The following is a 144,179-nucleotide window of genomic DNA, read 5'->3' as shown; positions in this document are numbered from 1 at the left end:
GTAGAAGTGCGGAATGTGCAAGAATACATATGTAAGAGTTTGTTTTCTTTACCTTCTTATCTCTGACAAATGCGAGATGTCCTAGATATATCTAGAACACTGCACAAATGTCTTAGGACACATGGGAAATTATATTTAAATATTTATCTGGGCAGTAAATGTTTAGTTGCTTGGGAAAATGCTAACATATTGCATTAAAAGGACACTCTGTATCTTATAGTGTTTTCTAGAGTGGGATTTTCTGGTTTAAAGATTATGAAACACCCTTTGATGACGTATCTTTAAGGAATGAGGAACTTTTGAAAAACTACAAACATTGTGGGTTTTTTTAGGAAGCCTAATAGCCATATAACTGTAGTAGTAATCATCATTACATTGGAGTGGTTGGTATAGTGTAGTGGTTAACACCTCTGCCTTCTACATTGTAGACTGGGTTTCAATCTCTGCCTGGGTAAGCACCCTACACTATCTCAATAAGAGTCCTTGGGCAAGACTCCTAACACCTTCGCCTACTTGTGTAAAATGATCACACTGTAAGTCGCTCTGGATAAAAGCGTTTGCCAAATGCCATAAATGTAATTAAGAAATAACTCATCATATGTGAAGGATAAGCTAAAGTTAGCCGCTTGACTGTCTAGACATCTTACTTTAGTTTGGCTTCTTTTCTCGGGCTGAAAGGATAAAAAAAATCTTTGTGCTAAATAAAGATAGAATTGCTGTTTTATTCACAATTTGTTAGGTAGGAGTTACACTCATGCTGGTTTTATTGGTTAGTCTATAAATTAGTGACTACATTAGCAATCAAGACTGGTTGACCCTACAGGGATTCCTAGTGGAATTATGAGCATTGTAGAGAGAGCATGTTAAAATTGTTCGAAAATAATCATCTCAGGTGGCTTTTGCTCACTACTGTATGACCACATATAAAATTATTACTCAGAAACTAACTCCCTCTACCACTCTTTCCATAGTGGATGTGACTCTGGATCAAGACTCCGCCCATCCACGGCTGGTTATCTCAGAGGACTGTAAGCAAGTGTACTGTAGTGAACGCTACCATGCTGTAGTGGACACTCCTGAACGCTTTGACCGTGTGGTGTGCGTACTGGGACGCCAAGGCTTCAACTCTGGTCGGCATTACTGGGAGGTCCAAGTGGGAGGGAAGACGGATTGGGATTTGGGCGTGGCCAAGCGCTCCATCAACCGAAAAGGGAAGATCTCTGTCAGCCCAGCCAATGGCTACTGGTTTCTGAGCTTACGCGACAATAAAGAATACGCCTTTCGCTCTGATCCACCTACACCAATAGCTTTAAACCAAAAGCCTCAGAAGATTGGTATCTATGTTGACTTTGAGAAGGGCCAAGTGTCCTTCTATAATGTAGATGCCAAGATTCTTATTTTCACCTACATGGACATCTTTACTGACATTCTACATCCCTTCTTTAGTCCCTGCACGAACAAGTCAGGCAGAAATGTGGAGCCCCTCATCATATGTCCCATCAATCCAGCTAGCTGAGGCACATATAAATGCAGCACATCAAGAGAAAACTGTTGTCTCAGTCACTTAGAGCAGAATTAACTTTTGATATACACTCACCAAGCACTTTATTAGGAACACCTGTACATCCATATTCGTACAATTATCTAATCAGCCAATCATGTGGCAGCAGTGCAGTGCTAGATATGTAGATATGGCCCATCGGCTTCAGGTAATTTTAGTTAAATTTCTATAACTGCTGATCTCCTGGGATTTTTATGTACAACAGTCTCTAGAGTTTACTCAGAATGGTGCAATAAAGAAAAAACATCCAGTGAGTGGTCAGAAATGCCTTATTAATGTGAGTTAAAGTTAAAGCAGAATGGCCTGACTGGTTCAAGCTGACTCAGATAACCATTCTGTACACTTTACAAGACATTGAATGGTGAGGTGGATGGGCTATAACTGCAGAGGCCTACGAAGGGTCCACTTGTGTCAGCCAAGAACAGAAAGATGAGGCTGCAGTGGGCACAGGCTCACCGAAACTGGACAGTTGAGGACTGGAAAAATATAGCGTGGTCTAAGGAATCTTGATTTTTGTTGAGGCACAAAGATGATAAGGTCAGAGTTTGGCTCCAGTAGCCTGAATTCATGGACCCAACCTGTCTTGTGTCGACGGTCCAGGCTAGTGCAGGCGGTGTATTGTTGTGAGGAATGTTTTCTTGGCACACTTTGTGCCCATTAATACCAATGAGACATTGCTTGAATGCCACAGCCTATCTGAGTATTGTTGCTGGCCATGTGCATCCATTCATGGCCACATCTTTTAATGGCTACTTCATGATAATGTAGAAAGTCACAAAGCAAAATTAATCTAAAAATGGTTTCTTGAATATAACCTTCCCGGCCACCAGAACTCAATCCAATAGAACACATTAGGAATATGGTAGAACAGGAGATTCACAGCATAGCAGTAGCAGACTGCTACTGAGAAATCTGCAGGAATTGCATGTTTCCAACTGAGGGTATTTAAGAACAAAGGGAGGCCCTACCTAACGTCAGTACAGTGTTTCTGATAAAGTGCCCAGTAAGTGTATGCAGATCTTCTGCCATCTCAGCACAATTTTTTTAAAATGAGGAAACGTTTACAAGAGTGTAACAGTTTAAGAGATAAAGAAAAGTTTGTTCTGTAAATTGAAATATGCCATAAAACCACACATCATAAGTGACAGTTAATTTTTACTAAAAAGCAATATGCTTAACAATAGCAGTTTTAGCAATGTACAAATGGCTGACAGAAAATGCAAAAAGTAGCTGATTTGTTTACAAAGTAGGGTCAAAAGGAACTGCCTAGTTTTGTACATTTTACTTACGTAATAACACTCTTATGTCATTGCCCCTGTGTTTGGAAGGACGTATGTTACGAAAGACCAAATATCTTCTTTTTCATCACAACTACTAGCTACTTATGCAGCAAAGCGGAGAACTGTCAGGTTTGGAGCAGCAGACCTGTTTTATAAAATCTGTTTTATAGACATAATGTGTCTACTGTTAGACAAAGTACTTGCATTGACAAAATACAGCAACAAACGTGTGTGAATATGTTGGCCGTTAAAGCAAGAATTGTGTTGATTGCCTATTTAAAGCATTTTGGGAACTCTTCAGACCAATATTGTCTACATTCTCTACTTCTATCTCTGGGTTGTGTAATTTAGTTATTCTTTACTGTCCAAGCACTGTGTTTCTGTCTGTGTATCTGCATGTTTTGTTTAAGAAATCACAATTTTTAGAGTGATAAACAGACCTTACAGTTTGTAGCCTCATAATTTACCTGACGTGTGGTGAAGAACTTTGTTAAAATATGAAAGGCATGTCATGTGTCCAAATAACATTAAACTTTATGTTTGAGAGCTTAAAATTAAATGAGACAAGCTAACAAAAAGGCCACGCCATTACTGCGGTTAAATTTTCTGTGTTGACTCTCTATGTTGTAAAAAGTCAGAGTCAGTTCAAAAAAGTCGCTGTTTTAGGAGAGCTAGGGGAAAATCAAGCTCTGCTTTTCAGGTCTGAAAAATCCTTCCGCTGTAAGAAGACAGCTCAACACTGTGGGTCTGAGAGGATTTCTAACTGTAAAGAGGAAAAGGAAACAAAAAATATGAAAAAAATACAAATGAAACAAACTGCTGGTGTTCTCCGAACAACTTACTGACCACCCCAGAGTCCAGACCTCAACACTGACTGTGTTTGGGGCAGAAAGTGCAACCAACTTCTGAGACTGAACTTTGAAGATGTGGAAAAACATCGCTTGCAGATTTTTTTTGGAAAGCAAGTCTCCTCAAAAGAATGAAAGCTGCACTGGACATTTTAAAGACATCACAAGTGAAGTTGGCTGCCAAAATGGACATCATAAAAAAACTGAAAACAAAGAAACAGACTGAACCATTTTAAAGGGAAGATGTGCTGGCAAAGAATACTGCAATGCTTAGTAAAGGTGCTTTTCATTTTTAATCAAGAAATACAGTTTCTTAAATAGACAGTTGTGGCTTTTACTATAAAAAAGTAATGTATGAAAAGATCAAACGATCAAACATTTTAGAAGAATTATACGAATTTAAGCCTTTTTTGCACTTTGTTATAACTGCAGTAATAATTTATATGCTTAAATTTTTTTACAGTTAAAAATGAAATGCTAAGATTGGAATTCCTCCACTCTCAGAGAAAAAGGTATGGCACTGTCACTGGGGCAGGACCCTTCTTGTCACTGGGGTGGTACCCTCAGGGGTACGTCTCAGTACCTTTAGTCAGAGAACATAACTGTACCAGAATCCACTGAAATTATATGTGACTCCACATGCCCCGTCTCGCCTCCAGGCTTTTTATTAAATAGTTCTGTTTTAAATTGTTAGTTTATGAAAATATACAAATACCTACTTTTTCACTAGGTAAATGTATTGGGTCTTAAAATCACTGTTGTACCTTTGAGGGAATGTTTACACTGTTTGTACCTTGATGAATGGATCACGTACCTGCACGGCACCTTTATTTCTAACTTTGTATGGTGAGCTGTTTTAGCGTTTATTTCCTATTTTTCCTGACCTCAGGAATTCAATTTACATATGTGAAAATGAAATTTCACCTATTTCATTCTGAAAATCTGGAATTAAATTCGAGTAATTGTTAAATATCAACTAGTAAAAATTCAGTTTTTACCTGTAAGAAATGCATTTTCACTAATGTAATGTCATTTTCATATCATAAATTGAATTCCTTTATAAAATCTGTTGAAAATGGAAAAAAAGCTGCTTTTTTTTAATGAAATCAACTTGAACATGTAATTTGAATCTCAACATGTCAAATTACTCTTCACTTACTTGGATTACAAACTAAACCAGTTAAATTTGCTGATCTGAAATCCTGCTCAAGTATTTCTTTCTCTAATAACAGGCAGAAGGTTTGCAGTGATGTTCAGTCCAAACAGATCAAAACGTCTTTTTATTATGTTAGTTAAACAACTGAGTGTGAGGCCAAAGGTAAGGCCGAAAGGTATTTTGGCCCAAGTAGTGGATAAATGGGCCTACCCAGGAGTTCTGGGGTCCCCTGTTGGCTCACTAATCCAGTGTTGGCTGGCTGCTGACTCGCCGTACCGGCGCTGATGCTAGCTTCAATGGCAAAAAAATATTTGATTTAACAGTTTAGTTTAGTTTAGTATGCTCTTCTGCACATTAACTGTGATCCTATATACCTGTTCCTTTGTCTTCGGTTTGAGAAATGAGCAACAATGCACTCTTTCCTTCAGTCTCCTGTGAAAATTGGGCAAGGTTTATGATTTTCAAATGTTATGGCATATTGGACATCCTTCCAGAGGTTTTCCGGACATAGTTACATTTTCTAGGCTATGAAGGACCAACTAGGTGAACCAATTTGCTACAGCTCCCCCTCTGAGGCAGAGCAGTGATGCAGCTCTAATTGGTTATGAATACCAAAGACAGAAGCTTATGGGTTGTGGGTGAAACTGGTCATCAATAAACAGCATAACATCATAATGGGTTTAATTTCAGGGAAATTAATTTTCAGAATTAAATTTCAGAATTTTGATTTTGAGACATTCAGAAGATCCAAGAGATTAATCAGAAGCCACCAGGTGCCCCCGATTGACCTTTTGGATCCCTAAATTTCTCAAAATGTATTGATATATCCTGTATTTCGAAACTGCTGTGTTCCAAGTAAACACTTTACCTTTTTTCTCTTTGATGAAACCATTTTAATTCCTTAGTGTTGTTCAAACTGTATAAACACCTGCTGCTATTCGGACTGTTTGAGGTTCATGAAACCAGTTTAGTCCTTTTTAAGCTGACAGGCCTTTAGTATTTGGACAGACTCCGCCTTCTTTGCTGAGATTGGCTACCAGTATCCCGCCTTTATAGGGACACTGCATGGGAATATGAACTAATAGGACGCGAGAGACCAGCCAATCACAGCTCAAGGGAGGGAGGTTTGCCGGAATACTGGTGGAAAAAGAAAAGTTTTCCTTGTATCTCCGCCTAGGCTGTCTGTCGACACGGCGCTCGGACTGCTGGAGAGCTTGAACAAGCAGCCAATCGTATGCACATACATGGGTCTACCAGCCAACCGGAGCGCAGTAGGGCGGGGTCATACGGAAAGCAGGTGGGAAGAAAACGTTGCCGTACAATTTGTGCTGTTCGCTGCGTCCAGGAGGACACAGATAGAGAAAGAACGGACGGAGCAGAGCACACGCCTTCAATTAGCACCCAACCATCATAGAGGTGAAGAGGTGAGTAAGAGACATGCTTTATATTTGATCCCATAGATATTTTTACAGTAAGTCTAGTTGTGTTTGCAGGATTGTTCTCAAAGCAAAACATGTATGGGGATGTGGGATTTTGTAGGTGTCCCTTATAACCTTTACACACACACACACACACACACACACACACACACACACACACACACACACACACACACACACACACATATACATATATATATATATATATATATATATATATATATATGTGTATATGTGTGTGTGTGTGTGTGTGTGTGTGTGTGTGTGTGTGTGTGTGTGTGTTAATCTACAGTGTGTCCAGGCTTTGACACAAACCCACAGCATCAGCCCACCAGTAACAGGACAGATAATCTTACCGTTCATCCATACTGGCACACCAACTGTGCACCTTGTGTCCCGTCGTTCCTTTGCATCTGTCATCTGTGCCACGGCTTTGGCTTGCAAAGATAAGCCTGCAATTTGTGTAATAACCCACAGCACTAAACTGGAATTATTGTTTTTATTTTTAAACATTACACTGTGCTTGGGCTGTGCTCCTTATGAATTATGCATCAGTGTTTCCCAGTGCTGGTCCTCAAGCAACCCTGTACTGCATGTTTGAGTGTTCTCCCTGCTAAAACTCACCTGCCTTAAATCGTCGGCTCATAAAATGGTGTGATAGTCCAAGAGAAATGGTACAATGTGGAGGCCAATGGAACTTAACTGCAGCTTAATTTGTCACTGAGAAATATAGAGAGGTATAGATCCCTTTTGTGCAAGCTGAAGCTGATAGTGGCAGGAAAAACTCCTTAAGAGTGCAAGGAAGAGCCATGACTCAGGATAGGAACCCATTTTCCTCTGGGTTGACTCAGATTTTTACTTTACTTTATGTACTATGTATTACAGTATAAGTGCCAAAGAAAGATTCTTGCATGTTATATTGGGTTTTTAGGCCTTTTTGGAGAAGTGCTGTAGAAGAACCACTTTTCTTAAGGAAAGGTTCTTTAGGGAACCTAGAAGTGTTACCACTATGGCATTTCTCCCATGAGCCCTTTTTGGCCCCTTTATTTTTAAGAGTGTACAGAATTAGATATAAGAACATGGTAGGTAAAAAGTTCAGTATGGACATAAAGCATATTGTGGGCTGATTTAACATCAAGGAACACAAGCAGGGTCGGAAAACAGTTACATATGAACGATTCCTCGTTGTGACTCGCTTCCCTAGATGACGTTTCCCATTTATCAAGTCAGTGAACCCCTGGGACGGCAGATCTTTAGATACCTGCATCATATCTGCTGCTGTTCTTCCCTGATCAGTGGTGATTAGAGTTACATAAGCCCTCTTTGTTCCCCCTCTGCACGTCAGAGCAGATTTAAATGGGAAAGTTCAGGCATAGTTAAAAGGCCAGAAATAACTTTCCTTATTCAAGGGAAAGCTCAGGTTGACTTAAGCCTCTTTGATACATACGTAAGTCCTACTATCCTTTAAAATATCCAAGCACACAGCTGGCCTGGAATAATAACACGGATAAAGCCCAGTGATTTTCAGGTCAATAGGCCATGCTTGGTTATTAATTCATTCCTACGTGGTTCCCGAGATGATAACTATAAGTCTCAGGACAGAACAAGCTATATTTAAAAGCTATTAATGATATCAGTATCAGAAACCAGGGGAAAGAAGACCCAACCATTTTAGCTTCTGCTAATCATAGCCTTGTAGGCCTATTTTATATTCTACGTATTCATGTGTACTGGTCTATGTAAAAGTCATAGACCACCCTTTCATTTATTTTCAGTTAAAACCGCCACTAAGTTCAGTATTTAATGTGTCCACTCTTTACCTTCCGTTCTTTTCATTAGACTTGCTTTTAGTTTTCAAAAGAAATCTGCGCTCCTCCAAAGTTTAGTCTTAGAAGCTGGTTACAATTTCTGCTTCTCCAGTGATGGTGAGGTCTAGGGAAGTCAGAGCTGAGAACAGCAGCATCTTCTTTGGTTGATTTGCACATTTTTGTTATTTTGTTCTTTTCTCTCAAAGATGAAAGTTTTGAGAGATGCTTATCTGTTGTTTATCTGATGGGGACAGTTTTGGTGGTCTGCCAGGTCTCGCTTGGTTGTTAGTAGTCCCACTTTCTCTGCATCTTTTTATCGTTTTTTTTTTTAACTTAGACTCTTTTAATTTTGCACAAATGAAATAGATGCAACGACTCACCTTTACTGTGCATCTGAATTTACTGACACTCATAAACTTTACTCTGAATGGTCCCTCGGTGGGATTCCTCTGCATCGTATAAATAATTAGCAGGTCTGGTTTCAGCAAATGCCATCCCAATTAATTCCAAATTCTGTTGCTCCACTCCTGCAGAGTGTTTGTCCCATGGGTTTATATTTAAAAGCCAACAGTGCAGACTATTTGAGCAATAATTTTGTAATATGTGACTGTGTGAAGTGAGGGGTAAAGCCTAACAAAAAGGCACTGTCTACTTAGTTTATCCTTAACATTAAAGGAGACATAGTAAACAAAACTGCATTTCCTTGCCAGTTCACATTTACATCATTTGTCACTGTATCTGCCATGTGAAGTCTTTGCTGTTTCACAAACAGACGTACATGATGGACAGGACTATACAAAACAGTGATGTAATGTCACAATATTGAACTGCATTGTCAGTGACTGAATTTGCAGATTCTTCACTGTTAATGTTAACAGGCTCTTGGTGGGCAAACTGGACCATATTTTGTCCTCACTATAGTAAATCTAGAGCTAATTTGCCACAAAGCTAAGTTAACAGGTTCTAGAAATATACAGAGACTTATGCAGAGCTATAGCCCCTTAAAATCCCAGGCTTATTATATACTAAGGCTTATTAGTCATTAACTACAGGGACTTCACTGCAAACTATTGAGCTATTCTTAGGTCATAGAAGTATGTAATAAACACTTGGGCCCACAGGCCCTGGCCATTCAAGGGGTTAAGTCACCAGAGTCACCATCCAAATTTAATTGGGGACAGTCATGGGCTGGAGGTTAGGGAACCAGCCTTGTGACCAGAAGGTTGCCGGTTCGATCCCTAGAGCTGACAGCACATGACTGAGGTCTCCTTGAGCAAGACACCTAACCCCCAACTGCTCTCCAGGCGCTGCGGATTGGGCTGCCCACCGCTCTTGGCAAATGTGCTCACTGCCCCCTAGTGTGTATGTGGTGTTTAATTTTGCGGATGGGTTAAATGCAGAGGTGAAATTTCCCCGTTGTGGGACTAATAAGTGTCTCTTAATCTTAAATTGTCGCATCCAAAGTAAAGAACCGAACATGTTCCCTAAAATTTTCTGCATTAAACATTGTTGTGTAACATTGCTTGGGGTAATCAAGAGCCTACTGGCAGGTGAGGTCTGCTTCCAGACCGAACAGGCAGCAAAATGGCAAACCTCCTGAAGGATTGTTAAAGTATAACATAACATGCTTGGCTGGCACAGGCTCAGGATTCAGCGACTCTGTGTAGTCTTTTAGCTTAAATCACCTTATAAAATTGAACATGTGTGGCCTCTATATACTGTGATCTGCAGGATCCATTGGATCTGATTCATTCTTCTGCTATACTAGAGTTAAATGAGACAGATGAAAAGCAGGGATCAAAACTATGAAATGTACTATACTTACAGCTGTACAGAAGTGGAGCAAACAGCAGTCTTCTCCACTGCAACCCTACTCGATTCAGGATAACTAATGTAACATAGTTAGATAGTGCACTTCATATAAAATCAGCTAGATTCCAATAATTTTACTGCTATGGTACTTTAAGGTCGTTTACAATCACACCTACTTAATTCAAAGTAGGTTACTTATTATGTATCAGTCTAGGTATTAGCAAGTACTGAGAAACACACTTGGAAAAAATGGATTTGATGCCTCCCTAGTTCAGTAGGTCTATGAAGAAGCTGCTAAATACTAGAGTTAACAGAAACTGATACAGTATATTCCAGTGACTAATGCTAGTAATGTAGCATGATGAGCTTTAATGATTTCTTTAATGAAACGTTAGCTCATTCTGACAAATCACAGTGCAAACCATGCATCCTGGATTGGTTTGTCAGAACTACTGGCATGGTGGGAAAGCTACTGTTTACTACAAGGCTGAATTTGGCTTCCTGGTTGCCAGGAATATATATAATATTTGTTCCACCTTAAATAGGCCACTCATTTTCAAAATGCTTCGTCGATTTTTCTTTTCTGGTAATCAAAGGTAACGTAGTGCTTCTGTGGAAAGTCAGACTTGCACTACTTGTGTCACTACTTCATCATTTATTTAAAAAATGCTCCCAGGCTTTGTTCTTTTTCTTTTGCTATCTGCGCGCATAGGTATCATACTGTAAGTGGATTGCTGCGCTTTTCAGATTGAGTGATTAACTCACTTTAGGCTGAACAGCACTTTGGAAAAAAAAACACAGAAATACTGGATTTTTTTATTGTCAACATTATCAGTAATGTCAGATTATTGTTTCAGTCCAAAATAAAAGGGTAAATCATATCATGCAACTACTGAATTAAAGGCGTTATGTCTTTTATACTCTTCACAGTTGTCTTTCAAAGAGCACTGTGAACTATGTTAAATAGGGAAAAAAAGGAGCGAAATATGTCTCCTTTAAGGGTGACTCCTCAAAGACTGGATAAATGAGAGCACTCAGAATGGAGAGCCTGCCATTTTACTTTATTGCCTTGAGTCTCTGTTAAGAGCAGTGCTCATAGGAGTGTAAGGGTCTGTGCGGCTAAAAGCTGAACATAACAGAGCGAGCCTTGGCCTCTTGGGAACTGGTATGGCCATAACTGATAGGTCACGTCCTTCTGAAAAGTCAACCTTTTTATCCATTTACATTGCTTTAGGGACCAGCTGATCTGGAGACAGAGTAATTCAAGTCCATAACTCGTGAAGCTGAGCAGCAGGGCTTTCAGATCAGGCTTTCTTCTGTCTCTTATCTCACTTCAGAAGAAAGTCAAACCCAGCAGAAATGATCCAGTTCCCAAAGGCTTTGTGAGATCATCCTCCCTGACTTTTGCAAGGTCATGAGCGTTTGTGGCTCTGAATATTCAATTGTCCTGCAATTTAAAATGGAAATGAACAACAATATTCAAATTGGCTTGAAATGGTTGCTGTCCTGCAGCAGATTGTAAATCCGATGGATTACATTGAAAAGAGAATGTGATACTCATTATTCATAATGACTTTTAAATAGTAATGCTACTACTAATAATAACAATAAAAGTCAATGGAAACTCTGGTAAGTCTATAATACACTCTTTCCTTGTACCTGTCCTTTTCAATTTTGCCATTGATGTGACACTGGACAGTGATTGTGCAGTTCTTTGAAGCGCACATGGCACTCGACTAATCAAGACTGTCCAGCTCTGAGTTGTTTTCTCCCATTCTCTTGATGAAACTAAAAATAGATCTAGAAAAGGGACACTGTTTGACAGGCAAGTGCTAGAAAAAAAGCCTTTTCTTTTTTGAAATAAGAGTTTCTGCTATGTAAACATTTTATTTCTTTCCAGAACACACAAGCTGCTACAGTGTATATATGGAAATTAAGCTTTTGTGACATCACAACTATGGACACACACAAGTCCACTCGTTCAGCCCACAGCAGTTTAGCCTGCAAAGCACATTGAAGTGATAAGAGTGTTGTTACTGCAGATGTGTTGTAGCAGAGTTATGAGTGGAAGACATGGTGCTGTTCCTGTCTGTCAGGTGGCAAATATTGCAGCCTTACATGACCAGCAGATATTCAAAAGAAGTGGCTGACATTTATATCATCTCACATTCACATTATATTCGGCTGCTTGTTGAATGAGGCACAATAAGAAGAGAGGTCATTTCCATGAAGTTGCAGTCGAAACAAAACAATGTATCTCCAAAATGGTAACTTTTAATGGATGTTAATGGTTATTTGTGCCAATTTGTGCCATTTTTATTGGGTCCATTTATTATACAATTTTGACATAGAAAATGGAAAGAAAAACTAACACGAAAAGAGACAAAATACAGCAGTGACAGCAGCAATACATTTGTTTCAAAGGCACAGTAAAAAGAGGCTATAAAATAGTCAGGTTAAAGTCCTGGGTAAATACAACCAGACAAAAGATATAACTGAACTTCAGAAAAAATGGATTTGGGCCCTTAAAGGCAGCAAAGAATGACCATTAAAATGATATTGTCTCTTTCTCTTTTGGCAGGGGCCGGATAGTGAATGGCTGGTCATTAGAGATGCCATCCCACTGACATCCCTCATCATCACTGGTCTTTCCGGGCCCTATGTTGACATGGCAACAGGAAGAAAAAGTCAGTTTTCATGTGTGTGTGTATGTGATTGTGACTGAATGTTGCATGCCTGTATGATTGGTGTCATGTGTGTTAAACTTCATGCTGATTGTTCAGTTATTTAACAATGGTTCATTTATATAGTCTATTCGAGATTAGCAGTTCAACATGGGTAGAGGCAAAAATGGAATGATTAGGCATATAGTTTGCGCAGTGCTCACAGAAGAATATAAGCTTACAATGCTTTAAGCTATATTAACCTGGTAAGTCCAGTGCAAAGCTACTACATTTGGAGTAATTATGGGAAACGGTGTGCATTAGATTGATTAGTGAATTAGAACTGTCACTAAGACATATTATTCTATAGTTCAATAAATTACATAAGTGTAGCAAGTGCTACAAATAATTCAGAACTTCTATGAAACTAATATGTATGTTTTTTTGATCTGATGCTCTCCAGTCTGACGTCTCTAATCCATTTCATCATTTTTTTGTGTGTACTTTCAAAACCCTGATTTTCAAGTGTAGTCTTAGTGACGTGTTTGACTTAAGCCCACTGACACAATAGTGGATAAAATACACACACACCCACACACACACACACCCACACACACACACACACACACAGACACTGTGACGTACAAACGCAGCCTGATGTCCCAATTTCTGACGTGCTCTCTCTTGTCTCTCTCGTTTTCCTTTCATATGCTTACGCTTACACCTTATATATATATATATAGGTCAAATTTTATTCTTCCACGTCACTTGAACATGGTAGTTCTCATTCACATTGTGTAAAAATTTATTGTGATTGGACCTATAGAATGCCCCCCTAAAATATACTAAATATAAATATACTTATAAAATCTCTTCACATTAACGTACATTAAAGGTTAAGGCCATTTTTGGTCTCTCCTGTAAAATTACTGTTTTGGAGTTACTTGTTTTGTTGGACAGCAACAATATACCAATTAACCTTTATGCAATACGAATATATCCTATACTTATTATATGTAATAAGACCTTATTCATGCCTCCTGCCACTACATGGATTTCCATCACCAGCACACTTGATTTATGATTTATTGTAAAGACTGATTAGCCAATGTAGGTACTGAATGATAACTACAAATAATACTGTGTTACAACAAGGACAGCATTAGAAATGGTCAAACAAACATACTTATTTAGTTATGTTATTTGCATTCATTAAAAATGTGAATGTTTTCGGCAAAATAAATGCTCACTGACCAATAAAAAAAGGTTGTTAAATATCAGTATCATGTACGTAAATGTCCATATGTAATAAGAATATGTCCCATGTGTATTACATAAGTGGCTGTATGCAATAGGAATTCTCTCTGCCTGTTTTCTAAACCTCAGTAACTTAACAGAACTGTATCTATCCTCTCGTTCTCATTCTCCCACACACTGAGTACAGGGTCTCACATGTGTTTATCATCTCTGCATGAGTCCCTATTCCATTCTTTCTCTCTTTTCTCTCTGATTATATGTCTTCCTCTTTCTCCCTCTCTCCCTCCCACCTTCCCTCTCTCGACAGGCTCAACATCCAAGGGCGGAGGTGTGCACTTTCCTGACGATGCGGAGGAGGACCCTCTCAGCAATAGCGATGACACACAGCAGGACAAGGTCATCTCAGCCATAGCGGAACCAGACGGAACATACCTGGTTAAGGTGAGCGGGGTTGACAAACACACAGCATGACAGAAGCACAGTCTCACAGCAACATCTGCCCACTCTTCACCCTCACATCGACTGCTTTCTCTCTCCACAGTAGGCAAGCAGTGAGCTGAAAGCAAAATATTCTCTCCAAAACGAACCTGTGTGCGGTTGTAGTTGTAGTTTATAGAAACAGTGTTTTAGTAGTTGGATGTACTTGTGGCCTTGTGTTTTGAAACTCAAGGCAGATAACTTGACAAAAGTAAAAACAATAAGTTTTTCCAGTTTGGAATATTTCAAACAGTGTTCTATATACTACCAAAAACGGTTTCCTTGGCTTGTAACAATGGGCGAACCCTTTCTGATGAAATATACAACCCTTTTTCAAAAACGGTTCTATATGGAACCATTTACAACACATTGTCCATCGATCTGAACCATTCGCAATGCAAAGAACCCTTTAATCATGCAAAGGGGTTCTTTGGGTGAAAAGAACCCTTGAAGAACCATTTTTTAAGAGTGCATAAAGCGTACAAAACGACAAAAATGATCAGCATGACAATTGACTCCAGATGTTTCAGCTGTAGTGTAGGTGGGCTGCAGCTTTCATCCCTCACTGGGGTTTGCAGTGTTTCTGAATTTGAAGAAGAAAAGATTGCGCACTGTATGAATTGTGTGCTGTGCTGTACCTTATCTGTGCAGGTGGGGTTCCTAAGAATCCAGCACAAGTACGAGATTGTCTTCACTATTCCACAAGTCCCCACTCTGGGCAAAGATGCCACCCTGTCCCCGGCCCTTCGGACCATGCCCAAGCCACGCCTGCGGGCCTCACGCATCATTCCACGTCCTGAAGGTACACTTTACCATTCTGACAAAGTTCCACAGGCTGGTTATGCACTCAGAGAAAAAAGGTAGTAAACTGTCACTGAAGCAGGACCCCTCCTGTCACTGGGGTAGTACCCTCAAAGGTACATCTCAGTACCTTTAGTCAGGGAACATAACTGTACCATATCAATAACAATACCATAATCCATTGAAATGATATTTTCTAAGCTGTACTGACTCCACACCCCGTCTCGTCTCCAGGGTTTTAAAACATTAGGTTATAAAAAAGTAGAAATATGTACTTTTCACCTGGAAAGACTTATTTAAGGTACACAATTAGACCCTAAAACTGCTGTTGTACCTTTAAGTGTTCATTTACATAGTTTGTTCCTTGATGAACGAAAAATGTACCTGCACAGAACCTTTATTTCTAATAGTGTTTTATTAGCTAAAGCAGTCTCCTTAGCCGATATGTAGTTCATCAGCCAGTTCATCTTTATTGGATAACTCAGCAACTTGATGCTGCATTGAGACATGCAATGTGCACATCATTAACCTAGCAGCTGTAAGCTTTTCATACTTAGCTACATTGGCCTTGTTGCTCCTGTTGTATAATAAGTTGTATCCATTTGAGTTTTGGCTAACAATTTGTCCAGTAAGAGAAGAAATATAGGACCTTCCTACTGGATTGACATCACTTTTGGCTGGTTTATCCAACTCAATAAAGAGACTCTGCTTTGTAAAACATTGGATTGATGATCAAAGTCAAGTTTCACGGTACTGACCGAATTACGACACCCAGCGCTAATAAAACACTCCTCTAGTCTTGGATAAGCAACAGCCCTTCAACACCTTAAAAGTCCTCAGTGTATCCTCAGTATTATTAACTACTTGCTACTAGTTAACAGAAGATATGTAACAATGTGTTATGACACTGTGATATCAATGCAGAACTATGAAGAAAGCATTTTGTAAAATAAACATTCTTTTAATATGTCAGCTAACGCAACTGCATTGTTTGAAGAACAATTAATACCGATCAACAGCTCACTCCAGCACTCCTCCCACCTTTAGTAACGTTAGTAAGTACAACAACATTGTAGTCATCTTTCTTTATTTGAATTTTGTTCAAAATGTTGTGAGAATACCAAATTGCAGACCCAGTATCATAAATCGAAACAAATCATGGGCTACGTGTTTCACTACACATCTAGTTATTAGGTATTCTGATTTAATTCTGAAGGCAATTTAACTCTGACTTACTTCACTTTTAAGCTAAATGCCAAATCATCAAGCTCAAACTGCTACAACAAAAGGAGACATATCAAAGCAAAAAGCACCAAACAGATAAAAGGCACTAATTTGTGGGTCTAAATGGCATTTAGTGTCTGGGAGCGGCTGATACAGCCTCCTTGGGGGGGGTGCCAACCAGCTAAAGGGAGACAGAATTCTCCAGGAAATCAATCAACACCACCACTTACTTGCACTCTGTGTTCAGTGTGGCTCTGCTGTGCTGCAAGTAGGTGGCTCTCTCTGGCTGATAATATGGGTTTAAAACCAACCAACCAACCAACCAACCAAACCCTTGTCCACTTGGCCTTGTCATTTACCCTTGAGGGAATGTTAAGGACGGTTCCATTACATTATCACCAGTGAAGGGTGCCAGATGAGCCGTCATAGTGGCAAGGGATCGAGTTAAACCAGCTTCAATTTCGGCAGCACAACTTACCCAAAAAACATTGCAACCTGAGGCATTTTCCTTTTCACACGGCAAAATACAGGTGGACTAAGCTGTTTATAGGCTGTGGCAACAAACTACTTTAGAATGCTTAACATTTAAAAACCATGATATTTGATTCCCTAGGCTTTAAGTTACCAACCACTTCATGTGTGATGCATGACTGCTGATACATCATCACTTTCCTCAGCTAGCTGGTTTGTTAGCATGCTAATGGCTACACAACAAAAAAGAAGCTGTTACACTATGGTTCTACATATATTTATGAGCAATTGGTTTATAGCCATACAAACCAATTCCTCATAAATATGATACATAATGCTCAAACTTGTCAAAGAAAGGTTTTGAAGTGTAAAGTTAGCATGGCTAGCTGATTAGCTCAGTGAGGAAAGCTAGGGTGTTCCTCACTGTCCCCTCGTCCCCTTCAGCCTGGCCACTTCCTATTTCGCCAATTATATTATTATAAACAGGACTGTGGCCATTTTTGTAACATAGGTGTGACTCAAAGTGGGTGAGGGCAAGTTAAAAAAGAGCTGAGGCTTTGAGTCTTCTTCAGTTGCAGTGTAAGTAAAAAAAAAGTTATTTTGAGTTTATATCTGGAGTCAGCCCTGTGAATCCATAACAGTTGCTAGACACCTAAGAAACCAGCGCCTTCCAGCCCTGTCCACTCTGGTACATGCAGATTATTTGTGATGTTGTCGGAGATGGATGTGTGCTTATGATAAACTGCACATCTACTGAATGGTAGACCTGTTGTATTACATACAGTGGCTGTGTCTTTATAGATGAGTGTCAGAACAGTGATCCATCCCTGTACATGAATGACTTTACAGTTCTTTGGAAACGTTGGAAACCTTTTCATTTAGGACAGTCATTACTCATTCAGGAGCTGAAACTGGATTTGTCTTTTTCTGCACTTCTGCTGATCTATATTTTGACACCAGACAGTGGAATAAATTGGGCCTAAAACAACATCATGATTGCATTAGTGAACATTTAATCTGGATCAGCTTACATGGGTGTCGGATCTTGTTAATACTTCAGACGTCCAGCCAAGTGCCGAACAGCAGGGCGAGATCAATACGCACACTCACATCTCACTCTTTCATTGATCCTGCCATTAGCAGGAACACTGTAGGCAAGTTTATGGCAGCATCGTTTTTCAGTGGTTCAATATTTTGGCCGTAGTCTGTCTCATGCATTTGTTTACTTTATTGCATAAATAAAAAGGCAGTAGGGTAGCTCACGTCTAATTAAACAATCAGTATAATAATGATTAAAATATATTCCAACCCTGTCCGTTCCTCTAAGAAAAAAAAGTTTGAGACATATTTAACAATTTTAATGACAATGAAATAAGAAACGTATGTTGCTGTTGTTGTATCATTACAAACATTGTCATTCTGTTTCGTCCTTTAATTATTTTGGTTATGATTATTATGGTAAATCTGTCAATTCATTTACCTTTTTTTTGAATAATTGAAATACTACAAGGTAATGAAAACATCCTCACTGATAAACAGATTTTCTTCATAGCAATTAGCATAAAATACAATCCTGAGGAAATTGCTAGTGCTGTTTAAACGGTTTATGAGGAGCCTGCCCACTTCCTATTTCGCCCATTATATTATTATGAACAGGACTGTAAAACAGGAGAAGGCGCCTGCGAGCGAGTCCTCAATGAAAGGGACTGAATGGACCTCAACGGCTAAAAATGTGAAATTAAAATAGTTTCTAATCACTCGCCCAGAACTTTCCTTTAACTTAAAAATGTAAAATGATGTATTTCACTAAAAAAGCAAAGAAACCCCACCTGTATGTTCTCTTCTTTCTCCAGCAAACGGGTTTTGGGCAGGAGATGGCAAGCATTACTGTTACTGTTATTGAGTGCTGATTTGCTGGCGAGCGGAGCAGCTCATTAGCTGTTCATGCCCACATACTTCTAAACATACATGCGGTGTTGATTTGAACTTCTATAAATTGAGATGAAAAGCTCTTAAAATATAACAGCAGTGTTATAGTGCAGCTCTATGCTGTTCTGCTTTCAGGAAGTGATTGCATTATTTTACTTTTAAAATGTTTAAGCATCTATAAACTGTGATTTTGCTCAAATGCTCCATATTAACCCATTGATTTTGGACTCGTTCATTAGTGACCTCTAGCATTTGAGAAACCCAGAAGATGTTACAGAGTGGTAATTCTCCTCTCTACAAGTTCTCTGGTGTAAACAGGTGGTTAGCAGTGAAGCGGAAGTGCAAGGTTTCGTAGAACTGCTAAAAGTGGCTATATTGTTTTAGAGTATCACATTTAAAAAATAAAATAAAAAAATCACAGCAGCCATACATATAAAAAAAATTTTAAATAATAAAACGAGTAGCCATTTACATACTAGTATAAAAAAGGGAGAATACTCAGTTAATGCACTTTTGTCTTTAATAAAAACTGCAATCGCTGATTGTTCTATTTTCATGCTTTCATCCAAATGTTTTCTGATTTATTACATTGTTTATTTTTAATGACAGTCAAAATAAACCATTGTTCTGTCAATCAATGCAGTCAATGGAAGATTATGCTCACAGCAAGTTATGATTGCCGTGTAACATTTTTTTTTAATAGAAATGCACAATGACATCATGTTAGTATTGGCAAATACCTGCTTTAAACTTACTAGCATTGGATAAATGTTTACATTTAACTATTAGATGATGTATTCAATGCATCCCTACTAACCTGGCACATTTATACAAATTCAGCTGACGTGTTCAGTAGAATAAAATCAGAACGTATTCATAATCCTATTTTTATGTCTACTTATTCACTTTTATGTTTATGCCTTCTTAAGGGTTGCACCCTATGCTGTACACTAACAACTGAATTTCCCTTTGGCGATCATTAAGTTTATCTTCTCTTGTTCTTTTTTTTTGTGTGCTCCATTTCCCTCCATCCTTCCGCACACTCTCCCACGCCCTCTTCTCCCTCTTTTCCTCCTTTCCTGCCGCCTCCCCTCCCCCTCCTCCAACTCTGTGTAGGTGGTGTAAAAGTGGTGTGTGAGTACAGTGCACAGCAGGAGGGAGTGGTCCAGGAGGAGCTCACTCTGGTTAACAGGAGCAGGAGGGACAGCAGCATCCGTGTCAGAGTGCAGGCCAGAGTGATGGGTGAGGAACATACACACACACACACACACACACACACACACACACACAGCCTTACATAACAACAGGCAATGAATGACGTATGGATGAAAAACATGCGTCATACAACCTCACACAAACCTTTTATTGTGTTCGTGCATTTACATAAATGCTGGCAAAGCAAAACTACACCTAAGTTTGTATATCTGTCTTTGTTGGGTCTTGATTAACTTCGATACAGCTGCTGTGCAACACCTAAACTGACCATTTTCTGTGGATCAAGTGTTATGTATGTATTTTTCCAGTCATACTGGGGATGATCAGTCCCCACAAAGAGGTAAATATAAACATCCAGGAACACAGGTGTGCGTTATCACTGTCACGAGTGTTCAACCGACTTCATGTCATTACATGCTGCTACAGCTAATCCAAATACATTCTAAAACGGGAAGTCTAATAAGGTTTTTTTTTATTCTGTGTAATTAAATTAAGAGTAATTAGTTAGAATATAAATGATTGTGATTTATCAATTTTGTCCATCCAATTTTTTTGTCCATTGCAGGCAACTATTAAATTACAAGCCCAAATTTGCCAAATTGGCTGTTTGGCCATTTCAATACTTAGTAGCTCCCAACTGTTAACAGAAAAAGCTCAAATAAACAAACATTACTCACTGCTGATCTCTAGAACTTTGTTTTTGTAGGACCCATGATGTGTCTCATGAAACGTATTCCCTGCTTTCTTTTATTTATATGTATTCACTTCGGCTCAACTGATGAATATGCAGTTCTATGTGTTGTAGAGGTCTGCACTCCTGTGGATTTTGGCAGGTCCTGCCATAATATCTTGTGGCGCACAACTGATTTTCAGTTTTGCGCATGGGAGTGGGCAGGAAACCAGCAGGCCAAAGCATGTATGAAAAGAGATCCATCAAATTAATGAATGGCCTAAATAAAGTAGAAGGAGCACTACATTATACATATATAAATAGTATAAAATCTTAACAGTAAAACAATTCAAATGAACTGAGTCATTCTAAAGAGTGGCAAAGCAGCCGATCACGTGAACCACACACATTCTCATAGCTTACAGAGATGGCAGCGCCTTCAGTCCCATGGCCACAGATGCCCAACGAAACACCAAAAGTAACCGCTCTGTGTTTCGATTTCTGCTTTGTCTTTCCTTGGAATAAAGGGTGTTTGGTGAAGTTACTTCACAGTGAGCCTAATGACCATGACTGCAGTGTTATTTCAGCTGGGATTAGTGTATTTTTGAATAGACTGTGTCAAATATTAGATGTCAGTTCTCCTTGACTGAACTGCGCAGGCGGAGGCGGGACAAAACGTGTCAGTTGCTGGCGGGAGTTGGACAAATAATTCAGATATTCTGCAAGACAGTCCTGCACAGACCTGTAGCGTGTTGCGATATAAACGTATTATGTGTGGTCAGCTTAAATAATTGTAAGTTGTAATTAAGATGTAAACAAAGTCATTCAGAGTGGTTTGGTGCAAAATGCTCTGTTCTAGAGAAACTCTGGCTCAGAACTGTTCACAGTGGTGGTGATAGGAACCAGATGTCTATCACATAAAAGGTCCCACACAGAAAACGGAATGGACCATTGAATTTAATGATGCTTCAGAACAGTGTTTTGGCCTAAAATGTATTTTTTTAAAAATCATGACAGAGATACAAAAAGGAAACTAAGCTCAAATCAGTACTATCAATGCAACACCTAAAAAGTCAGAAGACAAAGCAAGTTAACTGATCTTTTTGAATAGTAAATAAAAAGCCTTTATCTGGTTCCTGTCACCATCAATGTATAGACGTCAGAGTCAGCAACTTTCTCTATAATGCACCATTTCACCAGGTGAGTAGCCAAGGGGTGGCCACTGCCTCCCTAGCATGACATATGGCCACCTTTCCTTTCTTTCAGGGCAGTTACCAATAAGTTACAAGAGCTGGATGATAATGCATGCAGTAATCAGCTCGTGATTGCTCTGCTGGGCTACTTTGTTGAGCAGAATAAATGCTGGACAGAACCTTAATGTTAGCTTCATTTTGCTTAAAGAAGCAGCGTTGGACGCCCACATTAGGGAAACACAGTTAAGCACCCAAATACATTTCTAGATCAGCATATTACAGTGTTTTGTTTTTTTTTTTCATTTTTTAATCCTCTGTGATTTGAATTGCATTATTTTAACCACAGACACAATACTGAGCAGTAAAAATGAAACAAGTTAAACAATCTCTTCCACTGAAAACAGGAAAAAATCACTTTCAGCTATTTTAAATAACATGCTTAACCATTTATTTAAAAGAATCAAAATAGTTACTTTAGTAATGTAGGCCTAATTTTAGTTGCTTGCTGTTTAACTTAACTTGCTGTTTCTTTTACTGTTTTTTTTTCTCAAGTAGTTTGAAACCCTGGTGAAAAAAATACGTGGTCTAAACTGGCTCCCCCATTGCAAACATTCTGACAACGTCCCTGCATTTCACACCAAACTACCTGAGTTGCCAACATTTTGATCAATTGGTGGAATTCCCCTTCAGCCTAAGGCACCTGAAGGGCCAAAAAGTCTAAATACTGCAACAAATGTCAAAACATATTTTCTTTGTGGATAAAAAGCATCGTTCCTTGTGTGGACAAAGACCTTTTCGCACACACTGACCATCTGGTTGGTCCTCTTCGTCCGTCAGAGAGGGCTATAATCCTGAGTGACGTCTGGATTTCAGCCACCACTCTCTCATCTGTCTGACCTGCTTGTCTGACAGTACAGTCTAACAGTGAAACCGCTCATGTCCGAGTGAATGAGACAGCAGCGCCCTCTGGTGGTCCACATAGGATCTTGTTCCATTATTGTAAATTCGGGATTAATTCAGACAGGCTGTTGTTATCTGTCCCGGCTATTGCGAAAGAACTCGTGAAGCTATTTTGTCTGAACGCTTCTCTCTGCGCTATAGGTACAGTAAATAGAAATTACAGTTTAGAAACGCTGCAGTAGTTCGTTGTAGTCATTGCATGTGGGCTGTTAAAAGTTGCTAGTCAGGATGGCCGAGCGGTCTAAGGCGCTGCGTTCAGGTCGCAGTCTCCCCTGGAGGCGTGGGTTCGAATCCCACTTCTGACATCTACATTTTCGCCTTGTGGTTTTAAGCAGCAGTCACAATACAGAGCTACGCCTGACTACACTGTCAGGATATGATTCAAAATATTCAACTTCTAGTTTGGTTATTTCCAGAATGACCTGTTTCTGTCTGTTTAATAATATAATGTCTCTCAGGCCTATAGAGTAATAAATGTACTGTCAGGATTAAAACAAAGCACGTGAAATGTTTTCTTTTTTCATTTAGTGTAAATACTCTGAAAACAAGGAGCCAGAGGTTTATCCTCTGCCTGCCTGTCACAGTTATTATATAATCACCTAACCACAAATATCTGAGGTGACTGCAATTATTTAAACTGACCCCAATCATTGTCCAGTTACATCAAAAAGTTTCGTTTTGCACTGGAGCTACAAGTCTGTTGTAGCTTATAAGTAATACGTTCATCCCACCAGTTAGCACCAAGCAAACTGCATGCCAGGATTATCCTGCACTTGCCTGAAGATTTGATATTCATTCTAGATGTTAGCCGGCCTTCTCAATCATTATGATACTACAATCAAATTAAAATCATTTTATATCTGATATGATAGTTTAATATAATTGAAAACACTGATTTCAAACTTTGCACTAATTTGGGATCATCGTTCCAAACGTATCCTGACCCTTGTATTTTGCAGACCGCCATCATGGAACCCCCATGTTGCTGGAGGGAGTGCGGTGCCTGGGGACAGAAAAAGAGACTGCCACGAAAACCAATGACCGAAAGAAGATCTGACCGCAGTCGCTCTCTTCCTACATATCTTACCAGCATGGACTGAGACGAGGAACTGAACGCAACGCATGTGCCTCAGATTGTGCTCAGACCTCAGTTGTTCCCAACTCCAATCCTGGCGATCCACAAAACATGGCATTTCGTTAAATACCACCAAACTCCATCAAAAGCTTGATGGTTGAGATGTTCCTCTTCACAGAGGGCCACAATGCAATTTAGTGGATCGCTGGAGCTGGAGTTGGAAAGCAGTTGTCATTACTCAGTCCCAAGAACAAGCAATACCGAAGTCCCCTGGCCAAGGATAACACAACTGTGGCATGTTAAAGTCAACGGCTGCAAGACGTATCCAAAAAATCTTCTGGGAACTTCTTTAAGTTCAGACAGTTGCTGGAAAAGATATGTAAAGCAAGTTTCAGGTATACCACCTAATCTGTCAGACCCCTTCTGAGGAGGTCATCTTTAGGTGGGAATGTGTTTTCCTTGTACTAGGACTGCAAGTTTATTTAGCTTTAACTGATTCACTGCGCTAGTGTGTAGGCTTCCTAGTTATATACAGGGCATTGCTGCATTTCGAAGAGATACATGGAGGCAAGCTTTTCGTTGAATGAATCTTCCCTTTTCACGCCGTTTATGAATCCTCTAATGTAATGCGCAACATGACGGTTTCTCTTTAAGCTGATAATATTGAGTTTGTAATGCACAAAAGATTCATACGTCAAACTACAGGTTTCTAAATGTTTTTGCCAAAAGAATGTGGTGTAACTTACCAGCATAGTAGAGAGGTGTAATCAGGGACACACCATGGTCCTATGAGGCCGTTGGGCACCAGATGGACCATAAAATGCTTTTGTAATGTGGGCTGTTACAGCCTAACTGCCAACAGAGCATAGTAGTAACTGTGCCTACATTCATTGACTAATAACAGAGATAATAACTGGAATTAGCCACACATACTTGAGTAGCACACAGTTTTTATCGCTAGCTAGCCCCCCCTGTTTGCAGCAGGTATCAGGATCAAAATGGCTTCACAAAATAAGCCCCTGATTATAGAAAACCCTTCAGTGTTCAGGGCAGAACTGAAGTGCTACATACAGTAAATGTGGTGTTTAAAGAAAAGAGGGAGAACCACATGCAGCAGTTGGCTGACACATTGTTTTGATAGCATGCTAACTAGTATACATGCTATGCAAACCACAGAATGGCTGCATGGTTTTGCCCCAATCCTTTAAACCTCATTTGCTGCATGCAGCACATCACTTTTGCCTTTCAGGCTGAATATTTTTCTTTATTGAAAGGTTTAGTATGTGAAGCTGTGTTGAATGTGTTGACAGTATGGGTTGCTTTTGTATAATGCAATCCCTGTAGCAAATACAGAGACTGATCTAAAAGACTTGCGACTCGGACTGGCACCCCAGACACTTGGCTAGGGTTTGCATGACTTGTGAACATCTATGGCTGATAATTCTAACATTGTTGTAGCTTATAATTTATATATTCACAATAGATGTGATCTGTCCCAGTATGTTTTTTTCACATTTTTGTGTTATTGAGTTTATGTTCAATAAACTATAAGCCTATAATCACCATACATACATGCCAACTGTTGAAAGATCTCATATATGTCTTGTTTCTGCTTGAATTGTACATTTTGTTGACTGGCTTTAAAGCACAGATGAATTAAACAGAGTGTATGTTGTATACTGTTCCATGCTGTCTGTCTCTCTCTCTCTCTCTCTCTCTCTCTCTCTCTCTCTCTCTCTCTCTCTCTCTCTGTCTGTCTCTCTCTCTGTCTCTCTATCTCTCTCTCTTAAGCAAGAAAATAGTTTATTTATTTATGTATTTGTTGCTTCCACAATTGTTCCTTTAAATAATCTCTTTTAAAAGACAGTGACATCCCTTTTCCTGCATTACAGTTTACATGAAGACGTAATGTTTCTGCTGGAAAAGGGACAGGCCAGCAAGTAGATAAAGCGAGTTTGTGCTGGTTTATGCTGGTCTAATGCTGGTCTGGTTCTGGTTTAGCTGGTCACCCCAGCATGGTCATACTGGTTGGCCAGCATACCAGTATCCAAACACAACATATGTTGGTTTTGTTGGTGTTCAGCATATCAACTGACCAGCACAACAACAACCAAAAACACAACGTTACGTTCGCTTTGCTCGTGGACACCCTGAAAGAAAAACCACAAGGAGGAAGTGCCAGGTTCTGAAAATGTTATCTCTTATCCAGTCACACCTTCACAGGGCCTTGAAGCGTCCAGCAGAGCAATGACTATGAGAGAGAAACGCAGAATAGTTGAAACACTGATAATATAATTGCACTAATAAAGAAGCTGAAAATTGACGTTTGCTGCAATTACACTTCATATCCACAAGGTGGCAGAGATACAGCACACATGTCCTGGCGGAGTTGTGCTGTTTATATCTCTTAACAGTGTCTTTTAAAATTTGCGAGCCAATGTAACTCATTGTCATAACAAATTCGACTATATCTACATCTGCCGTGATTCTGAAGAGGAGGCTTCAGCTGTCAGGATGGCCGAGCGGTCTAAGGCGCTGCGTTCAGGTCGCAGTCTCCCCTGGAGGCGTGGGTTCGAATCCCACTTCTGACAACAGTGTTTTCCCACACAAACTTTTTCCACGGCGTTGTGATAACATCAATAGCATGTAACACCTGAATACATACATGTGCCGCAGGTTTGATTCCTTCTGTGGATAGGATTGTGCTACAGCTCAGCCTTTTCTCTCTTTACGCTCCCTTAAACGGTGCTGTCTGACTAGCTTTCTAACCGTTAGACTCATGTGTGACCTGTACTATACAGATATGTGTGACCTGTACATATCTGCACAGTTAGTCAGGGTTGGCATTATATGCCGTTACCAGTGCTTCCTGGTACAGTCATCATAGCTCTGCCTCTTTCATCTCAGGTTATAGATTTTATACCAGATTCTTGTATTTTTCTTTGTGTATGTATACCTGGAGACAGGAGTTTTTAAATATTTATTCTTCCTGTTACATTGTTTACACCCTTACTACTGTTACTGTCCTGTGGTGTGTGACTGCTACTGGCTGCTAAATTTTCTTCAGGATCAATAAAGTATTTATCTGTCTGTCTGTCTGTCTCTCTCTCTCTCTCTCTCTCTCTCTCTCTCTCTCTCTATATATATATATATATATATATATATATATATATATATGTAACCTGTAGCAAAGGCAGCTTAAATTAACTTATATGATCTGGCTGCATTTGTTTTTTGTTTTTAATATTGCACACTGAAAAAATGGCGACAATAATGGGCATTGCTAGGCCAATCACTCAACCACTAAAAGGGCCATATTAAAAAATCTCAACAAATCCAAGGGCCAGCTTTTTTTGTGACTTAACACTTTACTTACTTACCCCCAGCTGGCCATTGTTTATTCAAAATATGTTACAACAGCAAAAATAGGCACTAAATATGTGAACAATTTTTAATGAAAAGAAATAGTTTTATATAAAACCCTGGACTACACTAAATGCAGATAACTCTTAAACTTCTGTAAATGTCCCCAGTGTACAGAAGGTTTTTTAAAACTGCCCATTCGCTAGAACCGGACACCTGACATTTTATTAATTTATTTTTTTTAGTGGTGCTGTCCCATATCTCATTGTTGCACTGCATGCTGGGAACTGTAGTGCAGTTAAAATGAAAATAATTCCGCAGGCCCAGTAGGACTGACTGTGCTGCGCACCTAAAATACGCTTGACACCTGGGATCTATGATTTATTCTCATTCACGGTTCACTGTAATAAATGGGCGCGGCCTAAAGGGGCACTGTACTACCAGAGATTGACTAACTAATGATCAGCCAATCATATCAGACCTGAGGGATGGTCTATGTTTATGCACTGCAAAGTAACCATACAACTTGAAAATGGAGCATCTGAACAAAATCAGTTTATAAACGCTTAAACATTTGAATGTAAAATTTAACAACCTTTTCCCGAACACAGAGCCCCATAAAACATTTTAACACCGCTGTTATACTTTTAAGAGCTTTTAAACTCGAGCTATAGGAGTGGCGTGTATGTCCATGACGTCACAGAGCACGAACAGCCAATGAGCTACTCCGCTCGCCAATCAATCGTAATGGTGGCCTTCTGCTGCAGAAAAAAGGAAACATGCAGGTAAGATTTCTTTGTTTTTTAGTGAAATACATCCTTCTTCTTTCTAAAATTAAAGAAACTCCGGGCGAGTGATTAGAAACTATTTAACTGTTCATTGAACTCCATTCACCCGCTTTTCATCGAGGACTCGCTCGCGGGCGCCCTCTGCTGTTTCGCCGCCGTGTTTTTGATATAATGGGGGTAGTAAAATAGGTGCCGAGGCTCCTCATCAAAGCGGCTGAGCGAAAAAGCGTCATTTTGGCTAAAAAGTCTCTAAAATGGACTTTAGGCCGGGGTTTCTCAGCCTGTGGGCTGTGAAGCCCCCTCTCGCGCGCTTGAGCTAAGTTACTCCGGCGGGGGGGCGGTCAATCGTATTGGGCCAGCACCGTCACTTTAAATGATGAACAGTGGAAAATGATGAGCTTCATGAGAATCGAACGCTGTCAAATCATAATCAACACAAATATGAATACAGACGCACAAATAAAAGCGCCGCAGGAGCAGCTTAATTAGGCCACACGTCATCGGTTTGAGACGCAGCCGCGGGCGCGCGCCCCAATTGAAGAAGCTGCCCTGCCGTGTTTGGTGAGGACCGGCGCTTCTGTTTACTTCGCTTTCTTTTGACCTGTGTGGACACTCCACCCGTTTTCGGGTCTGCAAAAAACCGCTGAAACGGACTCTCATTCGCTCTCATGTCGCTCCTGCAGCTCGAGCTGTGGTTAAAAGCGAATAGTTAAGATATTAGCGATTTCTCTTCAGCGAACCGGTCAAACTCGAATGGACGAGTCGGCGATAAAGACGCCGATATGAAAGGGTTATTAATGCTGTGGATTGTCTCGGCGCTAGTCCGCACGCAAGAATGGGCTTAAAAACCACCTGTCTGTTAAATGACCTGCGGCTTTTTAGGCAGTACTCCACTCACTGATATCCCCCCAAGCCCACTCTCCGTGTATCAGGGGTGCCCGAAGCTCTGTGTCCGTGACTGAAACTGGGCTTGATCTCAAATGCAAAGACATTGTTTCAGTGCGCAGTGGAAAATCAGGATCAAGCTTTATTGGCCAGGCGTGCTTAAACATACAATGATTTTTTTGGTTACAGGAGCACGAGCACAGTGCATAGTATCAGACAATCATTTACATGTAGTTAATAAAATAAATCTGAAATGGAATAAAACTAAATAAAACATGCACTCCTGCCATCACACCATGTTTATACAGGGAGTACAGGAGGGGGCTGAGCACACGTCGCTGGCCCCGTGCTCAGAGTCAGTGTGGAGAAGCTGTTCCCAGCTTTCACCACTTTTGGTCTGCCCGTCAGGATGGCCAGTCTCCAGTTGCACAGATGAGAGTTCAGACCCTTGTCTGTGAGTTTGATTGTGTTGAATGCTGAGCTGTAATCTACGAGCAGCATTCGTATATATATGTGTTCTTTCTGTCCAGGTGTGAGAGCAGCGCATACTGTTAGTGCAGTGGCGTCGTTGGATCTGTTGGAGTGGCATGCAAATTGGTGAGGGTCCATGGTGGCACAGGAGGAGAAGAAAGAAGCTGAAGGAGCAGATCTGATGGAGGTGAGTGATCAAGAAGAAAGCAGAGGAGAACTTCATGGTCACGATGACCGTGAAATTCTGTCGCCTAGTTTATTAAACATGTCTGCAGAGCAAAATCACTCTTTCTGATGGCACCAACTGAGACTCAACGGATCCATAACCTGTATGTTTGAATAATATATTTAGGGCCTCGTAGCTTAACTAAGAGAGAGGAGAAGAGATGAATCTACCCTGCGCCAGTTTGACCAAATAACTGTCTTTTGACAGTATTATGTTATGCATTATAAACATTTTGGGGCTATTAAAAAAATCTCTTTGGGGACCATTCCACAGACCCCACCTAGTACAGGCTTAGCCCCCTATCCATTAACCTCTAGTGACACCCCTGGCAGTATTTGTGCTGATGCAATGTTTGATTTATGATGGGCTGATTTAGTTAGGGAAACACCAATGCATCACTTTTTACATCGTTGTAATACAGTAGCGTTATTTTTTTCCTAACCTGGCCACCCGATTCTAAACGTTCTAGCTATACTGCTGACAAGCACAAAGCAGTCTAAAAATAAGGTGTGTGGGATTCCAGGGAGCACATTTGCTTGTTCTGCGTGTTCTAATGGACAAGTTGACCATTCCTTTTAAACTCACAATATCAGATTTTTAATGCATGACAAAACAACTACAGAGAAGAAGTGCCAGAAAAAAAGTTATCATCCAGGCAAACCTTGAGAGGGCCAGGAAGCCCCCCACAGATACACAACAATGGCTATTAGAGTGAAACGTGGTGCAGTGACGCCTTAAATCCACAAGGAGGCAGTATGACACCGCTTCAGTCCACAAGGAGGAAGACGTGAAGCAGATATTTCATATTTTGACAGTCTGATTCATTGCTAACATTAATAGATCTAATAATAGTTTGTCGTTATATTCAGGACTAGGAATAGTTCTGTAAACAAGGTATCGTAGTATCATGGTTGTGAGCTTGTAGGGGAGTAGCTGTCATTAGGCTGCTGTCAACACTGGGGCATCTGGGATCATTTTAACACATTTTAAACTGCAGCACAAATGTGGGTCATTTTTACAGCAAAACAACTTCATTTTGTGACTGTCAACCAATAAACCATGAATGATCATCTACAACTGTCTTGATTCCAGCTACCACACTCAACTGTCAGGATGGCCGAGCGGTCTAAGGCGCTGCGTTCAGGTCGCAGTCTCCCCTGGAGGCGTGGGTTCGAATCCCACTTCTGACAACACTTTTTCTAAAAAAAAAAAAAAACATTTTTAACCTTTTCCCCTTTCATACTAGATTTATGTGACTTCATAACACGATCATAATGCCAGTTGGCCCATTTAGCTACTTCATCTGTTGAGTTGAGATTTTGTAATATTCACTATAGGAGGGCTTGTGTTGGCAGAACTGTCAGCAACTTTTGTATTCTTAGATATATGACACTTTTCCTGCCTTGAAGATGGCCAGTTTCATTCATCTGCAGGCCAGACTGTAAATTTACAAGTTGGGACGTGCCAATATGGAAATTCTAGGCCAATGCCATTATCCAATAGTTTGGCAGAGCAGATGCCAATGCAGATATCCACTTGTTGGCCACTTTGTAACGACACTCATTCGTACACTTTGCATAGTTGCAGTGCTGTTTGGTGCTTATTTCTGTTCAGTGAATTTAAAATCTAAACAGCTGTCTTGATTCATGGTGGGAAGTTTGCTAGCGGCACAGCAGTAAAATCAACAAATTTAAGCCTTATCCTTGTGTTACAGCCGAACACAATCCTGACATTCTCTACCTTTCTCCTGAAGGCCTGCTTCATTTTCTCCTTCAAACACTGCCTAGCCATTACTTCTGCCTTAGTGGTTGGTCTGAAAAATTCAGTTTCTCTGGGGACTGTTCTCCTCATAGCATCATATGTGTGCCTCTACCGTAAACGACTTGTAAAACCTGTTTCACATATCTACCTTGTATGATCCTTCAGCAGTTAAAGCTAAAGGTCCTTTCTCTGTCATTGCTGATTTTAGGAAGAATCCGAAAGAGAAATAGTTGGCTTGGTGCCAAGGTGTTTCTAGTACAGCATATTTTTACTTCAGGAAAGGTTGTAATGGGTGAATTGCGTTGCTGTTTTAACCCTTTTGTTGCCATATGAAGGCTACAGCAGAGAGCTAATAGCAGTGAATTTGGCTGTGTTTGGTGCTGGATTACTGGCTGGTGTTTGGTTAGAGCTGGGTTTTCCCACTCTGCCTAGTGAAGGCAGGGTCTGCTGAGTGCTCTGATGTGTGAATCATGTTGCAGTTTTATCTCTTTGTCTATAATACGAAGGCTTAAAGCAGAGATATAACAGTAGCAAGTTGGTTTGGGGTGATTTTGGAGCTGGTTTGCTGGCTGATGGATGGTCATGGGTGGATAAAATCACTCTAGTTTGTGGTCACAGTCTGCTGAGTGCTGTGATGAGTGACCCATGCTAAAGTTTTATCTCTATGTTGGAATGTAAAGGCTAAAAGTGGAGCAATAATATCAGGAAATTTGGGTGATTATTCAGGCCAGATTCATCACCAATGTTGACATCACAGCTCTGTGTTGCTCATACTGGCTAGTGAAGGTTTGGTCTGCTAAGCGTTCTGATATGTGTATCATGCCTTTAGCTTAAAATGTTCTTAAGTTATAAAGATAAGAAGGCCACTATGCACTTTGCCCTTTGGGTTCAAGGGGTTAAGTATTAAAGAGGAATTCCACAAATTTTTCTCCACCAAGTATCTTTCAGTAGATGATGTTTTTACAAACCACCCACTCTGAATGACTTTGTTTACTTAGTAAGCAATATTTGATGTGAAAGGATTCATTGTAGAGAAAATTTCCATACTTAGATTCTGTGACGGTGGTGATAGGAACCAGGCGTCACAATGTGTACAATAGAAAAAATGCTATTTTATTTACTATTCAAAATCACCGGTGAACCTACATGTGCGTTCTGACATTTTGATATGTGTTTTAATACTGTTAAAATAGTCTAAAAATACCTAAACAATCTAAACATAATGAGTTTCTTTTAGGACTATTTTCCTTGTAACATAATACATGAACCCCTCAACCAAAACTATAAAACTACAAGCACTCAAGAAGTTTCTCTAGAACAGAGCATTGCACATCAAACCACTCTGAATGACTTAGTTTACATCTTATCCATTTAATTATGGAGATTTTGAAAAATCTGTGGAGTTGACTGAAGATATTCATGTAGATTTGCAGCCAGCCAATAGGGGGGGGAATTCAATGGAGGGTACACTAGCAATGTCACATGAAGAACTCCAAGTTTCCCACGGCCTTTTGAATAGTTATCCTTCATGTTGCTTCAGTAAACTTCAAAACTATTTTTTATTTGTTGTTGAGATGTTAGTTTGAAGTTACATTAAAAACAAGCACTTTTGTCTCAGCAGTGTTTTATGCATGTAAGAAGGAACATTTTCTTACCAGTTTTGCTAGACAAATGGTTGATTGACACATCTCATTGTATGACCCTCATACAAGGCAGCACCAAAGTTGAAGGTCCTTGTTCTGTCACAGCTGTTATTTTTAGGAAGAATCTGATAGAGAAAATGGTTGGCTTGGTGCCAAGGTGTACACCATTTTCATACTTCAGTAAAGATCTTGTATCAAGGAAAATTGCTCCTGTGTTCAACAGCTCTTCTGTAAGAAAAAAATGTATTTAGTTGTTAGTTGCTTGTTTAAAGTCCTCTATTTGTTCATAGGCATGTGGTAACCTCTACACTATACCTCACAGCCAGGTAGATAGACAGGTTTTGACATACTGGAGAATGTGCGTGCGCCTTTCTTTTTCTTTCTTTTTTTTTTAGCAAATTGAGTGCTATTGTTCCCTTGTCTGCTGTTGCAAGTATTTGTTGTGAGAAGCCTCGTTCCCTGGGACAAGTCAGACTGGATCATGCTGAGTCAGAAATGAGGTGGGACAGGATGATGGTGGCATTTCAGGCGCTCAGAGCTGCATGATTAAACAAAACCAAAAATGTTCAGATTTATTTTGGAATCTAATGTTTAGTGATTCCAAAGACTCCAAAAGTGTCTGAGAACAACAAACTAGAGGTTTCAGCTATTGCCAAACTGTGTGAACTGACGTATTAACTTAGAACAACTTCTTAACAATCGCTTTTATACCTCTGCATGCATAGTGTTTGAGTCAATTTGAGTCAATATGAAGTCAATTTTTTGAAGTTTTTCTCCTGTGTTTTGTGTTTTTTTTCCAGTTTTTGACTCTGTTTGCTGTCTGTTTTGACTTTTGCCCTTTTGTGTTTGCCCTTTGGACTTTGATTGCCTTGTTATGTTTCTCTTTTTGTGTCTTTTGACTTTGCTGGATTCAACCTTTGCCTGTTTTTTGACCACGGTTTCGGATTATGATTCAGACATTAAAGCCTCACTGTTTTATTCTGCCTCGTTACAGTAATAATTTAAATGGAATAAAAGTAGTTAAATTACTTGTTACCACTTGAAGTTTGATGTGATGAGTAACTTTTTTACAGTAAGAATATTATTTATTCATTTATCTATTTTAAAAAATAAATAATAAAGAGTTGCTAGGAATGCTGGGAAGCCTTTTGGGCAGAAGAATCTTCAGTAGGACTTCAGAATCTTCTATAGGACATTAACTTATATTAACTGGATTTACCTTAATAATTAGAATTATGTGATAAATATTAGTGTTTAACAAAGTAAACCCAAAAGTTAATGCAATTATTATGTTATACATTGAAAAAAAAGTTAATTCTTACATCACACTCGTTTAAATTCAGTCAGCGGCTTTATTTTAGCTCAAACTAGAAAGATCGAAGGTCACATTATCTCACTTACCCACAGGGAAGCTTGCTCGCAACACATACACACACATACACTTAAGCTCTCACATACACACTGGCTACATAGCCATTTAGCACATGTTCACTGTCTGTATACTGACTGCTTTAGCTTTCGTTTAGGGTTTACAGCAAATTGCATATTTAAAAAAACGCTTCATTTATTTTCATTTGTTTATTATTAGAGTTCATTCAAATACTGATTGCTGATATCCATGTCAAATAATTCAACTTTATTAAAATCTTCTGAAATCAAATCATTGATGTTCCTATAAACCAAAGATTATGATATTTGATTAATTATGAGACTGGTCAATTATGAGACTAATTAGTTAATGATTTCATTTATTATTTATAAGGCATGTTATATTATTATTTTGTAGCAAACCCCCTCCACATGATGCAGTGTAAGTACTCTCACAATGAAGGTAATTACACACAAACTGATAGAATCAGTGAATCCAGGTAAAACAGTGGTTTATACAGATGTGTTTACCATTACCCTGTTGCATGAGTGTATTTAAATAGAAAACTGTTGCAGCTAGCATGACACACTTGTTTATTTCAATGAGCAAAAACTAAAGATGAAACACCTGTGTGTACATAAGTTGTACAGTTGTAATGCATCTGTAACATTTGAACACACCACCACTAGTTATTCTGTTATTGCATGTATTGGTGTGTAACTACACAGCTACTAGAGACACAGGGCAACAATTATTGACATAAAGACGTTGCTAAAGCAATTTGATGAGATACAGTCTATCACCTTACGGTACAGACTTTCAGCTATGTTTATAAGCACAGTTCATAAACCCCCTGACCGCTGCTTATTCTACCTGTAGTAGGAACAATTATCTAGGAACTAAAAAAGGGCCACACCGTTTCACAGTGGCTGAGCATATTACGCTGCTCAATGCTCATTTTTTGGTAGTCACCACATTGGTTTGCACCTTATTTGCATAAAGTCGAACTCTTCCCAACTTGGTTGCTTTGCAGACTCGTGTCGCCAAAATTCTTGCTGCCTCATGTCACCAGAAATTGTCAGCTGTCACTGCAAATTAATGACCTCCGGCCAATTGGTCGCATCTTGTTGCTCCCATTGTAAACGCAGGTCAGTAGTGGACAATATACCTTTTCATCTGGTATTCTGGGTGAAATTCTTCTCAAATAGATTTGTTGGTAATTGCACAAATGAGTGCAGATTACATAACATACAGTGGTTCATCAGGGATGTTGTCTTTTGAGCCATGTTTCAATTGAAAATTAAAATCTCCAGCTGTGTAGTCAGTTGTGGTCTAAAGTAATTCAGTCCAGTTTGTTGCTGAGGGAACAGACATAACTGCTAGGCTTTAGCAGGGACACCAGCCAGCTTGGCATGCTTCTGTTTCCTCTTGCATCAACTGCATCAAACTAAACAAATGCAATGTCTTTTAAATGATCTTATTAATTAATTTATTTATTTTAATTATTTTTTAATTTTTTCCCCCTTTGATATTTGTCTGTTTTTCTTTTTATATGCATCACAACCTGAGCTTAATTACGACATATACATAATATCTTTTGAGTTGTATTTGGAAAACCAAATAAAAATATTTCTGAAAAAAACAAAACAAAACAAATGCAAAATCAACATAGTTTTGACCAAGATCTCTCTGAATAGGCTTTACACATACTTGCAGTCATCAGATTCATTTGCTTGGGGAAGGGGTCTGAAACACGCCCATGTGTTTAGAATATCGTTTTGTTCTCCAAATCCCCAAAACCTATACAGTGCAGCTTTAAGATTTATGTTGCACACTGTAAAACATAGTTGCACTAACATGTTTTTTCTTTTTTTAATTTGTTGAACTTACTACACCATTTCTTGTATAATGCCTTAGTAACTTGGATAAAGCCAGTTCTAGATCATATTTATTTATATTTTTTCCAAGCTTTTCATTAGTTGTATTTGCATATTGCTATTTTTTGTCATAGCATACTCTCAAACTGTACATTAAGTTCGGATGCAGTTTCCATGTTTTAGAATTCTCACAGGAAGAGCGAATGCTCTTCTATTGAACAAGCAATAAGGGAGAACCGTCGCTCTGTGCTAGTTGAAATGGCTGACCGTGGGTAGTGCTTTTGCCTCACAGCAAATAAGGCCATGTGTTTGACTGTGTATGTCTCTGTGTCTGCCGTGTTTCACCCCACTGTGATCCAGCACCACTCCAGACCCAAGAAGATAAGATTTAGATGATGAAGAAGATGAAGATGATGATGACAAATCTGGACCTTGAATCCAGGTTTCAGTCCTGGACTTCACTGCCACTACCATTGTTTACCAAATATAGGTCAGGGAACTGCATTCAAGGTCCTGACCTGAAGACCTCTGCTTTAGACTAACAGCAACAACTTGTTTACAAGAAATGTCTCTTCTGCTATGAGTGTAGAGAGGCTCTAAACTTTACATGACCACGCCTCCCACATTATCACAATAGCATGAGCCAATGACAGTATGCCACAATATCAGTATATTAAAACAGGAAAGGGCAGTTGCAGCAAAGCACAGGGAGTGAGTTTAATCGTCAAATTAATGTAAACATTTTTTAACAAGACAGTTGTGTAATAAAGTAGCAATGGGCCGCCAGTTAATTACCAGATGGGACATATGTAATAAGAATATAAGGGGATTTGAAGTATGTTCATGTGTTCAGGACTCTTGTGTGTTAACAAGTAGGGTGGAACATGGCCCTCGGCCAATTCCTTCATCATCTTGTACACGTTACGTTCATATTCATGTCAGTTGTACATCTTTATGACAACATCACAAGGTAAAAATAGAAAAAAAGACAATGCTGAGGAATTCCTTCATAATACTGGAAAGGCTCAGTACTTTCGGTATTCATTTAGCTCATACTTAATTTTTGCATCGCATTGACTTTCGTGCTGCTCGGTGGCGTGGTGGGTAGCGCTGTTGCCTCACAGCAAGAAGGGCCTGGGTTTGATCCCCCGGCCGGGTGACCTGTGGAGGTTCTCTGGTTTCCTCCCACAGTCCAAAGACATGCACTCAGGCCAATTGGACATGCTAAATTGCCCCTAGGTGTGAGTGTGCTCCAGCGCGACCCTGACGGAGAAGCGGCTTAGAAAATGGATGGATGGATTGACTTTCATTTTTGAATGTCGTTTTGTTCTTCATTAACAAGTGTTCAAAAGTTTGGGATCATTTGTTATATTAATAATCACTTATTTTACTCATTGATGACTTTTACAGTGTACTGCAGACTGAAATATGGCCTTATAGAAATGTTTGGGGGCCACTGGTAAAATTGCATGTTTAAAAAAATGTGTAAATATTATTACACATAATAAATATTTTTTGCCCCAATATGTTAAATAAATAGAACGTTTGCACTAAAGTGTGCATTTTTGACACACTTGTCTGTAGAGGATTCACATATTTTTACTTACAAAATCAACAACATATGTACTTTAATCGGGGATGTTAAAACTTTTGCATATGACTGTACTGTAAGCTAGAGACCAGACAGTATTTCAGATGATTCAGAACCTTTTTTTCTAGTTACAGTCACTTCTTGATCTGCCTCAGATTGATTACATGTCATATCTCACATGAGGCATTCTGGATCTTAATTCTATTCTAACTTCATGTTTAATATTTGGTCTGTTGAGTTGTAGAGTAGTAGCATCATATTATAATCATTTTGCTTCTGTATCTGCCACACTGTTGGATTATATCATAGAAAGTAGTGATTCCAAACCTTTGAATGGTAGTGTGGATACTTTGTCATAGAATTTTGTTTAATTTTATTTATTTCTGTAATATTAAATATTAACATATATCAGCTGCAAAATGATACAGAAAGTATCATTTAGTTGTGCATTGAATGACAGGGAAACAAAATGTCCTTTTCTTTTCATCCAAAGCCATGACTGCACCCACATTTTCATCATGCCTAAATAATTACATGTGTTTAGAATAACAAATGCTAGCCAAGAAGAACTTATATTTCTCTGAAAATGTGTTCACGAGAGTTGCTGAAAACATGTATTGTTTTAGCTATTAGTTAAGCTTGTCTACTATAACTTTGTGTTTATAACTTTAATCCTGCTAAACATGCTAAAAATAATCTAGCTTGTAATGGCGTGAGAAGGCAGTGCTCTTTAAAATCTTGACTGACTAGTTTAGGCCAAATGATTTGATTTAATTCTCCTTTTGGCAAGAATTACAACATATTGGGTGGCTTTCCTTTAGTTGTCAGTGTAATAGCTAATAAAGGGAAGGTCCAGTGCAAACAGGCTCACAAATTTATAGCACATTTTTCATGGCTTCACCTAGTGTAACCACCAGTACCTGTTTTTTATCTTTTAAAAAAAGCTAACTTTGTCTAAGTGCCAGTTCATAACACACACACACACACACACACACATTTTCTAAGCTGCTTCTCACTCAGGGGCACGGGAGGGCGGGGGTGCTGGAGCCTATCCCAGCAGTCTTTGGGCAGAAGGCAGGATACACCCTGGACAGGTCGCCAGTCCATTGCAGGGCAGACAGACTTTGAAAAAATGTCCCAAAAATGATTTAATTATTTAATCGGTGTGTGTTATTTAAAAAAAAAAGGTAAAACTTTTTTAGTTTCAACATTTGACATGTTGTCTTTGTACTATTTTCAATTAAATATAGACTTTAAATGATTTTTACTTCTTTCACATCCTCTAGTGGAAATCACTGCATGGGCTCAAAAACACTTCTGAAAACCACTGTCTATGAAAAAATCATATATAACAAGGATCCAGGAATGCTGGCACCTTCTCTGGGCTTAAGCTCATTTAAAATGGATTGAGGGGAAGGGGAAAAGTATCCTGTGGTCCAACAAATCAACATTTGAAATTAATTTTAGAAACATGGACGCTGTGTCCTCTGGGCTAAAGACCACTCAGCCTGTTATCAATGTACCTACACATCTGTGACGGCACCACCCAGATGAAGTCTTTTTCAGGGAAGGCCTTAATTATTTGTCTAACCATATTCTTCATGTATTACAACAACATGGATCTGTATTAAGAGTCCGGGTGCTAAACTGACCTGCCTGCCGTCCAGATCAGTCACCCACTGAAAATGTGTCGCCTTATGAAATGAAAAATATAACAAAGAAGATCCAGAACTGTTGAGCAGCTGAACTCCTGCATCAAACAATTACAAGAAAGCATTTCACTTTCAAAGCTACAGCAGTTGGTCTTCTCAGTTCCCAAACGCTTACGTGTTGTTAAAAGAAGAGGCGATGAAACAGTTCAAATTCAAACTGGGTATATATTTTTCAAAAAGCAATAAAATTTCTCCGTTTCAACATTTGATATGTTGTCTTTGTAGCATTTTCTTTTAAAAATATGCTTTACAAGAATTGCACATCATTGCATCATATTTTTTTAACATTCTACACAGCATCCCACCTTTTTTGGAAATAAGGTTGTAATTTTGTCTCATTGTTTGAAGTTCAGTAAGTGCAAAAGATATATGAAGGTACATCCAACTCTCATTCTGAAGAAGGTACAACAAAGGCGAAACTCAAGTGAAACTTCTGACTTTAACTTAAGAGAACTTGTTCTTGGATGATTGCCCACTAAGAACCGGTATGTGTTTTGTTTGTTTTATCGTTGTGAAGACAGATTGACCGCTTCTCACCTGTATGCTACCTACGCATGCAGTTGCATCAAGCATTTATTATCATTACAAATGGAAAAATTTGTTTGCAAAAGAATTAAAATAGGATTGTCACTGGTCTGTAAAGCCTTAGAAAATATTTCATGTCATGAAGAAAAAACTTTGATATGTAACCTCATCTATCATAGCAGAAAATCATTATATTCCTGGCTTTGAATAGATTTCTGAGAACAGAGATGTAAGAATACGTCTGGAAATTTGAAAATACGTTTGGAAATCTAGGTGGTAAAAAGTACATCTTTAGCTGGTTTCCTGGCCCTGGATTAAGCTTATTTCTGCACTAAAAAGCATTCCAGTGATAAATCACCACTGATGTTACACTTTAATTCAAGACTAGGCTTAATCTGTGTTATATTGTAGATGCTATTCTGCCTCAATGAAGCTTTTGTTTTAGTTGCTTAACAAGAGCATTCATAGGGAAAGTGGTGGCCCAGCGGTGGCTCTGGCTGAATTGCTGCCATGTTATTCTCCAAAAAGAGCCTTTGAGAGAATAGCAAAAGCACATTGTTGTCAGTAAAGCAGTTGGTGTGTCCATTCTTTGTCTTTATTACAGCGTCCGTTCTTTGCAGGAGACTTTCTTTCCGTTTTTCAAAGAAACCTGCAGGGATTTTATCCACATCTCCGAAGTTCAGTTGCATTTTCTGCCTTTTATGATCCAAGTAATCTGAATTACAGATTTAGATTGATCAGTCCATAAAACCCCACTCCTCACCTCAGATGTCCAGTTTCAGTCAAATTTTTTATGTAGCTTTTAATCCATTTTTGAGCTCTAGTTTTAGAAACTTTGATTTTCCTTTTGACTTCCTCCTTCTTTATGCATAAGGACTAACTTATATCTAATCTCCTCTGGAACACCTCAGAAAAATAAAATAAAATAAATTATACTTAATGGGTGACTTAATGTACTTAATGACTGGAAATGGAATTAAAGAAGGGAGGGTGCACATTACTTTAAACACACAATTCTAGAGGATACACTAAATATGTCTGCTGTGTTAGCAATGGAATATGAGTACTGGTGGGATGAATGTAAAGTCCTGCCACAATATTATTTATTACTAATTCTGAAGGACAGCATAATTGGAGAGTTAATATGATAAACTGCGCATAACTATTCTCTGTGCAAGTTATTTTCATCCTTTTCCAGGAAGGACCGGTTTCTAATGACGTGACAGGGCTTTAATTAACCTGCATTCCCCATGCTTGTTATTGATGTCTTAGGTAGGCTAGTTCTAAAGTTTAATCTGCTCTCTTCCGTTAATAAAGTGATCACTCGGGGCGGATGTTACATGTCACTGTCGGAATAAAAGCTTTTATCTCCAACATGTTAGCCCTACAGGAGATGCGAGAACTTTCTTAACTCTGAATGGAAGTTAATGTACTAAGATTTTTTTTTTCCATTTTGAAACTTTTCTATCGGTTCATTCACCGTGAAATATTAGCATTTTGTAAATTGCAGCATATTTTAAACTTCTGTAAAAAGGTGAAAAAGATACAAGATTTTGTTCCAAAAAACAGCATTTGATATGCAAAGAACATGATCTAACAAAGCTGGTAATTTGTAGATTACAATTACTGACTGTAGTCCATCTGTTTCTCTGATACTTTGTTAGCCCATTTTTGTTCCTCAGTAGTCAGGACTCATACAGGACCACCACAGAGCAGGTATTACTTGAATGGTGGATCATTCTCAAAACTGCAGTAACACTGATGTGTTGGTGTGTTGGTGTGTGATGAGTGGATCAGACACAGCAGTGCTGCTGGAGTTTTTAAACACTGTGTCCACTCACTGTCCACTCTATTAGACACTCCTACCTTATCAGTCCACTTTGTAGATGTAAAGTCAGAGAGGAGAGCTCATCTGCTGCTGCAGTTTGTAGTGCTCATCCTCTAGTCCTTCATCAATGGTCACAGGACGCTGCCCACAGGACTGTGTTGGCTGGATATTTTTGGTTGGTGGACTATCCTCAGTCCAGCAGTGACACTGAGGTGTTTAGAAACTCCAGCAGCACTGATGTGTCTGATCCACTCAGACCAGCGCAACACACACTAACACACCACCACCATGTCAGTGTTACTGCAGGGCTGAGAATGATCCACCATCCAAATAGTACCTGCTCTGTGAGGGTCTAGGGGGGTTAACAGGGTAAAAGGGGGATAACAAAGTATCAGAGAAACCAGATGGACTACAGTCTGTAACTGTAGAACTACACAGTGCAGCTATACAGTAAGTGGAGCCGATAAAATGGACAATGAGTGTAGAAACAAGGAGGTGGTCATAATGTTACGTCTGATCTGTATATGTTTACAGTGCAAAAATTAAAAGTGTATATATATTTGATTTTAAGTACACTAAATGCATTTTTTTCACAAGAGCTTTTTGCGTCACCCCTTTTCTTTGATTTAATTCATATAAAACATCAGTGTCTGTAAATCTGTGCATTATATAAATGTAGTATTAAAAAATAAAATGACTCACCTCATCCTCAATTCTGAACAAGATTTATTTTCACCTACTGAAGTTATTTGACTTGTGATAAAGCCTTAACTTGGAGTACTAAGTCAGCAGTGGAGTATGTACTTGGAGTATTCATTGAGTAAACAGTGTAAACTAAACTAAGTGCTATAAAGAACCATATACAACACATTTCCCATCAACCTGAAGCACCAAGAAACATTTGAGCATGAAATAGTTCTATATAGAACTCAGTTCTAAGTAGAACCATTCCCTTTACTGAATACCCTTTTTAAGAGTGTACTTATGGAGCATTTGACTGCTTCCTCCACACCTTTACAGGACACATACCAAACAAGTTTGTTCCTTTGGTCTGCACTCACCTTACAGCCCCTGTAAGTATTGTATAATAACTTCTGCAGTTTCATTTTCAGTCACAAGTATCCCTCATAAGGGCAAAGGCAGATAACACGCAGACAGTGCAATCTCAGTGAAGATGTATTTTCACTGCTTACATACTACAACTTACTTACTTATATACTGCAGCTTGAAATCACTTGCCATATTAACACATTTTGGTATTTTATAAACAGTAGTAACACACAGCCAGGGATGGGGGAGTAGCTAGTAGCTAGTGCGCTACTTTTTGTAGCTAACTGCAGTTTTTTTGTAGCTAATAGCTACTACAGTTTTATGAAATGTAGCTAGTAGCTGTAGCACCTACAATTTTTTTTGTAGCTATAGAGATAATTTTTGCTACAGGCTTCAGGCAAACCACGCAAAATGTGAACCACAGAACTCAGTCGTTACCTGGGCTGGTGGTGACTGTGCAAACCTGACTGAGCCGCGGGCAGTTTGAGTAAACAGGCACACACTGCCCCCACACGCTGATCACCCCTAACTAGTAGGCTTAGCTCATGGGTCACAACCGAAATGTTAAGAAGAGACATTTTGTCCATCAACAAAAATCAAACCATCTTGGGAGCCACAACATTTTCTGTCTGTTTTACCATCTTGGTTGTAAACATGTCTCAGTATGTGCTGATAGTTAGTACAGGCTAAGAATATAATATAAACACAAACGCAGACCTACTTTGCTCTACTTTAACCTTTAGGTCAGCTGTAGCCACTTTTCTTATATCTCAGGAAACTTTTCTGAGAGTTTCTTGTAAAATGTCTCTGTGTTCCATTTTTACAAGGCTGAAGTCTCTTCTCATCCTCCTGCTTCTCATTCGAATTGTCCTGTCCCACCTTAAATGGTTCCTGAGGTGCCAGATAGTACTGCTGTGCCATTTAAGAGTGAACGGGATAATTTGAATGAGAAGTGACTTCCGTCTGCGTGTCAGTCTTCAGTGTTAAAATGTGAACTAGCAGGTCTACATTAACTCTGGCGTTTAAGACCATTTCTTGTGAAAACTGTTAGAACTGTGTGTTATAATGATCTTACAGCAAAGGAGGATTATATTCATTTACCTAGAAATCTAGTTGTGCTGTGCAGCTGCAGCAGCTCAACTAGGCCTGATTCAGGCCTGATTCTCATCCCAAACTGAGCCAGTCACTGAGGAGGAATTTAAGCCTGAAGTGTGGCTGACGTTTAACAAACGAGTCTGAATGTCTGTCTGTACATCTTGCTGAAATGTTTAAATTGGAGCAGTTTTATTTCAACAGTTGATGAAGCTTTGCACAAAGTTTGTATTGTTATTTTTGTAGATTTTTTTTTAGGATAAACCTGGAATGATTGATTTTTCCTCTAGTCTTAAATATCACGCCTTTGGTTGTGCAAGTTTAATTGTTGGTTACACTTTTTGGTTATTTTTGTATATTTGCAGTTTTTCTTTGTGTTTTATGTTTCTTTCTGTGTCTTTTACACACTGTATGTTGAGTTTGTTTGGTATGTCAGGAGAAGTTGAAAGTAGCTAAAAAGTAGCCACTACTTTTTCTAGCTAATCATTTTTCAGTAGTTATGCCAACCCTGCATACAGTGCTGTGAAAAAGTATTTGCCAACTTCTTCTATTTTTACTAATTTGTGAGATTTAAATGTTTCACATAATCCAACTAATTTTAATATAAGATAAAGACAACATGAGTAAACACAAAATGCAGCTTTTACAAAGTCATTACATTTATTGAAGATAAAGATTATTCAAAACCAATGAGAAAAAGTAAATGCTTGCCTAAACCTGATAACTGGTTGTGCCAGGTTTTTTTGCGTAACAAATGCCATCAAACCGTTGTGGTAACTTGATGAGTCTATCACTGTGGAGGAATTCCGTCCCACTCTTCTTTGCAGAATCGTTTCACAAGCGCGCACACACACACACACACACACACACAGGTTTGTAAATATTTAGGTGATCTGCACATGAACACCAACATTAAAATTTTTTGAAAATTCCCTGGTCAAAAATCCAGTGAAGGATTTTTGCTGATAGCGGGTTTTAGATGGTCAAAGCTGGTCTTTGAAGGTCAGGAAGGTTGAAAAGCTGGACATCTAGCTGGACAAGGCAGGAACATACACCATCATGTATGCACTGGTTAAGCTGGTAGGCTATATTTTTGTTGAGGATTTTAAACTCCCTTTGAGAAAAACATACCCCAAGTTGCTCTACTAGTTGGTTGTTAGATAGGTTACCTAATGCAAAACAAAAATGCAGTAGAAGTGCTAACTCTATAGTAGCTGGCTAAATAATGGCATTAGCTAAAGTTAATTTGTTTTCCTTAGAGCAGCCATGAGTGGAAGATTCTGCAAGTGTCAATGAAGGAGGCTCCAAAGTACCAAAGACAGGCCCAGCTACCTCAACACCATCATAGAAGTGTTTGTCTTGTATCAGAAATAAATATGGCATTAGCTACATTGGCCTAGAAGTAGTTTTAAGTTTGTTGTTTGCAGTCTTTTATCATAATGCTGCCTGTGGCTTCCAATCGGTGGTCTGTTCTCAGCACAGCAGTGATACTGACATGGTATAAAACCGTGACAGTTTTAAGAGTGCATCAGGAACATCAGGAATTTATGGGATTGATTTTGAACACTGTCCACATACTGGACAACATAACTGAAACACATACTGTGTTCACCAGTTAGAGGCTGTAGCTCTTTAATAGTCACCTTCTTGCCATCTATCAGTGGCAACAGTCTGACCACAGGAACTGTTGGTATGGTGGACTGTTCTAAGCACAGCAGTGCTATAATCCACCACTTAAATATCTGAACAGTGGTGGTTCTGTGGTGGACATTTAAAGCTAATGAAAGGGGTAGAAGCAGCTGATAAATTGTGTAACAACAGATGCGCTACCATCATTTATTGTATAGTTATATAGAGGACGTATATGATCTGTGTTTCTGACAATTTTTTTCTCTAATGATTAAGATATTAAATCCCCAGACAAACAGAAAATTGGCCACGCCTACATTGTAACGTAGATCCATGCATTCTTTTTGATTCACATTGTGTTATTTCCAACAGCTTCACCAATGGCAAAGCATGAAATCATGCAGTTGAAGTTCCAGCTTGCCTCAATGAAACACAAGGTGGAAGAGCTGGAAGATAGGGTGAGGACTTGTGGTCAGGACAAAGGGGTCCATTAAAGCCAGCTGCAGAGCCTCAGTGCTGTAAACCCAAGTAAGAGAATGTTTTTTGTTGTGTGGATATCAGTCACAGTTCTGTGCAATAGTTGTGTTGCTCTATTATCTTGATTTCTGTGGTGGACTGGTGACCTGTCCAGGGTGTATCATGCCTTCTGCCTAATGACTGCTGGGATGGACTCCAGCTCCCCAGCAACCCAGAAGGATAAGTAGTTTAGAAAATGTGTGAGAAGAACTTTAGTTGTCAACCTCAAAGGATCAGAAGCAAGTTTTAAATTCATAAAGAACCAAAATTTTGCATCATTTTAGAGACTTCTTAATTCAAAACCTCAACTCAAGACTCCAGGGATCCCTGTATAATGTTCCTTCATACAGCACTGTACTACGGTACTGACAGGATTCAAACTTATGACCTCCAGATACTGGGCAGTTAGACTGCTGTGCCACTCCACAGCTGTAAAGTTCTGTAAATTTCTGTGTGCAAGAAACAAAGAAGAAGTAAAATTGAACAGACCAGTATGATCTCTCCACAAATAGTCCCTCATGCTGAGAGAGAGAGAGAGAGAGCAAGCACATGGTCTGTGCTTAGATAATATTGATGATATTTATATTCATATATTTTAATATCAAGCAGTTTCAGTTTAACCAAGCTGTCTGATTCAAGAGAAAGAGATCAAAAGTTTAAATCCCAGCAACAGCAACACCACTATAACTACTTTTATGCATGTGAAGAACTTTTTTTAAGAGTTTAATGAACCTAAACATTGCTAAAAATGTTTTATGAATAACCATTAAGTTAGTATAGAATTTGCATTTTTACACCTTTACAAAAAGCTTTTTGCTACCGCAAAACTCTTTATCAAGCATAGTTCTTTAGAAAACCAAAGAGCTTCTTCTATGGCATTACTCAAAGAATTGTTCTGTGTTGGTGTAAAAACACTTTGCATGTCACTTTACTATAAAGACAGCAATCACTCATAATCACACAAATCAATAATTCATTTTAAAGTCTGAAACTTGTGGTGGGACAGGGCCATTTTACAGGGTCAGAATACACAGGGAATTGATGAGTATGTTGATGAATGTAAGCAGACTACAACACACTGCAATTTGAAGACCAAAAAACATGCATTTCAATCAAATTAATGTGGCTTCGTCACTTTCATAATAAAAGCCAAGAAAGACAAATTTACAAAGCACATTTAATACAAAGTGATCAGCACCCTGAGTGGGGATGGATGGATGGCAGACGAAACTAAGAATGATGTAGTCTGCATCACTGAATGCACAATGGTTACTCAGAGAAACCACCTCAGAAATGAACTTTCACCTTGAACCTAAAAAATTTCACTCCAAATCTGTTTAAGTTTAATGGTTTGTAACTTGTTCACATCAATAAATCTGACATTCTGAAAGAACGTCTGTGTGCCTTAAAGGGTTAAACAAGAGAACTCAATAAATAAAAAAATGGTAAAAATCACACAATTATACTTGTGCATTCTCGGATACCATAAGTGAAGAAGAACATCAATAAAAATAACACCTCTACAGTATTTGGGATAACAGTGCTATCATATTAACAGTGCCCATATTAATATAATTTAAACCATAAAGGAATGTTGATTTTTGAATGTTTTGAAGTGTTTGAGTAAGATGTTAAGAATGTGTTATGTCGACACACTTCAAATAAAGTGTTAGTGATGCCTGTTTAGTTAGCTAGCACCTTATCTAGACACCTAGGCTAAAAACTGTCATTCAGCTGTCTATCAAAGCACAGGCAGTGTACAAACATTACGCTGCTTTTGGATCAAAACCTTGTATCACACTTCTGACATTTTTCAGTTTTTGACATAATTTGATAATGCCTGTTGCTCTTTACATCGTGTGTAAATTTCATGAAGAATGGACAAAAGCAAACAGCCTAAAATTATGTGGATAAATGTCTGGTTCCACTGACTTAGGTTAAAAGTAAAGTAGGTTTTTTCTTCTACTGTAAAGTTACAGTTTTGGAGATACAAGGTTTTGTTCTGACAGCAAAGATTAGTATTTAGTAACACGTCATTGGTAAAAAAAAAAAAAAACCCTCCTCAACTGTAGTAGGATGTCAGGGTTACAGCTCAGACTGTATTAAGCCACCTTTGACGTCTGAACATTCTAGAGAGGGTGTGGCCCTTTTAACAAGAAGAATATTTTAAACTTTGTGTCATTGTTGGCTTCAGTTTACCATGTCTTTTACTATCAAATACAGTTAAAAAATTTCTAATCTAAAATAAAGAGGGCTTTGAAAACTAAAAAACAGGGATAGTGTAGATGAGATTACATTAAAAACTTGCTCAAAGGGAGCGTTGAAAGGCCATGTAAGGCACTTTTTCACTTCTGTTTCATCAGAAAGGCACCAGCTGGAAGCATCAAGGTTATCCACTTTTGAAGGTAGTTTAGGAGGCCGCTGGAGGGGCATTTAACACTTTACAGCACTGCATTATCTACAGGAGGGGCACTTCCTCATGTTTTCTAACTTGTAGCCGTACCCTTTACAGTACTGTATCAGTTTCTCTTCTGAAAGGACACTCTTTGGGACACTTTTATGTAGGAATAGAAGGCACTTCATAAATACACCCTTTACCATTGCAAGGGGATCTTACAGGGCACTGCATCACGTTTTCTCCACTAGAATGGCGAATACCATATGTTATCAAGTTTTCCTGCTCTAGAGGGCACTTTATAATTTTTTGCATGAAGAGGCACTGTAGAGGGCACATAGTAATTTTTTCCTATGTAAAAGGCAGCCAGTAGGACATCCTTTCATTTTCACTTCATGACAGAACAAATCATGACAGAAAGTGAAAGAAAGCACGCAAAAAAATACCTCAGTGCACAAAAAAGATTCACATAATCAAAAAAGACAGACATAATCTGTGTTAAAAGGCAAATCTACGGCACTTTAAAACAGTTATCACTTCAACTTACAAATGTAAGCAAACTGTAAGTCCAAATTCACTGTTAATTTAAAATCACTAAAATAGTGAAAATGAAAAGGATGTGCCCTATTGGCTGCCTTTAACATAGGAAAAAAATACTATGAGCCAACAGCACAATGTGTATTACATTCTGTTAACGTATTATTACAATGAAGTACAATGAAATTAAAAAATTAAGGCAGCCAAGTTATTTACTTTTTTAACCTTAACTGCTTTTAGTGTACTTGAAAAAAATATTTGAAAACCAGCCCAACCCAAGCCTGATGTTAGAAAGAAATGATTTCCTGATGTTTTGGGCCCCATCGGGCTGCAGACTGATCTTGTATATTTAAAATATTGTTTGTGTTTGGTTTTAGGGAAGAAGAGTTCGAATGACTGTTGAGCTTATATAATATATAAACACAGTAGATATAATGTTCCACTTAGCAGAGCATTAGAGAGGAGACATGTAGAAGAAAATGATGTGAAGATAAAAGAGATGTGCAGAGAAATGGATGTTGTACATCCAGTATGAGCCTGTATGAGCGAGTCAGGTTGGAATATGAGCTGGGAAGGATAACTGGATAACTGTCAGAAGGTGTGAAGGAAAGCATCGAGTCTTCAGCATAGCAGTGATAAGAAAAACCATGAGAGGATCTCATATCACCAGGAGAACGAGTGTAAAGTGAAAAGAGAAGAGGATGCAGCTCCATGCCTTGTGGGACACCAGTGGAGAGCCTGCATGGAGAGGAGGATCTACCTGATAAGAGCAACCCTCCAGATAGGATTTGAACAGCTTCCACGCAGCGCCAGTGATTCTAATGTTAATGAGGACATCCAGAAGGATTGTATGGTGATTGTGTCTGAAGCTGTTGAGAGGTCAAGAAGAATCAGAACTGATGACAGTTTGGTTGATCTTGCTGCCTGGAGCTTCTTAGTCACTACTATAAGGGCAGTTTCAGTTGAGTGCGCTGGTTTTGAAGCCAGACTGGTTGGGGTCCTGGTGCTGGTTCTGAGTGAGAAAAAGAGACAGTTGGTTATAGACTGCACATTCAAGAATTTTTGAAAGGAAAGAAAGAAATGATACTGGTCTGTAGTTGTTGACATCAGAGCTGTCAAGCATGGGCTGCTTCAGCATGGGAACCACTCTTGCAGTCTTGAAAGCTGATGGAACTTGACGTGATGACAAGGAGTTGTTTATGACAATAGTGATGAAGGGCAGTAGACTCATGGCGATTGCCTGGAGCAAGTGGATGGGATGGGATTCAGTGGGCAGGTGGTTGGATTACTGGATTTGATCAGTAGGACATCATCTGTGGAAAGAGAAGAAAAATAGTTTAGGGGATTGAGATCAAGAGGACGAGGTCTAGTGGAAGGAGTGGAGACACAGGGAAAAGACTGGCGGAGTCTATCAACAATCTTCTCAAAGAAGGTGACAAAATCCTCAGGGGTGAGCGAAGAGAGTAGATTAAGAGTAGGGAGACTACATGATACCTGATATGTCAGGTACAATTTTATGTGTGTGTGTGTGTGTGTGTGTGTGTGTGTGTGTGTTTATTTATTTTTAATCATTTGTGTGCGTGTTTTCCAGACATAATATGGAATTCTCTGCAAAAATGACTTGTCAGTTCAACCTAAAAAATGTCATGTGGTAACAAATAAATGAACCAGAGTTGAATAAAACTAGTCCAGTTGCTTGTTACTACATGACCTAATTTGTTTAGGTTGAACTAATGACCTTTTTTACAGTGTAAATCACACTGTAGCTGTGTTAGAAAAGTTCTGGAATGCATGTCACGTTTTACCCTCTTTTGCACATCCTTCTCATCATCCATAGCTTCATTTACCAGCTGCTGCTTAAATTCCTGAGATATTTCTTTTACAGGTATAGAGTGGTACGTAAACCAGGGGGTGTCCCATCTTTTCCGCAGCCACTCTGGACCTTTGTGGATAAGATGTAGACTGATAGACTATAACACTAGAGAGAGAAAGAGCGCAAATGAATGCAAGAGCAAATCTGGGGGAGAGAGAGAGGCAGAGAGAGAGAGAGAGAGAAAAGGATCAGTTTTTCATGCACAACATCAGGCTCCGGTTGAGCCTGTTTTCCAGTGAGTTTTTAATTTTTTTTTTTTTTAACAAAGTATTTCCTCATGCATAAAATTTTAGCTAAAGGGCAAATCTACTACTTAAAAAAATCACTCTTTGGAAAACATGCCCATCCACGTTGTGCATGACAAATCGGCCCTGGGGCACCCTGAAACCTGATATTTCATAGGCCCAGTCAGCCTTGGGTCAGGTAGCAGACCTTTTAGATGTTTATCAAATTCCCCAGATGGAATGAATTGTTTTACCATTTTAAACTATCAGTAAAACATATATATATATATATATATATATACAAAAGTGGATAAATCAATTATTCTCTGATAGCAGACATTTGACAGGATACTCCAAAATACAGTGAACTGGGCTATACCCCAGATCTTTAACATGCCCAGAATAGAAATTGTTCCGAAAAGGCATTACACTAGATCAATGGTCTCCAGCCCTGGTCCTGAAGGGCACCCTTCCTGCAGAGTTTATCAGGTCCTTTATCCAATAAACTGCCCCACTCCCTACTTCAGTTTAACACATCTGATCCAGCCAATCACAGATTGGGTTGATTAGATAGAGCAGGTTTGGCAGATTGTGTTTGGAACTAGGTTCTGCAGAAAGTTGTGAGGATTCAGCAACATAAGCATCGGTGAGGACAGCACCTGATGTTAGATGATTAGTTCTGCATCACAGACTGCAGCCTCACCTCAGCTGAGCCTCACCCCCTTGAGGGTTGAAGAGCTCCATAAACTGAACATAAATTTATAGACATAACCAACTAATTTGCGTATGCCTGATTGTTTGGAGTTCTATTAAGATAAAATGTTACTGATAAACCTTCTCAGCATTCTGCATTCAGGGGTGTGTCCCGCCTAACATTTCTTGCTTATCCAGCTTATCCTTATTTTTATCCTTATATTTTTATATATTTTATATAACTGCACCTTTTCCTTTCATTTGTTCCTTCCTCATCTCTCCATTCTTCCATGAACTATTATTACTGCTATAAATTGATTTGACTCCAGTTACTGTAATTTGACTCCTTTTTAAATGCTGATTTTTAGCTAAAAATATATTTTGAAACCTACATTAAATCAAGTGATAGCTGATTTTACTTAATTTACCCCACTCTGCCTCTCTGCTTCTCTCTTTTGCACCTCTGTCTTCTCTGATTACTGAAAAAAGCACGTCAAACACATAGTATGTTATAAAATGCTGTCTATCAGAACCCCAGCTAACAGGAAAGGCAGCTATACATACAGTTAAGAAGGCAAAATACAGTCTAATGTACTTGCTGGTTTCGTAGTAAAGCTGTATATATATATAAATAGTAAAGCTATTGATATTATATCATCAATATGCTGGTTAACAGTGAACTCTCTCAAGCCAGCTGTAATATGTTATGTATAGGTAACAAAATACAGCTTTAGTTTCTCATCTAATTACTAACATAGCAAAATACGAAACCTGTAGCCCAAACTGAGCAACTCCTGAATTAGGCTAAATCACGCTGATTTAGCTAGCAAAGTTGTGAGTGCTCAGAATAAAAAAAAAAATGGAATTTGCATTTTACTTAATATGCATTTTAGTTAGCATTTTATATTAAGATGGAAAATGTAAATTATGCTCTTAAACGCTTACATTGTTTACCTATAGCATGTGCGCTGTGAATGTTACTTAAACAAAATTACTTTGTGTAGAATCTCGTACAGAGACAAACAGAGTGGGCAGTTCAGTCTATGGCTGAACCATAGCTGTTCTGAGGTCAGCTAAGAGCCTCTGACCGCTGACTGTGTAGTTTCATCAGTTTTTGCACATCTAATCTCATACAACACTGAAGAAGCTAAGAAACGAAATGCACTTTGGCCACTGAATAAAACTGCCTTTCATGTTATGCTAATGACGTCTTTACAAACCTATTCAGAGGTGGGTAGTAACTAGCTACGTTTACTCATGTACATATCGCTGCTGTTGGAAGAAAATCTTGTATATCCATTTTGGTCTTTTCTCAGTTTTTGAAATAATTTGAAAAAAATCTTGTCCTTTACATCGTGTGCAAATTTCATGAAAAATAGACCAAAAGAAACAGCCAAAAATGACTGGTTCCCCTGATTTACATTAAAAGGTAAGTCGTTTTTTTCCTTCTCCTGTAAAGTTACCATTTTGGAGATATGAGGCTTTCTTCCGACAACAGCGATATATTTCAGTAAAATACTGATGGATTTTTACTCTTCTAAGTTTTCAAATCATAATACTTTTACTACTAAAGTGTATTTGTGAATTAAGAAATCTTTATACTCGGTTACATTTTAGCCAGATCAGTTTTCATATTTAGGAAAAGCTACTTTTTCTTGTGTCTTATTCCAGTATCAATACTTTAGTTTGTTTCATTTGTTTTGATGGTGTTTCAGGAGATGCAGCCTCACATAGCAATATTTATTAGCAAACAGCCCCAGTTTGTTTTTGTGATTCTGTATCTCTTTAATTTGGTCTGGTTGTTGTACTGTGAGTGCTGAAGTATTCAAAATTACACACTATGTGTTTATTGTTCAGTAGTTTTGCAGTGATGCAAACGCTCTGTTACTCTCACATTCACCACCATGAAAACAGAAAAACAGAAAATAAAGATGCTTATCAACTGTGTCACCAGTATTAAATTAACTCATCAGGCCACCGAGGCCACAATCCAAAATCAGATGTACATTATTATTTAATCGCTTGTCTCTCATTATTTACAGCAGCTCACATTGTAGGAACTATATGAGTGTGTGTGAAGACTGAAGGTTAAAGCAGCAGGTTGGGCAGACAGTACAGTGATATCATGCTCTGGTGCTGAATTATCTTGTGCATTAGCACGGTTCAGTTGTTTGGTGCTACTTGAATTCGGGCTCTGTTTCAGTTCTACTGTCTGTTCCTGGTCAGTGCTTTATGCAGTTTAGGGAAAGCTCATTTTGAACTCAAAATGTAGTGGGGCATCGCCACAGCACTTTGAAAAGTAATGGGTCAAATGCCCACTCGCCACCACAGTTCCACTAGCCCTGCAAAAAAAACAAATCAAATATCATCATCCCAGAAATTTGTCGTCATAGATATTCTGTCCCCATTTGATTGGGTGGCCTCAATACTATCTCTGTGCCGCTGAGTAGACTGTATTATCATAATAGTACTGTTTCTACATTTAATCTCATGACTGGAGGAAAGTAAAAAAAAAAACCTTCTAAACTACTGAGGTCTGGACCTTTGTGTCCTCATAGCTAGTTACGGCTATGACTGAGGTCTGGACCTTGGTGTCTGTGTACATAATTATGGCCATGACGGAGGTGCAGTTTAGAAGGGTAAACATAGTTAACCAGTTTTCCCCCTACATTTGAGCATCTTGGACAACATCATGGAACTATAACAACTCAGAAGTTGTTACAGGGACCTTTAATAGTCATGGGGCCCTAAGAAGCTGCTCATGTTACCGATTATGTAGAGCTGGCACTGAAAGCATCATATTCTATGTAACGTAAAAAAAATGGTATTAAGGTACACCAATATCTTGCTAAACCATGTTTTTGTTATAGTTAAAAAATAGGGAGATTTGCAGGGCTCAGTGGATCTAGCTAAAGTTGCAAATCTGAGATTTGTAGCGAGTAGATATCATTGTGGATGATGTTACAGCCTCACATGTTGGATACTGAAGTTCAGATTCCTGATTGGTTGTTGTATTTTTGGCTGCCTATGGAAAAACTCAGCACTACTTTTATTTTCCTCTGAAAGGTTATTACGTTGTTTGATCACTGCCATGATCCTTAAAAATATTTCCTCTATTTAGTTCACTGAGATGCTTATCTGTATATTGGCATTAAGCCATGTATGATACTAAACTGCTCTTTTAGATGTTTGGTACTGAATAATGTTTTCTTCCTTGTATCATCTTACAGTAGGTTCATATTTATAGCAGAAAATGTCTAGTTGCTTGTCAAGTAAGACTGAAGAACAGATAAGGAGAGCCTCATTTTCATCAGCAAAACAGGACTACATCGTCAACAGTCTGACAAAAAAATAGGATTTAACCGCTATGTTTCAGTAGCCATGAAATATCACCTCCGCCTGTTCTGTCAGTTCCTCAGTTATCTTCAATAACTTTTCATTTCAATGGAAATGAATAGCAAATTGAATTTTTGTCTTAATGAGAGTTAGCAAGTGAACATTCATTACATTTTTTATTGGATTCCATGTTTCTTTTTTTCTTTGTTGTTAATATTATTATTAGTATTAGTAGTAGTAGTAGTATGCTAATTTTTGGTGGGCCAATTTTACATGATTTTACAGGGACCTTCAGGGACCTTCCAGAATAAAGTGCTTCAGAGATTAGCATTTACCTTCATCAAACACTCTGAATTCAGTTCATGAAGGCCTTGCTAATTAGCTGATGAGCTGAATCGGGTGTGTTTAATGAGGCAGTGAGCTGAAGTCTGCAGTGTTTAACCCTGCAAGGACTGAAGCCTGATACATGCAATAGAATCATGCTTCTATTTAAAATCTGCAAGTATTACGGCACTACTCCTGTTTTAAGTTTTGGAATGAAACAAAGGGGTAAAGTTCTTGAAATGCCAAGCATAAAATTGGACAAACAAGAACAGTTTTTCTAGATAGATACAGGCAAGCTCTTCTATTAGATTCTGTTAGATGTTCTGGAGCTGAAGAGATGTCCAGCAAAATTAAGAAGTGACCGTAATTAAAGTCATGGGGCTTGAAAAAAAAAAGGGGCTTGAGTTAAAAGGTTAAAAGCGCCAATATCATAAAGAGACTACTGCGGTTATTAGTTTACTTGCAATCAGAAATATATCTTCAGGAACATTTCAGAAATTTTAGAATATGGGGATCTAAAACCCTTAGGGTGCATGTGTGCCTTTGATAGTCACTTATTCATCAAAAGTCAGAGACTGTTTTCTACTGAGGAAATGTGTTCATGTCTATGGTGTATGACTCTATTACATACTATATTCTCAAGAAACAAATAAAGAAACATTAAATGCAGATTTTGATCGTGACATTCCTACATGCGTGAAAACACTTCCTTCAGAGAGCCTGGCTGATAAATATTTATACCGAGAACCAAGCCTTAAAAAAGAAAGAGAAAAAACTCTTCCTCATGCATGAAAGAGTTTCTGGTTGAGATGGATTGTTGACATGTTAGGTATGCTTCTCAATTATATCTTCAGATCATTATGCATAATCTAACTGCAGTTGCATTGGTCACATGAACATGCCCTGAAACGAGTATTTCAAGTACCTTAATATTCCATGTTTCTACTGCTAGTCACCCAGCGCTGATGTCCTCTTCAGTCTATGCAGATCACTCATACAAAAGGACTGTGCAGTCGCTATCCCTCTGCTACTAATTGAAATCAGTATCTGGCTTCACCTGATAGCATCCATGCTAAATCATAACTCATTACCATAGGTAAGTATCTGCTGATGATATTTGTCATTAAGCGTGTGCTTTTAAAATGATCTTTCATTGGCTTTTGTACTGCGCTGTGTCCGCTGTATGCATATTCACTTTATATGGGCTTTTGTATAGACTCTCATCTGTATATTGATACATGACCATTTTAAAAGTTTTAAATGAACAGGGAAAATGAGTTTCTTTACCGTCTGAGCTCACAGCGTTGGTTTCATTTCAGTTCATGAATGCAACTCACACTTCTTGAATAGTCAGCTACCAGTAAATCTAGCGCTGAGTCATTCCACTTTCCGGAGAGTTTAGCAAGGCATGTGTAAGGTTTAAGTATATGAAGTATACAAATTAGTTATAAAAAATATAACATTATATTTATATGTATTATGTGTATATTTCTTGTTTGGTTTGTTCTTTTAGATTTATCGGGCCCCTTAAATTCTCAGCCTTATTACATCATAACTACGTGAACTATAATGTTCTTAAGATGATTTTTTTTTATGAAGCGTGCCAATGGTAGGCAAATAAGACATTTCATATCAAATAATTTATGTTTCAACCATCAAATTTAAAGTTCAACCATAATTTACAAATGCTTTAATGGTTTTTATTGGACAGATTATTTATTATTCTGTGAACTTTGTACCCATGTTTCATAGAGTTTTGTGGATTTATTTGTGAAAACAGCTCAGTTTAGACACATTAAAACATTTCAAAATGAAAAAGATGAAAAATGTGATAAATTTGTAAGTATGAGCTTAGTATGAAATGACCTCAATGACTGAACTTTAAACTGTTATTAAAAATGAAAAATGTTCTTTCTACAAGCACTCCAGTGTGACATTCACTTATACTAGCACTAATTAAACCAGAACTAGAGTTACAGATAACTTTGTAGTGCAGAACTTTTATGCATACAAAATAAAAAAGGAAAACTAAATTGTACTTATCGATGATTGATTTATTTATTCTTTGACCATTTAGCCCTACACACAGCAGTTGCAGAGATGATTGGCTGGTACTGTCACCACTCAATGAAGACAACTGCTTCATTTTTTATGGATAGAAACAACATTTAATTAAATCATTTGAAATATTGTGACTAAAAACAAGAAGTGAACCTTAGCAGAAAAATTAAGTGTTCTAACATCAGATGTCCTGTTGAAACATTGGCTAGAACAGAAGTCTGTACTTAGTTATAAAATCCAGTTCTTTTTCATTAGTAGTCACTAGACCTTGAGTTGATATCGAGTGCCACGTGGACATTAGGCTATACAGAATGAAGAAGGTACATACAGGGTGTGTGCATACGTAATACATGTAGTTGGAGAAGAAAGTGTTCACTTATTTCAACAAATAATACACTCTGGTCCTCTTACGTTAAAGTTTAGTTAAATACAGAAAATAGATTAGTTACACTCCAGTCTGGCTGTACTACACTTGTTCTCTTATTAAAATGTGTCGATTTTGTACATGAAAATAAATTATATGTCTACATAAACAATACTGTAAAAAATCTGGTGAAATAAAAATAGAAGTTCAATTAAATAATTAAAGTAAAAAACACAAAAGAAAATACTTTTTACTGGGTAGTTATTTATTAGCTCAGAGAAATGTTAATATGTATATACGTTTTTTCATCTTTCAGTGTTTTCATTTATCCATTGTTAATCCTTTCCTCGTGCAGCCCAGTATTAATTGCAGTTATCATTCCATATCTGATTTACTTCTTAATCTTAAATCAAATGATTTAGCCTGGTGATGGAATGTGATAAATCTATGATGTGATATCTATCGGACGCTATCGAGTAATCTGGAACTAAAGTTTGCTCTTCCAACTAGCTCACAAGATGTCAACTACTACTGCTACTTTTTTCAAAATCTGAAATTACTTGCTACTTTTTAGGTTTAATGGTTTAATTTGTATTTATTGTAATGATATTTGGTGATTTTACTGGGAAAAACACATGTATTGCAAAACTAAATGGTTTTCAACAATGTGCTTACGTACTTAACCGTTTGTTCATTTAGGAGGCAACAAGTCGCTAATGTTGCCTCAAGTTTGTCTTTTGTGCATGTGTTTAAAGCTACTGTTGTGCACACTGTCAAACTACCGACAAGCAAATGTAAAATATGTACCATATAAATACTGCTTTGTTTTTGTTTTTCAAGTAGATTATATGTACACCAGTTTATACATTTCCATATTTGAGTGACACTGATGGGAATAGGAATGAAATGCCACTAAGAACAAAAGGTTTGGACAGTACATTTACGGCATTTGGCTGACGCTCTTATCCAGAGCGACTTACAATTGGATCATTTTACACAGGTAGGCCAAGGCAGTGTTAGGAGTCTTGCCCAAGGACTCTTATTGGTATAGTGTAGGGTGCCCAGGTGGGGATTGAACCCCAGTCTACAGTGTCTACAGGTGTTAACCACTACACTATCCCAACCACAGTAGAAGCTGGGGACCTCGCACCCCGTGTCTGGGATTGGCCTGAGGAATTTGTAAGCCAATTGTTTAGATTTTTGCTTCACAGTGTCATAGTTCATTTGCATTAATTAATTTAGCTCGATATTTCAGCTCGTTGCTTGTTGCTCTGCTGTCGTGTCACTTGCCGCTAGTCGCTAAATCATGGCTGAAAATCACATACTCACACAGGAAATGACTGGATGCTTTCTACCTGCTGGTGTGAACGTATAGTAAGAATTTTGCACATTACTGTATATACATTACTGTAACTTTTATTTATTCTAATATTGTTGTTTTATGAGCAAATAAATACTTACTGCCCAAAACAGTACTCTACATAAGAAAACGTTTTGGCACACTTGCTCAAATTGAGATGTGTGGTTTATTTTCAAAGTGAAAATAAATTGAAACATAAACATAAGCCACTTCTGAATATTTTAATGCACAATTAATTTTATTGTACTTATTTTTTACTTTTTGGAATCTATTATGATTTCATTCTGCTTCAGCCTGCTCTTGGTCCTGAATGCGCTGTTTTTGTTCTACTGAATGAGAGATATACAGGGTGAGTCAAAAGTCATGGGACACGGTTTTATCTTATTTTTTATTTTATCGACTTTTATCTTTGGAGTCATCTCAAACAAATTGTGTATGCTGAGAAAATTTGCAACAAACACCACCTTCAGCACCTCATCGTGGAGGCTTGTGACAGCATAAAAAATAAAATAAGATAAAACGGTGTGTCCTATGACTTTTGGCTCACCCTGTGTATTAATCCTATTCCACTTCTGATTATTAAACTGACATTATATCCACAACTTGTGGCAGTGAGGAGAACATGTTAACAAATTGGCACCTAACAAACTTTATGTAAAATTTTATGTAATTTTTGCAGTGCCAGTGTTTCATCCGTGTGAAAGCTATCTTTTTTACTGATGCTTACAGGGAAGCATGTATAAAATATACTCCAGCAACCTTTCACTCAGAAGTCTGAGGACTGGTTGAAAATGAAAGTGTCTTGGCAAATGCTCTGGTTTATCTGCACTTGGGCCCTTGTGTGGTTCAAAATGCCACTAATAGAAACAACGCATTCAAAATCAAGATAAAGGAGTATGCTGAAGAAATATGAAATGATGGTGTATTTCAAAAAGTACTCCAAAAAAAACCCATAAAAGATATCAGTTAAGAATGTATTTTTCAGTTTTTCATATAATTTGAAAATGCTCTTTATTATTTATGTGTAGATTTCATTATTAACCAAAAGAAGCAGCCCAAAATGACTTGGAAAAAAGTCTTGTTTCATTGACTCACATTAAAAGCAAAATATGTTTTTCCTTCTTCTTTGAAGTTACCATTTCAGAGATACAAGGTGTGGTTCCGATAGCAGCTATATATTTTATTTCAATGCAGAATTTTAAAGTGACTTGAAGCCAAATCATCAAGGAGGTCAATCAAAATGGACCACAAGCATTATTATACACACTATAAAACTGCTGTTTTTAAAAAGTAGGTAAAAAGCAATACATATCAGAACATCACATTACACAGATGGAATTAATAAGCAGACTAGCACATCGCTGTTGTTGGAAGAAAACCTCATATCTCCAAAATAGTAACTTTACAGGAGAAGGAAAAAACCTACTTTACTTTTAATGTAAGTCAATGGAACCACAGTGTCACGATTGGCCCCACTCAGTCCGGTCCATGTGCTTTTTGTTTAACTTTTGATCTTCCATGTACATTTGTTTTGGTCTAGTCCATGTGCTTTTGTTTTGATACCAGTCTGGCCCCTTGTTTGGTTACTCCGCCCCTGATTGTTTCCACCTGTGTTTCGTGATCCCTAGTTAGCCCTCATGTATTTAAGCCCTGTGTTTTCCCCTGTGTTTGTAGGTCTTTGTTTGAAGTTAGATGTTTGGCTGGTGTTTGTTGTTTATGTTTGTTTTATTTGTTTGTTTGGCTTGTTCTGTACAATTTTGGATATTGGTGTTCTTAGTCATGACTGTCCATCCTACGTTTGGTATTGATTATTGGAACCTGGACTGGACTCAACCATGACCCTGGATTTGCCCATAGTAAAAATCGCTCATCTCAGCACATGCGTCCGCCTCCTTGCTCCCCGGCGTTTTTTCCAAGTAATTTTGGAGCACTTCTTTTGGTCCATTAAGCGTGAAATTTACAAACAATGTAAGGAACAACAGGCTTTTTCAAATTATATTAAAAACTGAAAAATGACAAAAATTGACATAAGAGATTTTGATTCGACAGCAGTGATATCTTATTTAGGTTGCGGGCCTGTATTATCTATGAAAACCAAAAACCAGATCAAATCAGTATTGATACTCAGGACTGGACTGAGAATCTCTGTAGACCAGTTTTTGCATTACTTTGTCACCTGTCTGAAGATTTAGCGCAGATGTTTAAAACTTCCTTAAAACTGTCACATCACTGTACTCCTGTGCAATGTTGTCTGGGAGGTGCTGATTTCTTCATTTATATATACTTAACATTCCATGCAAAAGGATCATGTGGGCAACTGTAATAATATAAATCAGTTAAATTAATAAGGAATTGGCAAAAATGTGTTGGGTGTTTCGTGTGGTCAGAGGAAAGAAGACAAGGAAAGTTGGTGGTGGAATGAGGAAGTCCAGGAGAGTATTCAGAAGAAGAAGGCAGCTAAGAAAAAGTGGGATAACCAGAGAGATGAAGGAAGTAGGCAGGAGTACCGTGAGGCTAGTCGCATAGCAAAAAGAATGGTGGCAAAGGCAAAGGCTCAGGCCTATGATGAGCTGTATGAGAGGCTGGACAGTAAAGAAGGAGTAAAGGACTTGTATCGTTTGGCTAAACAGAGAGATAGAGCTGGAAAGGATGTACAGCAGGTTAGGCTGATAAAGGATAGAGAGGGAAATGTACTAGTGAGTGAACAGAGAGTGTTGAGTAGATGGAAGGAGTACTTTGAAGAACTAATGAATGAGGAAAACGAGAGAGAGAGGAGGACAACGGGGGGAGAGATAGTGGATCAGGAAGTGCAGAGAATTATCCATCCATCCATCCATCCATCCATCCATCCATCCATCCATCCATCCATCCATCCATCCATCCATCCACGTTGTTTAACAAAATCCTGGAGAGTGAGAGGATGCCTGATGAGTGGAGAAGCAGTGTACTGGTCCCCATTTCTAAGAACAAGGGTGATTGTCCTTGCCCTGATTAGTCTTTTGTTTTTTACGGTGTTTACAAATATGTTTCCTCCAAAAATCAAACAGCATGGTACAGAGGCAGAGCCAGACTCAACGAGCAGACTTAGTGAGTTTCGGGCTCTAGGCAAACGACATGAATGAATTATATATGTCAAACATATTATATACGTCAAACATATTTGTAAACACCATAAAAAAACAAAAGACTAATCAGATCAATCTAAAAAATGACTTCATATAGTAAAAAGCAGTTAAACTTTTTTTTTTTAACTTAAAAAAAATACACTGATTGAAAGAATTATTCACATAAAGTGTTTATTTAGGTACAATAAAAAGTATCATTCATTTACTTGTTAACACATGAAGTAATTTTTAGGCCCGTTAGATGCAGATTTTCAGGCTTTCATCAGCTTTTCGTTGTTACTGGCAAATGTCTGTCTCTCTAAATGAGCTCCAACTGTTTGAGAATGCAGCAGTGTGTGTACTTACCAAGAAAAGGAGGTATGTGCATGTTATTATGGTCTTATTCTGTGTACACTGGCTTCTTGTTAAGTTCTGCATTGATTACAAAATCTTGCCCTGACATTTAAATCTCTTTATTTTATGTTAACCTCAGGAATACCCTACTGATCTATTGAAGCCTTAGCGAAAGTCAAAGCAGGCTTGCTGCAAACATCTAGGATCTCTCACTGCTTAATTAGTGAAATAAATTTTTGCTTATATTGAGTATTTTGAGACTTTGCAACTGAAATTAAAAGCACTATATAAGAAATATGTATTATGATGATGGTTATTATTATTATTATTTTGTTGTTAAAAAGTTGTTATTGTTAAAATTGTACTAGAAGCTGCATAACTGAGTATTTATCAGTTATTATATGGTAAATAATATATCATTGCAATATTTGTTTATAGATAGTTATTTCTACCTACAATATTCTTAGTTCACTTTATTTTTTACATGATTATAACTTTCTATAATGTTATTTATTTAATTCTTGTTCTTTTATAGCTCAGTCATTTTAGAATAAGCTACAGTTCCATTCATAATTCTGGATAGTTATTTCACGTATTTCTTGTGGGTTCTATAAATTTGGAGCATAAAAATCTGGAGCACTTTAATAAAATTATGCTATATAATTTTGACATAAACAGGCCATAATCATGTTATATGCTGTAATGAGTTATCATGACAGAGTTTATCCAGCAAGGTATGATGTTTCCATTAACACAAAATAACTGTAATGGCATAATGTATTATGTCTTCATGGCTGACTAGAATAGACTAGTAGAAAAGCATATGACACATTGCATGCCATGATGATTAACCATAATTGTTTCATATGAATTTGGTTTAAGATTTAAAAACAGAACAGAGCTGACAGAGTGCACTTAATAGTTGTGTTTCAGTACCTTTTATACAACACTATATTTTGTAGCACTTGTAATCTATCAGGTGGTAATTTAAAATAACAGAATAATTCATGTGAGTGTATAAAAACAGTGTTTTTAATCTACCATCCATGCAGCACACACATTTCTTTCATCAATACATTTGTTTGTATTGATGAAATGTAGAAACTAGTGTAAAAAGGATACATGTACCAGTTTATTGGATAAAAGACATGTACATAGAGTCGGTCCTGACCTGCTAGAATCCCTAAGCAAAATTCAGTATATTTTCTTTGTGTCATGTAAACCGTGTGCAACTGCCACACAGACACCCCAGCTCTAAATTATTTAAATACTATTTATACTATGGCTTGGTGGAATTTATTCACGCACATACAAACATTTTGTACAGTTTGTAAACACCCTTGCCGTTGGCATTCATCAAACATTATAAATAGCTGTATTTCACTCTCATTTTTGTCACAGAACACAGCTCTGAACACTGCTTTATTAAACAGTATTGTTATTTGCTGACATCAAGCTTGAAGAGTTTACCTGATTGCTGTTCCCACAATTCAGGCTCATGGTGTTTCTTTCCCTCGTGACCAAATGGATAGTTCTGCTTGTGAATTGTAAGTTGTAAATAAGCATCTTTGACAAGAGGGGGATTTTGCAGAGCCCTATGGAAATATGCCCATATGGTGTAGTGAGCGTATAGGGCCAACTGGATCTGGGTGTACAACATATACTCATTGGGCACTTTATTAGGTGTTGTATTAAAAGGTTGCACCCCTTTTGCTTTCAGAACTGCCTTAATTCTTCATGGTATACTTTCAACAAGGTGCTGGAAACATTCCTCAGAGATTTTGGTCCATATTGACACGATAGCATCAAGCAGTTGCTGCAGATTTGTCAGCTGCACATCTATGATGCGAATCTCCCGTTCCACCACATCCCAAAGGTGCTCTATTGGATTGAGATCTGGTGACTGTGGAGACCACTGGAGTACAGCGAACTCATCGTCATGTTCAAGAAACCAGTTTGAGATGATATGGTGTCTGGCACCAACAACCACACCACGTTCAAAGTCACTTAAATCCCCATTCTTCCCCATTCTGATGCTCAGTTTGCACTTCAGCAAGTTGTCTTGACCACGTCTACATGCCTAAATGCATTGAGTTGCAGCCATGTGATTGGCTGATTAGCTATTTGTGTTAACAAGCAATTGAACAGGTGTACCAAATAAAGTGGCCAGTGAGTGTATACAGCTCACATGTTGGTTCCTTGATCCTCAAGCTCAAAACAGGACCTACATCATTGCTGCTGACACCCTAATTAGAAGGATATGTGAAAAATGGCTTGTCAGATCATAAATAAAATTACTTCAGGTAGTAACAAGAAACTGAACTAATTTTATTCACCTCAAAAATTATATTGATTGAAAGAATCGACCATTAAAAGTATTTATTTAAGTTAAATAATAGTTCATTTACTTGTTACCACATGTAGTAACTTTTTTTAGGTTGATCTGATGAGCCACACATTTTACATTTCAAAAATTGTTTTATTTATTTATTTTTATTGTTGTTTGTTTGGACCTCTTTCATCTTAATGCTGACGTGAACATCTATGTGATGATATTTCAATTTGGGCTATTTAGTGTAATTACAGATACTTTATCCAATACAAATCAGCCATAAAAATCCCCTTACAAATGTCAATACTGGACGTCCTCAGCTAAAGTGAATCCATCTCAAATAAGACTATAGACTGCATGTTTTTATTTGAGAAACATCCAAATTGAGATGCATATAAACCCTAAAAGATGCACTGCAGATAAACATAAAATACTTACACCATGTGGTAACAAGTAAATAAACTCTGAACTAATGAATGCATATGTTATAAGCAGCTGGTACAACTTTATGTACAGCGTGTATCTTGTTCTTCTATTATTTTATCAATAAATTTGATTTAAGTATTATTATTTGCTTTAAGAGCACATTCTGTTCTTTGGTCACACATAAAACACAAATGGAAGCTGATGTGTCTTTGAAGCTCAGGCCTCCCAGCTAAATGAACTGCTACATACCACTGACTGCTTCCTGGTTCCTTTTAAGTATTCCTTTTAAGTACTTTTCTCATAAGTGAGCTGGAAAGATAAGCCCTGTCTGCTAGCTTTCTTGCCCTCCCCACATTGTGAGAGCTGCTTGTTACTGTATTAGCTCAAGTAAGGTCTGTTGAATGAGCCTATGAAGGGCAGTAGCTAAACCTGCCCAGAAATCTTTGCCACACTTTCTTTTTGAAATATCACTCTGGTTGTTCTAATGCAAACTCTTCCTGTACTTTTTTGTTTTCTGCCACATAAGTATTTGAGGCTGTCTACTGAACAAGACACTTTCTTATTTTCATCACTAGTTGGTTATGTTTCTGAAGAGGGTGGGCGAGGGGCGGGTTTTGTTGGGGGATAAAGCAGACTGTAGAAGTTCTTGGTCAGAGAGTAGAGTAATTGTGTTTTATGTGGTCATTGTTCTAGATACCTGAAATCTCAGGAGTTGAAGATTGAATTTTCATCTCAAGACATGAAGAGTGAATTTTTAATATTTCTTAAAAATTCTTCAAGACAAAAAGGAGAATTAGAACATCTTAACAAATATTTTTCTAATTTAATTCAAGTACAAATAAAAGTAAAAATTCTCTTTTTATTTGAGTAAAATTTCAACTGCTATCTCTGCTTTCTCTGAAATAGTGCTGTGGTAGGAAAAAGTTTTTTTTAATCATAATTATATGGTTCTGCAATGCCATAGTTCAGTCTTATATATTCACAAATTTACAGCTTATAGAGAAGAGCTTTATCTGTATGGTAATGGTATCTGAAGTCAATTGCTGCTTAGTAAACCAAAATTTAGTTACTGTTAAAAACAACAGTCAAAACTCACAGGTTCATAGCCTGTACACTGAGGTTGGGGTTAGGCAGAAATGCTATTGTTCGCCTGTCTTCTGCTGCGTGTTTAACTGCCTTGCAGTGATCTTTCTTTATAAGTGTATTTACAATATGCTTAAGGTTTAATTTATATTCAGCTTACTCTTTTGTTTACTGAGACTTTTAGACATCATATCTCATCTAATTCAATGAAAGAACTGGCGTGACAGTGAGGCCAATCGGAGGAAATACATGTTTTACACATTTACAGTTCTGATATAAGAGAAAGTACAGCTATTTCTGCTATTTTGCTCCTTAAAAGAATTCCTGCAGTAGTTGCCCAATGTCAAGGCTCATCAAGGTGTTAGAGTGGACTACAAGAGTTGGTTTGGGCAAGAATTTTACAATGTCAGCAGAAGCAAGGTAGTCAAAGAATGGTGCAGAGAGAGTAAATGCAGAGTTTACTAGTTACTAGCCTGATTAAGTGTTGACTGTTCATTGGCAACATGTCCTTGATCGAGCCAACTTACAATTCGACCAATTGCCACTCATTAGTCTTTATACCTTGGTGTCAATGTACAAAAAGGAAAGATTGCAAGGCAAACAACTGTGACCTTGGGGAAGTTCACTTGGTCATCTTGCATGACCACACCTCAATAGGAATTCTAATCCCTACAAGACCTTATAAGCATCTTTAGGTAAAGGATATTATCCTACACATCTTGCACTTCTAGCCAAGATTAAGCACCACATTTTAGAGTCTTTTGAGAGTCAAGACCACTGGATCTGCAGTCCAGCAATTTGTAGACATGATATGGCTGTGAGGTTTTTGTAGGTGGAATAAGCAGGAATTAAATCTGTGTGTAAATCTGATTGCTGGTGATACGCAGTTCAGGTTAGGTTGTGTCCAGTGTATTTTAATACTGCTGGTACAGTACACACTTTAAACATCAAATCTGACCTGTTGTTCTAGCTTGATGGAGGTGTCCAGTTTAAGAAGATCTGATACCTTTTACTCATTTCAATTGGTTTTGCCTTTTTGCCCTATTTGCTTATACAAATTTTTCATGTTTTGCTAGTGTGGGCCAAAACTATGCCTGTATTGACCTATAATTCATGTTTTCTTCTGCAATGCAACTATAAGTATGAATATGCCTGTGAGTGTTATTCAAGAGCAAATGTGACATTGTTTAATTTTTAACCAGAAAGTGAGCCTGCTTAGCTCCTCTAGGACAGTAGTTGATGCATCTTCCCCTTGAAACCAGTGAATAGTAAAAAGCTCTCATGGCACTCTTGCTTCCCTTTTTATTGATCTGTATTCTTATATTTCATTGCATTTTAAACCAGTGCTTTAGTTACATTGAAAGTAATAGGAACAATTCACTATTAATCCATTTCTTAATATATTATAAATAAATCTGACTGAATTTTTGGCACATAAATGATGTACCTGTTTGATGGGCACCTTCTTCGATTCATACTGTTTTGTTTTATAGGTAGTCATATTTTCTTATTTATATTTATAATTAGATTCTGAAGAGTTAAACAGACTGCCCTGCTTTTAAAATCTGCATTATTAGCTTAATATGTCATAAAAAACAGCTTCTCATACTGTCAAACCTAAATCCTTCAAAACAAATAGGAATAAAATCTTGTTAGGTCAATCTACATTAAAGTTAATATTTTGTTATGACAGCGACAATATGCATCATTTTCAAAAAACAGAGTGCCTTCTCTTTGTTTGAAGGGGAATGCTGCATAGTTTTTTCTAGATTTCTCAATAATTACACCTTTAAGGTGTAAACAAAGTCATTCCGAGTGGTTTTATGTGAAATATGTCCTTCTAGATAAGCTTGCCACCTTAGAATTGTTTACAGTGATGGTGCTAGGAACCAGATGTCTATGCCTCTACAAGCTACCTCACAGAAAGTTATGACATGAAATGGTTATGAATATACTGCCACACACACACACACACACACACACACACACACACACACACACACACACACACACACACACACACACACACATTTCTCCACTCTCCACTATTTGATGGTCAGATGCTATTTATACATAGGCCAATAATCTAAACAGACTTATATATTCAACCTTACTTGACAGTCCCTAGAATTATTCATAGCATGTTAAATTGATCATTTTGTTTCACAGGGAATCCAAGTTCATGAACATAGAGATGGGTCCCCTGATAGTCCTAGGAATTCTAGTAGGTAAGAAGACTCCTATTAGCCACTAATTAGCCAATTTTCATTCTGTCAGTTTATAAGAACCTATAAGAAGCAAAACAATACTTTTTTCAATTTTTTCCAGGACTAATGGGGACGGCTTCTGATTCAGATCAAATACAGATCGCTGGTAATGAAAAAGAATGTCAATCTAAATATGTGATTGTCAATGAAATTGTTGGTTGAATGGTTGTTTGTTGTCTCTTCTCATCCATAGATTCATCTGAGAACTCATCCTCAACAAACACCAGTGCTGCAGGCTGGATCCAAAGAAGTGTATTGGTGTTAAAAAATGTAAATAAAGACTGTAATTACAACACACAAAATTTCTTCTTGAACTGCAACTACAAACTCAGTCTCTCTGATCTTTTCGTACAGAACTCTGCAGTGAAAGCTTGGCCTGTCGCCACCCAAACAGAAGTCAAAGTTTTCAGGTAAAGAAAAGATTTTACGCAGAGAGGTTAATTAGGTAATAATGAGACCCAACAGGATGACATTTTTCGTGACTGCAGACTAAAATGTATATTTATTTGCATTTATTTGTATATGCATTTCTCAAAATTTACAGAATTATTTTTAGCATTTTTTTATGATTATGAATATTTGTTTTAAAAGTAGTCTAGTTTATTTTAATTTTCTGTGAAAACAGGAAACTAAGTGTACCTCTGAGAACCAAGAACAGACTCAAGATTTAAAAAATGTAACACTGTTTTAAAGCCTCAAAAACAGAGTACTGCCAAATAAACATGTTCTCTAAATAAACTCAAGAATATTCAGGAAATCTGAGGAAATGCATTATAATAAGGTACTTAGAGCATTAAGTAGTGCTATGACTAATATGAACATAAATGAAAGTCACAAATTCCTGGAGGGTCTGAATAATCATGTCTGCTAGTTTTTCAACTTGCAACTACTTTGCTCGTTTTCTGCCATTTCTTTGACAACAGCTATGACTGCATGGCTGCAGAGAGGCCAGATTATAACCTTGCCTCATGTTTTTAATCTTAACCTGGCTGGGGCATTATATGTATTTCAGTAAATACCAAATATTTTTAATTCTTTATTAATTATTTTTCAGGAAAGGATCAGAAGTAATTTCCAGGAGGTACTGGTATCCATTTATTGTCTTAGGTATGCTTTTTCATTCTCAGTGAGCTAAAGTGATTAAATGAAGCCATTACAATTGACCCAGGAGAAATACACTGACAGTTTATTTGGTACAGGTACTTTGGTACTTCACTAGTCATTTCATTAGGTGCATTTTAAAGATTCACCCATATGGGAATTGTGGACCGATGCCATTATTCGATATTTTGCTTGTACATATCTGCCATTGCCAACATATAAACATTTATAAAATGTTTAAATTGTGATAGAAAAATATTACATTTAATCATAATATCGTGAAAAAAGATTAATGCCCACAAGAGGACAGTAGTTCCAGTAGTTCAGACGACTAAAGAGGGAAGCATGTACAAGTGATACAGCAGCAGATTGAGAGAGGAATGGTCAAATTTCCAACAATAGCATTGCCATGGGCATTGAATAAGAACATTAGGTCAAAGATGACAGATTTCTAATCAGTGGGGAAAAAGAGACTAATGTTTCAGCAATGGAGAGAGTTATGGAGCCAGTTTTATTGAGAGCTGATTCATTGATGTCATTATTTAACATGAGGAAGGTATGGTTCCTCTCTGATAAACATATTTCCAAGTGTCTGAGTGGATTTTAAGTGGATTTTGTCCATAAGATAAATTTATGTCATCCACATTATTCCAGTTTAAACTGATGTATGATCTGTAGGGTTACAAATGCAGTAACATGGATCAAATGCAGATATCTTAGCCCAGTGTTACCTAAACATTCTGCTGTTCCCATAGTACACTGAATACCAATCTAAAGAAATCATCCAAATCTGTCCACTGCTGATATCAGTGTGCATCTTTATCTTATCGTGCACTTTGTGGGTTTACAACTACTGACTGAGGTAAACTGTAAATAATGCAGTATATAAAATTGCAGCTTTTGCGATTTGAAAACTGCTCTCTTTCAAATTGCCTTTTCAAAAAAAAAAAGGATTCATCTTTCAGCCTAGTTGATAAATTGTGTAATTCTGCTACATTCTGCATAGGAACATCTCGGCTACAGTGTAAAATCTTATCCACAGTGTATATGTTTGAACTTTTAACCCTAAAATTGTAGCATGACAACTAAGCAACTTTTTCCCTCATATTCATTCAGGAGTGCGACAGGCTACAGCAAGTACGCCTGCAGTCACCAATTCCACAACATCTACTGCCATGGTGCCAGAAACAGCAGCCATCTCCACAACCACGATACCACCAACCACAGTGTCTACAACAACAGAAACAGGAACGACGTCAACAGCATCAACAGGTTTGGCAAACTATGTGCTGCGTAAGGTAGATTATCTACCAAACAAAGCTAAATCAATAAGAGTAATACCGTGCAATAAAATATAGAAGTACAATGCTCCATCTTGTGGAGCAAGACCTTGTGGTCGTCGACGTCAAGGCAGAAGCAGGCAAGACTTGAGAATGATGCCAAATTAAGTTTTTTCAAAAAAAAAAAAAAAATAATAGAAACTATCCTTTTAAAGACTATATGAGCTCATCACTCCAACTCTGACAATTGTCCAACTTTCTGATCCTTCATCTCGGTCCTCTTGATCTTACCGAGAAGTAAGAAAATGAAGAAATCTTGTGCTTGACTGGTCTTGAGAAAAAGCTTACCTTACCTTACCCTGAGGCAGTGACTACACAGAGTACAGATAATGTAATAAGTACTACAGTTCTGTAAAATGTAAAAAATGGTGAGGAGAAAGAGGCACTTGCAATAGCAGGCATAATCTAACAAACTTCTTTCCTTTTCCAACAGTTCGAACATCATATACACAAGAACCTGAGACTCCAGCAGCTCCTACAGTGCCATCTACTACAGCATCTTCAACAAGTGATGGAAATACATCTGCATTAGGATCAACATTTATGACAACACCAACAGAATCAACTACTATTGTACCTGCAGAAACAACCACCACAATAGAGTCTACAACAAGTGAGAGGCCATCTACAGTTACTCAGACAACACCAGAAACGGTGCTGGTTACAGTGTTACCAACAACACCTCAAACAGTACCTGTTTCATACAGCACAAGAAAGTAGTAAAGTAATCATAAAAAGTGGTCCATCAACTTAGAAACAGGAAAACCGCTCCTGAGTAGCACAACTGTCTAAGCGTTCGCCTTATCATCAGGAGATAAATCAGGCGAGTTTGATCTCTGGTGATGCTGCAGCCATCTGTAGCCATGAGTGCAAGAGAGCACAATTGGCCTTGCTCTCTCTGGGTGGATAGGATGGCCCCCCTTCTCCCCCAATCACTTAACGCGATACTAGTCAGCGCAGGCGTCTGTTAGCTGATGTAACAGATCTGGAGGTTGGCGCTCACCCCCGAGCTTGTTCAGCTGTCCTGTGACGTTGCATGAGCGGCAGTTCGAAAAGAAGCGGTGGTTCACTTCCATACACTTCAGAGGTAGCAAAGAGAGACTAGGTGTCAAAGTATGACAAAAATGTCAAAGTATTCCTGTACAAAACCATCTTTTGTCCTTCCACATTACTCCAAAGAAGCCTTTTGAGTGTTAAGTCAAGATGTTCCGCAGAGGTTTTACCATTCAGATAAAGTTCTTCTCTATAAGCTGTAAATTTGTGAATATATAAGACTGAACTATGGCATTGCTGAACCATATAATTATGATTAAAAAAACTTCTTTCCTATCACAGCACTTGAAACAACATCACCAACACAGGGAGCTAAAGCTTCCACAGCTACTACAGTGACTGATACCACCTCATCTTCAAGTACAGAAAGTCCTGCAACATCTACATCTGGATCAGCAGCACCAACAACATTTATGACAACAACAGCAGATCTAGAATCAACTACTGCTTCACCTGCACAAACAACTACAGTGGGGTCTACAACAGAAACATCAACAACAGAGCCAGTTACAGATACATCAGTTACAGTGTCACCAACAACACCTCAAACAGTATCTGCCTCTGACAACACCGGTGAGTAGTCGTTTGATCATAAATGTAATGAATCAACTTAGTAACTGAACAGAATAGCTGTTGTTTCAAAACACATTGTCTACATCATTGTCTGTGTAACTGCATGATGCAGCTTTAAAAGAACCATGTTGGCAGCTATATTTTTAAGAGTGTACGTCAGCAGCTGCTCACCTGTACACAAGAGCTGCGACAAAATTGTTAATGTTCAAAACATGTTCTGCATAAACTGCACATCATGAATATACTAGACAGAAAAGAAAAATATGAATGGCATATCTGACCTATGAGAGAAAATGTAAACTTATTCACTTCTTTCCTGTCACAACAGTTCAAACTACATTATCTACACAACAACCTGAAACTCCAACAGCTACTACAATGCCAGATAGCACAGCATCTTCAACTAGTACTGAAACTACTGAAACATTTACATCACAATCAACAAGTCTTGGAGAAACCACAGAATCAACTACTGCCACGGTGCCAGAAACAAGCACTATACAACCAAGAGCAGCCATCTCAGAGCTTACACCAATAGAGAACAAAACGACACCTTTGCCAAAGATTACCTCTGTGATACCACCAACCACAGTGTCTACAACAACAGAAACAGGAACGACGTCAACAGCATCAACAGGTTTGGCAAACTATGTGCTGCGTAAGGTAGATTATCTACCAAACAAAGCTAAATCAATAAGAGTAATACCGTGCAATAAAATATAGAAGTACAATGCTCCATCTTGTGGAGCAAGACCTTGTGGTCGTCGACGTCAAGGCAGAAGCAGGCAAGACTTGAGAATGATGCCAAATTAAGTTTTTTCAAAATAAAAAAAAAATAATAGAAACTATCCTTTTAAAGACTATATGAGCTCATCACTCCAACTCTGACAATTGTCCAACTTTCTGATCCTTCATCTCGGTCCTCTTGATCTTACCGAGAAGTAAGAAAATGAAGAAATCTTGTGCTTGACTGGTCTTGAGAAAAAGCTTACCTTACCTTACCCTGAGGCAGTGACTACACAGAATACAGATAATGTAATAAGTACTACAGTTCTGTAAAATGTAAAAAATGGTGAGGAGAAAGAGGCACTTGCAATAGCAGGCATAATCTAACAAACTTCTTTCCTTTTCCAACAGTTCGAACATCATATACACAAGAACCTGAGACTCCAGCAGCTCCTACAGTGCCATCTACTACAGCATCTTCAACAAGTGATGGAAATACATCTGCATTAGGATCAACATTTATGACAACACCAACAGAATCAACTACTATTGTACCTGCAGAAACAACCACCACAATAGAGTCTACAACAAGTGAGAGGCCATCTACAGTTACTCAGACAACACCAGAAACGGTGCTGGTTACAGTGTTACCAACAACACCTCAAACAGTACCTGTTTCATGCAGCACAAGAAAGTAGTAAAGTAATCATAAAAAGTGGTCCATCAACTTAGAAACAGGAAAACCGCTCCCGAGTAGCACAACTGTTTAAGCGTTCGCCTTATCATCAGGAGATAAATCAGGCGAGTTTGATCTCTGGTGATGCTGCAGCCATCTGTAGCCATGAGTGCAAGAGAGCACAATTGGCCTTGCTCTCTCTGGGTGGATAGGATGGCCCCCCTTCTCCCCCAATCACTTAACGCGATACTAGTCAGCGCAGGCGTCTGTTAGCTGATGTAACAGATCTGGAGGTTGGCGCTCACCCCCGAGCTTGTTCAGCTGTCCTGTGACGTTGCATGAGCGGCAGTTCGAAAAGAAGCGGTGGTTCACTTCCATACACTTCAGAGGTAGCAAAGACAGACTAGGTGTCAAAGTATGACAAAAATGTCAAAGTATTCCTGTCCAAAACCATCTTTTGTCCTTCCACATTACTCCAAAGAAGCCTTTTGAGTGTTAAGTCAAGATGTTCCGCAGAGGTTTTACCATTCAGATAAAGTTCTTCTCTATAAGCTGTAAATTTGTGAATATATAAGACTGAACTATGGCATTGCTGAACCATATAATTATGATTAAAAAAAACTTCTTTCCTATCACAGCACTTGAAACAACATCACCAACACAGGGAGCTAAAGCTTCCACAGCTACTACAGTGACTGATACCACCTCATCTTCAAGTACAGAAAGTCCTGCAACATCTACATCTGGATCAGCAGCACCAACAACATTTATGACAACAACAGCAGATCTGGAATCAACTACTGCTTCACCTGCACAAACAACTACAGTGGGGTCTACAACAGAAACATCAACAACAGAGCCAGTTACAGATACATCAGTTACAGTGTCACCAACAACACCTCAAACAGTATCTGCCTCTGACAACACCGGTGAGTAGTCGTTTGATCATAAATGTAATGAATCAACTTAGTAACTGAACAGAATAGCTGTTGTTTCAAAACACATTGTCTACATCATTGTCTGTGTAACTGCATGATGCAGCTTTAAAAGAACCATGTTGGCAGCTATATTTTTAAGAGTGTACGTCAGCAGCTGCTCACCTGTACACAAGAGCTGCGACAAAATTGTTAATGTTCAAAACATGTTCTGCATAAACTGCACATCATGAATATACTAGACAGAAAAGAAAAATATGAATGGCATATCTGACCTATGAGAGAAAATGTAAACTTATTCACTTCTTTCCTGTCACAACAGTTCAAACTACATTATCTACACAACAACCTGAAACTCCAACAGCTACTACAATGCCAGATAGCACAGCATCTTCAACTAGTACTGAAACTACTGAAACATTTACATCACAATCAACAAGTCTTGGAGAAACCACAGAATCAACTACTGCTGCACTTACAGAAACAACCACCACAACAGAGTCTATGACAAGTGAGAGGCCATCTACAGTTACTCAGACAACACCAGAAACATCAAGAACAGAGTCAGCACCAATACCTGAAATTTCAGCAGCTACAAATACATCAGTTACAGTGTCACCAAGAACGTCTCGAACAGTACTTGCTACAGACAGCACTGGTGAGTAGTGTACTGATCATAAAATATAGTCAGTCAACTTTGGTTTATAAGTGCCTAGTCCTGTATTGTACATAATAGATGTTGTTTGCTGGAGGTCAGCTAAATTAACAGGTTTTGAGCTTATAAAATAAGTAATCATGATTAAAAATACCAACAAATGTCTCTACAGACCAACTCTGTACCTTAAACAATCAGGACTTTAGAAACCTAAACAAGATTTATAGCTTCTTCTTCTTGATCTCTTTTAACCAAACAATTGCCAGACCTTTGTTAATCCCACTAGGAAAAGAGCCAGAAAAAGCATGCCAAAGATGTAAGTAGAATATGTGCAGAATTGATACAGTATACTTACAAAACATATATAGTAAGAATTTCTTTACATTTTCAACAACTGCCTCATTCACAGTGTAAGCAGTTTTATGAGAATGAGATTAATACATGGTCCTGTGTTCAGTAGTGGCTCCTAGCATAGGCACCATAGTCAGTTGCCTAGGCAATTACTTGCCAAGAGCAGCACCAGTACATTGTGTGTGCATCTGCCATCCTGCACCCATTAAATAAAGCTATGTATTAGTTGCCACCTGCCACCCTGTTTGCCAAGTCGGTCTGGCGCTGCAGCTAGGGATGCTAGTAAGTAGGTGCATGCACAAAGTGCAAAGCTGATTCAAATTTACTATGTGTTTTTTCTGTTTCTGTTCAAATTATGACAACAGTCGCAACAACAAGCAATATTATGACTACTGCAGTAGCAACTACAACAGAAGGGACACTATCAACAGCTACAGTGGTGACCACACAATCCAGCAAAGCAACAACAGCTGAAACAACCCCAACTCCAGGCGTTCCAACACAGTCAGCTACAACTGTTACAACTTCAGTATCAGATCAGTCTTCATTGCCAACTAGCACACCCCAAGGTACCATCACAGCATCTACATCAACATCTTCTGAAGAACCAACACTCAAATCTACATTGCCAACTACCACACTCCCAACTACTGACACAGTGTCTTCTTCAACATCTTCTGAAGTACCAACAACACTCAAATCTACACTGCCAACTACCACACCCCCAACTACAGACACAGTGTCTTCATCATCATCTTTTGTAGAACAAACAATCAAATCTACATTGCCAACTACCACACCCCCAACTACAGACACAGTGTCTACATCAACATCCTCTGTAGCACCAACACTCAAATCTACACTGCCAACTACCGACACAGTGTTTTCATCATCTTCTGTCGCATCGACAACAGTCAAATCTACACTGCCAACTACGACACACCCAACTACCGACACTGAGTCTTCATCAACATCTTCTGAAGTACCAACACTCAAATCTACATTGCCAACTACCACACCCCCAACTACTGACACAGGGTCTTCATCATCATCTTTTGTAGCACCAACAATCAAATCTACATTGCCAACTACCACACCCCCAACTACCGACACTGAGTCTTCATCAACATCTTCTGAAGTACCAACACTCAAATCTACATTGCCAACTACCACACCCCCAACTACTGACACAGGGTCTTCATCATCATCTTTTGTAGCACCAACAATCAAATCTACATTGCCAACTACCACAGCCCAAACTACAGACACAGTGTCTACATCAACATCTTTTGTAGCACCAACAAACAAGTCTACACTGCCAACTACCACACTCCCAACTACTGACACAGTGTCTTCATCAACATCTTTTGTAGCACCAACAATCAAATCTACATCGCCAACTACCACACCCCCAACTACCGACACTGAGTCTTCATCAACATCTTCTGAAGTACCAACACTCAAATCTACATTGCCAACTACCACACCCCCAACTACTGACACAGGGTCTTCATCATCATCTTTTGTAGCACCAACAATCAAATCTACACTGCCAACTACCACACCCCCAACTACAGACACAGTGTCTACATCAACATCTTTTGTAGCACCAACAATCAAGTCTACACTGCCAACTACCACACCCCCAACTACTGACACAGGGTCTTCATCATCATCTTTTGTAGCACCAACAATCAAATCTACATTGCCAACTACCACAGCCCCAACTACAGACACAGTGTCTACATCAACATCTTTTGTAGCACCAACAATCAAATCTACATTGCCAACTACCACACCCCCAACTACCGACACTGAGTCTTCATCAACATCTTCTGAAGTACCAACACTCAAATCTACATTGCCAACTACGACACTCCCAACTACTGACACAGTGTCTTCATCAACATCTTTTGTAGCACCAACAATCAAATCTACATTGCCAACTACCACACCCCCAACTACAGACACAGTGTCTACATCAACATCCTCTGTAGCACCAACAATCAAATCTACAGTGCCAACTACCACACTCCCAACTACTGACACAGTGTCTTCATCAATATCTTCTGAAGTACCAACACTCAAATCTACATTGCCAACTACCACACCCCCAACTACTGACACAGGGTCTTCATCATCATCTTTTGTAGCACCAACAATCAAATCTACATTGCCAACTACCACACCCCCAACTACCGACACTGAGTCTTCATCAACATCTTCTGAAGTACCAACACTCAAATCTACATTGCCAACTACCACACCCCCAACTACTGACACAGGGTCTTCATCATCATCTTTTGTAGCACCAACAATCAAATCTACATTGCCAACTACCACAGCCCAAACTACAGACACAGTGTCTACATCAACATCTTTTGTAGCACCAACAAACAAGTCTACACTGCCAACTACCACACTCCCAACTACTGACACAGTGTCTTCATCAACATCTTTTGTAGCACCAACAATCAAATCTACATCGCCAACTACCACACCCCCAACTACCGACACTGAGTCTTCATCAACATCTTCTGAAGTACCAACACTCAAATCTACATTGCCAACTACCACACCCCCAACTACTGACACAGGGTCTTCATCATCATCTTTTGTAGCACCAACAATCAAATCTACATTGCCAACTACCACACCCCCAACTACAGACACAGTGTCTACATCAACATCTTTTGTAGCACCAACAATCAAGTCTACACTGCCAACTACCACACTCCCAACTACTGACACAGTGTCTTCATCAACATCTTTTGTAGCACCCACAATCAAATCTACATTGCCAACTACCACACCCCCAACTACCGACACTGAGTCTTCATCAGCATCTTCTGAAGTACTAACACTCAAATCTACATTGCCAACTACCACACCCCCAACTACTGACACAGGGTCTTCATCATCATCTTTTGTAGCACCAACAATCAAATCTACATTGCCAACTACCACAGCCCCAACTACAGACACAGTGTCTACATCAACATCTTTTGTAGCACCAACAATCAAATCTACATTGCCAACTACCACACCCCCAACTACCGACACTGAGTCTTCATCAACATCTTCTGAAGTACCAACACTCAAATCTACATTGCCAACTACGACACTCCCAACTACTGACACAGTGTCTTCATCAACATCTTTTGTAGCACCAACAATCAAATCTACATTGCCAACTACCACACCCCCAACTACAGACACAGTGTCTACATCAAAATCCTCTGTAGCACCAACAATCAAATCTACAGTGCCAACTACCACACTCCCAACTACTGACACAGTGTCTTCATCAATATCTTCTGAAGTACCAACACTCAAATCTACATTGCCAACTACGACACTCCCAACTACTGACACAGTGTCTTCATCAACATCTTTTGTAGCACCAACAATCAAATCTACATTGCCAACTACCACACCCCCAACTACAGACACAGTGTCTACATCAACATCCTCTGTAGCACCAACACTCATATCTACGCTACCAACTACCGACACAGTGTTTTCATCATCTTCTGTAGCATCGACAACAGTCAAATCTACACTGCCAACTACGACACCCCCAACTACTGACACAGTGTCTTCATCATCTTTTGTAGCACCAACAATCAAATCTACATTGCCAACTACCACACACCCAACTACAGATTCAGTGTCTACATCAACATCCTCTGTAGCACCAACAATCAAATCTACACTGCCAACTACCACACTCCCAACTACTGACACAGTGTCTTCATCAACATCTTTTGTAGCACCAATAATCAAATCTACATTGCCAACTACCACACCCCCAACTACTGACACAGTGTCTACATCAACATCCTCTGTAGCACCAACACTCATATCTACGCTACCAACTACCGACACAGTGTTTTCATCATCTTCTGTAGCATCGACAACAATCAAATCTACATTGCCAACTACCACACCCACAACTACTGACACAGTGTCTTCATCATCATCTTTTGTAGAACGAACAGTCAAATCTACATTGCCAACTACCACACCCACAACTACTGACACAGTGTCTTCATCATCATCTTTTGTAGAACGAACAGTCAAATCTACATTGCCAACTACCACACCAACTACAGACACAGTGTCTACATCAACATCCTCTGTAGCACCAACACTCAAATCTATACTGCCAACTACTGACACAGTGTCTTCATCATCATCTTCTGTAGCAACAATAACAGTAAAATCTACACTGCCAACTACGACACCCCCAACTACTGACACAGTGTCTTCTTCAACATCTTCTGAAGTACCAACACTCAAATCTACATTGCCAACTACCACACCCCCAACTACTGACACAGGGTCTTCATCAACATCTTTTGTATCACCAACAATCAAATCTACATTGCCAACTACCACAGCCCCAACTACAGACACAGTGTCTACATCAACATCTTTTGTAGCACCAACAATCAAGTCTACACTGCCAACTACCACACTCCCAACTACTGACACAGTGTCTTCATCAACATCTTTTGTAGCACCAACAATCAAGTCTACACTGCCAACTACCACACTCCCAACTACTGACACAAAGTCTACATCAACATCTACATCAACATCCTCTGTAGTACCAACAATCAAACCAGCATTGCCAAATACCACATCCCCAACTACCGACACTGAGTCTTCATCAACATCTTCTGAGGTACCAACACTCAAATCTACATTGCCAACTACGACACCTCCAACTACGGACACAGTGTCTACATCATCTTTTGTAGAACCAACAATCAAATCTACATTGCCAACTACCACACCCCCAACTACTGACACAGGGTCTTCACCATCATCTTTTGTAGCACCAACAAACAAGTCTACACTGCCAACTACCACACTCCCAACTACTGACACAGTGTCTTCATCAACATCTTTTGTAGCACCAACAATCAAATCTACATTGCCAACTACCACACCCCCAACTACCGACACTGAGTCTTCATCAACATCTTCTGAAGTACCAACACTCAAATCTACATTGCCAACTACCACACCCCCAACTACTGACACAGGGTCTTCATCATCATATTTTGTAGCACCAACAATCAAATCTACATTGCCAACTACCACACCCCCAACTACCGACACTGAGTCTTCATCAACATCTTCTGAAGTACCAACACTCAAATCTACATTGCCAACTACGACACTCCCAACTACTGACACAGTGTCTTCATCAACATCTTTTGTAGCACCAACAATCAAATCTACATTGCCAACTACCACACCCCCAACTACAGACACAGTGTCTACATCAACATCCTCTGTAGCACCAACAATCAAATCTACAGTGCCAACTACCACACTCCCAACTACTGACACAGTGTCTTCATCAACATCTTCTGAAGTACCAACACTCAAATCTACATTGCCAACTACGACACTCCCAACTACTGACACAGTGTCTTCATCAACATCTTTTGTAGCACCAACAATCAAGTCTACATTGCCAACTACCACACCCCCAACTACAGACACAGTGTCTACATCAACATCCTCTGTAGCACCAACACTCATATCTACGCTACCAACTACCGACACAGTGTTTTCATCATCTTCTGTAGCATCGACAACAGTCAAATCTACACTGCCAACTACGACACCCCCAACTACTGACACAGTGTCTTCATCATCTTTTGTAGCACCAACAATCAAATCTACATTGCCAACTACCACACACCCAACTACAGATTCAGTGTCTACATCAACATCCTCTGTAGCACCAACAATCAAATCTACATTGCCAACTACCACACCCCCAACTACAGACACAGTGTCTACATCAACATCCTCTGTAGCACCAACACTCATATCTACACTACCAACTACCGACACAGTGTTTTCATCATCTTCTGTAGCATCGACAACAATCAAATCTACATTGCCAACTACCATAGCCCCAACTACTGACACAGTGTCTTCATCATCTTTTGTAGCACCAACAATCAAATCTACATTGCCAACTACCACACCCACAACTACTGACACAGTGTCTTCATCATCATCTTTTGTAGAACGAACAGTCAAATCTACATTGCCAACTACCACACCCCCAACTACAGACACAGTGTCTACATCAACATCCTCTGTAGCACCAACACTCAAATCTATACTGCCAACTACTGACAGAGTGTCTTCATCATCATCTTCTGTAGCAACGATAACAGTAAAATCTACACTGCCAACTACGACACCCCCAACTACTGACACAGTGTCTTCATCAACATCCTCTGTAGTACCAACAATCAAACCAGCATTGCCAAATACCACATCCCCAACTACCGACACTGAGTCTTCATCAACATCTTCTGAGGTACCAACACTCAAATCTACATTGCCAACTACGACACCTCCAACTACAGACACAGTGTCTACATCATCTTTTGTAGAACCAACAATCAAATCTACATTGCCAACTACCACACCCCCAACTACTGACACAGGGTCTTCATCATTATCTTTTGAAGCACCAACACTCAAATCTACATTGCCAACTACGACACCACCAACTACTGACACAGTGTCTTCATCATCTTTTGTAGCACCAACACTCAAATCTACATTGCCAACTACCACACCCCCAGCTACTGACACAGGGTCTTCATCATCTTTTGTAGCACCAACAATCAAATCTACATTGCCACCTACGACACCCCCAACTACTGACACAGGGTCTTCATCATATTTTGTAGCACCAACAATCAAATCTACACTGCCAACTACGACACCCTCAACTACTGACACAGTGTCTTCATCATCATCTTTTGGAGAACGAACAATCAAATCTACATTGCCTACTACCGCACCCCCAACTACAGACACAGTGTCTACATCAACATCCTCTGTAGCACCAACACTCACATCTACACCCAAAACTACTGACACAGTGTCTTCTTCAACATCCTCTGTAGCACCAACACTCAGATCTACACTGCCAACAACCACACCCCCAACTACTGACACAATGTCTACATCAACATCCTCTGTAGTACCAACAATCAAACCTGCATTGCCAAACACCACACCCCCAACTACTGACACAGGGTCTTCACCATCATCTTTTGTAGCACCAACAATCAAATCTACATTGCCAACTACCATAGCCCCAACTACTGACACAGTGTCTTCATCATCATCTTTTGTAGAACGAACAATCAAATCTACATTGCCAACTACCACACCCCCAACTACAGACACAGTGTCTACATCAACATCCTCTGTAGCACCAACAATCAAATCTACACTGCCAACTACCACACCCCCAACTACTGACACAGGGTCTTCATCATCATCTTTTGTAGCACCAACAATCAAATCTACATTGCCAACTACCACACCCCCAACTACTGACACAGGGTCTTCATCATCATCTTTTGTAGCACCAACTACCACACCCCCAACTACTGACACAGTGTCTTCATCATCATCTTTTGTAGAACGAACAGTCAAATCTACACTGCCAACTACGACACCCTCAACTACTGACACAGTGTCTTCATCAACATCCTCTGTAGTACCAACAATCAATCCTGCATTGCGAAATACCACACCTCCAAGTACCGGCACAGAGTCTTCACCAACATCTTCTGAAGTACCAGCAACACTCAAATCTACATTGCCAACTACCACACTCCCTACTACCGACACAGAGTCTTCATCAACATCTTCTGAAGTACCAACAACATTCAAATCTACATTGCTAACTACCACACCCCCAACTACAGACACAGTGTCTACATCAACATCCTCTGTAGCACCAACAACATTCAAATCTACATTGCTAACTACCACACCCCCAACTACAGACACAGTGTCTACATCAACATCCTCTGTAGCACCAACACTCACATCTACACTGCCAACTACCCTATCCCCAACTACCAATACAGTGTCTTCATCAACTTCCTCTGTAGAACCAACATTAAAATCTACACTACCAACTACCGCACCCCCAACTTCCAATACAGTGTCTTCATCAACATCCTCTGTAGCACCAACACTCAAATCTACACTGCCAGCTACCACACCCCCAACTACCAATACAGTGTCTTCATCAGCATCATCTGTAGCACCAACACTCAAATCTACACTGCCAGCTACCACACCCCCAACTACCAATACAGTGTCTTCATCAAAATCCTCTGTAGCACCAACACTCAAATCTACACTGCCAGCTACTACACCCCCAACTACCAATACAGTGTCTTCATCAGCATCATCTGTAGTACCAACATTAAAATCTACACTACCAACTACCGCACCCCCAACTTCCAATACAGTGTCTTCATCAACATCCTCTGTAGCACCAACACTCAAATCTACACTGCCAGCTACCACACCCCCAACTACCAATACAGTGTCTTCATCAGCATCATCTGTAGCACCAACACTCAAATCTACACTGCCAGCTACCACACCCCCAACTACCAATACAGTGTCTTCATCAAAATCCTCTGTAGCACCAACACTCAAATCTACACTGCCAGCTACCACACCCCCAACTACCAATACAGTGTCTTCATCAGCATCATCTGTAGTACCAACATTAAAATCTACACTACCAACTACCGCACCCCCAACTTCCAATACAGTGTCTTCATCAACATCCTCTGTAGCACCAACACTCAAATCTACACTGCCAGCTACCACACCCCCAACTACCAATACAGTGTCTTCATCAGCATCATCTGTAGCACCAACACTCAAATCTACACTGCCAGCTACCACACCCCCAACTACCAATACAGTGTCTTCATCAAAATCCTCTGTAGCACCAACACTCAAATCTACACTGCCAGCTACCACACCCCCAACTACCAATACAGTGTCTTCATCAGCATCATCTGTAGCACCAACACTCAAATCTACACTGCCAGCTACCACACCCCCAACTACCAATACAGTGTCTTCATCAGCATCATCTGTAGCACCAACACTCAAATCTACAACAGAACCAAAAACCACAGCTGTCCCAGTGACCTCACAAACAACAGTAACACCAACAATCCAAACAACTTCACAGATCACCAGTGAGTAATTATCTGGTCACCGAAACTGATAAAACAACAAGTATCATTTGGAATATTTATATATTATATATTTTGAACAGAGTCAGTGTTCCCACTTGCACTGACAATGATATGCAGAAGTAAGATTTTTACAATTATGAAAATGAAACAAAACATATTGTAAGTAGTTGTAGTTGGCTTGTCTCTTTTTCAATCATTTTGTCATTTCAGATATAAAGACTACATTGACCACAACAACATCATCCCCAACAACTACACCTACTAGAGCAGCGCCCACCACAGAATCAACAGTGATTCTCAGATTTAGTCTTAACGACACATTCGATATTCAACTTCTAGACCAGTCATCACCTGCTTTCACAAATGAGGTTAATACTGTTACATCTGAGGTAAATACTTTCATATATTAGCAAGCAACACTTCTTATAGTTTTGGGTGGTGATATGTATGCATATTTTATCTGGCAAAGATTTGTTTGCCTTACTAAAGAGATGTGTCCTTCATTCAGCTTAACAAGGTCTATAAGCAAGAATATCCAGAAACCTTCAAAGAAGCAACTGTCTACAGCTTTTCGTGAGTCTAACATTTTCAATCAAAACTTCAAGACTGTGCAAAAATTTTTTTAATGTTTTTTTCCCCTCAATTTCAAGCCATCAATTTGTGCCACAACTAAACTCTATTTTACCAACAGTGCAGGATCCATTGTTGTCAATTCAACACTTACCTTTTACTACACAACACTCCCTACGGATGCAGAAATAATCAACACCTTGTATAATGCCTGGAGGACACATCGCACTACATTAAATCTTCTAAATAACACTGTTTTTGTTGGTAAGTGTATCCTGTTGTCTTTGAGACTGGCTTTATTAAAGAACAGTATCAGCTGCATGATGAAGTTTTGAATTTACATTTTTGTTTTTTCAGGACCACCAACTGCAACAACTACAACCTCAACAACAACAACAACAACAACAACAACAACACCTAAACCTGGTACAGCTATCTTAACAGCACCTAGCACAGTGCAAACTTATCCTCCAACTCATCCTCCAGCAGCAGAAGAAAAAATGGTGATCCTCAAATTCAGTCTTGCTTTGATGTTCACGAGTGATCTGAAAAACACCTCATCACCTGCTTTCATATCTTTGGCCATTGAGATTGAGATTAAGGTAAAAACAATTATTCAGGAGCATTGTAACGCTGTTGTTGGTGGGATGTACACATCATACTTAGCATTTACACTTTTTTATGCTTGCCTGAAAAAACAACTTACAAAATGTATGTCTTTCAATCAGATTAATGCCATATATACGGTAAAATATGCAGACTTCAGAAGATGCATTGTTCATGGCTTTTCGTGAGTACAACATATTTATTCATACTTAAACTGTAAAACTGTACACAGTTTTAAATGCTGTATTTTAATAATCACAAACCATCGATTTTGCCAACAGTGAAGGATCAATTGTTGTGAATTCGACACTTGTCTTTGCCAACACAACACTGCCTACAAATATCGAAATAACCAAAACCTTGATTGACGCCTGGACACAAAATCAGATTAACTTGCCGCTTGTAAATGGCACAGTTTTTGTTGTCGGTAAGTATATGCTGTCATCTTTGACCCTGGCATTACACAAAACAACAATATCAAATGTGTAACTAAGTTCTGAACTATTTTTTTGTTTCCAGAACACCTCACCCCATCCACTTCCAGTACCTCTCCAGAAATGGTGCCCTATTCTGCAGCGGCATTCCTTCTCACGACTGCAGTTGTAATATTACGTAACCTTTCAATAATGTAGCCTACAGAATGTTTGTCACCATTCAAATACCTCTAAAACTTGATAACCTATTAAGATAATTAGATAATCCAAACCTTCAGATCTTCAGTCGGATTAGATTAGATCCTTAAATTTGTTAGTTACATCGGTGAGAGCATGTCTTGCTGTAGACATGTTTTTAGAGATTATTACACTATTTATAAACCCATTTGCATACTCTGAGAAGTTTATGTCCTGTTTTAGCTTTTAGAAAATACTGTAGTATGTAACTGCCTCAGCTTGATAAATTCTGTGAATGATCCTTGAAACATTTCACAAATTGGTTCATAGCAAATAATTTGTGCCCAAAACTGATGACTGAGTTCTTGTCATCTAAAAGCAACAAACTTAAATATGACATTTTAATGCATGTTTTAGTGCACAATTACTGTGTTTGCTCAATTTAACATATTGAGGGAAAAAAATTAAACATAAAATGTGGCCTGCACCAAACGTATAGTACATTTTATAGATTTTTTCCAATATGTTATACTCAGCAAAGAAATAGAAATTGGGCACTAAAACTTGCAGTATGTTGCTGTATTCATATTTCCTTTCTTTTCTAAAATATTTTCACTTCGAAAATCATTCATAGTACAAAGAAAAAATGTGACTGGGGTGTATTCAAATCTCTGCTTACAACTGTATATGAGTTTTTCTCTAACAGACAATGACTGAATATAACCTGTGCCAGTCACATATTTCATCCAATTTGCTATTATTTTGGCCAAAATATTTGTACATTGTATATAAATATATATGTCTACAAAAAGGCAGGCCATAGATCATTTAAATTACAGCAAGAACTGAATCAAGTTCAAAATATCTCACCTACCCTTCGGACTTTGGATGTCCAAGAACATGGGAAAGTGTTTAAGCCAAACTTGTCTCTGTACACCTCCCCATTTGCAAGATTAAGCTTCAGTAAGTCACCACTTCCTTGGAGGTTTGTTAATAAGTCAACTTTACTGTTGTCGCCAAAGCAGTAGCATATGTCTGAAACAATTTGTCCCATGAGCTCTACTTGGTAGTCAAATTGATGCATTTTAGTTAAATAACACACGTGCCTGACACACAAATATCAATCAGCTGTAAATATTTGTATTTATTCTGTATTATTTGTGTTGATATTACTGAAATAATAAAAGGAAAAGTGCAATATTTGTTAACTTGTATAGTGGCAAAAGCATCACATGGGACTTCAAATAAATATATATGAAGCAATAGAACTTGTTTTGACTGCAGTATTTCCAGGTATCTGTTATCCTTCTTGAGGATTCCCTTATATTATTGGAATCAAATTTTAAGAACTTGGGACAGTATATGACATGCAAATACACACAGCAGTTTCTATTTACTAATAAATTACAAACATACAATATTTTCTGTTTTACTTTATGGACTTATGTACTTCAATGTTTTTGTAATATATATGATCATTTAAAATTTGAGGCCTGAAACATGTTCCAAAAAGGTTTGACAGGACTTAATAAACATAGGGACACAAACTTTTTTTTAAGTTCTGATAGCATCATTTTTGCCATTTTTTCTGTTATACAATTCTTCAGCTGTGAAGTCACATGGGGCCATTGTTGTCGTATTTAGAGTTAACATGATACCTGTTTTCAGTGGAAGACAGTTCTGGACTACAGACAGGCCAGTCTAGTGTCCACAATCTCTGATGATGCTGTTGTAACAAGCAGAATGTGGGTTGGCACTGTCATGTTTAATGGCATTTTAATGCCAATTAAATGGCAGCATGAAAGGAGTTCAGTGATAATGGTACTTTCACAGATGTACAGAGGTTGCTCACTAATACCCTCCTAATCCATGTTAGACCATGGCTTTTGAACTTTACACTGGTACAATCTAGAAGGTTCTTTGCTTCTTGGGCCAACAGATTAATTATTTCTATAAACAGTCTGAAAGGTTTACTGGTCAGACCACTCTATATTTCCACTGTGTATCAGTTCAGAAAAGATGGCAGATGTTGTTGACATGTGGCTTCCACTGTGCGTTTGTGGATTCTGCAAGAGATGGGTGTTTATTGACTGAGGTTTCTTTTTGCTGATGTGATGCACCTCAACCCATCTGCATAAAAGACTAGGATTTTCCTGGAGGCTTTTTTATAAGCCTGCATCACCTGCATCACCTGTTGAAGATGTTTTCTGCACATTTCACAAGGTTCTTGCCCTGTACCAATTTTTACCAACTTGACTTGTGATTCTGAACAATATTGTGAATGTTATGTAAACTGTGATTATTTTCCTTTAAAACACATCCTGTGTTTTTTTTTTTGTTTTACTTTTTCTGCTTTAAGGCTTGAACACTCAATATGGTATGGTAAGTTAGCTGTAGATATGATGTCCCAGCACAATACTGTTTGCTTTCTTTAGACTGGATGAACTCCTCTACAAACGGTCACAAGCACCATGTTATTAGGTTACATTTCTCCATTTCAAACTTAAGACTGTGTTGTTGATAATGTAGTGTAATAGTTGTAAAAACTCTTACGATTTGAGAACTGCAGTCTTTCAAATTGCAATTTTGATATAAAAAAAAAATATAAAAACAATTATTCTTTCAGTCCTATCAAAATCATTTCTGTAGCATAAAGATGATATTATATGGATCAAGGGAACAGAGTGTTACTAATACTTAAAAATACTAGGAGGGAGAGAAAGAATCAGCATTAGCAAGTAGTTAATATACAGTGAAACACAATTTCTTCTCCTGTTTGGGGCACGGTGATATCCTACAAATCATAGGATATCAATCATACCATAGGTCACCCTATGGATCTTTTAGTGACCCAGTGGTGCAGACTAATCAACAGGAACAGAGCCAACAGTAGCAATAAAACCTTCTCAGGAGCATTAGTTATTGCAGTGAAGTGATGTGAAGGGATGTGATGGGACAGTTTTCTTGTAAACTGCACTAAAAAAAGAATGACCCAAAGCTTTTCAAAACAGTGCACACTAGTGGCATCTAGTGGTCAAAAGAACAAACAGCAGGTATAAATATAAGGGAAGGTGCAGCAGCAGAGTTTAAGCTAAATGCTCCAACTCTGTCCCTTCTTCATAAGCATGTTCTTTTTAAAGCAGTGAAGGTAATTAGCAACATAAACTTGTTATCCTTAGCTCAACTTAGCAGCTACTGGAATACACACACACACACACACACATCTAAGCCGCTTCTCCTTCTGGGTTGCAGCAGGTATTGGAGCCTATCCCAGCGGTCATCGGGCAGATGGCAGGATACACTCTGGACAGGTTGCCAATCCATCGCAGGGCAGACTACTTCTGGTATAGACCACAGCAGTGTTACATTTAGGCCCAATCCCTTTTCACCCCTTGCCCCTACCACTTAGCCCTTAGCCCTCTGTATTGTGCGTTCATGTCTAGTGTTAGGGTGTCCTAATTTTTGTTGAGCTAGAGGGGTAGGGAGAAGTGTTAGGTTTTTCAGAGGCTCCAAATGGAGCGTTATGAGAAAAAAAGAAAAGCTGGCAAGATGACTGCGCGAGCGGCCAGAGAAACCCACAAATGTCAGTATTTTCGCCGTTAAATATTATGAAAACCATTGTATTACCTTAGTTTAATGTGGTTTCAGTGTATTATGGTCGTTTGCTTCATAACAAGCACAAAAAATCACTAATAGTGTGCTAATGTCTCAGTAGCTAGCTAGCTAACTTCTTCTTTCGGCTGCTCCCTTTAGGGGTCGCCACAGCGGATCATCTGCCTCCATCTTGCCCTATCCACTGCCTCCTCTACTTTCACACCAACCATCTCCATGTCCACCTTCACTACATCCATAAACCTTCTCTGAGGTCTACCTCTTCTCCTTCTACCCGGCATCTCCAACATTCTTTGCCCAATATATCCACTATTCCTCCTCAACACATGTCCAAACCATCTCAACCTGGCCTCTCTGGCTTTATCTCCAATCTGCTCCACCTTCACTGTCCCTCTGATCTGCTCATTTCTAATCTTGTCCATCCTTGTCACTCCCAACAAAAATCTCAGCATCTTCATCTCCGCCACCTCCAGCTCAGCCTCCTGTCTTTTAGACAGAGCCACAGTCTCCAAACCATACATCATAGCAGGAGGCACTACTGTCTTGTAAACCTTCTCTTTCACTCTTGCTGCTATCCTTCTGTCACACATCAGCCCTGACACCCGTCTCCACCCACTCCATCCTGCCTGCACCCTCTTCTTCACCTCTTTTCTACACTGTCCATTGCTCTGGATGGTTGACCCAAGATATTTGAAGTCATCCACCTTTACGACCTCTACTCCTTGCATCTTCACCTTTCCACCTGCTTCCCTCTCATTTCACTATCTAGCTAGCTAATTTCCTGTTCTACCTTAAATAGTCAGGCAGTACTGACACCTGAAGCACCAGTACGTAACTGCTGCACCATTTAATGTTGAACGAGAAAATTAGAGCAAGAAGCTGGTGAATATCTGATTTCAGCTTCGCATCACCAATGAATTAGCAGTGGGCGATAATAAATAAAGGTCTTATAGCCCCCTTTTGAAAGCATATGTTACCCTAAATGTAACTAAAGCCCAGCGGCGAGGAGCTGAACTTTTCCCTTCTTTGCAATCACTGAAGACGGGCCAGGTCACCTACAGAGCAGCACAAGTAGCTGTTAATAAAGCAATGTGTTTGTTTTGTTTTTTTTTAAATGAGGGTTGTCCCATTTCGTAGGGCAAGATTTCAACCACTACCCTTTGCAACTCTGCTTCAAGAGGTTAGGGTGACACTCGAAAACAAGGGGTAGGGGTAAAAAGAAGAAATGGGATTGGGCCTTAGCCTAGCCTTGTGCTTCACCTATTCTTTTACAGGTAAGGCTCACTCAGGTTGCTTTGTGAACTCTTAATCAAGATATAAGTGCTAGAGTTAATCTTTAAACCATGTAAACCTGCCCCAAGGTTTGTGCTTCTTCTGTTTGCTTCTTTTCTTTGCAAAGGAGCCATGTGGTTATGTGCTGGATACACTTCGGACATCACTAAATCATTTGTAATATAAAATGAGCCATGCAAGAATGCAATACTTCAAAGTATGTTTTTTTTTTTCTCAAGTATGTTTTTTTGGCACTTTAATATCAAGGGCAACATGACTAGGTCACTTCATAAGGCTTGAAACTGGCAGGACTGCAGAGACTAGGCAGTCTGGACTCCTCTTCTCTTCTCCAGTACCCCTGCATAGACCTTACCAGGGAGGCTGAGGAGTGTGATTCCCCTGTAGTTTCACTCACCATTAAATGAATCTTTTGCAGTAGTCATCACAGTCTACAGTCCTAAAGCCCAAAGAAAGCCCATGGAGCGAACAAAAGAGGAGATTCTAAGTGAGAAGCAAGCTTTAGGGGAGGTTTTTGTACACAAATCAACCAGAACATTAAAACCACACTCTTTGTCCGTTTTATCAGCTCCACTCGCCATATGGGGCACTTTGTAGTTCTACAAAGTTCTACAGACTGTAGTCCATCTGTTTCTCTGCATACTTTGTTAGCCCCCCCTTATGCTGTTCTTCAGTGATCAGGACCCCAACAGAGCAGAGTTAATACACAGTTCTGTGGTGGATCATTCTCAGCACTGCAGTAACACTGATATGGTGGCGGTGTGTTAGTGTGTGTTGTGCTGGTACAAGTGGATCAGACACAGTTGTGCTGCTGGAGTTTCTAAACACTCACTGTCCACTCATCTTAGACTTTAAATGTAAAGTCAGAAACAGTAGCTCATCTGTTGCTGCAGTTTGTGTTGGTCATCCTCTAGTCCTTCATCAGTGGTCACAGGATGCTGCTGGCTGGATACTTTTTGCTGCTGGACTATAATCACTGACGTGTTTAAAGACTCCAGCAACACTGCTGTGTCTGATCCACTCATAGCAGCACAACACACATAATAAATTATATATGATGTGTACAAACACTATATTGCCAAAAGTATTCAGTCTTCACACGCATGTGAACTTTAGTGACATCCCATTTTTAATCCGTAGGGTTTAATATAATGTCGGCCCACCCTTTGCAGCTATATCAACTTCAACTCTTCTGGGAAGGCTTTCCACAAGGATTAGGAGTGTCTTTATGGGAATTTTTGACCATTCCTCCAGAAGCGCATTTGTGAGGTCAGACACTGATGTTTGAAGAAAAGACCTGCCTCACAGTCTCCGCTCTAATTCATCCCAAAGGTGTTCTATCGGGTTGAGGTCAGGACTCTGTGCAGGCCAGCCAAGTTGTTACACACCAAACTGGCTCATCCATGTCTTTATGGACCTTGCTTCGTGCACTGGTGCGCAGTCATATTGGAACAGGAAGGGGACGTCCCCAAACTGTTCCCACAAAGTTGGGAGCATGAACTTGTCCAAAATCTCTTGGTCTGCTGAAGCAGGAACTAAGGGGCCGAGCCCAACTCCTGAAAAAAAAACCCACTATAATCACTATAATCCCCCCTCCACCAAGCTTTACACTTGGCCCAATGCAGTCAGACAAGTACCGTTCTCCTGGCAACCGCCAACTCAGACTCATCCATCAGATTGCTAGACAGAGAAGCGTGATTCGTTACAGAAAACGTCTCCACTGCTCTAGAGTCCAGTGGCGGTGCTTTACACCACAGCATTACATGCTTTGCATTGCGCTTGGTGATGTAAGGCTTGGATGCAGCTGCTCAGCCATGGAAACCCATTCCATGAAGCTTTATATGCTGTTCTTGAGCTAATCTGAAGGCCACACAAAGTTTGGAGGTCTGTAGTGATTGACTTTGCAGAAAGTTGGCGACCTCTGCACACTATGCGCCTCAGCACCTGCTGATCCCGCTCTGTCATTTTACATAGCCTGCCGGTTTGTGGCTGAGTTTCTGTCGTTTCCAATCACTTCCACTTTGTTATAAGCGCTGTCGCCTCACAGCGAGGAGGGCCTGGGTTCGATTCCCCGGCCGGGTGACCAAGGTCCTCTCTGTGTGGAGTTTGCATGTTCTCCCTGTGTCTGCGTGGGTTTCCTCCGGGTTCTCCGGTTTCCTCCCACAGTCCAAAGACATGCAGTCAGGCCAATTGGACGTGCTAAATTGCCCCTAGGTGTGAGTGTGTGAGTGTCTGTCTGTCTGCCCTGCGATGGACTGGCGACCTGTCCAGGGTGTATCCTGCCTTCCGCGCGAAGACTGCTGGGATAGGCTCCAGCATCCCCCTGCAACCCTGACGGAGAAGCGGCTTAGAAAATGGATGGATGGACTTACACACACTTACCCACTTGCCACTTACACAGGTGGCGTCCGATCACGGTACCACACTGGAATTCACTGAAGCAACCCATTCTTTCACTAATGATTGTAGAAGCAGTCTGCATGCCTAGGTTCTTGGTTGTATACACCTGTGGCCATGAAAGTGACTAGAACACCTGAACTCAATGACTTGGATGGGTGAGTGAATACTTTTGGCAATACAGTGTCTGTATATATATATATATATATTCCTTTCATAAAACATCCTCTAGGAAAGAGCTAATTTATAGCTGCTGTTCATGCTTTTAACCACCAGGTGTCATTAATGTGCAATGTGCACTGGTGTTAAAAGTTTTTCTTTTGCTGATTTTTTTTTTTCAAATAAGTCAAAAATGTCTAGTATTGTTTTTACAAATTTAATGCCATTACTAAGGCCACTGATCAACTCAGATCCATCCTTTCTATTACCAAATTATCTTAACAACTGCTATGTGGTGGGTGCTAATATTACATATACTAGTTAAAATCTTATGTAATTTTACCTCTTAATCTGTCCATAACACTTTTACATTGACTTTTTCAGTAAAGTCCTAAATGTAAAGCCTGTCACTGAATATGACAGAAGCTTGTTACCATTAGATATCTGCAAACCTGACTGACTTGCTCTGGGGAGGGCATAATATATACCAGTCACATAGAAGATTTTACAAGTAACAGATGGTGTAGCACTGTCTTATTTTCCATCTGGTTGCATTAGATAGGCACGGATTTCATTGACAACAACTACCCACCAACATGGAAAAAGTTTTGCTTTTAGCATTGGTTGTTATTTAGCTTATTAGTTGATTTAGTTGTTACAAACACAGAACAATGTTCCTTTTACAGTGTGAACTATGCAGCTGTGTGCAGTTTTGTATTTGATTTTGGGTGTCTTATATGAACAAAAATTACAGGGTTTCTACTCCTCCATCAATGCTCTTGTAGCTCTGCTCTATCTCAGAGTGTAAATACAGAGGTGATCATGCAGTTCACCAAAGCTGACATACGACAAAGACTCCTGCAGCAGAAAGACCCCTTTGCTGTTTGTGCTTGAAAAACATTTGATATGGTTCAAGACAAATGTTGCATTCTTGTACACAATGTCAAAGAGACAGGAATGTCAGTAAAAAACAGATCTCTGAGATTTAACCTAAATTCATTGATTTCTCAAGAGCTGAAATAGTGACTTCAGTCTGTTTTTATACCTTTTTCAAAGTCAAGTGAACAGTGAAGGTCCCCCCCTTGTGGATACACTATGTATAACATGCTCCTTGCATTCAAATGAAATGGCAGGATAGATCTGGGATCACCTTATATTTGCAACAACAATTTATCAGGTGAAATGTGGCTTGCCATGCAGTCAATCCCTGTTAAAGGGATAAACTGATGCGTGATGGTTTTGGGAAAAAGTTTCATGGTTAATATACAGAGACGGTGGATTGCACATGTTGTGTTGTACACTTCTAATACATTTTCAGCAAAGCTGAGTAACTATCATGAATATCTTAGTCAAATCAAGCCTGACACATTTGACAAACCATGTGCAATCCCATCATGAACAGCTGGATGCTATTGTGTTTGGACAAATAGTTTAAGCTCTGGGATGGACTGAGGCTTACGGTACAAATGGACTAATCACACACTACCTCGCTGATGAAAGCACAGGTCACATGTTTCTCTAACCAGCTTATGCTCCAGTCTTCATCTAACCTATCACTGATCCTCTGGTAAATCCAGGTTTATATTCTGTTTCACTCTGTCTACATGGAACCAGCCGACCAACTAAGAACCAAACTCCAAAGCAGTGGTCGGTTCTGATCCCAAAGGGACAAGGCCAAATCTTACTTGCCCTTACCCTTTCTCTCTTTATTTATGTAAAAGAGCATCCTGAACCAAGAGCACTTGAGTCAAAGATGACCGAGTGCTTGTTCATCAGAACACCACATGTGGCTGAGGCAGACTCAATATCTTGGTCAGAGGAACTTGCCTGGCTTTTTGCAGCAACGTGCCAATCTTCAGGATAAACCCCCAAAAAAAAGGTTGTCTAGTGTGAGACTTGGTGGCTTTGTGGGAAAAGCCTTGCCTCGTATCCAAGAGGTTCCTGGTTCAAATCTGGCCTAGTCTCTGGTGTGCATGTGGTGGTGGAGAAAGAGAGAGATGGCAAGGAGGGAGACAGAAGCAGAGAAGAAGAGCAGCGGTCTTCCTTCGAGAAGCCGCTCAAAATGAGGGTGATAGGTTTTATACACGACAGCTGTACATTTAGGAACTAAGTCGAAAAGGTCAAATTCTCACGTCCTGCTCTATAACCCCTTGTTTTCTGCTTCCTGGAGGCCCCGGGGGGGAGTCCAGATTATTTCCCCCCCCTTCTCAGGTACTGCCCGCCGGCCTTCCTCCGGTGCCAGTGCACCTCCAGGCTCCCTGCAGGATCTCCATGGAAGGTGATTTCAACTGGCAACCGCAACCATGATGTGAAGTTCCTGATCGGGATTTGAACTGACAACCCCCAACGATGGGGCATGGCATCTACCAGCGAGCCACAGGATCTCAGAGCTAGCTCTTGTTTTTTTTTGACATTTATCTCTCAAATCCAAGCTTAACAATGCCTACATACAAAAGAGTCTTCTTAAGCTGGATTTGAACCCAGAACCTTTTATACACAAAGCCCACAGCTTTTACCAGGACACCACCATGTCTAACACTCTTAAAAGCCTTTTTTTGGACATTTGACTTCACAAAGCAGGATTTTTCAGTTAGCAAGACAGCTTAAGCCAAATGATGAGGCACGAGCTTTTAAATCAATTAACAGGCTTTACTTTCAGTTTATGTTGCCTGGATAAACTGAGGAGGCTTCCTTTGTGAAATACTTCCCTAGCGTAAGATTTAAACAACCTGGGAATCTCAAAGTCAAATGTCCAAAAAAAAAAAAAGCGCTTCTCGTGGCAGCCATGGTGGTGTCTTTGAAAAAGCTATGGCTTTGCACGCAGAAGGTCGGGGGTTCAAATCCTAAGTAAGAAGCTTCTTTTTGTATGTACATAAGCTGGGATTCGAGAGATAAATGTCAAAAAAAAACAAGAGCTAGCTGTGAGATCCTGTGGCTCGCTGGTAGATGCCATGCCCCGTGGTTGGGGGTTGTCGGTTCAAATCCCGATCAGGAACTCCACGTCACGGTTGCGGTTGCCAGTTGAAGTCACCTTCCACGGAGATCCTGCAGGGAGCCTGGAGGTGCACTGGCGCCGGAGGGCAGTACCTGAGAAGGGGGGGAAATAATCCGGGCTCCCCCGGGGTCTCCAGGAAGCAGAAAACAAGGGGTTATAGAGCAGGACGTGAGAATTTGACCGTTTCGACTTAGTTCCTAAATGTACAGCTGTCGTGTATAAAACCACCACCACATGCACACCAGAGACTAGGCCAGATTTGAACCAGGAACCTCTTGGATACAAGGCAAGGCTTTTCCCACAAAGCCACCAAGTCTCACACTAGACAACCTTTTTTTTGGGGGTTTATCCTGAAGATTGGCACGTTGCTGCAAAAAGCCAGGCAAGTTCCTCCGACCAAGATATTGAGTCTGCCTCAGCCACATGTGGTGTTCTGATGAACAAGCACTCGGTCATCTTTGACTCAAGTGCTCTTGGTTCAGGATGCTCTTTTACATAAATAAAGAGAGAAAGGGTAAGGGCAAGTAAGATTTGGCCTTGTCCCTTTGGGATCAGAACCGACCACTGCTTTGGAGTTTGGTTCTTAGTTGGTCGGCTGGTTCCATGTAGACAGAGTGAAACAGAATATAAACCTGGATTTACCAGAGGATCAGTGATAGGTTAGATGAAGACTGGAGCATAAGCTGGTTAGAGAAACATGTGACCTGTGCTTTCATCAGCGAGGTAGTGTGTGATTAGTCCATTTGTACCGTAAGCCTCAGTCCATCCCAGAGCTTAAACTATTTGTCCAAACACAATAGCATCCAGCTGTTCATGATGGGATTGCACATGGTTTGTCAAATGTATCAGGCTCAGTTTTGCTGAAACTCATCAAGTGTATGAAAATAAATGTGTCATCAATCTTATATCTGTCTCAACTGTGAGACCTTTGTTTCAAAACTAAATAGATTCAATTTAGCCCTTTAACAGGCAGATCCACTGTACAGAGACCCACATTTCACCTTATAAATTGTTATTACAGATACCAGGGAATTCCCAAATCTTTCCTTCAACCTTACCTGTCATTTCATGTGAATGCAGTGAGCATGTTGTTCACGATGTATCCACAAGGGGGGGTCTTTACTGTTCACTTGACTTTGAAGAAGACGTTAAGTAACAGGGGCTAATATCCAGGGCAGCTGGGACACAGATTTTATTGAGGAGGTACCCCGCTACAAAAAATTATATATAAATAAATAAAAAACCTAACTGTATTACAATGAAAATTACAGTGATGCTTCAATTGTCTGTAATATAAAAATTAAATCTATCATTTCCACAAGAATAAGACATCAATTATTATTAAACTAAAGAAAAATAACTACATAAACAGAACTAAAACACAACACTTTGTCGATGTAGTTTAGTTCTTTATGAGGAAATTGTGTTGATTGATAGATGTATCGCAATGTGGACGTGGACAATGATGAATCAAATCACAACTGTCCCAAATCTATTTTATACATTTTAATAGATAATGTAATGTTGATGGAACGCAAAAGGTGGAACTTGGACATGTAGAAGAGCGGCATCCTAAAACTCTGTGGTGTGCACACTACATTAAAAGCTAGTTCAGGGGTCGCAATGCAAATGTTAATAAGAGTAATTTTGTTCTTTCAATAAATGTCAAACCACCTTTGGTGCCACAACATTTTGAGTCCATCTGGGCTGTAAATATGTCACAGTACATGCTAATGTCCTAGCACAGCCTAAAAATATAATACAAACAAAAATGAAGTCTTACTTTGCTCTGATTTGAGCTTTAGCTTAGCTGTAGCTGCTTTTCTTGCATCACCAGCTGGAAATCTTTCCATAACAGTAGAAGAGTTTCTTGTAATATGTCTCTCAAATGTTCTACCTTTAACGAGGCTGAAGTCAGTTTCTCGTTCTCCAGTTTCTTGTTCGAATTTTCCCGTTCCACCTCAAATGGTGCCTAAGGTGCCAGAATGTAACTGCTGCACCATTTAAGGTGGAACGGAAACTGACTTTTTTTTTGTGTTTGACAGTTTCTCATGGCAGATTAAAATATATCAGGAAACCAGCTCTAGTGATAATAAATGTAAATAAGTCTAGAGGTCTCCAGATTATCGAAGTTTGTCTTAGATCTTCTCGTAATTCCAGCATTTAAGACCATTTATTGTTAAAACTGTTTGAACGATCAGCAGAGCTTTATTGTACTGCAAAAGAGGATTCTTTTATTTTTAACCAGAAATCTAACTCTGACGTCGAACTGAAGGGAAAAAGGACCTGGACAACACTATATGCAAAATGTGTAACACATAACTAAAATATTTTGGAAACACAACAAACATGAGAAACCACGACATGTTTCCACCCATTTTGCGCCCGATTGTAGTTGCTGCCAACCAGAGAACCATCAAGCAAGCAATGTCAGAGCTTTCACCGAACTCAGAAAGGGCGAAGCGAACTATAAACTCTATCGCAACTTTCACTGCCAAGGATTTGAGTTCGTTCTTAGTCACTGAGAACCAGGGCTTTTGCGTTATGTTGCACACTTTGGAGCGGAGATACAGCATCCTGTATCAAAGATGTTTTACTGACACTTTTTAGCTACCCCCACTCTCTACAACGAGACCAATACAGAAGCTCTGGAATCATTGAATAAAACAGGTGAGTGGCAGCAGCGTCTCACATGCTTTAAATAAGAGCAGTGAATGAAAGCCTTTCAGTTGACTTGGCACATCACTTCCATTTGATTTATTCATAAAAGATACTGGAAGTAAATTCATCATGGACTGCTTTAAAAGTACAAAGTTGTCACACAGTGAGAAAAAAAAACCTGTACAGAAAAAATATGCATTAAGATGCGTCGATAATCCTTTTATAATCGCATAGCCCACCCCTAATTGTAAGTAAATAGTTAACATGATACACGATTATAAATTATCGATTTCTGAAAGATCACTCAAAGGCCCATCCCAATTCAAGCCTTGCCCCGACCACTTAGCCCTTAGCCCTCTGTTTTGCGCGTTCACGTCTGGGGTTAGGGTGTCCCAGTTTTTGTTGAGATAGAGGGGTAGGGTGAAGTGTTAGGGCTACATGGCCCTCCAAACAGAGGTTTTTCAGAGGCTCACTCCATAACCATTGTATTAACTTAATCACATTTCAATGTACTATGCTCGTTTTCAACACAGGCATAAAAAACGCTGACAGCATGCTAGCGTCACCATAGCTAGCTAGCTAACGTTCTTGTTCCACCTTAAATAGTCCAGCAGTATTGACGCCTGAAGCACCAGAATGTAACTGCTGCACCATTTAAGGTGGGACGGGAAAATTCAAAAAGCTAGTGAAGAGCCGACTTCAGCTTTATATGACCAAAGAATTAGTGGTGGGCGATAATAAATAATTGTCTTATACACTTTGAAGGCATATGATGCCCTAAATGTAATTGAAGCTCAGCAGTGAGGAGGCAAACTTTTCCCATTTCGTAAACCAGGATTTCAACCACTACCTCTTGTAACTCAGTTCCAAGGGGTTAGGGTGACACTCAAAAAGGGGTAGGGGGAAAAAGAAGAAATGGGATTGGGCCAAAATGTAGCTCACAGAGCAGCACTGCTGATGGGACCCAGTTCACATTCACTCAATATACAAATTAGCCCATCACACCAAGATAAGCTAATAATCCTATAACTGATAGTACCTGATAGAAGATTTTCACCATCAAACGTAACTGATGCTTTATTGATGAAAGCTGTCTCACTTTCCATAACTTGGGACTTCCAGAAGGGTGGACATGCTTCTTTCTAGGATGGCACTGATCACCCTTGGCAACACCTTTAATTATGTCACTAATACTATAACTTCTGAGAAATCAAATAATAATACACAATAAACAATACTTATAAAAATAAACAATAATTTATTTATAATTATATATAACTAATTAAAAAAACAATAATTTAGATCAAATCTCAAATGTTGTAAGAAATGTACCTTTTTCTGCCATTCTTGACTTATGGACACTACTCAGAAATATACAGTGATTTATGAGGCAGAACTAAAAGAACATTCACACTTGATGAGATGAAAAAAATCTGTAAATATTATGAATTTTAAATATGAAATGGTATCCAGCTTGTAACATTAGAAGATCCAGCTTGTAACATTAGACCCCTTTTGAACCAATCAGTTCACCACGTAAAGAGCTGTTTAAGCATAAAAGGACTCTTTAAGAGTGCTTTACCAGCCTAGAAGGTATCAAGTAAACAGGATGCTATTTCATTAAAATTACTCATCTGTTAAATACATTTATGAGAAAATGGTTAATAATTAAAAGGATTAAAACCAAAAACAGTATAATTTTTTTAAGTTAGTCAATAAAATCTTGGTTTAGCTGTGCCAATCTCTCCAGTTTTTAATGGTAACAGAAACAATCAAAAATGTTCCACTAACGTCAAATAGTTGAGTAATCTGTGAAAAAAACCTAAATCCAACAGACTTACGTAAGCGCCTCATAATTTCAAGTGGAAATCACTTGACTAGGAAAAACACAACTCATTCTCTTTTATTGGCTCAAGCTGCTCTGGCTGATTTAACTTCTGGGATAATTATGCTCTTTTTTTCAAACTAATACACAAAGCCACAGCTGGACACATATCGACTGATTAATAGCCTTACCTTCTCACTTAACCAAGGGGGCATTCAAATTTGAAGCAAATTTCTAAAGGCCAAACTCACTTGAATTAGCCTCAATTTAGCCACTTAGGTCACTGCAGTCTCAGTGGGCTTCACAAACAAAATCCAGGGGCAATATCTAATTTAATAACACTTACTTAATACTTAACACAGAGTACCAGAATTTTATACAGACTCAATTCTAAAAAGGATAGGACTGTAGGTTAAATGAAAATAACAACAGATTATTATGATTTGTAAATTCACTTTGATCATATGTAGTGCTTTACCTTATCAATTGAAATGTGTTCAGTAAACATACTGTCAGCGATGGCCACAAGAGGTCTCAGTCCCCAGAGTACTAGCCTTCTTCCACATTAACCACCTGCACCTTATTTCAGTAATCAGCCACTGCTTAAAAACCCTTTCCTTTCAGCCAGAGCGTTTTGGAATATCTATCTGTCTTGTGTATCTGACTCTCTACCTGGACTTTGGGATTTCTGCCTTTGCCTTTTGCCCCTTTGTTTTGGATGTTTGGTTTTCAAACGGGCTTACTGGTTTTGACCTTTTTTCTATACCTTTTGACCACGAGTTTTGGGTTGCCCCTTCTACTATTAAACCTGCACATGGATCCTTCTTCAGTTTCTGAGTCTGTTGTGTCACACATACATTAATTCTGACACTGAGGCCTGCAACATGTTCCAAAGAAATCTTAAACAGATGATACAATCATTCTTCAACATAAAAGGAGCATCCAGGGAAAAACCAAGTTCTTGATGAGCGAACATGGGTTGGGGCTTGCCACCTTGCCAAATAATGCTTTAGCTGTTTAAAAATAATAGGTCTCATTCACCAGTATGTTCTTAAGTTTTTCTTAAATTTGCTTTTGAGAAAGGTCCTAAGAATAAGTCTGTCAGATTGATAACGTTTTATGAAACAGGAGAATGACTCGCACTACTGTGCTCTTGAGTGTGCATAGCTTCTGTTCTTGCCCAAAATAAAGCTTGGATAAGAAATCAGTGTTGAATCCAAGAGCCTTCATGAAAACTGTGTAAATGTGATTTAAGAAGAGATTTCTTCTTGAGAATCATTGGTGAATGAGGCCCAATGTTCTTCAAAGAGAATTTTCAAAGATTTTTGGTATTTCATCCTTTGTGGCGGAGAATACAATCCAAGGATTCAGAGAATCTGGAAAAACATCTGTCTATGTGGCAAGACCAAAAACCAATATCAAATGCCTGTGACCTTCCAGCCCTCAAACGGCACTGCATTAAAAGGCCACATGCTGCTGTCATGAAAAAAACTAATGGGCTCAGGAGTACGCAATTCGGAGCACATATGCTGGCATCTAGATGACTTCCCTGTTTGTTTCAGCTAAGCCAAAGTCTACATGTATTACAACAGCATTGTAATAAGACACATGTGCACATGTTAGCCTAGCTTGCCTGCATTCCAGACCTGCCACCCATTATAAACCTGTAGTGCATTATGAAGCGCAATGTGCAAAAAAAAAAAAAAAAAGACCCTTGATTATTCAGCAGCTGATTCCCAAACGATTACCGAACACAGTGGATCATATTAAATTTGGAATATGTATACAAAAAAGTTTATTAGCCAGTTCACATCACTTTTCTTCAATTAATTAGAGAAGGCACTCACCAACTTTTTGCAGACACCAACTGCTCATTCCACTTGGGGCAGTTTCACATTTTGCTCTGTGTAAATAAAGGACAAAAGATATGTAACATACATACATTTATAAATGGTACTTTACTGGACATGTAACATATTTTCTACCAAAATTTGAAGTTCTAAATTATATTTTATTTGTACTGTCTAGAGAACAAACACTCCATTTGTGATTCAGAATGATTAACTTTTACAGATACAATGAGCTCTAAATATCATTTATCACTAGTAAGGGGGTTCAGGAAATATACAATGTGATTTGTTTGGTAGGCGGCTCACTTAAAATGGCATTTACTCCCTTTCATCCAACCTTTTAACATGCAGGTCACATAAACATAACATGTTCAGGGCAGTACATGGCCTATTATAATGTTTATTATTAGGGAAATATACATTACATATCACATTGTTTGGTCAAAACACTGTAAGCATATTCAGTCATTCAGCTGAAGTGCAAGAATTTTGACCATGGTGAGACAGATTAGATGGATGGATGGATGGATGGATGGGTGGATGGATGGATGCTTTATTGATCACGAACGAAATTTAGCAGCCAGTAGCAGACACACAACACTGTACAGTAACCATAATAAGGGTGTAGACATAACAAGAATACATATACCAGATCCTATCTACAGGCACATGTACAATTATAAAATACAACAATCTATATGACCACACTGAATGAATAAATAAAAAAGTGCATATACTCTACCAAATAAAGTGTCTAGTGTCCAGAAGTGCAAGATGCACAATGAGGTATACAGAAAGTGCACTATGTGCAGCACACTGTCTATATGTGCAGATGAACAGAGAAACACAAGAGAAACACAAGATAAGCATGAGATTCAGATTCAGTCCTCCTCTCCACCCTTCTCTGCTGGCCCCCCTGGGAAGAGCTGAAGAGCCTGATGGCTCTGGGGACAAAGGATTTCCTGAATCTGTCGGTTGAGCAGCTCTGTGACAGCAACCTGTCACTAAACACGCTCCTCCTGTCCATGATGGTGTGTAGTGGGTGGCCAGATGATAGAACATCTGCAGGAGCTTTCTACAGACATTAAAGGACCTCAGCCTCCTCAGGAAGTAGAGCCTGCTTTGACCCGTCCTGTACAGGATGTCTGTGTTGGCTGACCAGTCCAACCTATCAACCAGTTGCAGCCCAAGATGACCTGTAGGTCATTACCCTCTCCACTTCAACCCCCTCAATAGAGATTGGCTGTGTGGGTGGCCTAACCCTGCGAAAGTCCACTACCATCTCCTTGGTGTTGGCAGTAGGGTTGCAACGGTATGAGATTTTCACGGTATGATAACCGTCTCAGAAAATACGCGGTATCACGGTTATCGCGGTATCATGGATTGTTACATATATTATTAAAAGATACACTGACCCTTAAAGAAATTACCACGAACGTTTTTTTTGTTTAATTAACTATTTATTGTAGTTGAAACCTGGAACTATTATATACAAAATATCTCCTTAAAAAAAAAAGCTGTACACCTGTTTTTGCAAAAACTGCAATATTAGAAGGAGAAAAAAACTAAATCTTTAAATAAAAATGAATGTCTCTTTAGAAAGAAAAAATACTTTGTCTTTGTAGAAAAAAAGAAAAAGTGCAGCTGAATTCTTGAACAGTTTTCCTGAGATCAGATTTTTATCGCAGCAATCATTTGTGTTTAATATTCAAGCCAGATTATGATGCAGAAACGTAAGCATGTCAAGTTTTTCTGGGCTCAATCTTGAGCGCTGAGGTGACAGAATATGTCCACTTGTACTGAACATTCTTTCAGAAGGCACGCTTGTGGCAGGGATACAAAGATATTTTCTTGCCACTTTTGCCAAAAAGGGCATTCCTTCGGCATGCATTTTCCACCAAGCCAGAGGGTCAGCATCAGTTCCAATAGTAGGAAGAGACATGTATGTCTTGACCTCAGACATGACCTTTTCATGGATGTTTTTATTTTCTGAGGTTGCCTTGTTTTGCCTGGATGAACTTATTTGTTGTAGCAACGCAGACAGACCTTTCCCTTTCCTCTTAGTAGCAGTAGTGGTGCTGCTGCTGCCCTCTCCTACCTCATTTTCTTCTCTTTCTTCTTGAGGCTGTTTTTGGCATGGAGACACTGCTGTTGCAATGGTTACAGCTTCTTCAACACATGCCTCAACTGTGTCATCCAGGTTTTTAGAGAAGCTTCCCTTAAACCTAGCATCCACAAAGCAGGATACTTGCAGCAGTCGTTCCAGCCGCTCTGTGTATCTGACTTCAAGGTCTTCCCTCATTACTTGCTTCATCTGTCTGGTGAGTGCATTGTCTTCAGCTTGCTCCGCGAGAATTTCACTGCGGATGTGCTCCAGTACTGGTGAGAGTGAGGAAAGTGTGACCCTTTTCTCAGAGGCTAGAGCATCAGTGAGCTCATAGAAGGTCTGAAGAAGCTGGCTGACATTCTCAAGTATAGATATGTCAGAGTCTTTTGGCATGAGATGCCAAGTACTCCTTTCATTTGCCAGTACTGCGCAGACGGCCTGTTGTTGCTCCAGGAACCTGGAGATCATCTCAAAAGTTGATCCCCATCTTGTTATTACATCATGGATTAGGGCATGCTCGGGGAGTTCCAGGTCTGCCTGTTTTTTCTTGAGATCTCTTTTCTTCTTCCAACTTCGAGAAAAACCTTGTATCAAGTGTCTGCATGCTCTGACAGCAGATTCCACCCTTTGGATCTTCAAAACTTTGTTAACGGCCAAATTTAAATTGTGTCCGAAACAAGTGAGCCAAACACAAGGGAAGTCTGAAAAGGCTTTCTTCATATTTGTTGCATTATCTGTGGTAATTCCACACAGATCTTCCTTTGTAAGTTTCCATTCCTGAAGCATGTTTTCAAACATTTCAGAGATGTTTTCTGAGGTGTGGTCTTCAGGGAAAAAATGAGTTTCCAAACAATGGCACTTGAGCTGCCAGTCTGAAGAGATGTAGGGGACTGTAAAACTTATAAATGGTTCCCCTCCTCCACTGCTGCTGGTCCACAAGTCTGTGGTGGCTGAGTAACACACAGCTTCCTTTAGCTGTTCTTCAACACTTGCTCTCACATCTTGGTACATGCGAGTGGCAAAGTATGTTCTTGATGGAACTTGGTACATTGGAACAGCTTTTTTCATCAGGTGAAGGAAACCAGGTTTTTCCACTGCTCTTAAGGGCATCATGTCTTTGGCAATAAAATACGCCACAGCATGATTCAATTCTTGGGCTTGTTTAGATGAGGGATCTAACTTAATTCCCTTTGCAAATGACTGTGTGACAGTTGGCTGAGCTGGATCAGGAAATTTCTTTGCACAGCTAGCTTGTCCCTAAACCAATAACAGAATAATAATATTAATCAATTATATTTATAATAATAATAAAAAATAAATGTGTATATATATATATATATATATATATATATATATATATATATATATATATATATATATATATGTGTGTGTGTGTGTGTGTGTGTGTGTGTGTGTGTGTGTGTGTGTGTGCGTGTGTGTGTAAAGATCCTGTATTTAAAATATTCAGTACAATTATTTAAGTTTAATTATTTAATTATTTAATATCTGAGCCTGTGTGCGTGTCTGACCAACTACTGTTGTAAACGTCCGTTTTACTGCCAAGTTAATATAACCAGAGACTGCAGAAAGAGGGGACTATCTATTTTATACATGATCCTCACAATAGAGGCACGTCAGATTTTAAATATAAACTCATGCAAATTAATGGCGTCTTTCACGTTGAGTCCGACTCAGGAAAAATCCAAATTAGTCTGTGAGGACCTGAACACGGACACGCGCATCCACCACAGCACGCGTTTCATAGCCACGGGCATAACGTTACTTCCAGCACCTGCATGCTCATAGTTCGGATGACTCAGCACTTTTGCGGGCGCTTAACGCGTGGGCTGTGCACGAATACATAGATAGGTTTTATAGTCGAAATTTCACGCATTTAGGGTCGGACTGAAATTATAAACGAGCACAGCGGGGTGGTGTTCTCGGAGATGGGAGAACAGGTTAGAGGTATTCCCTCCTTTAGCTGCCACTTTCCTGCCACATTGATTACAAATCGGATTCCCATCCTCGCGTGCATTTGGCGGGTATCCGAAGTAGTCCCACACTGCTGACTTTAGTTTAGCCTTTTTTTTAGGGGGACGGAGATTTGTTAAGTCTGTGGCACTCTCTGCCATTCTCACTGCTGTGTGCTTGTGTGACTGAAACGGAGCGGAGCTGCGCATGCGCGGGTGAGTTTCTGAGCTGGGTTGTGTTTTACCGGTAATGAGCAAATGCCCACGGTATGATAACCGTGCATTTTAATACCGTGGTATACCGTGGAACCGGTTACCGCTGCAACCCTAGTTGGCAGTGTTTAGAAGCAGGTTGTTCAAACAGCACCACTCCACAAAGTCCTTCACCAGGGTCTTGTACCCCCCCCCCCCCCACACTGAACATGACTCTTACAGCACACCACCCATGTCCAGATAAGAGTAGGCACAATGGAGATGGTATAGCATGGCATCCTCCACTCCCACTTTCTCCCTGTAGGCGAACTACAGGGGGTCTGTTGCGTGTCGAACCTGGGGTCTGAGAAGGTGTAGAAGAAGGCGCTCTAGTGTCTTCATGACATGGGATGTTACAGCAACAGGCCTGAAGTCAATGAGTTCACTGGGTCGCACTCTCATGGGTACTGGAATGATGCATGGTGTCTTCCACAGTGCGGGAACCCTGTGGATGAATATCAATAGGCGCAGATGAGGTGTTGATGTCCTAGCAGACAGAGACTGAAGCGCCAGGAGCTGAGAAAGGGGAGGGTGTGGAGGTGACTGCTGGACATACAGGCGCTGTGGAGATCTGAACAGGGCATTCAAACCAGTTACAGAAGATGTTGAACTCTGTGTCACCATCTAACGCGCTGTCCATCCTCTGTTTACAGCCTGTAATGGTCTTCATACCATTGCATACCTCCCTCACGTTATTCTCCCTTAACTTCTGCTCCACCATCATCCTGTAGGACTTCTTGGCTTCTCGCAATTGGACTTTGAGCTCCCTCTGTACGTTCCTAAGCTCCTCCTGGTTGTTGTCTTTAAAGGCTCTCTTCTTATTCAGCAGACCTTTGACATTGCTGGTTATCCAGGGCTTGTTGTTAGCAAAGCAGCGTACAGATTTCACTGGAACAGCAACGTCCATGCAAAAGTTCATGTAGTCCGCCATGCAGTGTGTAATCCCCTCAATGTCCTCCCCGTATGGCTCCTGCAGTACACTCCATTCTGTGGACTCAAAACAATCCCTGAGAGCTGCTTCGGCTTCAGGAGACCATTTCCAGGTTGTCTCAGACTGTCTCCGGAAACAGGGTTTGTGCTGAGGCTGCAGGTAGACCAGGTTGTGGTCAGATTTTCCCAGAGGGGGCAGGAGTGTGGCGATGTATGCATGCTTCACATTGGCGTAAAGGAGATCAATTGTCCTGTTCTTCCTAGTGGGGCAGTCTGCATACTTAGATTAGGTGATCTTCACGCAATTCCCACAACTCAAGAGCTTCCTTGAGAACTCTAATTCTGCTGTGGAGCTGCACCAGGGCTGTAAAACAGCTGTATGGAGTTGAAGGGGGAAAGAGATCTGGACAGGACCCTATATGCAATTAGTGGCACACTAAACTAAAATATTTTAGAAACATGACAAACATGGGAAACCGTATTACATGTTTCCACCAATTTTCTGCCCGGTTGTACTTGCTCCAACCAGGGGATCATCGAGCAAGCAATGTCAATGCTTCCTCTCAACTCAGACAACAAGCGAATTACAAACTCTATTGCAACTATCATTGCCAAGGATTTGCATCTGTACTCAGTCGCTGAGAACCAGGGCTTTTGCATTATGTTGCCCACTTTGGAGCTGAGATGCAGCATCCTGTCTCGAATATATTTTACTAACACATTTTAGGTACCCCCACGAGACCAAAAGCTAATAATCAGCGGCCGTGTTTACATGCAAAGATTTTTGCCAATCCGATTGAACACATTCCGATTACAGATTAAGACTGAGGTGCTTATATGCTCTATTGAACAATCTGATGGAAAATCTTCGTTTACATGTGCACTTCAAGTAATTCAATCCAAAATTACATGAATGTGTTGAGTACCACTTCGAGTAAACACTAACATGACAGCGAACCTCACATGAGGTTTTCAGTTGCTGCGCTTGAGTTTTTATTTACTTAAAAAAAATATCAAACTCAGGAAAACTTACGTCACATGTACTTATGAAAGAAGGCCGAGAGGAAGACGTCGTGTTCTGAGACACATAAGCTGGGCGTCCGTCCAACCGCTGTCTTTTAAAGATTCGAAGGTCCGAAAAAAGGTCAGAAAAAGAGAAAATATCCAGTGATCGGCAGTTGTGTGGATGAAAATGCCTTGTTGATGTGAGAGGTAAGAGGAGAATGGGCAGACTGGTTCGAGATGATAGAAAGGCAATAGTAACTCAAATAACCAAACAAAATTATCGCTGAGGAATGTTTCCAACACCTTGTTGAAAGCATGCCACGAAGAATTAAGGCAGTTCTGAAGACAAAAGGGGGTCCAACCTTTTACTAGCAAGGTGTGCCTAATAAAGTGGCCGGTGAGTGTATATGTATATTGTCATTTTTGCTTTAAAACCTTGTATCTCTATTTTTGTCGTGTTTAACTTTATGGCATCACTTGGAAACACCGCTAATCTTTACATTCGGTTAAAATTTCACAATGAACGGACCAACAGTAGTAGCCTAAAATCGCTGAGGGAAAAAAAATCCTGTTACCTCCACTTCCATCCTGAGTTAAGAAGATTTGTTTCTTCTTCTGTAAAGCTAGGCCTACTGATTTACTGAGATATGAAATACTGTTCCAACAGCAATTATATATCTTCTTCTTCTTTCGTCTGCTCCCTTTAGGGGTCGCCACAGCGGATCATCTGCCTCCGTCTTGCCCTATCCACTGCCTCCTCTACTTTTACACCAACCATCTCCATGTCCACCTTCACTACATCCATAAACCTTCTCTGAGGTCTACCTCTTCTCCTTCTTCTTGTAAAGCTTCTCTTTCACTCTTGCTGCTATCCTTCTGTCACACATGCACCCTCTTCTTCACCTCTTTTCTACACTGTCCATTGCTCTGGATGGTTGACCCAAGATATTTGAAGTCATCCACCTTTACGTCCTCTAATCCTTGCATCTTCACCTTTCCACCTGCCTTCCTCTCATTCACACACATGTATTCCGTCTTGTCTCTACATTCCTCTCCTCTCCAGTGCAAACCTCCACCTCTCCAGATTCTTTTCCACCTGCTCTCTACTCTCACCACAGATTACAATGTCATCTGCAAACATCATGGTCCATGGAGCCTCCTGCCTGACCTCATCTGTCAACCTTTCCATCACCACTGCAAACAAGAAGGGGCTCAAAGCTGATCCCTGATGTAACCCTACCTTCACCTTGAAACCATTTGTCACTCCAACTGCACACCTCACCACTGTCTCACTATCCTCCTACATGTCCTGCACCATCCTAACATACTTTTCAGCTACACCTGACTTCCTCATACAGTACCACAGTTCCTCTCTTGGCACCCTATCATATGCCTTCTCTAGATCCACAAAGACACAATGCAGCTCCTTCTGACCTTCTCTGTACTTCTCTACCAACAATCTCAATGCAAAAATTGCATCTGTGGTACTCTTTCTGGGCATGAAACCAAACTGCTGCTCACTGATCTGGACCTCTCGCCTTAACCTTGCTTCAACAACTCTTTCCCATACCTTCATGGTGTGGCTCATCAACTTTATACCTCTGTACCAGCAATTATATATATGTCTGTATAAATATGTTTACATACATTGAAAATGGTTATTCAAAAGGTTGTTTAGTCAAGGCAATTGTTCCATTTAGAACCATGTGTTCTATATGGAATCATTTCATGCTTAAATGGTTCCTTACATGGTTCAATCGTTCTTCAGATTGATAAAAAAATATATACTTCATAGTGTTCTTCTTTTTGAAATTGCTTCTATTCTTAAAAGCAGAACACTTTATGGTGCTATAAAGAAAAGAAAAAATATTACCTTTAATAAAGAACCCCTAAAGAACCATTTTTTAAGTGTGTATGTACAAATTTGTCAGAATATGATGAGTCACTAATGAACCATGGTGTAAGTGTGGGTGTGGTTTGGGTGGAGGGCAAAACATTCTTTCATAGTAGCAGAACTAGTATGAGCTTGGAAAATGACACAAAGACATTCATTCACGAAAGCATCCTCGAGGGACTTGAGGCCAACTACCTGAACAATGACCACCAACTGTCTCAGGATTGCAAAGAACAAAAAGGAAACACAAAACTGCATTCTTTAAATCAGTAAAACACCTTTTAAATGTTCTGTTCTTATTTGTTATTTGCTGTGCGTGTTAACTACAACACAATCTACATGAACATCAGGAAACCTCTGGAATTTTCCAATAAGCTAGGTCATTAGATTTGTTTAAAATAAGCGAAGGAGGTCGGACGCTTTGAAAAGTGGGTAAAATAAACATACATCTCATGCTAACATGCTTAGCTTACTCAATGCTATGACATAGACAGTTCCACACCCTTCTTAGAAGGAACCAGGCATGAGTTCTAATAATAACAATGCATCTGCCAGTTATTGATGCTGACGAACGAGAAACGTACATGCACTGGAATTCGAAACAGAATCCAGAAGCTAACTTTCAAGCAAAATCAACGAAACCAAATTATGTCAGGACAGGTGACAAATAATGAAATGAGATGAAAAATAATCTGACCACTAAAAATCATGAAATCTAAAACGTGGATTAGGATTCTGGAGATTCTCCCAGCAGAATTTGACCCATAAGGAACGTTAGAGACTAAATAAGTTTTGCATTCCAGTTCTGGTGCTGTTGGACCACCTATTGGTCATTCTGGGAAACTTACAAGTTTTAGAAATTTGCAACATTAGTCTCAAAAATAAAAGAATCATAAGGCAAGAGCATGTTTATAAAACGTATGCAAGAATGTTCAGCAGCTGACAAGATGTAACCAGCCTTGTCTGACCACTTATGAGTCCAAGACTGTCACAAGTGCAGGTGCACAGGTATGCATCACATGATTGTTTACTGCATAAGTACTTCGAAATACTATTGGTGTTGTTAACATGAATATTTAAACAAACATTGAATATTTTAACTTATTTTTAACTAAATCAATGTCATACATTTGCTTGCTATCCTGGGAGTCACACAGGGCAAGAGAACACAACAGTCTGAAAACATCTGAATATTAAAAGTAAATGTCATGTTTTACGTCAGTGCAAGGACAGCTTGGAGTCTGATGCCCCAAAGCAGCATCCTTCAAAAACAATACGTCAAAACCTTTCGTAAGAATGTGTTTAAGGGTGGAGTAAACTGGGTGGGGAACAAAAGGATATAAAGTAGGATGCTAAACACTAAGCTGGTCATTTGTGCAAAGCAGGTGACAGGCGCTGTGACAGCACTGAGGAACAAATAAGTGAGTGTTTGTACATCTTGTAATAAATCAAATTTTAGAATTTTTAATACCTGTAATTACATATTACTGAAAAATACCAATGTAATTAGGTGTGAGGATTTCTGATATTTGTTACAGAGCCAGAATATAATATCTGAAGTAAATCATAACATTATGCTACTATCAGCTACAATCAGAATTATGCCAGTGTGGATTTTACAGACTTTTTTTTTTTTTTTTTACAAAAACAGTACATCAGAATCAAAAAAAACATTTACAACATAATTTAAGCACTAACTCTGGCAGATCTTCGTCTTTGCTATACGGAAATCTGTCACATCCTGCCTCACTCAGCCTGAGTGACACTGTGACCTTTTACTGTTCAGTGTTTCATCAATACTACTTTTTTTTTTTACATTTATTATGATTTCTCTGGTCAGTTTTTACATTTATAAAAGCAATTGTATCCTTTAATGTTACTAAACGCCTTTTATTCTACATTTCAGCCAGAGCAAGCTAACCGAGAACAACATGAAGGAAATAAAGCTATACATAACCATTGGTGAGTAGTGCTTTTGAAAATACTGCTTCTTTGGATGTTGCTACTTATCTGTTAGCATGTACTATGTGTATTACCTTCCTTTGGATCTATTTATGTTACTTGAGATTCATGGTGAGAAACATTGGTGGTGGCGGTGATAAAGATGTGCTGCAAAGACATTTCCTCTACCTTTGCTGTACTTTGCATTGGCTCAACCATAAAAAAATCAAGCAATTTAACTGGTTTTATTCAACTCAATTAAATCCTCTGAATCAAATAATGCAAAACAAAATGAATATATTAGAGCAGCATCGTCGACTGTCAGACCAAAAAGTATTTCAGTCAACCGAACCAACCAAGAGAAATCAATCTAAAAGAAGTCTTTCGAGGTTCTTAACCTGGGAGGGCTGGCTGAGTTGGTGTCGTGTGACCCATCTCTAAAATGACCATTAGACCATTCAGAGCTCGATCGAGAACAGCGAAGCGGTCCGTTTTTCTGCAAGGGGGTTTCAAGCGTGTACGGTTAAGCCACCGCCACTACAGCTGTGTTGTTGCGTTGCCTGGGAGACACCACTGTCAATCATTTTGCTTTCTGACGTGATGAATTCTGATGAGGCAGCAGTTTGGAATTTTTTGAGTATTTATCAACTACTGAACTTTTCCCAAAAGCATACATTTACTATTAAAACTAAAATTTTAATATTTGAAAACTTCTTAACAGGGCTTTAAGATTTTTTTTTTAACCACAGCCAATGGCCAGACAATTTTAAAATGCTCTTTAGATTATGAGACTCTAAATGGTTAAAACACAACAGTTTATCTTATTGCATTGGTTGCCTTGTTAAGCTTTTAAATATACCAGTTTTCATACACTTACCTTAGTTTTGTCTGGACGTATGTAAGCAAGAAATGTGATGTAACTCGTCCTTTGCAGCTTTACACTGAAGACCCCTGGGTCAGAGGAACAGAAAAAATGTACATAAATTCCGAAACTTCAAACCAATCCTGCTTTTTACACTTTTTACAGTGTGTACCTGTTTTTCAGCATCAACAAACTAAGTAGTAGTTCATTTCAATTTGTTTACTTCACATATGGACTTAAAATAAACCTTTGAGTACATTATAGTTTTTAAAGCAAAAAAAAATAACTCAATCCATTTCATCTTAATAAACTACCTCCTCGTCTGCTTACAAACAGGAATGAATTGTATGAACTGAGGTTTTTTGCATTCAACAGCTGCTCTGAATGAGTCCTACCAATACCTGCTTTATAAAATATTAACATGTGTTTCTGTCCTGATGCCTTATTTAAGCCAATTCATTTACTTGGCAACTTTAAGTAACCCTTGTTAGTGAGTTTAGCTATTAAAATGATATCAGGATACCTTCTATTTCTTTTATGACAGAAATGTAAGGCAAATTAAAGCCTCTAAATTGGCAAAATGAACTGTTCTCATCACTAATGCTGCCCAGCTGACGACAATAACCCTTCCTGTCCTTTTATCTGCTTTTATCTGCTTGAAGAAACACATTTTAAGAGTATAAGGCAACCTGGCTACGAACTACAAACACTGTTAGCTAAGTTAGGTGCAAATGTGTGGCTTTAGAGTACATTTAACAACAGTTAGTGAGCACAACAGTGGACTAAACATTCCGTTACACCAGTCATGCCGATCTGGCGCTCAAATTCAATAAAAAACCCGTTTACAAACATAGACAAACCTGCTTTATATCCAAATGTTTGCGTTAGCTTGCTGTTGTACTTAACGTTAGCACCTCGGCTGTCTTAGTTAACGTCACTTCTGCAACAGAATGCTTTAAATTACCTCATTTAACGCGATAAATAACACCAAATAATCTGGGCTGCTTGGCGCGAAATTTAAAACACATATTTACATACTTAAAACATCACTAAATAACGGGAATGACAACCAACACTCACAGGTTCATGGGCTCTGAAACACTATCAGGGGGACCGTTTTATTGAGCATCGGAAAAAAACAGTAGTGATGGGGAGTCGATTCCAAAAGAACCGATTCTTCGACTCCAACACGCAGGGACTCGGGGTCGACTCTTGGCCAATGACTAAGAAATGCTTGGAGTCGATTCTTCGACTCTGTAGGGTTGCAATAAATAATGATTAGAAATAGTACTTCTTCTTCTGCCTCCATCTTGCCCTATCCACTGCCTCCTCTACTTTTACACCAACCATCTCCATGTCCACCTTCACTACATCCATAAACCTTCTCTGAGGTCTACCTCTTCTCCTTCTACCCGGCAGCTCCATCTCCAACATTCTTGATTAGAATAATCAATTAGAACATTCTTGATTAGTATAATTAGAACAATGATTAGAAATAGTACAAGATACGAAAATGAAAACCAAAAACATTATTTTTCACAGGCTGTAGAAAAGATAGTAAAGCTGAGATTTGCTGCTCCTTGGGGTTTTTATTCAAATGTTCGTTCCACCTTAAATGGTACCTGTGGCATCACTTAAGGTAGACCAGAAAAGTCGAGTAAGAAGATTGTAAATACGAAGCCAATTTAAGTCTCGTAGAAAGAGGAAGCTAACATCCAACTAATGGTTCATTTTCGCATAACTATAACTAACGTGGTGCTTTTCTAACCAAGTACCAAGAGCAAACCTAAATTTCATCATATCACAGCTGTAGGCAAGTGGGGCCGAGGAGTCGACTAGATCGATTCCAATGGAAGGAGTCGATTCTAGCAAACCCGGTGTCGTGCATCATTACTGAGGGGAAGGGTGAAGTTAGGGGTTGTTTCTCATGTGGTTTATTATATTTAATAGCTAGATGGTTCGTTTACATTTCCACCAAACTCCAGCATCGGAGCTCAGCTCTGTTTGCGCTGAGACGAACTAAAACTACTGCAACTCTGCTCCGGTTCGCTCCGGTCCAGTTTAACTCCTAAACTGCTTTAATGCGAGGCGGGGCGCGTTGGTGAGTTAATACGAGAAATATTTTTAAACGGTAGTTGGACCCAGGCGAGACCAGGAAATACTCCGTCTAGAACTGTCCTGCTCAACCCTGGTCCTGGAATCCCAACACTGCCCTGCACATCTTGGTGGTCTCCCTGCTTTAACTCGATACTGTGCTGTTCATGAGCTGATTAGGTGGTTCAGGTGTGTTGGGGGCAGGCAAAGCACTAAAAAGTGCAGACCAGTGGGACTCCAGGACTGGCGTTCAGAAACACTTTCCATCATTTCAATGAGGGGTTTGCTGTGAAACGTTTCAGTATAGATAAGTGTACTGACTCTGGTGGTGATAGGAAACTATGGGTCGCCGTATCTACAACACAAATATAGCCATTTACTACCCAAAACTACCAGTGAACCTTCACGTGTCTTCTCAGTGTTTATATCAAGTGTTGATGATGGTAAAACGGGGGTAAATATGAGTGATTTCTTTGCGGCCTTTTTGCCTCAGAAAACCCGTCTTGTGTCTTCCCACCGTGCAAAAAACGTTCAAAGTTCAGCTTTAAGGAAGCGAATCTGCGGACAGGTGCTCGTCTTTGCGCTCGATACTACAAAAATGGTGACGAAATAGTTTGTGAATATTAATTCACTTTCTGTCCTCCTCTGACAATCAAAGGACAGAACTGCTGGTGATTTGATACAAAACCCACCGATTAAAAATTGCTTATACACATAAAGTGTTTTATGTGCGCCTAGTCTGAGATTTAGCTCTCAACATTCGCATCAGTGGTGCGACTGTCATCAAGACACAACGGAACAGGCAGAAATAAGCATTTGCTGTTTATTTAAATAAATAAATAACGTCCTCCAGTAAGTTATACTCTTTTCATCACTCTGGCACAGCGTCCCTCTGCAGCGTTCACTGCTTCTCCCCTCACACGCAATAAAAATAACCTGCCTCCGGCCATTTGAGCACTTTTCTCGTCCCCTCGGCCAGTAACGTTAGCGTTACCGGTCTAACCACGTTTCTAACGTCCATAATTTAGTCCAAGAAAACAGGAAAAATACGCTACCAGCAGCATTCCAGAGTACAAACTATTTGCAGTTAAAAAGCTCTAGTTACTAAACAGTGACCAGCCAGTATTTAAACGGGTCTCTCGTGTAGCAATGTTTACCCAGCTAGCCGGCAAGCTAAGCTAACTAACGTTAGCTTTACGTAAACGTAGTATTCGATGGCGTCATTAAGGCCACGTCACCACGCTGGTAAGCAAGGTGAACCAAGCAGAATAGATCAGAATGACCACAAAAACAACAAGATATAAGGACGCTTTAGATGCAGTCTTCAAAAAACGCTACAAGGAAAAGATTAGCTAGGCTGCACATCTTCGGAGTTCATAAGAAACATCAGCTTACCTCAATTAATGCATTAATTGACCTCAATAAATGATGAGATGAGCTATGTTTTAAAATTGAGATTTAAAAAAGTGATCCATGGCTTTATTTCATTACAAACAGCCACAGCACTGCTTAATGAACTTGATGTTGCCATAGAACACGCAGAGAGCAGGATTACCACTCTGTAATGTCTTACGTTATGCTCAAACGCTAGGGGGCGCTCCCGAGCGAGTCCAAAATGAATGGGTTAAGATGGAGCATTTGAGCAAAATCATAGTTTAACATAAAATAATACATGAATTTCCTGAACACAGAACAGTTTGAGTAAATGAGCTGCTCAGCTTGCCCACCAGTCAGCACTCAGTAGCAGTAACGCTAGCGTCCTGCTGCGCAAAACCTGCTGAGATGTTATCAGAATGTATCAGTTGAGTTGTAAACGCAGCCTGTCAGGTTGTGAATTTAGCCACAGGAATCATTTCTAGCTACCTACAAACACAAATACGGCAGTTAATCAAACCAGTTAAAACTGAAGACTAGAAATGACTCAAATTTGGAAATGTGTTGGTCAGCAGAAATGACTGCTCCATCTGCCATGTTTTTCAGACTGAAGCGATGGAGCTTGATAGGGCGCTTCAGTGTGCAAAAGCTTTGATAAATTTTTTCCATAATAATTATGCATGGAAATTATTAATGAAAGATCTAACGCAGATAGCCCGCTAGCTAAACTTTAACATTAGCTGCGCGTATTGAGTTACAAATGCAGACTTAAATCTGTGATCATGCAGTGTTGGACAACTGGCAAAACCGTAAAGAAAGTAATGCTTGACTTATTAGAGCAGTTACCTTAGTTTGCAGATAGGTACAAACTCAAAGTGATAAAAAATGTTGAGATGAAGGTTAGAAGGGTTATTCATTTTTTAATAATGATAATGAGAGCAATTATCTTAGGACAGGTACAAACTCAATGTGATAAAAATAAAAGGCTATTAATTTCTTAATGTATTTTTTCCAGGCCTGTTACTCCTTCAAAGCAGTGTTAGAGCTCAGACGACAAATATTACTACAATGACGCAAGGACCTTCAGTGTCAACTGACAGCATGACATCACCTGTACCATCTGCTAGCTCAGTTTCAGTAACTCCTGGAATCTCTCTTCCCACAACAAATCAATCAACTGTTCCTGAAAGTTATTCCCTCCTATCAACTACATCACAATCAACAGGAACAAGTGCTTCTTATCCAACAGCATCAGGTTACACAAGTTCCACTCCATCTACTGTTTCCACAAGCCCATCAGTAGCAATGGGTAGTTCAGTGACAACTGCTAACCCAGCTACCTCAGCCACAACATTAGCAGTCACATCAGAAGGGTCGACAAGTTCTTCTCCATCAACTCAAAGCTCAGTGGTAACAGGCAGTGGGTCTTCAAGCTCTCCAGCAGCACAGAGTCCAATAGTAACAACTAGTTCCGCCAGAAATTATGTGTCAACAACTACAAGTGCAGCTGGAAGTTCCTCTGCAACGAGTTCTCTCAAAACGACTGTTGACTTTATGACTTCAACAGTACCTGGGAGTTCTCCTGCAACAACACTTCTAACATCACCTGGATACACCATTTCTGCTTCAGGAACAAAAGAGACCTCTACTGCAACAACTGTCAGCTCTATGAAAACTACTTTATATCCTGTGACATCACCCACAGATTCAACAGCAATTTCAGTAGGTTCCACAAGTTCTTCTCCAGCAGCACTAAGTGTAAGCAGTTCTGGGACTCCCACCACAAATTATTTGCCGATAACTGTACAAGCAACTGGAAGTTCTTTTCCAATAACTGCGACTTCTATCAAAACAACATTTGACTCCATGCCTTCGACCACAAGTTCTGCAACAACAACACTTGGTTTCACAAGCTCTCCTTCAGCAACACAGAGTCAAACAGTAACAAGCAATTCAGGAACTTCTACCACAGCTCATCTAACAACACTTGGATACACCACTGCTGCAACAGGAACAACAGAGAGTTCTTCTGCAACAACTGCAAGCAATATGAAAACTACTTCACTCACAGATTCGACAGCAATTTCAGTTGGTTCCACAAGCTCCTCTCCAGCAGCACTAGGTGTAAGCAGTTCTGGGACTTCTGCCACAAATTATTTGTCGACAACTGCGCAAGCAACTGGAAGTTCTTCTGCACCTCCAACTCCAGTCAAAACAACATTTGACTCCATGCCTTCAACCACAGGTTCTGCAACGACAACACTTGGTTTCACAAGCTCTCTTTCCACAACACAGAATCAAACAGTAACAAGCAATTCAGGGACTTCTACAACAGCTAATGTAACAACACCTGGTCACTCCACTTCTGCATTAGGAACAACACAGAGTTCTATTGCAACAATCACAGGGTCTGCAACAACAACACTTGGTTTCACAAGCTCTCTTTCCGCAACACAGAATCAAACAGTAACAAGCAATTCAGGGACTTCTACCACAGCTAATGTAACAACATCTGGTTACTCCACTTCTGCATCGGGAACAACAGAGATTTCTACTGCAACAACTGCAAGCTCTATGAAAACTACTTCACCCATAGATTCAACGACAATTTCAGTTGGTTCCACAAGTTCCTCTCCAGCAGCACCAAGTGTAGGCGGTTCTGGGATTTCCGCCACTAATTATTTGTCGACAACTGCGCAAACAACTGGAAGTTCTTCTGCATTTCCAACTTCAGTCAAAACAACATTTGACTCCATGCCTTCAACCACAGGGTCTGCAACGACAACACTTGGTTTCACAAGCTCTCTTTCCACAACACAGAATCAAACAGTAACAAGCAATTCAGGGACTTCTACAACAGCTAATGTAACAACACCTGGTTACTCCACTTCTGCATTAGGAACAACACAGAGTTCTACTGCCACAACCACAGGTTCTGCAATGACAGCACTTGGTATCACAAGCTCTCCTTCAGCAACACAGAATCAAACAGTAGCAAGCAATTCAGGGACTTCAATCACAGCTAATGTAACAACACCTGGTTACTCCACTTCTGCATTAGGAACAACACAGAGTTCTACTGCAACAACCACAGGTTCTGCAACAGCAACACTTGGTTTCACAAGCTCTCTTTCCGCAACACAGAATCAAACAGTAACAAGCAATTCAGGGACTTCTACAACAGCTAATGTAACAACACCTGGTTACTCCACTTCTGCATCGGGAACAACAGAGAGTTCTACTGCAACAAGTGCAAGCTCTATGAAAACTACTTCACACATAGATTCAACAACAATTTCAGTTGGTTCCACAAGTTCCTCTCCAGCAGCACCAGGTGTAGGCGGTTCTGGGATTTCTGCCACTAATTATTTGTCGACAACTGCGCAAACAACTGGAAGTACTTCTTCATTTCCAACTTCAGTCAAAACAACATTTGACTCCATGCCTTCAACCACAGGTTCTGCAACGACAACACTTGGTTTCACAAGCTCTCTTTCCACAACACAGAATCAAACAGTAACAAGCAATTCAGGGACTTCTACAACAGCTAATGTAACAACACCTGGTTACTCCACTTCTGCATTAGGAACAACACAGAGTTCTACTGCCACAACCACAGGTTCTGCAACAACAACACTTGGTTTCACAAGCTCTCTTTCCGCAACACAGAATCAAACAGTAACAAGCAATTCAGGGACTTCTACCACAGCTAATGTAACAACACCTGGTTACTCCACTTCTGCATCGGGAACAACAGAGAGTTCTACTGCAACAAGTGCAAGCTCTATGAAAACTACTTCACACATAGATTCAACAACAATTTCAGTTGGTTCCACAAGTTCCTCTCCAGCAGCACCAGGTGTAGGCGGTTCTGGGATTTCTGCCACTAATTATTTGTCGACAACTGCGCAAACAACTGGAAGTTCTTCTGCATCTCCAACTTCAGTTAAAACAACATTTGACTCCATGCCTTCGACCACAGGTTCTGCAATGACAGCACTTGGTTTCACAAGCTCTCCTTCAGCAATACAGAATCAAACCGTAACAAGCAATTCAGGGACTTCTACCACAGCTAATGTAACAACACCTGGTTACTCCACTTCTGCATTAGGAACAACACAGAGTTCTACTGCCACAACCACAGGTTCTGCAACAACAACACTTGGTTTCACAAGCTCTCTTTCCGCAACACAGAATCAAACAGTAACAAGCAATTCAGGGACTTCTACCACAGCTAATGTAACAACACCTGGTTACTCCACTTCTGCATTAGGAACAACACAGAGTTCTACTGCCACAACCACAGGTTCTGCAATGACAGCATTTGGTTTCACAAGCTCTCCTTCAGCAACACAGAATCAAACAGTAACAAGCAATTCAGGGACTTCTACCACAGCTAATGTAACAACACCTGGTTACTCCACTTCTGCATCGGGAACAACACAGAGTTCTACTGCAACAACCACAGGTTCTGCAACAGCAACACTTGGTTTCACAAGCTCTCTTTCCGCAACACAGAATCAAACAGTAACAAGCAATTCAGGGACTTCTACAACAGCTAATGTAACAACACCTGGTTACTCCACTTCTGCATTAGGAACAACACAGAGTTCTACTGCCACAACCACAGGTTCTGCAATGACAGCACTTGGTTTCACAAGCTCTCCTTCAGCAACACAGAATCAAACAGTAACAAGCAATTCAGGGACTTCTACCACAGCTAATGTAACAACACCTGGTTACTCCACTTCTGCATTAGGAACAACACAGAGTTCTACTGCAACAACCACAGGTTCTGCGACAGCAACACTTGGTTTCACAAGCTCTCTTTCCGCAACACAGAATCAAACAGTAACAAGCAATTTAGGGACTTCTACAACAGCTAATGTAACAACACCTGGTTACTCCACTTCTGCATCGGGAACAACAGAGAGATCTACTGCAACAAGTGCAAGCTCTATGAAAACTACTTCACCCACAGATTCAACAACAAGTTCAGTTGGTTCCACAAGTTCCTCTCCAGCAGCACCAGGTGTAGGCGGTTCTGGGATTTCCGCCACTAATTATTTGTCGACAACTGCGCAAACAACTGGAAGTTCTTCTGCATTTCCAACTTCAGTCAAAACAACATTTGGCTCCATGCCTTCAACCACAGGTTCTGCAACAACAACACTTGGTTTCACAAGCTCTCCTTCAGCAACACAGAATCAAACAGTAACAAGCAATTCAGGGGCTGTAGTGGGAAATGGAGGCATTTCTGGAAGTTTATCTTCAACTACAAATTCCATCACCAATACCAAAAACGTTATTACAGTAACAACTCAATCTACTCCATCATCATCACCTGGGTCAGGATCTACACAGTCTACTTCAATTACTGCAGTTCCTTCAATTACTGCAAATGGAGTTTCATCACATTCCAATGAAACATCAGCAACAGCGGCTAGTCTCACAGTAACAATCTCTTCTACTTCTCTTACACAAATTACAACTCCCACCCCAATTACAGTAACAGATTCCACAGCCCCACCTTCAAAGGGTGAGGGATCCATAGAGCTTGGATTCAGAATGATACGGCAGTTTGAACCAGATTATGCAGATGAGACAACAGTGAAATATAAGGAACTTGCAGCAAATGTTACCACAGAGGTAGGAAAAATCTATCTGTCTATAAACATTTTTACTTTTATGTCTTTTTACATAACTTAAGTAATAACAAACATTCAACTTGGAAACTGGTATTGAACTTTCAAAACGTTTTTGAAATGTTGCTTGCATTAAATTCTAAATGGGCATATATTTTTCAGAAAACAAAAAAATTTCTCAATATCAACATGTGACATTGTCAATTAAATAATTAATCAGTCAGTCAGTTATTTTGAATTAAACATAGGGCTTAAACATTTAGCAAATCATTGCATTTTGTTTTTATTTACATTTTAGACAATGTCCCAACTGTTTTTGGAAATGGGGTGATATTTCTAAAGAATAAAAATCCATACAAAATATTTACTTAGATTTAATCTTGCCGTGCTGTGCTATGTCTTTTTACATCACTTAATAAACATTCAAAGTTTATTAGGGCCTTTTCTGATAGATTAACATCAGTTATTTTAACTAACTGCAGTTATTCCTGTCATGCCACAGTAGGGATGAAATAGACTTCTCTTAACAACCACAGTTGGTTTAGTAAGAGGTTCTTCAACCAGTCCTGGTTAGCTTGTGATGCGTGGGACTGTGAAATAAGATACGGGTATGCAGCTTTTGAGTTTGGAGTTCCAGTGTTGTAGCCATGTGTGGACATGAATTTCTTAATGAATGAACAGATAGAAACTATCCAAAGTGAGTTACAAAAAAATATTGTTAGATTGACTTATATTACAATTTAAGAATGTTGTTTTTTTTCATTTTCTTCTCAAGTTACTATACTGGAGATATAAATGATTGTCCTGACAATGACAATCCGAGAACTCATCTGAATGATCTTGTCTTCTCTCACAGGTGAATCGAGGTTATAGGATTATTTTCCCTGTCACGTATAGGAGGTGTCGGGTAGAGAAATTTTCGTAAGTACTTTCTTTTTGCAGTGACTAACAGAGAGCTACAGCCAAAAACTGACGGCCTTCCAAAACTAATCATCGTCTCTTTGCCTTTTTCAGCCCAGGGTCAGTGATTGTCAACATGACGCTGATTTTCAGCAGTGAGTCTGTTGTTCCGAACGTATCGCAAGCTGAAAATGCTCTTGCAGTATCTGTAGAAAAAGGAAACACATTTCTGAATGTGGATCTTCCTTCTATCACTGCCAGTAAGTTGTTCTTCTCATTCATGAATCAATCAGTCAATCAATAAATAGACTAAACACAGCAATTCCAAACTATGATGAACTGAAAATGTTACAGTGACACTAATTTTCTGATCTGTCAAAACTCCCTCTTAGCTCTATCGACCACAACAAACACCACTACTGCTGCCAGTACATCCAGTACATCTGCAACAGCTGCAACCAATATGACATCTGCAACAGCTGCATCCAATACGACATCAGCCAGTACCGCACCAAACACTACACACTCAGGAGCTGCTAGCTTCACCGGAACAATGCTGATCTGGGTCACCTTGATTTACAACACCTATGCAGAATTTTGTAATTGACTATAGTTACTGTCCAAAGAACTATGACTAGAACAAATCTCTGTGTTCTGGAGATACATTGTGATACAATAGTAATTGCAGAGTAATTGTAGATGAACAGTTAACCCTTATAGCCCCAAGCTGTCTGCAGGTCATTTTCACTGGTATGCACTACAACACACTCAATAATTATTTAAATAAATAAATAAAAAAAAAAACTTTAAAATATATTTCTGCGTTTAAAATATATGAATGCGTATCTTACGATATTCTGCTTCGCCACGGCCAGTGGCTACTGGAACCTTAATGAGAGTTCATTAGTTTAGTGCAAGTGCAAGTGCGTGCTGAGCAACCCGAAAGCCAATGAAAATGTATGTGATTTGAATGAGCTCCTGTTCCTGGAGATGAACCTTCCACTAACCGTAACTGACCCTGCCAGATCAATCTAATCATTGACTTAAGACGTCCTTGATTCGCTGAATGGGGTGCATTAGAATTGGGTTGAAGTTGAAAGCTGCAGGAAGGTCAATCTCCAGGAGGAGGGCAGGTGACCAGTGTCTTCAACCATAAGTCAAAATACATCATTCAACACTTGTTTTTTTCCACCTCACGAATCTAACTTGATCAAATCTTGCTATGACATTGATCGACTTTAGGCAATCATTTTTTATTTCACACATGGTGGGATCACTAGCATCCCCATGGGGTTCTAAGGGTTAATCTATGTACAATCGATCTATAAGGGAAATGATGGATTATCTGCTAAGGTGACATTGTATGTAATGCACACACTGGACATATAGAGTCAGATTTACTAACGTATTTTTGCAATTTTGGCACTATATGTGCCTGTAATTGTTTGCACTCAGAGAGAAAAGAATAGAGAGAGTTATTTAAACACATTTATTTATTTTTAAAAAATGTACGTGTGTACGTATGCCGTTTAACACTTTTCTTATTTAGATGAAACTGCCATAGGAGTAAACTGCTTATTCCTAACACTTTGGGTATATTTTACAGCAGCCATCTTCAGAGTATGTTTTTTTTTTTTTGCAAATCATTGTTAAAAAACATTTATTAATGGCTGTTCAAGCCTTATATTACTAAAGCTACCTGTTGTTTCATTACTTCATGTTCACAGTGCATGCTGAGGCAGAAAGATCACAGCCTGTGATGCCCTGCACGCAGCCAAGAACTCACTCTGACCATAAGCTTTAAACAATACAATTCCTAAACAAGCAGGATGCACTCAGGGAAACAAATCAATTTTTCACTATCCATGGTTTCTGAATGCACTGAACATGAAAAGCTTCATTTTTTCAAACGAATGACTCTTTTTCGACATTACTTTGACTACAAAACACTAATGTCTTATTTTATTTATGCTGTTCTATTTTATTTCATTTGAACTAAGGCTGAAACAGTTATGTGTCATGATCCATAACTTTGACAATAAAAAAAGAACTCTGCAAATATTTCTGTTTGTCAGTTTTTCATTTACATTTTTAAAGTGACGTCTGACCTGAGCTGAGTTAATCACTTTACCTGATGAGTTCAGAAATTGAAGTGCAAAAATAGCCATACCTATGTGAGCAGATACACTATATTGCCAAATGTATTCACACCATTCAAATCATTGAATTCAGGTGTTCCAATCACTTAAATGGCCACAGGTGTATAAATCCAAGCCCCTAGGCCTGCAGACTGCTTCTACAAACATTAGTGAAAGAATGGCTCGCTCTCAGGAGCTCAGTGAATTCAACTGTGGTGCCGTGATAGGACGCCACCAGTGCGACAAGTCCAGTCGTGAAATTTCCTCACTACTAAATATTCTACAGTCAACTGTCAGTGGAATTATAACAAAGTGGAAGCGATTGGGAATGAAAGCAACTCAGCCAAGAAGTGGGAGGCCACTTAAAATGACAGCGCGGGGTCAGCGGACGCTGAGGCGCACAGGGCGCAGAATCAAGTCAAGAGGTCGCCAATCTTCTGCAGAGTCAATCACTACAAACCTCCAAACTCCATGTGGCCTTCAGATTAGCTCAAGAACAGTGCAGAGAGCTTCATGGAATGGGTTTCCATGCAGCTGGATCCAAGCCTTACATCACCAAGCGCAATGCAAAGCGTCGAATGCAGTGGTGTACAGCGCCGCCACTGGACTCTAGAACAGTGGAGACGTGTTCTCTGGAGTGACAGATCACACTTCTCCGTCTGGCAATACGATGGACGAGTCTGGGTTTGGCGGTTGCCAGGAGACGGTACTTGTCTGACTGCATTGTGCCAAGTGTAACGTTTAGTGGAGGGGGGATTATGATGTGGGGTTGTTTTTCAGGAGTTGGGCTCGGCCCCTTAGTTCCAGCGAAAGGAACTCTTAAAGCTTCAGCACCAAGAGATTTTGGACAATTTCAAGCTCCCAACTTTGTGGGAACAGTTCGGGGACGGCCCCTTCTTGTTGCAACATGAACACCAGTGCACAAAAGCAAGGTCCATAAAGACATGGATGAGTGAGTTTGGTGTGGAAGAACTTGACTGGCCTGCACAGAGTCCTGACCTCAACCCGATAGAATACCTCTGGGATGAATTAGAGAGGAGTCTGCGAGCCAGGCCTTCTCATCCAACATCAGTATCTGACCTCACAAATGTGCTTCTGGAAGAATGGACAAAAATTCCCATAAACACACCCCTAACCCTTGTAGAAAGCCTTCCCAGAAGAGTTGAAGCTGTTATAGCTGCAAAAGGTGGGCCGACATATTAAACCCTATGAATCCAAGAATGGGATGTCACTCAAGTTCATATGTGTGTGAAGGCAGACGAGCGAATACTTTTAAAATATATAGCGTAGCTAAAGATAAAGTACTATCATGGCGGAAAGTTTTATAGTTCCACAGTATTTGTGTGTTTTAATGTAAACCATTTACAATATTTAAAATAAATTTGTCATAGTACAGGTTTTCGACTTTCAGATTACAAAAAGTGAATGCAGTACATAGAAATGAGCTTCAAGATGACCTAACAAATCTTTTCATGTGAGTTTTTTTCACGGGCATAAGAAGCGTATTGTTAAATGTTAGGCTTTTTTTCTGGAAGAAAGACCATTGCATGCATTCGCCTCTCTTACTTACACTTACCTTTCATCATTACCACCCCATCACAACCAAAGTTGAGACTACATTAGATTTGAACAGGTAAGCAATACTCTTTTCGACTTATGCTTGTTCATAGGTAGAAGTAAAACCCAAACCTGTGAATCTTAAGTCCAAAAAAAGTTATGCAATATGTGGAGTTTGGTGACTCACTCCTAAGAGACCATAAACATGGAATCAAGTGATTAGCAGTTCAAATCCTGCTCTGGGTGTGTTTTTGCATGTCTTTACTGTGAAGCTCGAAATATCAGATATAAATAAAGAGACGACTGTTTCTGATCTAAATAAGCTGCAAGGTGGACTTATTACATCGCCTAAGCTCAAGACCTCATGCGCCAAACACTGACTTCAGCATGCTGCCTCGTTAAACACACCTGATTCAGTTCATCAGCTAATTAGCAAGGCCTTCATGAGCTGAATGCACAGCTTTAGATGGGGATGTACACTAATCTCTACAGCACTTTGGCCTGGACAAGGTTTGCCTGCTTTACATTAATGAGAGCAGCTTATCTGAGTTTTATGGCTGTCTTCCTGATACAAATTTCTCTTTAGTGTGGGAAAGTGTGGAAACCATAGTCAGGTTGGAGGCAAGTAGCACATATCTGTATTATTGAGATTGTCTCTTATAGTAACTAAATGAGGTAAACATTCTAAACCCACTTGTGTTGTGTTCAGATCAAAAAGACAGTCCTCGCTTCCTTGAGAGTTCCTGGTCTAATAAACATCAGTAGAAACAACCTGGGAATCTCAAAGTCAAATGTCCAAAAAAAAAGGCCTTTCATGCAGCAGCCACGGTGGCGTCTTTGAAAAAGCTATGGCTTTGCACACAGAAGGTCGGCGGTTCAAATCCTGGGTAAGAAGCTTCTTTTTGTATGTACATAAGCTGGGATTCGAGAGATAAATGTAAAAAAAAAACAAGAGCTAGCTGTGAGATCCTGTGGCTCGCTGGTAGATGCCATGCCCCATGGTTGGGGATTGTTGGTTCAAATCCCGATCAGGAACTCCATGTCACAGTTGCGGTTGCCAGTTGAAGTCACCTTCCACGGAGATCCTGCAGGGAGCCTGGAGGTGCACTGGCACCGGAGGACGGCCGGAGGGCAGTACCTGAGAAGGGGGGGAAATAATCCGGGCTCCCCCCCGGGGCCTCCAGGAAGCAGAAAACAAGGGGTTATAGAGCAAGACGTGAGAATTTGACCTTTTCGACTTAGTTCCTAAATATACAGCTGTCGTGTATAAAACCTATCACCCTCATTTTGAGCGGCTTCTCGAAGGAAGACCGCTGCTCTTCTTCTGTCACTCTCCCTGCCATCTCTCTCTTTCTCCTCCTCCACCACATGCACACCAGAGACTAGGCCAGATTTGAACCAGGAACCTCTTGGATACGAGGCAAGGCTTTTCCCACAAAGCCACCAAGTCTCACACTAGACAACCTTTTTTTTGGGGGTTTATCCTGAAGATTGACCACAGCCATAAAACCCCACAAGAGCTCCACCTTGAGGACACATGGTGTGGTGTGTTTTAGTTACTGTTTCCTTTCTAAAGTGATATTGATTTCGCTCCAATCTTTGTCTCCCCTGCTTTACCCCCAGGAAGTGGACAGAACTTTGTCCAAATACACTATATGGCCAAAAGTATGTGGTCCCCTGACCATCACACCTATATCAACATTTTGGATATCCCTGTTCAAAACCATGGGATGAAACATGGAGTTGGCTTTTGCAACTATAACAGCCTTTCCAAAAGATTTTGGATCTTTGTGCAGGCCGCTGGAGTTCATCCACACCAAACGTATCAAACCATGTCTTTATAGATGTAGCTTTGTGCAGAGAGGCACAGACGTGCTGGAACATGACAGGGTTTTCCTAAACTGTTGCCACAAAGTTGAAAGCATATTATTGTCTGAAAGGTCTTTGTATGCTGTAGCATTCACATTAACCCTCACTGTAATAAAGTGGCCCAAACCCTAAAAAACAGCTCCAGACCATTATCCCTCCTCCACCAGACTTGGACTCATGCACTCATTCAAGATTTTTGTTACAAGTTGAATCAATTAGTTAAGATAACTAAGGATCTTCTTGCCTCTGATCAAGGCTACGTATCCCTGTTAGTGCTACGTGACCTCAGTGCAGCTTTCAATACAATAGACCACAATATTCTCCTAGAAATGTTAGAAAACATGGATGGAATCACAGGGACGGCCCTATCATGGTTCAAATCTTACCAAACAGAATGTTATCAGTTCATCAGTGTAAACAATTTATTGAGCTATGCATAAACAACTCACTCAATTCTGATTACTGATAGATTTAAAAATTGCTCATTGACTGGCTGCATTCAGGGTGATATGCTACTGCTATCAATCACTAGAGGTTGCTGTTTCAAAGAACAGACTCATGATCCACTGCCTGACTGTAGCTGTGTACATGTGGTGAGAACGTCTGGTAGCACAACACTCGGATCCATTGGTGGCAACTTGGGTTACATTTTGTGAGGGGATTTAAATATTTTTAAATACATGTCCTAATCCCATTGAAAAGGTTTCACTTTGTACAGCTATGAATTATTTATTTTGGTAATCAATTACACTAATTTTATTATTAAAATTATATGGCGACTGTGCTTTCTTGCCATTACATTGCATATGAGGAAGGGATCAAAAGACACCAAACGGAGAGCTAAAAAGTACATCCCGTCAACTCATTTCCACAATTAACTAACAAAGTCTAAAAAACAAAACAAAAATCAAGAAGAAACTTAAGTAGCTTTAATGCCATTGTTGTGCATGACTGTCTCTACTATATGTATCTACTGGAGATCAAGAACATGTTGCAGTTGGCAGCAATGGTGAGAGATTTCTTGTGTTTGTTTTTGTTTGTTGATATCAGCTATTTTATGTAAACCTTTGTCAGTCAGAGCAGGTAAGAGTTATTGACCTTCAGAGACAACATTTTACCTACTTTTATTCTGGAATTTATTCAAAAACCTTCAGAGTTTTGGGAAATCCTCACAACGGTCTCTGCTCTAGCTGGTGAAGAGGTGAAGGAAAGGAAGAAGTGTCAGCAGACATGGCCTGCGTCTGCCCTCTGCTTCTGGTTTTCTGATCTGACTCTAGACAGCATGCTGCTGCACAGACTGAACAGATACACAGAGATCACCAGCAAAAACAAAGGGGGAAGGAATGTGCTTCTGTGTCAATGAACGTTGGGGTAAAGAAGTCACAGTACTGTTAAATTCATGCATTCCTCATCTAGAGTCACCTTTCATCAACTGCAAACTGTTTTACTACCTCCAAAGAGTTTGCTTGTTCATTCTTGTCACTGTTAACATTCCACCAGACTCGAGTAATTCCATGACAGATGCACTGAAATTAGAGCGAGAGAGAGAGAGAGAGAGAAGTCACTGGTCATCATTATGAGAGACTTTAACAGTGCAAACTTCACAAAAATACAGACAGCATGTCACTTGTGCCACAAGAGAAGGGAATATCTTGGACAATTGTTACACCACCATTAAAAATGCTTACCATGCTGCCACATGGCAGATCTCAGGCATTCTGACCACAGTTTTGTTCATCCCAACCTATAGGCAAAAACTCAAAACCAACAAGCCTGTCGTCACACCAGTGAAGAGGTGGACCAGTGGATACACTGAAAAGCTACAGGGCTGGTTTTGAAGATGTGACAGATGGTTTAGACAGATACTGTAATGTCATTTGTCAGTTTCTATGAGGGCTGCATTTCATCTACAGCATGGGTGAAATACAATAGCAATAAGATTCTAGCTGAACTCAGATAGCCTCTAACAGAGGCTAGAAAAATGGATCAAAGATCAAAAAAGAAATACTCAGAAAAGCTGAAAAGCCACATTGCTGCTGTAACTAACTAGCACCAGTTTTCACCAACATGTTCAACAAATCACTGGACCTTTACTCTGTTCCCACATGCCTGAAAGCATTTACCATCATTCCAGTCCCCCAAAAAACTACTACTGGACTTAACACCTACAGGCCAGTAGCCCTGACATTTGTAATCATGAAGGTCCTCATTCTAGCCCACCTGAAGGCCTTTACAAACCCTCTGCTGGATCCCCTGCAGTCCACATACAGAGCTGACAGATCTGTTGATGATGCAGTCAGTATGGCCCTGCACTTCATGCTACAGCCAACTTACCCTACAGTTCTGTTTGTGGACTTCAACTTGGCATTCAACAACATAATGCTAGAGCTGCTGCAGGTCAAACTCTCCTTAGCTGTTTGTACCAGATTCCATCTCCTGACAAAGTGGAGACAGATCACGGCAGACCCCCAGACCCTGATTACTGGGGTTCTACAAGGTTGTGTTTGCTTAGCCCTTCTCTTCAGCCTCCAATGACTGTGTTTTTAAGGAACCAGCTGTGAAGCTCCTGAGGTGCGCAGATGACACCACTACAGTGGGACCACCCGCTACTGAACATGCAAAAAACTTTGCTACTCCCATAATCATCATCATCGATTGCTCGGTGGTTTCCACTGTGGAGTCACTTAAGTTCCTGGACACCACAATATCCAGGGGCTGCCATACCCAAGAAAGCACAGCAAAGGATGTTCTTTCTAATGCAGCTGAAGAAATTCAACTTGCAACAGATCCTGATGACCCAGTTCTACATATCACCGAGTCCATCCTCATATCGTCCATAACCATCTGGTTTGGTTCCTCCACCTCACAAGAATGAGCTAGACTCCCACACATAATCAGGACAAGGAAGAGGAATACTGGATATAGTCTGGCAACACTTTACAACAGCAGGGTGATAACGTGCGCTGGCAAAATTACAGCTGACCCCACGCGTCCTGGACACCATCTCTTCCAGACACTCCACATAGACAGAAGATACAAGGCCATCAAAGCCAGCACACACAGAGTTTTCCACAGAGCTGTAGCACTCAATAACCACAGTGGACACCTCACAATTTAAACTTTAAACTATACCGAGCCAACCTCTTTACTCTATTACAGTAACTCCTCTGCAATATAATGTTATTTGCACAAATGTTAAATTTTTGCAAATGTTCATATCATTCTGCAACCTTCTGTTCATAGTGGCTTTTATAGTATATTTCTCCTCAGAACTGCATATGTAAACATATTCACTATCTCTATAGCTACTCTTATTCTTTATTCTATTTATTGCATATTATTGTATTTGTTCCTTAGTTAAATATGTTTTAACAGTTTGTATGCTTGTCTAGCTTGTTTAGTATATGTCATACATGTACACTCACCAAGATTCCTTTTATGCACAACGTACATGGCGGAATAAAGTGATTCTGATTCTGATGTGTATACTTGCATGAATAGATAATCAGAATATAATGAGTGATTAATGAGCCATGGTGTAAACCTGGGTGTGGACTGGGTGGAGTGGAACAAACTCTTTCATAGTGGCAGTAAGGCAGAAAAAAGCCTTTAGATTTTCCATGTTAACTACAAGAGAAACTAAGTGAGCATCAGAAAGCATCTGGAATTCTACAATAAACTGCTATTGTGATCGTTTGATGAGGCTACCTCAGTCTATCCTGCTTTCAAAGCAGTTTAAACATTGGTTTAGGGGAAAGAAAAGTTTTTGCGCCAATTCCGTCTTGCTCTGCCTGAACACTTCCCTAATAAAACTGGACTTGTAACTCCAGAAGCGTAACATTACTGTTGCCCCGGCAGTCATTTGTCTTGCTCGCTTTCCACACCCTCCAGACAAGGAGCCACACATTAGCTCTAAAGTCAGCTCATGCATACAATGCAGCCTAATTACCTGTTATTGTTGCTGAGGAAGGACAAATGTACATTCGTTGTCATGCAGAACAGAATCCAGAAGCTACATTTATGAGCAAAATCAAAGACAAACTATGACCAAACTATTTCATGCCTTGAAATAAAAAAATAAAGACATAAGTAAACTGAGCTGGGACTGAACTAGGATTCATTTAATGTAATGTTTAATGTTTTTCAGGTGTTTAAATATATGAGTTGTTTCGGCTGAGATTCCAGAGATTCTTTCAGCACAACGAGAAACGAAAGGCTTGGTTGAAGACTGAATAGATTCTGCATTCCAGCTTTGATGCTAGTGTGGTGCTTCCTGTCTGGCCCCTGTGCAATGCTTTTCTTGTCAATGGTATAATTAAAAAACCAGGGTAAGAATGCTGACAGACAGCATTATACTTACATGACTCCCAGTCTGACCACTCATCAGTCCATCGTCCGTGCACATGAACAGGTATGCATGGCGCAATACTGTTTATTTCATATCACTCAGAATACTTTGAAATACTATTTAAAAGCAAAAAGTCTCTTGACTTCTAATACGGCACGAGGACACAATAGATTCTAAATATCTATAATAAACAGTAAATGTTTCTGTTTCACTTCAGTTCAAGAACAAATTAGCTTGATAGAAATGTGTCGTCTTCTTCAGTTCTCCTTTTAATCTTGTTACAAACAAAAAACAATCATACCAGCTGGTGACGTAAATGCTCACCGCCTCCAAGACCTAACTAAACACTTACTGAGCGATTCTGTATTTACTCCAGATATGTTTTCAAATGTCCATCCTACTAGAAGGTCCCTCACATGAAAAAAGTGAAGATGTTCATTTCTATACAAAACAAACTTTGAGGTAAAATATCTGGTAATCTAAACTGTAAATTGTAGTCAATGATGCTTTTTGAATGCACTCATTCAAGATTTTTGTTACAAGTGGAATCAAACATGTTACGTGAAAGTGAGAGAAGGTGATGATCTAGGAATTTGGGGATAATCTTTAGTTTATAGTTTTTAGTGACTTCAGTGGATTCTGCTGTGCAGTATACTGGACACTGGAATTAGGCTAATGAAATTTTGGAAAAAGAATGTGTTTATTTTCAGAAATATAAAGTATAACATTACAAATAAATGTAAGTAATATGTATAGTTTTGACTTTTATGCATCAGTGATGTTTTGATGTTTTGACTTTTATGCATCAGTGACCTCGAGTGTTTCAAGCATTTGTGCATTTAATGTATAATCATATAATTTGTATTAAAAAGCTCTATGCTTATTATTACATTAAATTATGAAAACTATTTCCTATTTCAGGAGCGATTCATGCAGAAGTCCAGGTTGTTTCAAGACTTCTGAAATGTTTCTAAGCAACTTTACATTACATTCAGCACTTGTAGAAAAAAAAAGTTAATTTTTTCGAAAACTTGCATTTTAAGCACCAACTATATAAAACATTGTAGTACATTTATATATATCTCGCAGTAGAATAAAAATAAGTAATGTATTATGTTTCTCAAAAAAAAAAGAAAACTTATAGGAGAAGGAAAAAACACACTCCACTTTTACTGTAAGTCAGTGGAACCAGACATTTTCCAAGCCATTTTGGGTCATTCATGTCGCTCCATTCGTCATGAAATTCACACACAATATATAGGACGATGAGTTCATTCAAATTATGTCAAAAACCTAAAAAAGGCAAAAAAGACATACGAGGTTACGAGGTTTCGTTCTGACAGCAGCGATATAAATATATATATACAGAGGACAGATGTATTATGTTACATTTTTCATAACAAAAAATCATTTATATCTAAGATCTTAGAAAAAGCTGTGGCCCAACAACTTAGTTCATATCTACATAAGAACCATATTTATGAAAAATTCCAATCTGGATTCAGGCCACATCACAGCACTGAGACAGCGCTAGTCAAGATAACTAATGATCTTCTTGCCTCTGATCAAGGCTCCGTATCCCTGTTAGTGCTACGTGACCTCAGTGCAGCTTTCAATACAATAGACCACATCACATCATGTTGGAATCTCAGGGACGGCCCTATCATGGTTCAAATCTTACCTAACAGAACGTTATCAGTTCATCAGTGTAAACAATTTATATTCCAATTATTCAAAAGTAAGATTTGGAATTCCGCAGGGTTCTATTTTAGGACCATTATTATTTACACTATACATGTTACCGTTAGGCACAGTTATAAGTAACCATGGCATTAACTTTCACTGTTACGCAGACGATACGCAACTGTGCATATCAGCCAAGCCTGATGACAAATGCAGATTAAAGAAAATAGAGGACTGTGTAAAAGATGTTATGGAACTTCCTCCTACTAAACAGTAACAAAACAGAGGTTCTCCTTCTGGGTTTAAAAATTGGCAAGAAATAAATTATCATTTTAAATCTCGCTGACTTTCCAGCCACACCTGGCTCAGCAGCAAAAATCTTGGCATCATAATTGATTCAGATTTATCATTCGATCAACACATAGGCAGCATCACTAGGACAGCTTTTTTACATCTTCGCAACATTGCCAGGATAAGAAATGCCCTATCCCTTCATAAGGCTGCAGCTGGGGGAAGAGCTTAAAACTGATGTCTTATCGTAGTCAATGGCCGTACAATCCAAAATTGCTCATTAGATCATAAGATTATAAAATATAAAGATTATTAGTTTATAAAGGTGTGTTCATATTTTAATGTTTTTTTATTTTATTAGTTGCCTAGACTATAATAATAATAATAATAATGCTTAAGCATTTAAGAGTAACTGTTGTCATCACTTACTTAGGTTAGCCTGTTGACCTTTTTAAGCTGTTAAATTTGGAGTAACTTCACCTTCAATAGTTTAGTGTAAAGACCCATGGGTTACAGAGACAAAAGCAAAATGCATAATTTGAAAATGACTGTTGCCTTTTACATTTTCTGTAAATTTCATGAAGAATGGACCAAAAGAAATGGCCCAAACTGACTTGGAAAAAAGTCTGGTTCCACTGACTTACATTAAAAGTAAAGTTTGTTCTTTTTTTTCTTTTTTTTATATCATTTTGGAGGTTTTCTTTCATCAACAGTGGGATACACAATGATCAGGCATAATGTTGAGCACCTCCTCGTTTCTACACTCATTGTCCATTTTATCAGCTCCACTTACTGTATAGCTGCACTTTGTAGTTCTACAGTTACAGACTGTAGTCCATCTGTTTCTCTGATACTTTGTTACCCCCTTTTACCCTGTTCTTCAGTGCTCAGGACCCTCATGGACCCTCACAGAGCAGGTACTATTTGGGTGGTGGATCATTCTCAGCACTGCAGTAACACTGACATGGTGGTGGTATGTTAGTGTGTGTTGTGCTGGTACAAGTGGATCAGACACAGCAGTGCTGCTGGAGTTTTTAAACACCTCAGTGTCACTGCTGGACTGATATTAGCATCCACCCAACAGCGTCACTAAAAACACTGAAATGGAATTCAGACTACATTGCCATCTTAACCAAATATATCTATTTTAAAGTTTAGTACATATAAATGTACCATAAATAAATGTATGAAAATGCATTAAAAAATTAATTAAACAATGTATGAAAATGTCTAATGCACATTCATGTTTTGATACCTTCTGAAATGAATTTGTATTAAACTGAAAAAATATATAAACAAATGTATTTTAAAATGTATAATTAACAAATAGATTCTCCATATTGCTATTGCTAGTGCCCACCTAATAAAGAAACAGTCTAGGATCATTTGAACCACAACAAGAAATAGTCCAGCATTTAACCCACATATCTACAAATAAGCTTCTGGGTACATGAACATTAATCACTGCTAGATGACGCTGTCGGTCTCTTAAACATAGACGTTAATTTTTTATCACAAATTTTAAAAAACAATAATTAAAAAAAGGTTTTAATTCACATTCAACGCTGTAGACAAATTAAATATCCTCCTTGCAAGATAAGCTGCATTATTAAGTAAGTAATGTAGATTATTAAATAAAAATGATTTTTAAAATCCCTCCAAAATGGTGACAAATCAGCCCAATCTGGCAACACTGTGCTGCCTACTTAGACAGCTGCGTCCCGAATGAACCATCCTGATCCATATCGCTGCTGTCGGAACGAAACCTTGTGTCTCCAAAATAAGAACGTTAAAGGAGAAGGAAAAAAACCTAATCTACTTTCAATGCAAGTCAATGGAACCAGAGTTTTTTCCAAGTAATTTTGGGTTTTTTTTGGTCCATTCATCATGAAATTTACACACAATGTATAGGACAACAGGTTCTTTCAAATTATGTGAAAAACTGAAAAATGACAAAAATGGAGATACAAAGTTTTGTTCAGACAGCAGCGACAACTAGCTTCCTGGGATTTATGGATGGTGTGGTTTTTGTTTTACCTGAGTGTAACCTACTGTGTGAAAAAGATTCACAATCATCTCACAATCCAAGTGCAGTCTGTGCACTTCCCATGTCAGACAGTGAGAAAATGCCCCACATAGAATCTAGTGATGCTGGGAAGAGGGAGGTTTGCTCTCTTTAACCTCTGCATGAAGTGAAACTGCTGCTAGGCTTTTTTGGCTAGGAAGTAATTTGCAGTTTCAGTCTACTTGAGCATGAAGAGAAAGAGGAGAAGCAGACTGCAACAGAAGATATGGGAATGCTTTTAATAACGACCTTAAATGTTTACCTCCCACTTGAGGGCCTGGTAAAAGCAGAGGCCTGAGAATTTACTCTCACACTACACAGTCATGCTGTTAATTACAGGAGAACGGTGGGACAGCTGACCTTTGCGGATGTCAATGCACATGTCCACCATATAGGGAGTGCTCAACTCAGCTGCTGTCTGCACCCCATTCTGTGGGACATTCCACCTCCTCAGGATGGGCCGACTCATCACTGTCTCTGGTGAGACCCACTACAGTGATGTCATCTGCAACTGCAATATGTAACAAAGAAGCAGTCGTTGATTTACAGAGTACAGAAGAGGGGAGAGGGCGCACGCTACTGATGTCACAGCCACTGGATGGAAGTCATTTGTGTTATGTTATCATGTATACGTAAAACCTGACAGTGATGAGTGCAAAGAAATACCTCTCAAGAAACCTTCAGGACTGTTGTCAAAACTGCTCTATCCTCCGAACACTACAGCTCCCAGAATCACCAACTGGATGCCATCTCACACTTCCAGAGCAGAACTGCAGGACACTTCCAACTCACTTGAATCTGGCTTCATCCAAGTACTTTTCCTGCTGCCCCTCTCCTATCAAACAAGAGCGCAGAGGAATCAAGGAGAGGAAGGAAGTAGGACTGTGAGCAGAAACTGGAGAAATGGTACCCCTTTTAGCATCTTTAAAGTTGATGTTGACTACTGACGAATTGAGCCAAACACAATGCATGCTCGAAAGCACACCCCTGTACAGCTACACAGAGCCAGCTACTTCATATTTGTGTGATTTCCTGCTCTGAACCGGTTTATTTTACACCATGTATGAAGTACAAAATACAATGCATAATACAATACAGAAACACAAGCATAACACAACATTTAAAGCACAGCTGAACTGCTCCATGCTTGTTCTTCCTCAAAATTGTAGAGAAGGGAAGTATCACTCTGCAATGTCTTGGTTTTCCCAGACACTAGAGGGCGCTCCTGAGAGAGTCCAAAATGCTGATATGGAGCATTTGAGTAAAATTACTGTTTAAAACCGCTTAAACATTTTAGTGTAAAAGAATGCATTCATTTCCCGAACACAGAGCAGCAGAAAACATTTGAACACCGCTGTTATATTTTTAAGAGCTTTTAAACTCGAGCTATAGGAATTTAAAATAAGGCCTCATGTAGGTCCATGACGTCAGTGAGCGTGAACAGCCAATGAGCTACTCCGCTCGCCAGTCAATCAAGCAGTAAAACCCGCCTCCTGGTGCCCGAAACCCGTTTACTGTATATAACGGTTACATTTCTTTGTTTGTTTTTTTAGTGAAATACATCCTTCTACTTTCTAACATTAAACAAAAGTTCAGGTCGAGTGATCACAAACTATTTTAACTGTCCGTTTTTAGCCGTTGAGCTCCATTCACTCCCATTCATTGAGGACCCACTCGCGGGCGCCCTCTGCTGTTCAGCAGGCTTGTATTTGATATAACGGGGGAATGGGAAGCGGCCCGGCTCCTCATAAACCGGCTCTAGTTAAACTAAGATGGGGACTTCTGTGAAAATGGTTTCAGTCAGTGTGAGAAAGGCTTTACAGTTACATTTAATGCAGCAACTCTGATAAACAGAGCAGCACCAGTCTGTTCAATTCGTGTACAAAGGCAACAATGAGGACAGTTTAAAGGCATTTTACTACACGTAAAACAAAGCCAAGTCATTCTGGAGCGCTAGCCAACAGGGGGAGTTTTTAATAAATCTGCATTTATTCGTGTAGAAGACCGGGACGTGAGACAGGCCAGGCCACCACACCGGAATCAGGGCAGTTAACTAGCTAATGAGACGCAGTCCCCAAAACGGTTTCCGGCTCACAGAGGAAGGCGGGGGGGAAAAGCAGTACCTGTTAGGCTTTCTGGAGGCAGCCCCGGTTTCCACTCACTCCGCCTTCAGTACTGAAACCCATGCTTTTTGTCCGTTTTTTGGTTTCACGTTTCCAGTGGCGACGTGCAGACGAAGCCTTGTGAAGACTTTTTGGGCTTCTTCCTTACGACGCTGAAGAGCCACTACTTTGGAGCACGGACAACAGTGACATCTGGTGGTTGTAGTAAATTATAGCAGCCAGTTTCTCAAGACTGGAAAAGGCACCTCGCTGATTCTATTTCATTCATTGAGTCTGATGCATGCACTTGCAGCTGAAGACCAATAGCCTTCACTTATTAAAGTGCCGCAAAGTACGTTGTTGTGTATGTGTTTCATTTTATAAATGTTTATTTGATGAATGTGATACAAAGAAATGTCCATATGTGTTATAAATAGTGGTGGTTATGGCCGACCAGTCTTCTGACACAGCCACACGTGTCTGCTGGTGGGTCGGTGATGTCCGGCTGTAATAAAACCTGGCCTGCGCTGTTACAAATAAAATACTGTGCAGGTACATTTTTCATTCATCAAGGTGAAAACAAAGTAAGTGTTTCCTCGAAGGTACAACAGTGGTTTTAAGGGCCAACTATGTACCTTAAATATGTTTTAGAACAACAGTTCTAAGTAACAGAAGAGAAAATAAAAGCGTGGAGATGAGGCGGGGTGTGTGGAGTCCAGTTCAGTTATGTTCCCTGACTAAAGGTCCTGAGATGTACCCTTGAGAGACCCACCCCAGTGGCAATAGGGGTCCTGCCCCAGTGACAGTTTCATACCTTTATTTCTGAGAGTGTGTTAAATCTGTTGTTTGTCGCCATTCATTCCTCAATATAATAATAATAATAATAATAATAATAATAATAATAATAATAATAATAATAATACATTTTTATTTAAAAGCGCCTTTCAAGAAACCCAAGGACACTGTACAATAAATAATAAAAGAAAAAAAGAAGGTGGATAAAAAAGTAAGAACATGAACAAACATACATAGACACATAAAAAAAACCATAACACAAACACATAGAATCAACCATATGCTAGTTTAAAAAGATGAGGTTTGAGTCTTGATTTAAAAACATCAACAGATGAACAAGCTCGCCGTTCATCAGGAAGACCATTCCACAGCTTTGGACCCGCGACACAGAATGCTCTATTACCAATGGTGCGACCTCAAGCAACTGGAGGCTAGAGGACCGAAGAGTACGCACTGGAGTATAGGGTTGAAGCAGACTTCTTAGGTAAGATGGGGCAAGGTCATGCAGGGATTTAAACACCAGCACAAGTCATTTGTACTGTATACGGTACTTCACTGGCAGCCAGTGGAGACGACTAAGGACTGTAGTAATATGCTCCCAAGATCGTGTATGGGTGAGCACCCTAGCAGCAGAGTTCTGCACATATTGCAGCCTGCTCAAAGCCCGAGCAGGGAGGCCAGACAGCAGAGCACTGCAGTAGTCAAGCCTAGAAGTTATAAATGCATGGACTATGGTCTCAGCAGCAGTGAAGGAGAGAAAAGGGCGAATCCTAGAAATGATTTTAAGATGGTAAAAGGCTGTCCTACATGTGCTGTTAATGTGTGATTCAAACGATAATGTAGAATCAAAAATCACTCCAAGATTTCTCTTGTGTAGAGGAAGAGACAACAAAACCAGGGATACAGACAGTAGTGTCACTAAGCCTCCTGACTGTTGCAGGAGAAGCAATTATGAACTGCTGCTGAACTGAGAAAACAGTTGTGGAATGATCGGGGTAGCTGCGTGGGCTGAAACTGAGAGTAAATTGTGTGTATTTTATGATGGAAAAAGTTCCTGAACTGAGAGCAGAGTTCAGCTGAGGGAACCATGGGGAAACTTTTCACAGGGCTCAATAACTTATTGACCATTGAAAAGAGAGCTCTAGGGTTGCCGTGGGCACCATGAATAACATTAGAATAATAGCGTTTTAGCTTCCTGTAGTTTTTCCTTATAAAACAAAACATGATCACTGTAAGCAAGGCCATGCACAGTCAGGCCAGTTCTGTTAGCAAGACGACCAACAGCGTTCAGCTTGCGCAGCTCAGCAGTACACCAGGGAGCAGGCTGAGAAAATGTAACCAAGCGTGATCTTAGAGGTGCCAGATGATTTAAAATATGCGACAGTGTTTCCTCATAATGGGTCACTAGCAGATCAGGATGTAAACAATCAGGTACCGGACTCTGACTGAGCATCTCCATAACAGCAAGAGGACTGATATTTTTAAGGCTCCGGAATGTAAACTGGCGTGATTGACGCTTCCCTCGCTGTTGACATGATAGCGAAAAATCATAGAACACCGCTTTATGGTCAGATACGCACAGATCAATGCCTTTCACATTAAAAGGGGTTTTTCCCAGAGAGCAAACAATGTCCAAAGTGTGGCCCTTGTTATGAGTAGGAAAATCAACATACTGAGATACACCAAAACTCTGTAAAACATTAAGAAATGATTTAACAAATACACAGTTACCAGAATTGACATGAATATTAAAGTCACCAAGCAGCAACAGATCAGAATTAACAGGAATAAGAGTGGAAATTAGCTCAGAAGATTCAGCCATAAAAACAGGTGAAGTTTTTGGGGGACGATAGATAAGCAAAGGTTTACCAGTAGAGACCACCAGTGCCAAACACTCAAACGAGGTCATATTTGGGATTAACACTGTTTTAACTTTAAGGCCAGATCTGTACACCACGGCAAGTCCTCCACCTCGTCCAGTTAAACTTGGTTTGTACTGATAAACTGCAGGCAGAGTCTGACTGAGCGGGAACTACTCATTAGGCCGCTGCCAGGTCTCCGTGAGACAGAGCAGGTCAATGTCATGGTCCAGGATAGTATCAGCAACAATCGTTGCCTTATTATTTAAGGAACGGACGTTGAACGGAGCACATTTAAGAGTGTGATCTGTGCTCGGGGCGTGTAGAGATGTTGTAGATACCCAACATAGGTTCCGGTTGTTTACGTGATCAGCTCAGCCCGCCGTTGCCTGGGAGGATTTACGGCGATATGATGCCCAGAGTGAGGGGATATTGTTGGGGTGCTGATAATAGTTAGAAGTCCGACCAGAACCCCGATGACAATATTTAGGACGTCGCCAATACCAGGGTGACGATGCATCAATAAAGGAGCAGGAGATTTGC

At 39.5% G+C, this 144,179-nt stretch overlaps 4 protein-coding genes, 1 long non-coding RNA gene and 3 other non-coding genes across 9 annotated transcripts in view; 7 read left to right on the top strand and 1 right to left on the bottom strand.

The window, feature by feature from the left end:
* Positions 1–3,587, top strand: part of btr01 (bloodthirsty-related gene family, member 1) — an 11,922-nt gene extending 8,335 nt beyond the window's left edge. Inside the window, exons 7-8 of the mRNA XM_017686703.2 lie at positions 5–31; positions 972–3,587. Coding sequence (XP_017542192.2) covers positions 5–31; positions 972–1,516 — 572 coding nt within the window. The 3' untranslated portion in view covers positions 1,517–3,587. The remainder of the gene's footprint in view (positions 1–4; positions 32–971) is intronic.
* Positions 3,588–6,124: 2,537 nt separating this feature from the next.
* si:ch211-151p13.8 (uncharacterized protein LOC562078 homolog) lies at positions 6,125–25,523 on the top strand. Its single transcript, XM_017686702.2, has 6 exons — positions 6,125–6,269; positions 12,486–12,591; positions 14,132–14,265; positions 14,953–15,103; positions 19,843–19,968; positions 23,724–25,523. The coding sequence occupies exons 2-6, from the start codon at positions 12,573–12,575 to the stop codon at positions 23,819–23,821; spliced, it is 528 nt and encodes a 175-aa protein (XP_017542191.2). The 5' UTR covers positions 6,125–6,269; positions 12,486–12,572; the 3' UTR covers positions 23,822–25,523.
* Positions 22,987–23,069, top strand: trnal-cag. The gene has a single exon. It is a non-coding gene; the product is annotated as a tRNA-Leu (tRNA).
* Positions 25,524–26,347: 824 nt separating the features above from the next.
* On the top strand, positions 26,348–26,430 carry trnal-cag. Its single transcript has one exon. It is a non-coding gene; the product is annotated as a tRNA-Leu (tRNA).
* Positions 26,431–30,679: 4,249 nt separating this feature from the next.
* Positions 30,680–30,762, top strand: trnal-cag. The gene has a single exon. It is a non-coding gene; the product is annotated as a tRNA-Leu (tRNA).
* Positions 30,763–47,249: 16,487 nt separating this feature from the next.
* On the bottom strand, positions 47,250–141,270 carry LOC108414789. The gene is made up of 6 exons (XR_005129383.1): positions 141,004–141,270; positions 139,547–139,715; positions 139,241–139,391; positions 114,932–115,005; positions 103,953–104,008; positions 47,250–50,410 (listed from the first exon to the last, which is right to left on the bottom strand). It is a non-coding gene; the product is annotated as an uncharacterized LOC108414789 (long non-coding RNA).
* LOC108413970 (mucin-5AC-like) lies at positions 68,805–88,399 on the top strand. Its single transcript, XM_037532941.1, has 20 exons — positions 68,805–68,859; positions 68,960–69,004; positions 69,092–69,168; positions 69,253–69,308; positions 69,953–70,005; positions 71,116–71,271; positions 71,773–71,952; positions 72,675–72,965; positions 73,294–73,602; positions 74,103–74,282; positions 75,006–75,296; positions 75,625–75,960; positions 76,674–76,877; positions 85,590–85,768; positions 85,888–85,952; positions 86,071–86,213; positions 86,307–86,551; positions 86,678–86,739; positions 86,837–86,982; positions 87,075–88,399. Exons 1-20 carry the CDS (start codon positions 68,814–68,816, stop codon positions 87,185–87,187), a joined length of 3,177 nt encoding a protein of 1,058 aa, XP_037388838.1. The 5' UTR covers positions 68,805–68,813; the 3' UTR covers positions 87,188–88,399.
* Positions 113,494–126,978, top strand: LOC108414788 (mucin-22). Of its 2 annotated transcripts, XM_037532940.1 has the most exons (7): positions 113,494–113,534; positions 114,020–114,075; positions 119,400–121,841; positions 122,004–124,033; positions 124,886–124,950; positions 125,044–125,189; positions 125,322–126,978. In XM_037532940.1, exons 2-7 carry the CDS (start codon positions 114,045–114,047, stop codon positions 125,534–125,536), a joined length of 4,929 nt encoding a protein of 1,642 aa, XP_037388837.1. In that variant the 5' UTR covers positions 113,494–113,534; positions 114,020–114,044; the 3' UTR covers positions 125,537–126,978. The 2 variants fall into 2 exon arrangements, with proteins under 2 accessions (XP_037388837.1, XP_017543184.2); XM_017687695.2 differs by having other exon boundaries at positions 119,400–124,033.
* Positions 141,271–144,179: the final 2,909 nt, after the last annotated feature.

Source organism: Pygocentrus nattereri, chromosome 22, assembly GCF_015220715.1.
Source record: "Pygocentrus nattereri isolate fPygNat1 chromosome 22, fPygNat1.pri, whole genome shotgun sequence".
NCBI lineage: Eukaryota > Metazoa > Chordata > Actinopteri > Characiformes > Serrasalmidae > Pygocentrus > Pygocentrus nattereri.
The sequence above is the reverse complement of the archived record's forward strand: the minus strand, read 5'-3'. Positions and strand labels throughout refer to the sequence as shown.

Excerpts from the sequence above, each read along its gene's own strand:
- LOC108414788 (XM_017687695.2), top strand. The coding sequence starts at position 114,045 with ATGAAGGAAATAAAGCTATACATAACCATTG. Across the intron at positions 114,076-119,399 it reads AAAGCTATACATAACCATTG|GCCTGTTACTCCTTCAAAGC; the intron begins GTGAGTAGTGCT and ends TATTTTTTCCAG. Across the intron at positions 125,190-125,321 it reads TCTTCCTTCTATCACTGCCA|CTCTATCGACCACAACAAAC; the intron begins GTAAGTTGTTCT and ends ACTCCCTCTTAG.
- LOC108413970 (XM_037532941.1), top strand. The coding sequence starts at position 68,814 with ATGAACATAGAGATGGGTCCCCTGATAGTCCTAGGAATTCTAGTAG. Across the intron at positions 68,860-68,959 it reads AGTCCTAGGAATTCTAGTAG|GACTAATGGGGACGGCTTCT; the intron begins GTAAGAAGACTC and ends AATTTTTTCCAG. Across the intron at positions 86,552-86,677 it reads CCATTGAGATTGAGATTAAG|ATTAATGCCATATATACGGT; the intron begins GTAAAAACAATT and ends TCTTTCAATCAG.
- si:ch211-151p13.8 (XM_017686702.2), top strand. Across the intron at positions 14,266-14,952 it reads ACGGAACATACCTGGTTAAG|GTGGGGTTCCTAAGAATCCA; the intron begins GTGAGCGGGGTT and ends TTATCTGTGCAG. Across the intron at positions 15,104-19,842 it reads CATCATTCCACGTCCTGAAG|GTGGTGTAAAAGTGGTGTGT; the intron begins GTACACTTTACC and ends AACTCTGTGTAG.